This window comes from Tauraco erythrolophus, chromosome 2, assembly GCF_009769465.1.
Source record: "Tauraco erythrolophus isolate bTauEry1 chromosome 2, bTauEry1.pri, whole genome shotgun sequence".
In the NCBI taxonomy this organism is placed as follows: domain Eukaryota; kingdom Metazoa; phylum Chordata; class Aves; order Musophagiformes; family Musophagidae; genus Tauraco; species Tauraco erythrolophus.
Window position 1 is genome coordinate 115,995,522 of NC_141466.1, and position 144,179 is coordinate 116,139,700.

General features: G+C 41.3%; 1 protein-coding gene across 2 annotated transcripts; it reads right to left on the bottom strand.

The window, feature by feature from the left end:
• Positions 1–15,115: 15,115 nt before the first annotated feature.
• Positions 15,116–103,719, bottom strand: FSHR (follicle stimulating hormone receptor). Of its 2 annotated transcripts, none has more exons than XM_086630125.1 (10): positions 103,535–103,719; positions 70,880–70,951; positions 43,330–43,404; positions 42,863–42,937; positions 33,736–33,807; positions 31,459–31,536; positions 27,912–27,980; positions 27,725–27,799; positions 22,627–22,812; positions 15,116–16,343 (listed from the first exon to the last, which is right to left on the bottom strand). In XM_086630125.1, exons 1-10 carry the CDS (start codon positions 103,717–103,719, stop codon positions 15,116–15,118), a joined length of 2,115 nt encoding a protein of 704 aa, XP_086486251.1. The 2 variants fall into 2 exon arrangements, with proteins under 2 accessions (XP_086486251.1, XP_086486255.1); XM_086630129.1 differs by having other exon boundaries at positions 31,459–31,566; positions 103,535–103,686.
• Between the last annotated feature and the right edge of the window lie 40,460 nt (positions 103,720–144,179).

The window sequence follows — 144,179 nt, forward strand, 5'->3', positions numbered from 1 at the left end:
CACAGTTCGTTGTTGTGGATCTGGTTTGTTTGGTGGAAAACATTACCCTGACACCTTTCCCTTCTGGGTGCCAAAACACACTGAAGGGTTGCGTAATTTGCTTTCCAGTATATCTCCCTTTTGGAACATATTATTACATTTCATCTAGCAGTGTTGTGGGTGTTCGGGGTTCATGCTGAGCAGAATGCTTGCATACATTCCCTCCCTGAGATTTCACACAAATATGACAACCTTTCCAAGAATAACTCCGGGAACATGGTGGTGTTTAAAGTTTCGTCTTGTGGGGGTTTTGCTGCTGCTGGTTTAATTTTCAGACTTTTCTCAAATTTTTCAAAGAAAGCATCTCTTTATATCATTATCATTCATAAATAAATTGTGAACATGCTAGGCCAATATATGAAACTTGCGTTCTTGGTATTTTACTAGATAACAGTGGTCCAGTTAGCAATTCAGAAATGTTATTCCTTTAGTTATTACTTTTTCAAAATATAAACTAATTTTCTTATTGAAGAAGATTTAATATCAATTTCTCAGCGTAATTGCTGTACAGTGTCTGATATCATTAAATCAATCAAGGATAAATCTTCAGTGAGCATCACCACTGCAGCCCTTTTAAACTATCTGTACACAAAACTCATAACCTGGGCATCCACTTTTGTCCAAGGACATATGGAAAATACTTACTTCCTTGGTCTTCCTAAGGCAACTCTGAGGATCTTCTTCCTCCAGAGAAGGAAGTTAAGCTGTGGGATGTTTGGTAGGAGACACTGAGAATCTCAGAGAGCTGGCCCCTATACAAGGTTAATTGCCCCAGTATATCAGACTCGACCCCACAGTGCACATCATTGTCTTTTTATTGATATAATTAGTGTCTTGTCCCACAAATGGAAAAATCCAGAAATGCATTAAAAAACGCCCTTGAAAATCTTTACCAATGCACAGGGAGAGAAGTGCGTGTACATCTATTATACGGCTGGAAATAAACTAATCTATTTTTCCGGATTTCCTTCTAGGTGAAATGCTTATTTGAAAGGGAGGAGAAACAGCAACAAACCGACATATTTGCAGCAGTAGGTGACAGAATATATATCAAGACAAATGTCTGCCTTTTCGCTGAGAGCGAATCTCTTCTGTAAGACTCCTCTAAGGGTTCACTCATGTGTGCAGCACTGTCTCCAGCTTCTCACCTGCATCCTAACTCCTGTCGGCTTCAACAGCACAAACAGTAGAAATAAAATCTGTGGATCTTTTACACAGTACAGGAAAAACTACAACCCCAGTCATGGTCAGTGATCTGACTCAGCCCAGTTATAGCCTTTTTTTTTTTCCTATGCACCTTTCAGATGCTGTTGACATGCAAACAGAGGGAAATGCTAAGCACTGTGCTTGCAGATGGGACAAATTCAGTGTCACCTGCCTATGTGACGTCCCTCTGATGGGCTAGAAGGGCTGGCCATGGGCCAGGGCCAGCCGCTTGAGCATCCCCCATGGTCCCCTCTTACCCTCCTGTGCGGAACTTGGATGTGCACTGTGGGAAGCCTCATGCTCCTTTGCTCTCCTCAGAGGCCCAGAAGATGCTGGGCACCTCAGTGCTTTTATGCTGGTGGGACCACCAAATTTCCCTCGTACATCCCATTCTCTCTCTAATGAGTTTCGTCTCACGGATGAGGAGCAGAGGAATGATATGGACAAGGTCACAGGCACCCGGGGTGGAAGGAGCCAGCCTGTCCCATCTATACCTGCCAGCACCCTTGCATTTTTTTAATCACACTTTTTGAGATAATTTTTCTGCTGTTGTCCTTAAGGAAGGGGTATTTCTCAGTATAGTCATGATGTAATGCTCCATTTTTCACTTTGGAAAGAAAACAGGCGTTACAGTCTGTACTTCAATGGTATCTGTGCAGTTAAATAACTGACTCTGCGGCTGTGTGTGGGAGCGTGCTGCCGTGTCAGTCTCACAGTAACTCATTTTTTAGGCGCAGCAGCGCTGGGGAGGAGACTCCCTGGCACAGGGCTGACCTTGGATGGGGGAAGCAGCCAAGAGAGAGTGCTGTGCTGGAGGCTGCTCTGCCTGCTGTTTGCCATCTGGGCCCCATGGCCCATCCAGGCAAAACCTCCCCCCAAAGTGTCCTGTAAACCAAGGCAGAACCGAGCATTGCTCCCTGAGATGGCCTTGTCTCATGCAGCTCGTTCTTCTTGCCTTTGGCTCCATGTCTCTCTCCTGAGCCAGAAGCTGCAGCAGGAGAGAGCTGCTGTCCCTTACCTAGACCTTGTTCCTTGCGGTTTGTGCCCTCTGCGGGGCATTGAAGACATTTCCCAAGGACAAAGCGGGTTCCATCACGGTGGAAGATGCCCCCTTCCACCACCTTGCAAGCCTTAGGTGCATGAGACACCGGCTGGAAACGTCAGCATCTCTCTGGGCAATGGGCATTACTGAGAAGGCAAAATTTCCCTTGATGTTCAGCAGCTCAGAACGGTCTCATTGGCATCAGTGGCACGTTTTCCATTGGCCAGGGCATGGGAGAGCTGCCCATGCACCCTGATGTTTCCAAGCATGTTGGACATACACTTTGGGGTGCTGCTTAGCCACCTCTTTGGGACTGTGCTCCTCTGCCCTTCATGCACGGATTGCCCCACGAGCCCGATGTTGCCGTGGGGCATGCTCGTCATTTGTACGCCAGCTTTCCTGGCCTCAAGCTCTGCTGTATTCCCACAGGCAAAATGTCTGATTTCAAGACTGTTCAAAAGTTTTCAGTCACTCAGAAACTTCTGTCAGCTCCCACTGCTCATCCCTGGTTTTCATGTCCTTCTGCGAACTCAAGCCTCCAGCATAAAAGCCTAGTGTATCATCACAAAGCAAGACCAGAATTTATTAGTATTTTTATTATTTGACTAGCATAAAGTGACTGTTGTGAAAGCCCATCATGATAAATTCCTCTGGGATGTGACGGCCTGAATCTGATCAAAGACATTAGGGAAGCAGAGTGGTGAGCGAGCGCTTCCAGTCGGCACACATGTGCCAAGAGTGAGTGTCCTCAAGGACTGGTATAGAGAACAAGAGGTGACCAGCAGTGTCCTGAGAGCAGCCAGCATTTGAGTGTTGCTATGGAAAAGGTATTGTGTGGTTTTTTTATTTTTTTTTTTAATGTTGTACCTAAAAGCTTTGCAAGGTCAGAAGTTCTCCTGCATAATAAGCACACTTTCCTGAGGTGTGAAAGCATGGGATTTGCTAATTCATAGTATTCTTTTCCAGTTGAACTGGTTAGTAAACAAAAACCTCCCTGCAGGTCCAGGGTACCTTACTATCCAAGAAGGAAAAATAAATCAAAGGTCAAAAAGGATCTCTGGCTTGAGCAGCTGCATAACCCACTAGGTTTTACTTCACAACAATCTCTAATGTGTCAGGACCTTAAGACTCTGCAGAAAGATTTATACTGTTTGTTCAAAATGGTTCAGAGGTCAAGAGAAGCTTGACCAAACTTATGGAGTGTATGTTGCAATGTGAAGACTGTTGCTCTCTAAACCAAAAGCAACAAGTCAGTCCTGTATTTTTTTTTAGTATCATGTGCACGTTGTCATTACACTACACTAAAATCTCACATTCTTTTGCTAGATAAAGCAGAAAAAACTACAAGTGGAATAATTTTGGTCTAATTTCCCCAAGGGAAGAAGTTTGGAGGGAGAGGATAACAGTTTCTTCACCCTCATTCATGGCAAGAGAAAGGGTTAACCGAGCTGTCCAGAAAAACTTGGTGAGGCTGCAGGCATGAGAAAGGAGAAAGTAACATTCACTGCTCCAAAAAGAAAGCCTGAAGTCCATTCCTGGCAGACGCATAAGTCAAGTCTAGAAAGCAGAGCAATCAGATTATAAATAATGCTCCAAGATATGACAGAAGCAGCTCTGGAGCAGCAGTGGCAGCTAATGCCATCCGATTCACATGCTAAGCACTGGATGCTGTAGAAATCCAGGACAGCTGCTTTCTACTTGAAGAGGAAAGGGAAGCTTCTGAATTATTAATATGGATGGGTCGAGACTGGGAATTCTATGCAACTGCAAGTTAATCCCATTAAAGGGCATGGCTAGGAAACTGCAATGAGGCATCACAAGTACAAAAATAGCAGGTGGCCACAAAACACTGGTGCTGGGAGAGCGCAGGTGCAACCGCACAAGCTCGCCCTGTCCCCTGGCCCCACCAAGCCCAGCTGGCAAGCACCGGCAAACAGCGGGGACAGCCCACTGCCAAGTCCCCATCTGCAGATGCTGCACTCGTCCTCTCTGTCTGCAGGGCTTACCAGGAGGAGGGAAAACGTGCAGGGAGGGAATGTGAAGAGGGGAAAAATGCATGTTCACGGTCGTTTCCCAGCAATTGGCATTTCTGCTCTGTTCGAGGATCTTGGCCGGGCCACCTGCAGAGCCTGGGGCACATGCATTCAGCCAGCTTGATTTAGCTCCTTAGCAATGTTTGGGTTTTTTTCCTTCTGACAGGACTTTTAAAGCACAGTAGCTTTGTTACTCTGCTATTGCTCTTATTAGCTGGTAAATGCCAGCCAATGTCCTGTAAATAATGTGTCGATCAGTTTTCATAATGGCTAGCATCTCCACCTCTCCATCTTAATCTATCTAAATCTAACTCTTCTGCAGGGTTTCATTTTTGTTTGCAAAAGTCTGGCCCAAATCAGGACAACAAATGCTTCCAGGGATCCCTTGGGCTTCACCAAGACTTCTCTTTCCATTTCTTCTTTTAATTCTCTCAAAGAAATTGTCCCACCCGTCAGCCTCTTGCTCACCCTGGGGAACACTGACCAAGCTCTAGCTTCCTGCCTTGAGTCCCTCACATCTCCCTTCTAAGTTTTTTTTTGTGTGTTTGAGGAGCAGAGGCTATTCCCATAAGAAATGAAACATCCGCCCGAAAGCCACGCTCCTTGTCTACGCTTGAAAGCACATAGTGGAAAAAAGAAAGGGAAAGAAAACCAGAGTGTTTGTGTGTGCAGGGGAAGAGGGGAGGGAAATGCATGTGTGGAGTGGAGGAAGAAAACACTGAAAAGCTTCCGCTGATGAAAAGTTGTCTCTGAAGTAAATTAAAACTGTCAGTACTCCTTTCACAGCGCCTTTCGTGTTTACCAAGGATTTTGTGATGGAAAAAAGACACACCAAAAAAATCAAAGGAAAAATATATTCTTAGTTTTTAAAGAGAGTTTTCCTGATTGCAATATTTTTCTGTTTCAGACATTACTTTGTAACTACGCAATTGGTGTCCCTTACAGGTGGGGGTAAGCCCTGAGGCAAGAGGGAGATGAGAAAGCGTTGGTTCAAAGAGATGTAACAGGGATGGAAAGAGCAGAAGCAGACAAGCAGGTAAGGGAACCTATATGCCTTGAGAGGTAGTGGTGGAAAACAGGGAACTGGGTTACAGAAGAGAAACGTGGTGCAGCACGGTGAATAAGGAAGGAGGCACGACAAGAAGGAGCTGTAACTACGGCAGAGCCAGCTGATCCTCATAACCAGCTGGATGGGCTGCTTTATCCTGCTCTGAACAAGTGGGTGTTTTAGGTTTTAAAATGCTACATGTAGAGAATATCTAGGCTTGGAGTGGAAGCAGAGGGGCTAGTCCCTTCTCCCCAAAAAGCCATGGCCAGCCCTCAAGTAGCTGTCAGGCTCAACGCGCTCCCGCAGAGCCCACGGATCATGGCGTCGAGTAGTTAATGGTGTTCAAGCACCACCTTATTTTTGTGTCCTGGCTCTTAACGAGTACCAAGAACAAAGCAGTAACACAGCACAACACATTTATTTCCCCAGATCCATTCTTGCTCCCTTGCTCATCACACGCATTTGCATCAAACCTTCCAGAAAATTTTGTACTCGGATGAAGGGGCTGTGCGAAACAGAGGGGAGGGCAGGGACTCACCTCCAGGCAGCCGCCACTGCCTGTCCCGCTTTTACACCCGCGCAGCAGGTGGGACAATACGTGCTCAATTATTGCACTCGCTTTTCTCTGGGAGTTGCTCTCGTGCGGCGTGTGATCAAAAGCAATTCTGCGAAAGCACCGAGGGCTTGCTCTCGTTTGTGGTGCCTGACGTGCTGCCTGGGGAAAACACGCCTCGCATGCACACCTGTAAGCAGTGAGAGACTTGCGTTGGGCAGCGGTAACAGTGGTGCTTGGCAATGAAACGAGTTTCCTTTTGTATGTGTGCAAATCTGGCTGTAATTCAGCAGAGGAGATGATTTGCTTTGTTTCTGGGTAAGAATACATATAAATATCTGCCAGCAGCAATGTCCAGCCCAGCTGCTTGGCTGTTGAGAGGACAGAAGATTTTGTGGGCTCTGTCCTGCTCTCTTGCTGCCTTCCAGCCCTTCAACCACCCTCTGCAGAGGGGAGGGTGTTTGCCTGGAGAGGCTGGGAGCCAGGATACCCAGTTCCAATGCACCTTCCCTTTGCCCAGACTTTTTTCCCCTCTTTTTTTTTTTCCAAGTAGCTAGAGCAGACGGGTGCTCAGGTGCTCCTGTAGCCTGTTCACCTCCTTTCTGGGACTTTCAATTCGAAAAAGACTGTCTTGATCCCATAGACAGGAGTCTTTCAGGGAAGAATTTTACTATACTTTTCTTTTGTGTGTGTTTTTTTTTTTTTTATTATTTTAAATAGCATGTTGTTCTGGTGCTATTTCGTGATGCAGAGCCTCGGAGCCAAAAGGGCACATAAACAAATGTCGTTAGGAATAGCTGGGGGCGACAAGGCAGGTGTGGGCTATTTTTCATAGGCGAAAGGCAACCGTTCCCTCCTCAACATGCAGTTCTCTGCAGTGCAGAGGGCCAGCACAAAACTTACACATCATGTCAGCCCCCCTTTAAAGGTCATTTATTGTGGAAATAGTCCTTGTGCTGGTTCTCCAGCTGAATAGGGCTGAATATTAGTCTCAGTGCAGAGCATTGCTCGCAGGAGGCCTAGCTTAGAAAAATTAAACATTGTTTTTTTATGAGCCTCCTCAGTGCAATTCTTTTCACTCCCCTCGTAAGAATTATTTGTATAGTCTTATTTTAAGTAAAAGAAATTTCATTCTCCCTGTCTTTTCTCCTTCTTCAACACTGTTTTTTTGGAATTTACCAACATTGAGAAAGGAATAAAGCCTTTGAAAGTCTCACTAGGACTCTCTCCTCAGCCAGCCATCTTCTCTTTGCTGGCTGAAGAGAACAGGACATGGAAGATTTTGCCCTGACACTATCTGGTTTCTGGGTTCAGCCTTAAGAAAATTGTTCTACTCTTGACATATGGCAAAAGCTCCTGTTAAGTGCTTTATCGCATCTTGTTTCCCTGGATGCTATTCATCCATCCATCTTTTCCTCCCTCTCTCATTTGTGATTCTCCTCACTCTGCTAGCAGAGAGTATTTCTCCAGGCTTACTCCTCAAATGCCTTTTTGTTCTTGTGGTCTTTTGAGAGGAAGAGAAAAGCATGAGGGTAAGAAGGGCACCTCTGGGGACAAGCTTCTGTGTAAGTAAGCATTAATTAAAATAGGCCAGGTGATCATCTTGTCTCATGCAAAACCATAACCCCTTCCCTCAAACAGTTTTCTGAGACTAAAGGGATGCTAAAAACTCAAGTTTTCAAAGGAGGTCTCCCCATGAATGAATCCTGGCTACCTAATTCCTTAGGTCCCTCAGAAGATCTCTGCCTACGTCATTCACTATTGCCTACATGCAACTGTTAACCAGAACTTTTGAAGAGTGAGGAAAGTGTGGAGATTGCACTAACTTGATGAGCAAGAGAAACGTGCGTTATGCAAACAGCCTGAGCTCACTCGCAGCCTTAGGCATCGCCATCTGTGTCTGCCAGGCAAGACGACTGCCAGACAGACCACTGGCGCTGTCTCTCACCTATTGAAAAAGTGACGTGGGATCTTTAATTATGAAAGAACTAACCAGAAGCCACTTGGGCTATGACTCACATGGAACCCTTCACAGAAAGAAAAGAAATGTATTTGTTAATGATTTATTCCTAAAGAGGAAACAAACTAAAGGATGCCTGGATGGTTATTTTCCAGCAATGAGGTCAGACCTAATTAGTTGCATAATTAGTTGCCCAATTATTTAACTAGTTAACTGCTAGTGACTTTTTTTAACCTGTGGTGGCAAATGCATGTTTCACAGAAGAGGTCCCGCAGTGCTTTACAGACTGCAGCTCTGACGTGGCAAGTTCTGGGACACAGCTTAGCGATGGTGACGCTGCCCCATGATGCTATATGATACACTGAGGTTTTCCCAAAGCAACACGGAGAGAGGCCAAATTGTAATTACTATGTTGCGATTCGGCTGCCCTTCAGGTGCTCTTTGAGGTCTTTGAGCAGGGACAAGGCTGTTCTGAAGGCGGGTCTCCTGTTCTCTCCCCAGTTTCATGTGACTTCACAGACGGCCCTCCTCATGGACAAAAGTAGATCTCTTCTGCTAGCACTGGACATCAAAACAGGTCTAGTACCTACCACCAGGGCTGTCAAAATGGAAGGTCACTTTTGAGGAGCTGATAAGGACCATGCTTGCCTAGTTAACACAGGTGCACAAGGGACAGCGAAACCAAGAACAAAGGCACTGCCAAGCAGGTACCTTCATTAACAGCATGCTGTAGGACAGGCGCTGAAGCTAAGCATTAGCTATGATGGTGTTAAATGCATGGAAAAATTCTGTAGGCAGTGTGTTACAACACCTTTATGTGAAAAAATAGACTACTGATGCCTTGAAAGCTTTTTCAGTGACTAATGAGTGTTTCAGTTGTGACTTTGGTAGAATCATGCGAAAAGATGCCACAGTCCACAGGAAGAAGGAAAACTGATACTAAAATTGATGGTGTGGGCAGCGGTGGTTGTTGCAAGAAGAGAGAACGAGTAGTCCAGGAGAAAGGTAATGTTGGGTAGCAGGAGAAGCTGAAGTTGCTGGAAACACCCCCAAACCTTGGTAAAGTCAACATGATGAAAACAGTGCCATGGACGTGCTACCTCTAGAAAAAAGTCTAGTTCAACTCAATTTTTTGCCTAGTCTAGGCAAGTTAGCTCTGCTGAGAAACAGAGTGTATTAGCACAGGTACAGCTTTGGGCAAAACCCCTGTTTCTGGTGCTCTTGGTAACTTGGTATTTGGGCATTGCCTCAAAGCTGCCCTAATTTGGCTGTACTTTCCCAGCTTTTGATGGCTTCACTTTCTCCAGACTGTATTCCCTGTCCCCTCATTCCCTAATCTTCCCCCAGGGCATTTGGGGATGCTTCACGTCACTGAAACATCCATGGGACAAGGCAAAGCTGCAGCTGGCAATGGGGAGAAGGAAAAATCTGAATCACCTGTGTAAAAATAAGATTTTTTTTTCAAAAAAAAAGTCCAGGGAATATGCAGAAGTCAGGGAGAGGGATCTGTGTGTTTCATCCTGATTTATTGAAGTCAGCTAGCTCAAACAGTGACTGTTTCAAAGCAGAATGTTTTAAGCTTGAGAAAGGGCCAGTTGTCCTCACAATAGTCACTCGCTCAAACAAATAACTGAAATGGGAGGTAGGAACTGGAAGATGGTGTTAAGAAGACATGTGCACTCCAGTACAATATTTCTAAGGGACAGGGAATCTCTTCATACGTGACTGCAGGTAAAAGCAGAGCACTTCTAAGCACGGGCAGCATGAGCCATCATTATGGAAAGGCCCAAGATGGGGTAAAGCTGAAGCAATGAAGAGGCAACAGCAAAGAAGTTCAAGGGGCACATGCCTGTCCATACAGCATGTGCAAGAAAAGAAGAAACTGGGAGCATTTAAAGCTAATCAGGCATTTGTAGCTCACAGCAATATACAGAACTGCAATGCAAAGGTGACTGGTCATGGTGCAGTGTGGAGCCTGGACAGACCCTGAAGGACCTGCCACTCCTTTTTCCAGAGACAGCATATACACACTATTTACATCATATACACACTACTTACATCAATCTTTTTTGCTTTTTTTTTCTTTAACACGGTTCTTTAACAATGAAATAAAAACCTGTGACTTGAACTCTCTCTTAAGTTTATCTCTCCATGGGATTTTCCCATGCAAATTTCTATTACTTGTTCCCTGGGAACTATACTTCAGCCCAAATGGCCTCTTTAATGCAGAATTTTAGCACTGGGTATTCAGATGACTCAACAGAAAAGCTCATATTGCTCTATACTGCTCTGCAATCTTCCACACACTCATAAATACAGCACATGCCCATCTGTGCACTGCTCTTATTGTGATCTTGCTAATTTTTCCTGGGTTTTTTTTGGTGTGAGTACAACTTGCTGCAGGTGTCCAAGCTGGGGTAACAAAGATCCAGGTAACACATTGCAAAGTCTGCATGAGACAGAAAAAAGAAAATACAATATTTTAGTTACAACAAGATTAAGTGAAGCATTCACCTGGTGTGTTGGACCTGGAAGCATATTTTTGCTTCACCCAGAATCATTTCTCTTGGGAAACCAATGCTTTATACAAGGCTCTGAATGGACTTGGGAGGCAGAGGGTCCTCTGCATCTTCTGCAGTTCCTTCATGCTTGAAATCCATTCCTGGGTACTTTCCTCCCTAATTAAAGGTCGTCTACTGGTTCGAGAACAACTGTTAACAAAAAGTTTAATTATCCAGATGACAACTATAAAATCCTGCTCCTGTGCTTGAATATTTTAAAGCGAGGCCCAAATTTTCAAATATGTGCTTTCAACTGAATACTTCTACCAAAAACTCACTCTGAAGAAAAGTGTGTATGTGCAATTCACATTTGCATACACAATGGGAGATTACACATGCCCGTATTAAAGATGCAAATCTGTAAGGAAGTTTGTATGTGCTTACTTGACCATTTGAACCAGGATCCACCTTTCTTTTCTCTTCTTTCATTCGGGGAGGGAGAGGGATGGTTAAATTATTCCTCGAGGATAAATCATTTCACATTATTAACTCTTCTTAACAACAAAGCTGCATAAATTAAATGTAAGATTATCTGCTGTGTCCTCAGTGGAATGATTAGGAGGGAATCTACAGAAAAGAAATGTGGTCAAATGATTTGAAGACTTGCTAAATGAGATGCAAAGCCCCATCTTGCATTCTTAACAAGCTCAGATGTAGACCTGCCTTCTAATGAGCTTGGCATAGCTGTGCAACTCTGCTTAGCATATCTGTGCAACTCCCAGAGCGATGTTATAAAGACAATGGCTCATGGTTCATTTTCTCTTCTGAGTCAGTTTTTTTTTGCTTTTATTGATGCTTTTGACCAGCTGCTCCCATTACCTTTACCTGCGGTGGCAATTTTTGTGATGTGGCCTTTGGTCTACTAGGCCAAAGTGGCCCTATTTCTCACTTCTCATCACACCATCAGATATACGTTTCTCAGAGAGGTCAAGTATGGATTCCCCACAAGGTACATGCCTGAAAGAGTGATGTTTCTATCAAGACGATGAAGAAGTTGTTTATCATGTCCTCAAAGGCAGCAAATTCTGCCTGCACAGTCTCTTTATGTCACTCTGATGATGTCACCGTAAGGTCAACGACAGCCATAATTCTTGAACTGGGAATTTTCTAGGGCGTGGTGGAGATGGAAATGCAAGGGTCACACAAAAGGTAGAGAGGAAAACCAGAAGGCATTGCGATATTCTTGACTGTCAGATGGTCTTTGGAGTGAGCTAGCAATGGGCTCCAGGTTAGAACAATTCCAAGGGTTTTCCTGTGAGTCAGAGCTAGGCTTTGACTCGGTTTTCATTTTATCTGTGGCCTGTCTGCCCTACACACACAGGCACACACACACTTATTTGTCTGAACAGAAAACTCAACAAAAGAGAGCTGTCAAGCCCTGGCTATCAAAAAGAGGGGAAGAAAATCAGAGAGCATCACATAAGAAGAGCCATTTATATAAATTAGAAAGGAGAAAAACTACAGTCAAAGTTCTGGTGATGGTTTATATCTTATTTCATAAGAAATCTGAATTAAGAGGAGATGGGTTAAAACAAAGACAGTTCAGTGCTGCTATATTATCCCTTTAAGAGGTTTCAAACATACCTTTCTGTGCTTTGTGAGCTCTCCGGGAAGCTACAGGAGGGTTTTCTTTGCAGAGTCTCTCATTAGTTGAGTTTCATTCGTAGGTCACAGTGACCCGACTGTGGAGGCTGTGCCGCATAAATGGAGCTCTCCAGATAAGCAGTAACATTTATTGCATACTTCGTCAGCATATCTCTGGCTGTACACTTGTTCTCAAGGCACTTTGTTTTGTTATTGGTTTTATTAAAACAGATTTCAGAAAGGAAAACGTGGAATAGTTTAAAGGTTACACACATAAACGTGTTGTTCAGTGCTGAGAAAATCCGCACCAGACACCAACAGGTGTTTTTTACATTACAAGCATGAATAACATATATCTTGCATTTTTTTTCTTATACTGCTCTCTTCAAAGGAAAAAAACTGCTTTAAAAAATTACTGTAAATGGACCAATGTCCCACCTAGGGAAAGATTCAGGTCCTACAATGCCCTTCACAATTTAAAGAAGATGTTTAAAAATGAAATCCAAAGAATAGTGAAAGCCAAGGAGATCCGAGGTTTTTGTCTTGGCAACCAAGAAGGAGGTTTTTGTCTTGGCAACCACACGGTCAGCCTCCCAGCTTTGGAGCTGCTTCCACAGCCTGAGCTACCATCAGAATGGCTGCGCAGCACCTGTGGGCAGGATGACATGTGCCTCCAGCATTTCTGTGCTGTCCTTCTGCTAGGGACAAGGCAAATTGCAGGCTCTACTTGCTTGTCAAGTATTCTACTTTGTCTCCTCTGGAGGAAGAGCCATGGGTTAGATGGCTCTATCCCTTGGGCCCTGATCTGACTCTGGCTACAGGACACAACCCTGAAAGGTCTCTTTGCAGGGCTGTTTACTTGTTGAGCATATTTAACAGGATCCTGATTCTGCGAATGTCTGGGCAATGGTTTCACATGAAGTAGATGAGCTGTACCAAGCTCGTGTGCGTCATGTAGCTGTGAGAAGATTTACAAAGCTGGTGTCTAGACTATGTCCATACTTTCCTGAATTGCCGGGTCTCATCCTATTCCTTTTGCTAATGGTCAGGGCCCAGGCAAAAAAGTGTAAGGCACTACAAGAATTTGTCCTATTTTTCAATAAAAATACCCTAGTATTTGCCCAAGAACACCCCTAATTTTTGCCCCAAAACTAGCTTTGGGAGTCTTTTTTTAATACAAGTGAATATTTGTCATTTTGGAACATCATGAATCAAATACTTCCATTGGGATGGATTTTAGTGGCTGCACACCGGTACACTGTATATGGCAAAGCATTTCTGAAGAAATTATTCCTCTGAGTAGTCAGAACAGCTTCCCAGAGACAAACTGTCTTTTCTGTTTTGCTCTTTCATTCTTCATTCTCCTGGCTCTTGGAGGGAGTGTTACTTGTGTTGAGTAATGAAAATTCCCCCCTGCTCCCCCGCCAAACCACACTGTCTTTGATCTCCCCTGTTTTATGCATTGGGGAGTCGATACTTCCTTCTCTGCTTAAGACTGAATGAATAATCATCTCTTGTAGTTATTCACATCAGGTTCAGATGCTGAAATGTGAAGCTGATGACAAGAGAAATTATGGATAGAAGCATCAAGAATCACTACTGAAATTTGAGGAGTTGTAGGTAAGAAATATTCAAAGTACATCACATTTAACCATGAAGACTCTAAAGATTTATAATCTCCCAGGGCAAAACTGCGAATTGTTTGTGAGGTGGGAATGAAGCCCAGACTCCTGTCCCGGTGTTTTCTTTATGCCCACATACCCACACACAGACACACAATCAGCATGAGAAAACCCTATCCAACTCTAAATCTTTAGTGTGACTTGGAATGATTAACCTTGAAAAAGTTCAATATTCAAATCATATAAAAAGTTTGTATATTTATCAAGATGTTATTCAAAAACTTTGTAAAACCAGGAAATGTTGATTAAGAGGGTTTTTTTAAATTTTTTTTTCTAATTTCAACATATGTGCATATGTTTTTTTCAGTTTTTTCAATCTGGACAATCATCTGATAATGTGCGCACGAAGGAATTCTTTTTTTTTAAGGGAAAAGGAAATAGAACTTATAGGATTTCACAAAACCTTTTGTTCAGGTTTTCAAAAGCCATATCTGGATTAATTGTCCCTTATGTAGCCCAGACAGTGCAACGCACTAACACTGTTGTATAGCAAATCTGCCTCAGGTATCATGTTAGAGCTGCCTGTTGGCCCATCTTGCCATACCCAAGGGCTCCAACCACAGAAAAGTGATTTCAACCCAACTTTGTAAGAACAACTTGAGAAAACACTTCCCTTATTATGAAAGGTTTCTTGTGCTCTTTCTTGCTCTTTTTCACCTTGAAAACAAACCAAAACCAAACTCCTTGATCCAAATCCAGATGAAATCTGGTTCTCGGAGCCTGCCAATCTAGGTGAACACAAATCCTACCCAAAGTGACACTTTTGTGCAGGTAAGTAACGACCAGTAAGGCAGGTCCATGTAGTGTGGAACAGCAAATATCAGCATAGCTAGAGATGCCTCCCGCCCTCTCCTGTGGTCAACAGAAAAGGAAACAACACAAAATATTCTCATTCCTAGTAAGTCTGTTCTGGAGGAGACCTCTAAGTTGGCCTTCTGTCTCCTGTAACCCCAGGAGATACAATTAATGTAAAGAGTTAATTATCTGTCATTGTTACAACATGATTCACAGACAAAAAAAATAATTCTACGGATTTTTTTTTTCAACCATATATAAGCACTACTTATTTCTCAATCATATATAAGTACTACTTAATTCTCAATAAGCAGCTAATGTCTTCCTAGAACGAAGGGAATCTCTGCCTGCATGATGGGAGATACCAGTTTATTTATTTATTGAGACAATTCTACAAGGACTCTTTGGCATGTACTGAAGTTTTGTTCGTTGTCCTTCAAGAACTGATGAAGATGATGTGTCATCTCTGACGGCTGTTCATTGAACAAAAATTGCAAAGTGGAAATAATTTTTTTTCTCAAAAAAAAAGTTAACATGCTATGCTGAAGTCATTCAAATTCACAGTTGAAAGTGATTATCACACTGCCTCAGACACAAATTCATGCAAGCATTTCAGTTCAAGTGATTCAAAGGAACCAATGAATAAATAGTTCCATCACTGTTTTTTGATGCAGGAGGACAATGGCCATTTCTCGTGTGGAAATTATGAGCAGATGAGGAGGTCTCTGTTCTGTAAATCTGGGCTTGCATTTCACAGCAACCAAACTTGCTCAACAGAATGAAGAAATCCCTGCGGAAAGTCTTCGTGAAAATGGCATAGAGGAAAGGGTTAGCACAGGAATTGATGGGATAAAACAAAACCAGAAGGATCTTGGATTTGGACACTGTGATGAGAGGAACCTTGAGTGAGGCCGATATTGCAAAAAAAGATATTGGTGCCATGCAGAGGAAGTCCGTGAAGATCAGTATGGCCATGCGCTTGGCAATCTTGGTGTCACTGTTTGAAGAGATGACATTAGGGTTTCTCACAGTGAAGTAGATGCAGATGTAGCATGCACATATGATCACAAATGCGAGTACATTCAACACTAAAAGAAAGATAACATAAGCCTGAGAAAATGGTGTTTCTATATCCATGGGCAAACAGATGCTGACCTTCATGTAGCTGCTGACTCCAAATATGGGAAGAAGTGCCACCGTGAAAGCAAACATCCAGCCAAAAATCATTATAATCACAGCATGACGAAGTCGAACCTTGCGGTCCAATTGCATGGCGTAGGTGATGGTGTGCCACCTCTCCAGAGTTATCACAGTCAGTGTGTAGACTGAAAGTTCACTTGCAAACACTGTAAAAAATCCTGCAGCGTTGCATCCTGCCCCAGTTTGCCAGTCTATAGCATAGTTGTAATATTGGCTTTTGGTCTGGATATCTACAGATGCAATAAACAACAGATAGATGCCTATGCAGAGGTCTGCAAATGCAAGATTGCACATTAGAAAACGAGGTACGGTGAGTTTGTACTGACTGCTTATTAAAATAATGAGGACAACAATGTTCCCAGTGATAGCTAAAATGTTGATAAACCATATCAGGACTCTCAGGATGTTGTATCCCATGATATCCTCACATGGATTGAAAGCATCGGGTTTAGGTGAGCAAGCTACGTTAACTATTTCATTGCATAAGCCATAGTCAAATTCGTTTTCTGCTGGGTCAAATCCTATGCCGTAGTTGGAAATATAATCTTCAGCTGCAGATCGTCTCTGTATCTTATCACCAGGCTGCTCATCAAAGTCTTGCTTGGCCTGAGATATGCTACATATTGGATGTAATTCAGTGCTGAAATCGTAAAAAGAGTAGAGATGGAAATTAAGAGACAAAGCATGAGGCATACCACAAACATGAAATCATGCAGTTTCCAGTAACAGCTCAGTTTTTCTGGTTAGCTGATTATATAGACTACCCTGGAGCTTAAAATTAATAGTCTGGCTGGTCCCTATTTATAAAATATTACATGGAAGTGTAAATGATTTGGAAACACCACAAAGCATAAGGGAAAGGAAAGTCAGATGCTTGCTTTACCAGCAATCATGACACAGTTATCTGCCTGCACAGGGGCATTCTGTAAGAATTTCTCACATAACCTGTCATTGACAAGCTGATTCTTACATGGGGGAAACACCTGGTGACGAATTCCTACAGAAGACTGAAGGCTGAAGAATGACTCAATTCAGCTGAGCCTGTAAAGAGTCTGTATAATCAAAATAATGCTACTATCCCTTAGTATTACTCTCAAACTCCACCTTTCCTAAAGTTGTTGGCAGTCAGTGTGTCATATTCAATCTTGTAACTCCTTCAGGGCACAGAACGACTCCAGTCTGCGCCATTCATTTTGTGTATCTCATATTATATTGGTAACTGGCCATTAACACAAATAAATAGCATAAATAAGTTCATGAAGTCTTGCAGAGAATCTCTAGAAGCCAGATGCCAACACAGATACAAACACAAGACATGCTACAACATTTTGCTTAAAAACTGTTTTTCAAAGAAAATGGATTTGAAACCAAGCAAAAAGAAGAAAAGCCAAGCCAAGCCAAACCAAGCAAAACCACACCACATCAAACCAACCCAACATTTCATTAGAAACAGCAGTTGCTTTTGTTTCTGTCAGAAAGTCTTTTTTTAAAAAATAAAGGAAAAGAGTTTCAAGATAAAATGTCTTCGAAGGTGAAACTAGTATTTTTTGATTGCTTTACATTTGACTTTATTTCCTAAAAGATTAGCTCTGTGCCCTTCTTCTCCATTCCTAGAAAAAAGGAGGAAACAAATGTTTTGGCTGAGATATTAGAAAGATGATCAGCTCCATCAAGCTAAGAAATAGCAAGGTGTGCTAACAAGAAATAAAGGGTCGGACTTCTAGACTGCCTTTGAAGTTTGTTGTCCCAGAAACTTGAATCCATAGCTTTACATAAAATAGATCCAGATCTAATCTGAGGGAATAAAACAGCTGACAATGTGTTGTAAAACCAATACTTTTCAACTCTGCCTTTCATCTACAGCCTAGACAGCCATTTAGGTTTATAATTTCTAGGACAGGACTCCAGCTTATCTTCCACCCTGACTTGCAGTACAGTTGAGAGAAGAGTTTTCTAGGCAAGTTAGGCTGAAATTGATAGCAGCTTAAAAGGTAGAATTCTTATTTGTAACCTAATTTTACCCTTTGACTTTGTGCACTCACTACATCTTCTGAAAATCGAGTTTAAAATGTCCGCAAGAAAGGAAAACTAATGAAGACCCAGCACCAGAAGGTGAGGTACATTTCCTATGAGGTTCTGAGCATCCTCTACTATTATCAATATTTTTTATCTTGCCTGTCAACTGAGGCAGAAAACTGATTTTCTATGAGGTCAAATATGTTCTATGAAGGTCACAATAGCAATAACAAGGCATTACATTTTGCTCCCCTGTGTTCTGCTCGCATAAGGATGAGTGAGGGGTCCAGTGTATTGATCAATATATCAACAGTTCTCTAGCTGAAAAGGAATCTATGTTTCCAAGGAGCAATAACAGGAGAGAAAGTCCCTCAGTTTTCAGTGCAACAGGTACTCGAGGGCTCTGAAAGCTGCTGCAATTGATGATTCTTCATAAATGAACTGAGGGAAATGTTTTTATCCAGTCATTTCTCAGCTATGAATTAAAAATAAACCTTTTCCCAAATTACGGAGGCACTGCCTGGAGCTAAATCTGTCCCCTGATAAGACTGCTATGTAAGGCCAATTAAATATTTCTGATTATTGTACTTTATTCATTCTTGAATTATTTTACAGCCAGCAGTCCCATATCAAATCAGGTTCCCACAGAGTTAGTCACTCTGTTGGCTCCGAGAATGGGTGACGAGGAGTCTCCTGGCTACCTGTACCGTGAACAGATAAGATGGGCAGTTGCAAACTCCCAAGGGAAAGAAGAGCCATTCTCTGGTACTGACTGCTTACTCAGTTCTTTACCCTGGGATATTTGCCCTTCATGCTGTACGGTGCATTCAGAGCAACAAGACAAAACATTTTTGGAGAGAGATGTTTGCTTCCTTTGCAGATGGTAACACGTTGCATTTATTCAGTCTGCTTTCAACCCTCTGTTACTATTGAACATTGCTTTGACCAAGTAAACCCTCTGAAAAATAAACTAGAGAAAGAACAACTCAAAGAACAACATTACATTTGGCAACGTGCTGCAGCAAAAATAACCAAAAATAACTACCTTTGTACAAGTGGTTATTTTATGTGCTCTGTCTGGGTCCGGTGACAGCAGGATCTTGTGCGCTGAGAAAAAAACTCAGCAGAATAAATAGTCCCAACCTAGGTTCTGTATTAAGCCCCATCTGAAACCAATCATCCTCACTGAAAAGTGACATCAAGTGAGTTGTGAGAAACTGATATTATGTTCTTATGAGACAAGACCCAAACACAACTCCTGATGCTGCCATGTTTTTTAAAAAACTAGGATTTCAAGTGACAGTTCCTCCAAAGAATAATGATCAAGTGTAAGGACAGAGTCATATCAATGTCATTCTTTTAGGCAGAAGTTGATTTTTATGTCAAAGAAAGCCAAAAGCATGCTGAAGTTCATAACGGTCTATGTCAAGTTGAGGGTTTTAACATCCAGCCTCTGCTCTATCCACACTTGAAGGATATTATTTTCCAGTCACAGGAAACCATTAAAGGAGTTCAACATACTGCACTGGGCTTGTCCTAAAAAGCCGTTTACCTTCCGTTAGGCCAGTATCACAATATTCCAGCGTGATAAATCTACAGATCAATATTTATCATATAATCCTTCTTCAAATGGAAAAAAAAAAATCAAAATTGTCTATGTTTTAATTTGTGTCTCAGTCTGGCAGAGTTGTGCTTGACACGACATCCTCCAAAATTTAGAAAGCACTGCTGCTGTAACAGGTTTAAGCTTTCTGTTTTCATAACAGAGCCTGTTCGCTGGTACAGATGGATTTGGGAGAGGTGATTGAGCATGATCCACTGTGGCATTTTATTTTATCTCAGGTTCTCGAGTGCTGCAAAAGTTTCAAAGAGGGGAAATCTTACATAAATGGGACAGCCAGAAAGGGGCCACACATCCCTGTCTTAATTCCTTCCCGCGTTTCCCATGTGAACATCATCTCCTGCTGTGACTCCTAGAAATGCACTTCTGGGAGTGATGAAGCGTCCTTTTTATCCTCCCTGGAAGTATTCTGAGACACAAACGGCCACGGGAGAACGACTGCCTCCTGTGAAGGTGCACAGCAAGTCAGGCCACACCAGGGTTCTTACCACCACAAGTAATGCCTGCTGCACTGAACCGAGCGCAGCTCTCGCCAAAGAGAAAATTCACGTTGTGTGATCAAGCGCTGCAAACTATTAATAACTGTTAAGCAACCCAAGCAGTCTTCAATGCACGCACAGCTTGTGCCAGCTGTCAAGAAAACGGCTTTGAAATGAAAGCGGGTGTAGCTACTGTGCGTGTGACTAATCTCTGCTGAAGTGTGTGGTAATGCCTTCGGTATTCAAATGGAACTAAAACGCATCCATTTTCTCTTTTTAAGCTGTAGAGAGGATATCAGTCTCCCACCAATTTCAGTACAGGACACATGACTGTGTGAAAGAAATTACCACTTTTAATCATGTTTTAAAGAGTTTAACAGAAAGAGCTCTAATAATTTTGCATTAACGCTTGGTATTTTTTAAAAGATACATCTGGTAACTATTAAAAACATATATAAATACATTCAACTTTGTTCTGTTGACCATGGTGATATGTGTGTTCAATTAACCATACATCATATAAAGAAGAGCATTTCCAACTTGCATTGGAAGGCCAGGTTGGATGAGGCTTTGGGCAACCTGATGTAGTGGAGGGTTTCCCCGCCCATGGCAGAGGGGTTGGAACTAGATGATCTTTGAGGTCCCTTCCAACCCTAACCATTCTATGATTCTACGATTCTATATTATTTCTTACCATTGCATTACACTTGTTACTATAGAGACCATGAAGTTGTGACCAGACTTACTCCAGAAGCAGCCCCAACGTCTCATGGTGCTCCAGCCCAGCTCACTGGCCATCCACACTTGGGTTACATGAGCTCTACACAGTTTATTAGCATTTTTTTGCAAAAATTGCACTTGCCCAGGCTGTGGGAAGGGCTATCAGTGTCCTCCTTGGCTTCTTACCTGCCAGGGCAGAGGCTTCTGGAAGTGGGACTTTACTAAGAGGGAAGTGAGTGCTGTCGGCTTCAATTCCCTGGGGCAAATGTTACATAGAATGATATGATCACAGAATCATGTAGGTTGGAAAAGATGTTTAAGATCATCGAGTCCAGCTATAAACCTAACACTGTCAAGTCCACCACTAAACCAAGTCCATAATGTCTACTCGTCTTTTAAATACCTCCAGGGATGGTGACTCAACTGCTTCCCTGGGCAGCCTGTTCCAATGGTTGACAACCCTTTCATATGGAAGTTATTCAAAGTCCAAGTGAGGGGACTAGATATTGAGAACTTACCAAAGGTCAGGACCATTTCCTTCTGTAGTTTTCCTTCAGTAGTAACTCTTACTCTGTTTTTGAAAACTCCAGTTGTCTAATTTAAGGGGTGAATTCTGGGATTTGGGTCCTGGTTGGCCTAAGCAGCCCAGAAGCCAAGTGCCTTCAAAAATGTGAATCATAATGATACCAAGGTCCCTTTGCAGATTCAGGACTAAATATGCTTCCATTGGGCTCTTTGGCAAATACCACTTTGTCACCAGTGCTGAAAGGACTTTCTACTTAGCAAGCTACCAAGCACTGTGATTGCATAAGCCTGCAGAAGTATGTGAAAATGCCTCCTGCTGATAAAATGTCCTAGTGAAAAGTTTAGCAATTTGGATCTAAAATGGACAATTGGGGATGTATTCTGTCAGATACTTCCCTTATCAGTGTGATCTCCACCATCAGACTTGCACTCTTTACTCAGACAGTTTTGCAAATACACGTAGGTGATGTTTATTAGCAATCAGCACAAGCAAGGTCAGTTACCTTTCATTGCCTGGTGACAATACAATGCTAGAAGTAAAATAAATGCCTATTATAAGTACTAAAATAAATGCATATTATAAGTACTAAAATATAAGCTACTAATAATTTACACTTTCTCTGCATGGTTGTACTTGTCTTTGAAGTTTTAGGCAACTTCTGAAGACGTAACTATCCACATCTGTTTTTTCTGCCATGGCAAATTTCAAATCTTTGAGGACATCTAGTAAAGGAAGAACTTTGAACAATAGCAGGGGTTTCCATAGGTATCAGTTCCTCATGTTTTCCAGTGGCATAAATTCAGGAGGCTCCTTAGCTAGTTAATGTGTACATTTAAAGTCTACCTGAGCAGCCGAAAATACTCAATGAGAATCACTGATTTCTGAAGTCTCACTGCAACTTGCTAACAGAAAATTAAAACAAGCATCGAAAATTACTTTGAGAGTCTAAAAAGATGCCCCACCCTCCCCCCTCTGTTGATCTGGGTATAAGGGGTCTGCTCTAGGTTAACCATTTCAGAAATCATATACAAACATATTGTGTACGTAGACTCAACAGATAACATATCTGTGACGCTTGACTAGACAGTATTCCAGCATCAGTGTGGCTTTCTGAGAGAAGAGTTTAAGTTCACTCAGTGATCCTGTTACCCTTCTGAATTGATGGCCAAGTATTGACCAGCTTCTTTGCAAACACAGCTTTCCCTCCGGCTACCTCCTGAAAAGTTATCAAGCTTTTCCTGTTGAATGTCTTCAGTGTGGCTCCAGGCTGATCCAGGATGGCAGGTCCCAGTGAAAGATGGACCTATGACAGGTGGGGGCTAGAGCTGCAGCTGGGGAAAATGCTGATGCTAACACAGCTATCAAAATTTATTAATGCCCTGTAATGGAGAGGCAGTGCACTGTGTAGCATGCATAAACCAATATGTATTAGATATTTATTTATTTATATCCATTTACTTACTTGCACTGAAGACAATTTTTCTATCCAAATTTTGAGGAAGTTTAATTCACTATCAAGTGCTGAGAAGCACCAAAAAGAAAACCAAATGAAATCACTTACTTTTGTCTTTTCCAGTTTGTAAACGCACAGCAATGGCTAGGATAGGTGAAGTTTGCCTCAATCAAAGATCTAAATTTGCTTAAATCAGGAAGCTTTTTTAAATTGTATGTAGACCTTGCTCTCAGCTTCTTAATGAGTTCTAATCCATGACTTGGCAGGAAACTGATTCTTGTCCTTGAAATATCCCTTTAAGAAAACATATGAAAATCTTAGTAAAAAGCAAATTTACTTCTGCTCTACAGTGGAGATATGTTTTAAACTGTCCTACTCATTCTCAGAGTAGTGATTAGAAAGAGATCAGCTGGAAATCCATGCTGAAAACAAGATCCAGGTACAAATTAAGTGTTCCTCCAGGAAACCTGTACTAATATCGCAGACAACAATCAAGTGATGTTAGTCTGGTTTGAGAAAAAAGAAAAAAATCTCAAAACTCTCTAAGAATTAGCAGGGATGTAAACCATTAGTGCCATACCATTCTGGGTTTAGTAGATATCCAGTAAATGCACTAATCACCTCAGAATACTGTTACAGGACAAAAAAGGCTGATAAAATCACAACACAAGTTTGTTACACGAACATCACATCATGGGAAGGCTGCAGTGGAAAGGCAATAAACACAAAGAGAGAAGCTCACAGGGGGGTACAGATGTGAGGAGAGGCTGGGAATATTAGGTTTTGTACTCATTAGGAAGAAAAAGAGATTAAAGAGAGACAAGGGTGACACGGTTCAAACTGAGAGGAACAAAAATAACAAAACATTTCCAGAGGTTTAAAAAACATAGAGAGCACAGACTAGGGCAAGCTTATAGGAGGTTAGGAGAGATGTATTTATCTGGAAGGCAATTACTGTGTGGGAAAAGCTATCAAAGGCAGCAATGGAAGCAGCAGTTACGAATGTAGTAAAGCGAGCACTAACGAGGCTTTTAGAAGGAAAAACATGGTGCAAGCACTAAATCTTTATTTGTGCCACACAGGTGGGGAAAGCGAAGAAGGACCAAGGGTGCTGTGTCTCCAGGCTAAGAGATACTCAGGAACCTGTCCCCATGGATCCAGGGTGTAACAGCTGGGGCAAAACCTCCATGCATTTCCCTCGCTAGGGCACAAACCGTGTCCCTCAGCTCGTGACAGCGGGAGAGCACACTCCTTTCTCTGAGAGTGACACTAAAATGCATTATGCAAAATCACACTGTCCTCCCTTGGCCCCTGTGCTCCTTTGGCCTGAGACTGATCCAGAATGCAGTGCTTGCCGAGGTTGCTCTGCTCTTCATTCTCTGAGAACATAAAGGAATTTTCTCTGATCAAGGAATTGGACTGACAATATTTGTAATTTTCTCCATGCCCCCTCCAAGGTACACTTCCAAACTCATCTGTAACAGTATGATGTCAGGACAGCATGTTATTGGATGTCTATTACCCAACATGCACAAATTATTTTTATTATTGTATTAATGCAGTAGAGTGGTGCCATGTGAGGGGGAGACCAGGTTTTAGCAGCATGTGATAAACTTTAGATGGCTGCTATATGTACTATAGGCACATTTGCACCTCTGCTCTCTGTTCTTAGAAACAAAATTAATAGAAGGAAGTGGCTCTGTTTGAACTCATGGTCTTTAGCCACTTTAGGGTGGTCAAGTCTAACAAAGCTGCTAATAAAGCAGTTATTGGTGGTCGGTTAAGATGATCTCTGTGTCCATGCTGTGCTCATAGCTGGAGGCTTTGCATCTAGGCTCTGAAGGAATGTACCACCTTCAACAACTGGACCATGAACTGTGGCAGCAGAGAAGCGAATGCAGACCCCACTCCGCTACCCTGACCTGGGGCCATAACTTCTACTGGAAGGCTGAGGTGGACCCATGGAGTCAGACATACTTTGAACTTCTGCAGGTTAGGCTGAGAGGAGCCACACTAGGGTGCTGAGGTTGTTCTGGGCCTGACCTGTTTCTCACAGGAGCCAAAGCAGCAGCTGAAGAGAAATTTTAGGCTATCGACTTCTGACTTAGATATCTGAAGAGGTAATTAGGTTGCAACGAGCCACCTTGATTGTTTCATAGACTGACTATTGCCCTTAGAATGCTGCCTGATGAAAACTGTCACCTAGAGTATATGCTCATGACTCAACAACTGAAAAGCAGTTTTCTGCCTAAATGCACAGACAGCATCACTCATGGCATCATTAAGAGCCTATGAAACTTCACAAGGGTTCATAATTCTGAACAAGAACATGGAAAATGTTTTTTTTGACTTGTTAGTTAAAAATCTTTACCGAGTCCAAACTGTTATTTCATTGATGGAAATAACAAGTAAATACGAATAGGAATATCACCTAGACTTGAAAATCCCTAAAATGTTACTGGGTTTCTGGGCATCTCTAAATCATTTCATAAATATTAAATGTTTCTCCACAAAAATATTTTCTTCTTCTAAAAATTCTTCTTTTTATGCTCCTTGTTGCACATAAACAGAAGTGAGTTAGGGCAAGTGTTTTGCATACTACTGCAGGGTTTTTTGGTATGTCTGTTAGTGATAGCTATCGATACACCACTGACAGGCTCCCAAACAGCAAACACAGACATTGTGCAGGTGCTTTAGTAACTTACTCCACCGAGTTATAATGAGTAGACCTTAGTGCAGAGGTTCTTGGGATGTTCTTGTCTAGTTAGAGGCTTGGTAAATTAAATAACCACATAGAACAAGAGGATAAAGTGGCAGTAGGAAATCAAACCAGAAAGTGTTGGTGACTGGAATACATGTTCTTGTATTATTATTGCTTGGCTGCTGGTCATCAGCCTCGACAGCAGCTGATACAGCAACAGTAAAATGAATCTGACTTCTCTTCCAATCACTTCCCTTTCCCACTGGGAGTCTCTGTTGGATTAGCAAAAATACTGACCAACCAATAAGGTTTGAAAGGCACATACAGAAACAGCAAGAAATGGCTGGAGAAGCAGAAATCAGAGAGAGGCAGACTGATCAGTGAGAATAATTTTCTGTGTGCTTGTATCTATATCTCTGGCTGTGCTTTCAGGGACTTAGATGTTGAGCTGGGGATCTACTGGAGTTCTCCTGTGGCCCCCATATGTGGGTTTCCTGTTGAAGACAAATTGCAAGGATAGAATGGACCACAGTGATACCTTGCCCTGCAACTGAGTCACGATGCAGCCAGAGAACTCCTAAGGCCTTCAGTAAAACCTGGTGTAAGCCACTACAGCTCTGGGAGCACCAGAAGAAGACTAAATGAAACAATATGGCTGAAAATTGAAGCTATGAAACTCCAAGTTGGAAATACAGTGTATTTCTGTATGGAAGGAATGTGTATAGGTGTGGGAGTAATTAGCCATTTGATTTATGTGCCTACTGTCAGCACTGAAATCCTCTGACTCAAAACTTGATGTCTTTCCAAAAGAGATATTTTGGTTCAGCCAAGAGCTGTAAACCTGAGAAAGGAATTGATTCGTGGAACTGTGAAACCTGTGCAAGAGCTAAGATCGGTGTTTTCTGACATGACCGTTTGTGTTTGCGTTTCTTTCATATTATTTTAGTATGCTGAATTATAAAATAGACATTCGTATTAACTGACTGTAGAACACTGGTTAAAGAAGATCAAGAGTAAAAACATCATGACATTCATTCTAATAAAATATCGCAGTCTGCAGCACAGATTTTATTGGGCCAACGCTATTTGTCCCAGCAAAGATATGATTATGGGTCAATCATTTCCAGAAGTGAAAGTGCGTTCCTGGTGTACACTACAGTGATGGATGAGTAAAAAGGCTCTTCTTTTGTGATCTCAGTCAGGATAAAAAGGTAATTTCCCATCCATAGAATAGTGGATGCATTGGTAATGGAACAGAAATCTTCTTATACAAATAACTCAGTGTTAGAAATTGAACTATCAAATGAATCTGAACTACAGCCAAATCAATTTGATAAACTTCCAGAACATGATTGTATCAGCTACAGCTTGCAAAGAAAACACATTTACTTTTCGCTACAGGAAACAATGCTTTTCCAAAGAAACATCAATGATATTACTGCTGAAATGATGCTGCACTGGACAGTCATTTCCAAAGAAGGAAGACACTTTGAGGGAGCGATGGAAGTGGAGCAGAATGCAGTAACACATACCATAGCTCTTCAGATCATAGGTGCACTGACTATCACAACGTGGAAAAAAGGCCTTCAGAAGAGCTCTGATCTGAACTCAAGGTTAACCAGTCATTTTTCTCCCTCTTTTTTAGATTTCTTACCATTTTAACCTCTGTGTAAAATCTTCCAACAATTCCAATGACCCCTTTTCACCCTTTCTGGGTGACTCTTACCTGTCTCTTGACATCCGGGGTAGATGGGCAGAAAGAAAGGCTCTAATGAATTGGTGAGAAAAATTATGACTCCCCTGTCTCTGTTGCAGCTCTTGCGTGTTGTGGCTCGTTCTCAGAAACACAAGCAGTTGTGCACGCTCACAGGCATTTTCAGATGCCATGGAAAATTGTGGCTTTAGGTAATGGTGGCAGATCCATGAACATCCTACTGCTGAATTCTCTAATGCTGAGATCTCTCTTTCCGGCTTATCACCCGCCAAAGACATCCTGCTGTATCTGTGTGATGTATCGCATACCTATCCCTACAGGGGATGGGACATCCCAATCCCTATCCCTGTAGAGCAGGGATTTTATCTTTAGAATTAAGCTCCAGAGATGCACAGATCTTCAGTGGTAAGCAATTCAGATTTAAGCACTGAAGATCCACTCACCCACTCAAAATCACTTGATTTTGTTCAAACAATAAACTAACAGTATATTTCTTTGGAAAATATGAAGCAGAACTACTCCTTTACAGAGCTTCATCAACTGTGGAGAGGAATCTGAATCTAAATCCCTGGATCCAAATATTCCCAAAAAGTTGAGGACAAAGTGAAAACATAGATCTAGACAGAAATTTCAGATACGGTTTCCAGGCTTTTTATATTCAGAACTACACCTCCAGTTTTGAACTCCCAAGATTTGTGAGGTGTTGAAATCCAGACTGGCATTCACATGCTCTTCTCGGTTCTTTTCTAGTAAGTTAATAACGAGAAAAACAATATCTGAATATTACTTACAAAACAACAGGCCCATTGGCTCCTTGGAAGACCTCGTTTGGTAATTTTTCTAGGTGGTGATTATCACTTAGATTTCTGAAAAACACAATATTGATGCTAAAACAATCTGAGATTAAAAAAATAGCATGCAGCAGTTATGACCTTCTAATAATTGCTTTTCGGAAGAGTAAACAACAGAAATAGTTACAGCTCGTCCAGGTACGTTCCATTAAATGCATGATTTTCAATCTCCCGAATCCCATTTTTATTTAGCCATCTGCAATAGAGAAAAAAAACATTATGTTTTCATTCATGCTTCATAACTAAAATGCATGTAATTCAAATCAGTAAAAGAGATCTCAAACAAATAAAATTATTAAATGAATATTCAAATGGTGAAATTCCTATGAATACCAGCTGGTAAGATCCCAATAGTTGGCGGAAGGCTTTGGAGAGTACAGATGCAAATAGGGCAGATGAGTGCTACCATCAGAGAGGATCGCTGGAGTAAGTTTCTGAAGCCAGGGCAGAGCTGATGAAGAAGCTGGTTCTGCTCATGGCTCCCTGGGATGGCTGCAGAGGAGTCAGTGAGGCTGTTCCAAGTTAATCCCAGGAGGGGTAAGACCAGGATCTTTCCTGGTGGTGCTGTCGGTGCCGCTTATTTTTACTTATTTCAACATGCTTTTGAAACACTGAGCCATGGCTTAAGCTTTGCAGTTATTTATGAAAAAGACCGCCGTCTGTGATGGTCTCACGTCCTCAGCAGGGCAGGCGGAGGAGGGAGGCTGACGGTCACCGATCTGGGCAGGAGGGCAGGAGGAGGGTGTCAGTAGTGCCTAACTGTCTGGGAAGTGGCTGATTCCTCCTACGTCTGCTGCCTTGACAAATCATGCTGCCTGTCAGCTCCACTGCCCCAGCCTCACCTCCCCTGGCTCCATCCCCTGAGACGAGACACAGGTAGCCAACCTGGGAATCGAGGATCCTGGGGCTTTCCGCCAAGTTTTTACCGTGGTGCATTAACTAATTAACGTTTATCATACTTCCCTCTCTTCCCTTCACGGTCCTAAAAATTTACATTTGGGTCAGGTATATTTATCATCTTTACAGTGCAATCTTTCATCTCACTTCAAGCGTCACTTTGCAGCTCACGCCCTCTCCAACAGGCAATGACACTTCTGATTGATGGCAAAAATGGTACGATTTAATTAAACTGTCAGCAAACCTGGATATTTTGTTTCTATCTAGCACTGAAAGCCGAGAATGCAAGTGACCCACTTCTAAGGTCTGAGGTGGTGAGCTAAGGTCGGCATGAAAATCAGTTATGGGTCTGGCTGAAAGGATTACCCTTTCGACCATGACAGGCAGATGTACATAGCTCCTTGTCTATAATGTCTGTCAGGTTGGATCAGGAGAGCTGTCACCGTCCCCTTCACTTGCAAGCACTATTAGACATGAGTGAGCAGGCACAGAGGAGAGACGTGTGTCTGCTTACAGCACTTAAAACATTTATTATATTACATTGATCTTATCCATTCGTAGCTGCCAGGCTGATATATATGCTTTTAATCACAATATTAACACTTACCATGTTCTCTCACTGAACATGATGCTAATGCAATGAGATACTAAGGTCGTAAAATCAGAGTCACTGTTGCCATACAGGGTGGCCTGTACACTCCTGGCACCTGGCTAATCACATTCCAGTAGCAAAAAGTGCAAACAAAATTTTACCTAAATCCCAAGACCTCATTATACTTTATATAGACAAGTTTCTATTGAGGCAAATTCTCCCCTCACTTCAATCAGCACCCTTACTGATAATGAAGGCAGAGATCCAGAGACTGGACATATGGGCTTTTCCTCACTATTTCATGGCTGTAACGGTATTTTAAAAACACTTTAAAATTCACCTGGTGCAGGAGGCCCTTGCCCCTGAGGTACTATTTACAGTGTATTTCTATGCAAGCTCTATCTCAGGCTCTAAGTGGCATGCAGATCTGGAAGAAAAGTGAATTTCTTCCATAAATTTCTAGCACTTTACCAAATATATCCACAGTTCCATTCTGTGCAGATCTCACGCATCGTGTAAGATCAGATGCAATAAAAATTACTGGCTTAAACTTGCTTGGAGCCTGCCACAGCTAAACCTGCTAAGCTTGGGTCCCCCCAGAATGTAGGTGTTCAGTGGGTCCTGGGTGTTTCTAGTGCCATCTTGACATGCCTGATTTCACAAAATGATGTTGCTGTAAGAGTTTCCACTGCGTTGCATATTGACTTCGGTTTTGAATAGAAAACCAGCAAATTCGGGTCTAAAATGAGACAAGTTCCTCGCAGCACAAGGAAAACCTAGCCAGGGACTCCCAAAAAGCACAATCAGGACCCCTGTCCCAAGGGAAAATTACAGCAGTCAGGATATCATCCGACCAGGCAGGTGGTGGCCAGGTTTGTTTGCACAGCTCTTGCTGCTTCTGCAGATCCTGGCGGCTGCAGGGAGCCCACGGCAATGGGGCTGTTGCAGGAGGCAGGGCAAAGCAGCTGGAAGGGGACATGACCCGCACCCCCCCGAGGCCAATTTTGCTAGCAAAGCAGCAGTGTTAAGTCCTTAGAGACGACTATCCTTCAATACCTAGGCAGTAACCATATAAGCGATGGGACATCCTACGGAGAGAGGGAAGCCAATTTCATGCTGCTCAAGTGGCACAGAGAAGTCAAATCACAGTAAAAATCTGGGATATTTATCTCACCCCTTAGTGGTATTATGGAAACAAATACAGTACTTATTACGGAGTGCTCTGAAAATACAAAGTCCCACCTGAGTAGCAAATATTATCATCTCAGGAGAAAAAATAACCCAGTACATTTAGGGAATCGTGACTCGAATATACAATTGAGAGAACTGTGTGTGTGTTTAAAACTTCAGGGAACTTGGCTTAGACAGAGGTTGTGCATAACTGATGGGAAAAAAGGAGAGATAACAGCTAAGTGACTTGTTACTGGCCTCTCTTCAAATATTGATGGTCTGACCTTGCTCCCACCAAAATCAACGTGAGCCCAATCAGTCAATCAGATCTTGCTTGTCTGCTTCGGTATGCGAGGTAAACTGCACACACGCAGTGGGAAATTTTTCCAGTCTGGCCACTGGCTAGGTGAAACGAAGGCAGCTTGTTAGCAAGCAAACAGTACATTTTGATATACCAACAGAAAGGATCAAAGAAGCCAGATAGTTCATTAAAAAACATGACTGTTCGAGTCAAACGCAGAGTCATCTCACCACGCAGCTTGAAACTGCATTGTGGACCGGCCTGTATCAATGCATTAACATTGTGTACAAATATATCTCATTTCCACAACATCTACATATATTTCGCCTGAGTAACGAACGTCTTTGAATGATGTGTCTGACTGTAAATATTTATGAGTCATGCCATCCTTTTGAACACAATTTATATCGCATGGAACTGTTGTTGTAGGTGGAATATGTTTAACCTTGGCATCAGTAATTACTAAATTTGCTCTATGCCGTGCTTGTAAAATAAAGAGCAGGATTAGAATACAACAAAAAAACCCACAACAGCATTCATTTTTCATGGAAGGAGAAGAGAACACGGAGATTTCAGGGGTAGGGGAGAAATCTAAAACCTCAAGTTGAATTTGGAAGTGTATAAAATAGAGCCTATCCCCTGGTTTCCCTGACCCTGTTCTGGAGAATAAATGACCTAATGAGGAGAATAATGGATTTGCTATGTCTTACTCACAGAATCACACTTTCAGAACTCAGGCCAGTGAATGAATTTCTTTCGATTGTACGTATATTGATATTGTCTTGAATATCTCTGAAAAATAAAATACAGCAGAAATGATACCTTTTTGTACCTCTGTGAGCCTTTCAGTACGATATGATATTTCAAACACAGTATTTTTCCTAATAGTCACTCTGAGGAACTATTATAAGCAGAGGGTGACAACGTAAGTTTTTAAGACATTTTTGTCTGCAGAGCACAAACCTTCCTGGTAAAAAAGGCTGGAGCAAAACACTTCCAGTACCCCCATATTTTCCTCCAAAATAGGCTGAGGCCATTAAAATGCATAAAAGCTCGGGTCTTTTAACCCTGAGGTGGATGAAATAATTCCTCCAGCAAACATACTACCCAGAAAATGCAAGCTGAGGGGCTTCAAGGCCATGTGTTCTCACAGCCTCCCAACCAGAAGAAGGAAAATCCATTAGCCTTTTTGTCCTGATCAGCAAGGTACCTACCAGTCCACAAATAATCCCCCTGCCAATGTCAACAGGGTTGCTTATAAGCTCTGTATGTGCTTAAGACATGGGACCCCTGTCAATGCAGTCTGTTGAACTGACAAGAAAGCATATCAGACTTTCAGCAGTTATGATGGATAGGAGAAAAGGAACAGCAGATATATGCTCTGTCGTTTGCTCAAAATAGGCCTCAAAGAAGTTAAATAGTATTACTCATAATTTAGACTGGGGATATGGTTGTTTTCGTGCTGTTTCTGTTGGAAAGCATGGAGCGAAATGAATTATCTGCAAAGCTCGAAATTAAGCGTGGTTCCAAAATTATCTCATGCTGACAGCTGAATACGGCCACAACTCTGCATTAAGTGACACTTACACAGAGGTGTCATTCTGCAAACTGCAGTCAGCACAGGTAGGAACAGGCAGAGAGCACAGCACCCATACAAGTGAAGTGTATCCCTCTGCTAAGGATCTGTACCAGTCCTTTCTTTATAAACATCAATGACCCATCAAAACATAGCTTTGACACTTAAATATTGGCACAACTGAAGCCAATGGGAATTTTCTTATTGACCTCAGTGGAACCAGGGTTTGAAACAAGGTCTAGTTTGAGACTTAAGCAGTACCAAGACCTAGTTATTCCTACAGGAAAGTGAGGAATTTCACCTGAAAAAACCCAAAACTCTTGCTCAGTAGGACACAGTAACTCAAATTCAGTTAAGACTGACGATAAACATAAAAGTATATAGGAGGAAAGCTCTGTAGCTCCATATCTGTTGCATTTGCTTGATGGTTTCAGGGAGCCCTGATGTGCAGTTCTCAAAATTATGTATGTCAAGTATATCACAGAAATTTATTTCTTATGTTATATGTGTGTACACTATATTCAGTCATTCCTCTCTGTGTTTTCTATGCGTTTTTATTAATATTAATGGCTGCTGTGAAGACAATTGCAGGATTAATGTTTCTGCAGCTTAAAATCTTCTAATCAAAGGTTTGAACATGCGGAACTTTGCCTGTGCATTAATAACATATCTTGCCCAAAGAAAGAGAAGAAATTATTACTTCCATAACTGATTGAAAAATTTCTGTCAAGATCTTTTTCAGTGCAAAAACTGCAAGCTTTTTCTGATATGCATTTTTTTTAAAGAAAAAAAAGGAGATTTTACAGAAAAAAAGCATGCCTACTTTCATGTAAAATTTTATACAAATATTTTCTCCTATTGGCGTCGGAATTTTCCATAAAAAATATATTTCATTCTCTGGTCAGCTTTACTGTCAGTGAAAAAAAAATGAGCGTGGTAGAATTATTTCCCTGTGTTGTTTTTTTTTCTTTTTTTTTTTTTCTTCAGTGTTATGGCCATCTCTCCATGGAAAACAGCTCTGAGATCAGCAACTCTTCTCATGCAGGCCAGGGAACTGTCACCAGGTGGCAACAAATTTCCACTGCCACCAGCTGGTTTGGATTTCAGCTGGTGAAAAAGAGGAGTAAAAGGCTATTATCCATCCCCTGGGCCCTCCAGGCACACACTCACAGCATAGTTCAAGGAAGAGTGGTCTGTAAAGTGCAAGCTATAATGCTTTGTAGAAAGGAGACCTGGAGAGAACCGAGACCTTTTGGGCCACGTTATCATCAATGCCTACAAAATTATAGCCTGAAATGTTACCGTGAAGCTAATAAGCAAACACAAGGGCAATCACATCTAGGAAAGTTTTTGTTGGAGCAGGAGAACATTCAAAGGGAGCTTTTAAAAAGTGAAAAGCAGACATTAAAACTTACAGTAAAACTTTCTGGAAAGAGTGCACCTTATGGACAGCAGGTAAAAACCGAAGGCCAGTGTTTGATATTAACCTAAGGAGGAGAGAAAAGATGAAAATTATTTACTCTGCTCCAGGAACAAAGCAATAATTTACAAAGAAGAAAGAACATTGGACTTAAAATGATAACCACAAAAGGCAGAGTTTAGCCACATACCGGTGTTTGCCCTCGGGAAACTTGACATTCTAATGTAAAAAGGGTTTTCTCCAAAGCCTGACCCCACTGAAGTCAAGGGAGAAACCCTGCCTTGGGTGATTACACGGTCCCTCTTGATGACCTCGGCAAACTGTTGGTGTTAATTTCCCAACGTTCTAGGAAAGCAACTGCACTGACATGGGATAATTATTTTCATAGTAGCTCTTTTAAGGCAAAAGTATCAACTCATTCACCACAATTTAAACTTTGTACTCTAATAGAGGATACATTGATTCCACTGGAAATGACATTATTTCATCAAAGTAAGAGAATTAGGACGCTTTATTCCCCAGCAACTCCAACAGCGAGGAAATGAACACATGGGAACGTTTCAGCAGTTTGTGTGACTGGAAATGGGCCTGAGCCTCCATATTTAACTACCTCCAGCCTCCCGCCATGTCGAGCATCACCGGCCTCTGCGTTGCGGTTCCTGTCCAGGAAACAACATCCCAAAAACAATGACTCTGAAGAACAACCCTGTGCCCACAGCCAGTGAGGAAACAGGACCACAGGTATCCACAGAGCTGTACTAGATCTAATTTAAGCAAATTTTGTTATCCAGGTAGCAAAGGCAGGACAAGCATGATATTGCCGTGTAGCAGAAGGCTGGTGGCTGTTGATGGCTGGAAGGAAGGCTGAGTGCAGCAGGGAGGAGGAGCTGGACTGGGATGGGAGTTTTTCGCAGCCATCAAAATGTCTCATTACCATGCTAATGCCACCAAACAAAAAGAAAATTTGAATTCTTGAAAGGATAGCTATCTCTGTCTATTTTTAATATGTGACAAGACAGAAAAGGTAACCTTTCACTGACAATGTTGGTTCCTTAAGAAAAACATTAAGTATGTATGTTAAGTATGTTCTTATGAACATTAAGAAGGTATTTTTATCCTGACACTTAAACAGAACAATGTTCTTTCACTACTGGATATGATTTTTTTTTTTTTTTTCCACATTCATTCCGGAATAATTGAATGGTGAAGAAAAGCACCGTTCGTGACTGGAAAAAAGTAACAGCATTCATTTGATGCTAATTATGAACCTAGATTTATTCAGGAAAGATGCAACCTTTCGGATGTCATAAACTAAACTGAAAGTGAACACCTATACCCCACAACCAGATCCTACATTTGGGCACTCAGGGTGACACATAGGTCATTCACTTGCATAAGTAGCGCTCTGAGCATCCTGAGGTAGTATCTGAATATCCTCAGATGTTCACATTGAAAAGTCAACTTGTTAGTTGTCTCATCTTATTAAAAAAAGCAATGCATCATATGCAGGAAAAAAAACTAAAGTATAGCGAATATTCAAGAAGCCAGTTTGGGAAAGTTGCTGAAATGTCATGACTCTTCCATCTCAAGAGTCAGAGCAGTCTGACATTGCATTAGCTTAAAAATAACAGCTGTCACATATGACCAAGAAAGCTCTACAAAAACGCCTTGAAAAACTATTACATATAGCTAAATAGAAAGCATGATTAATGAAGCAGGTGGATTTCACAAGGCCCTTATTATTTAAAGTACTTCTGCACTTATTCTTTGTGAGAGGAGAATTAGAAGCAATAGAAGAAGAATCTGCAACTCCCCCCTTCCAGTATGTTAAAGTACACTTTCTAAATTACTGGAGATGTACAGGGTTTTAGTTGAAAGTTGTCTTTGATTTTAAATGACTCATATGCTAAAATTTCATGCAATTCTTTTTACAAGCCACTTGTTAAATAGAAATTATGGCATGTATTTGCCTTAGTAGGTAACTGAAGAAGCAAACTGCTGCCAAGTAGCATTTGGCTATTGCAGGACAGAGGAGAAGACATGAGAAGCTTTCCTTTCTACAGCACTTTCCTAAGAAAATCTCCATACTCATGTTGCAGTAATGAAAGATGACAGTACTCTAACATGTTATTTGGGCGCTGCTTCCAATGGCAATATATTCCCAACATATCTTTCACCGTGAAGAAGAAACACATTCAAGACCCTGGTTGATGCCATAGTCCTGATCTTTCCACTAATCCCAAAGTGTTCAGGGCTCAATTTGCACTGGTGTCAACTGAGCAGCATGAGGTGAAGAGGAAAGTATCTTTGACAAATCATTACATATTGAAGTAGATCTACAGGTAGCGCAAAGCACTGATTGCACAGAGGCACAGAATGGTGATTAGGAGCAGGAGAGGATGTTCTTTAATTAATTGCAGAAAAAGAACTAAAAAAATATTTGGCTAGACTGCAGCCTAGATCTTCCCTCTCTTTTTATTCAACCAGCAAATCTCCAGAGGCCTTTAAGTGGATAATCTTGTTAGAATGTAGATAATCCAATTTACTGAATATCTTTCCTGCAAGACAGATTTGTCAATATATTTACTGTATAAGGTATACATCCTTAGTAGCCCCACTTTAAACAAGTGTCCTCTTTAATCTGTGCTGTGACTGAGTCCCCCCTTGCCATGCATAAACAGCTCAGTAAGAACCTGTTTTTCAGAGGGCTGATGGCTGCTTTCCAAAGCATTAATTGTCTTTCTGAAAAGGCTTACTGGAGTCAGCACTTAAGAAAACATAGGACCATGATCTGTATAGAAAAAAAAAATCTTTCAGAAACTAATTCCTGGAAGACTCTGGCTGCTTATCTCCGTTATAGCAACGTGTCTGCTCTTTTTTACGCCAAATTGGTAGGAGATACTCTGACAAATCTGGGAACACAATTTTCCTCATCAACTTATTGCAAAGCCAAGGTGGGCAGAGATAAATACAACATCACCCATGAAGTGTTATTTTTGTGTCCCTTAATCATGCTGGTTACTTTATATTGCACGTGACCCTGACTCCAGCAAGAGATTCCTCCAACGTGTCCCAGACTTGCAGGCTAAGCCAAACCTATAATCCACAATGTCCACTTCTGGGGCAAGGGCTTTAACCATGAGCCTGCCATGCAAAAGGAAAGAATGGAGCATCACTTCTTTTTATTGAAGAGCCAACTCCACACAAAGGGTCAGCGATTCTGTGGACTTTGGCGCATCTGCAGCAAATATAGGTTTGAGTTTAGGAGACATGCCAGGTACATGTGTATCAGGTCCTCCACAAAATAGGACCAGGCAGGTATAAGTAGCTGCAAGACTTTGGAGTTGGGTTCTGCTCTCCACAACGCAAACTATTTTGCAGATAAAAGACATGCTTTTGTGACCTAAATTTGCCCTCTCCTCCAACAATCCAGCTGTGTGCCCTCAAAATTGATCTGGAAGGAGCGTTACATTTAAAACTTCTATTTTAAGCTGAGATTGTTTAATACAGGATGTTGACATATCCACTGTAAAAGAGAACCAAAGGACACAGATTACACGAGAACTAATTTTGGAAAGAAAATAGGTTTGAAAAGCCATCACTACATTATTAAACAGACAATGCCACAGCTCTCCCTAATGAGAGCCAGATAACTAATCTTGTACCCATGAAAAGGTCAACAAGTTACCATTTTGAAGCAGTCTGTCTCTTTGGCATATATCCAAGAAGGCCAATTAACAATTCTCTTCACTGCTTCTAAAAGACTGGTGAGAAAGTTAAGGTTGCATTTGTTTCTAGAAGGTTTAGAGTATTTCAGCATTGCATTTTCTTAGCATTTTTTCTCTCCTTAGTGTTTTTGCCATACTGGTAATGATGATGCAGGAGACAAGGGATGAGTGGGAAATGTGTTTGTACGCGAGTTGACAGAGATAAAAGCATAGTAATGTTCCACAGCTAGTGGCTGTAACGAGCCCATGAAGATGATGAGAGGACTGACAAGGCTAGCCAGAGCTTCTTGCCTGCCCATAAATGAGACCTAGTGGCTATACAACTATTTTTGAAGCAGCACAGAGACAGCCTTGTAAGCAATGTGTTGCAAAGGTCATTAAACTGACAGGCTATGGTGCCTAGACTCAATCTCAGGCATTAACACTGACTATTTTTTCTCATTATTATGATTATTTTTTTAAACTGCCAGTAAATATATATTTTTTGTGAGATTTTCTGAACTGTGTTTTAACAGCTCTGTCACGGCCATGACGCTGTCATAAAGAATCAGACCATGTGTCTCATACCCTGTCAAACTGCCACCACGGCTGGAAACTTCAGAAGAACCACAATGAGCCCAGCAATGGGCAGGTACCCACGTCCTCCTGCTTTGGAGTGCTGGTTGCAGCTGGGTCTTACTATACCTTTTTATACTGAGATACAAGGGTACTTGTGCCAGCTGTTCTGACTGGTGGGTCAGACCAGAAAGGGCTACAGAGGTCTGTGGCAGGGTCTGCAGTAGAAGATTGGGCCAAGGACCTCTCTGAGTACAGGACTATTTGGGAGGCTGGCATTGATCCCAAAGGGGACAAGATTCACCACATGGGCAACAGGATTATGTCTCAGTGGAATCAGCATCAGGTTTTCTTTTCCACTTACACACAACTCCGTGTATGGTCGAACAGAATCTCCTAATCCATTTTGCGACAAGATATTTATGAAAACACTTGCTATTCCTTCCTAACTTCAAGCAGTTAATAGAAGAATTAGGCTGTGATGTACAAAGGTTTGTTACTTTCCCTTCATGGCCTTTTTATCGTTTCTCAAACAGCTGTTGATAGCGTTTCTATCTACACAGATGCTTAACCATTTCTGAATTATTTTAAACTCTAGTCCCGCATGTTTATAACCTTTTAGTTCTGTGTTGTGTAAGAAAACCCTAAAACCATAACAAAAAACCTAAAAACTGAACACAAAAGCCATCAATCCATTAAAACCCCTCTGCATCTTGCCTTACATTTTCACTAATTGACCCTTCCTAGTATGTCACAGGAAGGTGAATACCAGGACTGGGTTACCTTTACCAGCTGCCATTTTGAAGCCTCCTGTCAAGGTTTCTGCTTTCTCATTGAATTAACAGTCCTATTCTTCCAAACAGTAAAAGTATCTGCCTTTTCAAGGGAGGGGTTCTAAAAGGGCAAGCATCAGCAAGTGAACCAAGGGATGGAGAAAATCACAGTCTTTGCCACAGAAATGTGCCAAGAGAGAGCATGAAGGTATGAGCGTACGTAGGGAGCATGATCTGAGCATGATGTAACTTGGTATCATAGTCAGCTCACTGCTACTTGGAAGGCTCCTACAGGGACTTCGGGTCCCGCTCCTGATTCCTGTGGTGTGAACTGATGTAGCTCCACTGAAGCCAAAGGTGTTGCACTGATTTATACCCCCAGTGCAGCTATATCAAACCTTGTTGTTAGCATGAGAGACCCATTCCTCTGGTCAGATGCTCGGAGACACGAAGCCTGCACCTTTTGTACTATTCATAGTCATACAAGCGCTATTTTTTTTTGGCCTCCTAAAGGGAAGGCACAGAGGGGATGCAGCATAAATCCATTAGTGGAGTAAACACCAAAGATGGATTTTATCAATTTAAATTAGAGAAAAGCTTTGGCACAAGAAGGAATGTGAATTAAGAGTCCATGGATAAAATTAGAGGAAATTTTCCAGTCACTAAATCATTGAGTTTCTGGAAAACCTTCCCCTGGAAAAAAGAGAGAAAGTAGGTGTGATGGTTTGATGCGTGGGGGTGGTTCTGGTGGCAGGAGAGGGGATTTGCTCCCTGTGACCTCCCTGGTTTCGGAACCGGGTCAGACCTGGTTCTGGCCACCAGGTCAGACTCCCATCCCGCCTCGGGGTTGAGCCAATCGGCGCCTCTGAGAATTGCCCTATTTAAGTTGAGACAAAGGAACTGGAAAAGGTACTTTGCCCAGGAGCGAGGAGAGAAGGGAGGAGGGCACTGCCCCTGCTCCCCAGCTCCTGGCCAGGCAGCTGCCTGTGCCGGGCCGGTGCCACCTGCTCAGAACGCTGGCAGCGGAGCTGCTTGGGGAACTCAGAGAGCACCCTGCTCCCATGGTGCCCGCTGGGCCGAGTTCACCCAGAGAGGACTGAGATCTGAGAGAAGCGGCCGCACAGACATCGGGTCAGTGAGATGGAGCGGGACGAGGTGTGCCAGAGCTGAGTTTCTCCTGCAACCGGTGGCAAGATGGCAGGCAGCCCCCCTGCAGCCAGGACAGACTTCGAGCAGAGACCCACTCGCAGCCCGTGGAGAAGCCACGTTGGAGAAGAGATGCCTGAGCCTGAGAGAGGTTGTGGAGAATGGGACGCATGACAAGGTAGAGAGGCATCTAGAGTCCGTGGGATGACCCACGCTGGAGCGAGTGGCAACAACTCCCTAAGAATCCATGGCTGTGGTAAAGCCTGCACTGGAGCAATCCGATGGGGAAGGATTGCATCCTGCGGGTAGGACTCACGCTGGAGAAGTTTGTGGATTTTCCTTGTGAGTAGGGGATCCACTGGAGCAAGGGAAAAGGGTGTAAGGACTCCTTCTCCTTTAAGAAAGGAGCGGCAGTAACAACATGGGATGAACTGACCTGCACTCGCCCATTCTGTGTTCCCCTGTGCCGCTTGAGGGGGAGGTAGAACCAGGAAGAAAAGGAAAGTGGGGTGGGGAGGTGTTTGTTTTTAAGATCTGGCCTTGTTTTCTCTTTATCCTCTCGAGTAACTGGTTTTCTTTGTTTCTATCTTTTCAAAGTAACTGTTGATAAAATGAATAATTTTATTCCCAAGCCAAGTCTGTTTTGCCCAGGACAATGGTTGGTGGGTGCTCACTCTGTTCTTGTCTCGACCCTCAGTCCCTTTATTACATTTTTCTCCTCTCCACTTTACTGGAGAAGGAGTGAGAGAGCAGCTGTGTGGAGTTTTAGTTGCCGGATCAGCCTAAACCACGACAGTAGGGAATAGTGGAGAGCATTAAGAATGGCAATGAAGCACTTAATTAAGGAGATACATGGAGTGAAGCCAGTAAGAAATGTGGAACAGCAGTCTGGAGAGTCTCTTCCAGTCTTGTATGCCCACAAGAGAGAAATCCTTAAAAAATACCCAAAACATATTTTTCTCTGGTTTCAGCTAGCGAGTAAAACTAGCTAAAGAGGAATGGGGAATGGTTAGTTAGACAAGCAATCCTCTATATTTTTAATCAGTTGCTTCTATTGCTGCTGCAGCTGAATTTTTAAATGGGTAGGATCTCTGAATGTTTGAATGTATGGGAACATGGACTGAGAAATATTCAAAAGCGGGAGCATTCACTAACATCAAGAGAAAAACTTCCACTACTTCAGATACTTAAAAGTGGGGATTTGCCTTTTCCTCACTATTTATAATTTCTGTGTCCCACATTAAAAGAATTACTGAAATTAGCGTGTTCCTTAGTGTGCTCACGGTTCTTCTTCAATTTTGTACAAGATAAATGTGCTCTCATACTTTCTACCCATCTGTACACCTGACAACTGCACTACCTATAGCGGCTTGTTCTGGGGATTTTACACGGAATAAAGAAATGCTGTGTGTTTGTTCATAGGCAGCCAGAATTACTCAAAGACAGCAGTCACCGCTGAATGACTCAGGCTTGAAATGAAAGGAAAAAGGCATGTGATTTCTCCTCATGACAATGCAAACTTAAGGTTTTATTTCCCTACTGTCAAGAGAAAATCTGTGTTGCAGTTATGCACATAAAAAAGTTAAAGTTTATCAAGGTGCTTGGTGAATTTGATACAGCAGCTATTGGTCAAAGTACTGGGGAGAGCGACAATCTTACTACAGCTCTAACCACATATTCCAGTTCAATGAGGGTTTAAACTGTACTTGTTTACATGGGGCTAAGTACACCTTATATCTTAAAATCCAATTCTTAAATCTCAAATCTTTAAGTTGAAATTCAAAGCAATGTCTCTTGGCATTTTTGAACCCAGAACCTGTTGGATACTAATGATTTTCAGAGACTTTAAACACTCATCAGCTTACTGGGAGCTACGCTTATTAGACCACTAACCTGATTTCATCCCGTCCTTAAGAAATATCTAACCAGACAGTTAAGCACTTACTCTTATATACTCAAATGTGCAAATCATGATCAGGCTTCTTGGATGAGTAAGGAAAACAAAGCTTCTTGTATGAGTAAGGCTTCTTGTTTAAGTCAAGAAAACAGGACTTGGTATACGTGCTCAGGTGGAAAGACATACAAAAGTTAAGTTAATATCCTGCTGGGTGTATATGCCATTGTTCAGCAAAGAGCACTGCGGGGGCTTATTTAAGTAATTCAATTATGGCAATTAAAACAATTACTGCTAAATAGAGTTCATGGGACTGCATTGGGGTTTTAATGCAGAGGAGAGATTGTTAGTCATGTTAAGATCATGCGCTAAAAGCTGTGAAAATATTTTTGGTAACAGTTTATTTTAAGGATGGATTCAATTATCACTGAATTTTGACGGCAACCCCATGGGAGCAGATGTGACAACCACAGTTGTGCAAACGGCATTCATGATGAGGCTGGCTAATGAAATAAAGTTATACCATACATCAATACATTTGTATTTTAGGGTTTTAATCATCTCGCGTCAAGTGTTAATGAAAACCATTGCTATAGCACTGCCATTGCTAAAGAGGATTTGAATGCTTAAGACCATACGTATGAAATATAACAGAAGGCAGAACCATAGCAAAGACAAATGAGAGAGAATTTGTCCCAGAGCTCTTGAGAGGAATTCCAACCTAAACCAGTTTTATAGACATAAAAAAATCCCAGCTCCTTTTCTCATCACTCAGCTTAAAACTGTTGCTTAGAAAGGCTCAAGGATCTTGTGTGTGGGACTACTCCATGAAGAGTATTATCTTCATCTTTTCTGAGGACTGTGTGCAGGCGTGGGAGTGAAAATGTGGATTAACGAAGTGCAACTAGTAGTGAGGAGAGGGCATTATCCTGTCTTATCACCAAGAGTGCTCAGCATGGGTTGGACAGAAACAAATCTGTCTAATTCAAAATGACTACAGTACTTGCAAAGAGCAAAAGATCTTACAGATATCTGAGGTTCGGAAGATGTTGGAAGGCATCTTGATCAATGTACACGAGATTGTTTGCCTTCTCAATTCTTCTGCAAAGAGAAAATGAAACATCAGAGAAAATATATAAATATATTGATCTTAAAATATTTGTGGCAGACCCACGATGTAGTGGTACTATATGCTGAGATTTTCTTTTTGAAAGCAGAAAATTCGCTTGATTTCAAAGAGCAGCCTACCACAGAACAGCAGACTCCACCACCTTTTGATATCGGCAGTGGCTTGAGGGTAAGTTTCAGGCTGACCAGAGAAAGAAAGGGAGAGTTAGATAAGAGGTTGGAAAAGACAAAGGGAGATTTCAAGTGTTCCTGTATTCCTACGAGTTCTTCAGAGCTTACCTGAACCGAGCTGCAAAACCTTTGATACTTGCCTATAAGGAATCTTTGTAATTGTCTCCTTTGAATTTAGATTGCTCATTACTTACATTTCATGTAGTTTGGGAAGGTTGGAAAACACATTTGCTTCTATGACCTCCAAGGCATCATTCTGTGAGATCTCTCTGAAAAATAATTTAAAAGTCAAGATACTTCAAGCCATGGTGAAGCAGAGAGTGGACAAGTGAAAAATTCTCAAGGAATTTTTTCCTAGATTACTGATGAGTTTTAAAAACAAGGTGTAGATCAAATAGGAAAACAGACCCCAGAAACACTGACGAGCTGCCACCAAGGCAAAGGTCAACAGTCAGGAGCAGACAGCTTGAGGCTGAAGCTTGTATTTGTAACAGCAGCCTTGCACCTCCTGCTGTCACCATTCCCTGTGTATTACAAGTCAGAGTCTATACCTCATGGGCTACCGGATCTCTGACATCACCAATTACTGGCAGAGATTTAATTAAGGTTTTCTTCAAAGTATGGAAGTGAAGAAGTCTTCCATACTTTGAAGAAAACCTTATTTGATCTTATCTAAATACAGTTAATGCCCACTTACAGCCACAGAACTGCAGAACAGAAATGGCTGGTTTTCTGTTATCAACACATTAGAATGCATCTCCTGCAGGTCCAGAGTACGTATTTCTTTGTTTCTTTAATCTGTGGGATGGCAAAGAGATGGCTCAGGCTCTGGTGTAATTTAGATCTCAGGACTTCTTCTGGTGAATCAAACAGGAGTTACTGCAGTGCAGCCTGTCCCAATTACATCCCTTATGCTGGCTGTGACCAGGAAAGTCAAGGTAAACACAGCTATGTCAAAAAATTCCCTACTGCTAGTTTTGAAAATGGTGCAAAAATATGATTTCCCAGGCTGAAGTCAGCTGTAGAAAGTAACACTTGTAATACAGATATAATTTGGCGATAGTGTGATGATCTATTGGATTTTAATAGCAAGGTAACTGTGCACATCTTTGGAACGAAACCTTGGATAAATAGTCAGATTGTAAGCTGGCACTTGTTCCCAGATATCTTGTTTTTTTTTTTTAAATTATGATGGTTGCAAATAGATTTGAACAAGCCTGAGGTAAAACAATAGATTGTAACAATAGGTGTACAGTAAAAAAAATAACCACAAAAATTATTAAAAGTAATATAAAAAGTATTCTCCTTCCTTCTGACTAATGACTGAATCATACCTGACAAATTACCTGCCCAAATAAGACAAACAAAAGCCTTGCAAAAGAAGATAAGTTTTTCATCTGACCTTTTCCGCTTCAAAAAATGCCTCAGTGGTTTGATATTTTTTAGTTTAATAAGAAATGCTCTCTCCTGTTTCCTTAAGTTTTTTTTACTGAAGAAATCCAGCTCTCCTTTGCTCTGGGAGCTCTAAATCGACTGGAGAACAAGAAAATAAAAGTACATGAGGACTGACAACAGGTGCTCAGTAGGGTGCAATGAGAATTGGGTTTGTTTAGCAGTGCTGAAACACCAGCCCACATGTGAACATGTTCCTCTTTATTATTTAGGTTTCAGCAGCAGCAAAATGCTTTGACTGAGACTGGGATTCCTTCACACCATGCAAGGCACACAGCCATTGTGAGGAATGCTGGACTGGAAAGCTGAGTTTCAAGGCCTTTTTATTATCTTCCTGTTTTCTTTTAAAATAATGCATTATAAGATATACGGTAGAAGCAATCACCCCCTGTGCTGTGTTTATATGACAGTATGATGTACTTGGTTAACTACAGTCTAGAAGTTTTAACGACATGGGAGGTGTCTCAGACTGTTAAGATTCGGTTTGGTTTTGCTTGTGGTCTTTTTGGGCAGTCAGCATTCCCCACAATCTAAAATCAGTTATCTAAAAAAAAAAAAATCACAGAAAAAGCAGAACATTTAATACCAGCAAATCCATTTAGCCAGAAGAGATTTCATGCCACTAAACAGCTCAGGGAAAAATGTTGCCGATTTGTTGGCCTTACACAGGCAAAAAAAGGTTATTAAGAAACTACAATACAGTAGTGACCTCACCTGACAGATAGGGCTGTTGAGGGTAATAATTTTTTATGATCCAATCTGCTATCCGACTTTGGAACAACTTGGACAATACATCTCTTTTAATTGAATGCTTAAGATCGAATGTGTCTGCCTCAGAAGAGTGTTTTGGCTTCCTAAGTGTGGGATGGGTTATGGGCTTTGTTTTGGTTTGAGAAATGGAATATACAGATCTGATTAAAGTAGGGCACAAGTAGGCCACGATACTTCGGCAGGCTAGGAGAATGCATGGTTAAGAAAGGAATGAAAGAGAGGTAAGAAGATAGGAATGTCTAAACTATTTTCAAAATACAAAGTTTTAAAAAGTATTAAATAACACTCTTACGAGGGGAATGTTTCAGATACTTGGGGAATGACTTGGCTTTTATTCTAATATTCCCATTCACAGGTACAAAGGTGACAGCTTTTTTTTTTAAGCAGGTAATTAAAATATATCCATTTAAAATCATTTTTGCTGTCTTCCAGCTCAGGCAAACAACTGCTACAGCCCTTGTGGTTATGACCTCTCAAGACAAGTAAAGGGAACAAAAGGGAAACTCTTTAGCTGCAAAAGGCAGTAACTCTCTGGTGCTGGGCTTCGTCCTCTGTGTTCAGGGGATTGAGGAGGGTGAGGGAAAAAGACAAGACCCTCTGTCCCCTGCAATGAGTTGTGCATCCTCTGCTGCACTCTCTCCAGGAAATCTTGTTGGTGATGACCCTTCTCATCATCGCTCTCCACAGATGATCCCTGTTTACAGCACTAAAGTGCTGTTTTCTGACAGAAGGCCATTGCTGTTCTTGTCCTTTGGGGTGTCCATATATCTGTTATGGGCTGTCATTCAGGTAAGGAGGATATATTAAAAAACACCATTCAGTTTAGGAAATCAGTCACACATTGTGAACAACGATGTCTGGATTTTGGTTGCATGATTTGCATGAATGATTTATTTGTACCTGGCAGAAAATGCACACTCTGTTCATGGAAAACCCAAAGAACACTATCATCTCGGATACGGGTATCTCAGGCATTAAAAGTACAAACCAATGCTGCTCACATAAAACAACCAACTCAACAGACTCAGATCCTCTGTAGAGGAGAGCAAATAATACCTGCAGCACGATACAAACAGAAGAAAGGGATTGCTGGCTAGTATTTGTGCAAGCGATTTGTCCTACAGTATAAATACACACAAACAGATGATCGCTCGTAATGCATATCTTATTATATGTCATCATGAGAGAAGATGGGACTGTTATTACTTTGTTTGTTTGTAATGAATGATACTATTAGCTCCAGTGCTAGCTATCACAGCAAATCCAGACAGCAATTTAAGTATCATTTCTGATGCATACAAGCCTTTGAATAGATGGTATGCAAAACAGTCAGGGGGAATTTCTTAAAAACACTCCAAACCTCAAAAAATCCAAACCACCCCGCGGCTGCAAAGTGCTTAGGCATCTGCCTAAGCTTAGTTTCCACTGCATGCACAGCTCTATTGAAATTAGCAGTGATCCTCAAAAGCATAAATCTTATACTCAAACACAGCCTAAAAGAAGAAAACTATTCAGTAAAAAAGTTTTACAAAGGCACAAAGGATAATTGTTCTTATTTTTCTTCAAAGAGAATGGAAGACTTGAAGGCGTGACAACATTGCACGACTAAAGAATTTCCTCTAATTTGCCGCTGACGTAGCAAACTGTAATCATTATTACCTATTCACAAGCAACTGACTGTAGTGTGGCATTTCCATGTGTGATAGCCAGAGCCAGTGACAGTAGGCACAGAGGCAGAAAACGAGGAGGAGGAAGGTGCTGCCCAGTGGCAGCACAGTCTTGGCTGGGTTTAAGCTGCCTGCACATCTGCCCTTAGGCAGGACTAAAGGTATATCTTCATGACGTCTGTGACAGAGCCCAGCGTGAGGCATGGGAAGTATTCCTCTTCATACCAGCTGCACTCAAAGTGCAACCCGTAAAAATCAAGATACATTGAAATGGCCTTTTAAACAATTCTATTAGCAAAGAATTTATAGGTCATGGAAGTTTCTTTGTAGTCCTCTAAAGAAAAAGTCTCTTAGACTAATCAAAGTCTTGCAGCAAAAGCAAGATTGTATTAAACTCACAAACTAATGGTCTTGCAGACAAGTGTTGTCACATTTCAAAATAATGAAAGAATAAAAGACTGGACATTTATATGTCCTTTTATGATAGGAATTCCTTTCAGGATCAGAGCGGGGCACATGGACAGGGATAGGGTAATTTTCACTCTGCTAGGAAATGTGAAACATTTAAACAAATGTGAGTGTATGTATGTGTGTGCATATACAGATAAAGAAGTTTAACATAGATGAGTAAGTGGAAATTTGTGTCAAAAGAAGAGCAAAGCACACACATGTCAGAAGATCAGCTTAGAGGCAGATCACAGCATCATTCCCTTACACAGTGCCCAAGGACATATGCTCTCGAGCATGAAGACCTTCTAGTACCAGCAGCAGGAATTACATAGAGTAACTGGTCCCCAACTCGTGAGCTTGGCTACATGATGACCACAGTAAATGTGGGATTTATGGATTTCTGTGTTCCATCTCCCCACGGCAGACTAGCAGAGGGAGCTTCCTTGTGCACTGAGGTTTCTTGGGCCCCTGTTTTGCATATGCACCTTGCCCATGGTCATGGCACATGGTGTGAAGGGGGAATTTCCCCTCCTCTCCAGCCACACTGCCCTCCTCCGTAGTGCTGTGTACGACCCACTCCCTGCAAATTCCTGCAGCTTTCCTTAAATACCCTTCCAGAGCAGGTATGTACATGGGCTAGACACTTGATCTGTTCTCCTTATATTTCCTGTGATACATCATAATTGGGCCTTTGGCCTTTTATCCTCAGCATTTGAGGCATTTTTTTTTTGTGGCATAAATATCCTGTGGATTCCTGTGAACAATATTTTTTACTCTATAGATAACTTGAATTAGCAATAATGCTGAAGGTATCAGGTACTGATTTCCAGAGCAGGTGGCCTCACTGGGTTCTCTGCACTGCAACAAATCAATAGCGTCCAGTGATTTAATGGAAAAGAGAAGGAAAAAAAAAAGGTCACGATTTTTTATCTTTTCCCCTCTTTCTTTGAGTATAAATACTCTTTAGACCATTTTGCCAGGTCAGTTTTACTCAGTAGTTTGACTGAAGCCATAATTTATGTCAAGCTTAAGAAGGAATTCGCAGTAGTGTGGTGTCACACAGGCAACCCTGCCCACCATTCACTGGGTGAGCATCCCCAGGAACCACCTGCTTTGTATCTGAATTGAAAAATTAAACACCTGGCTACCTCTGTCTCTGTGTCAGAGACGAAGGAGCTCTTACTTCCCGCTCGGTCTAATCAGAAGCAAGCCAGTCTGAAATCTCCTTTTGAAAACTTCCCTCTAAAGTGACAGCAAAATGCTACTACACTGATTTAAACAGGTTACAAAAGAAAAGCTATTTTTCTTAAAAGTATTAGAGACTTTTGACCTTTTAAAAATAGATAGTTGACACTTACTCCTGCCACTTGCCTTGTGAACATGAAAAACTTGTCTCCCTACCATGATTTATTGAACACCAGGGAGTTAGAGGCTAATATATCTTGGCAGTTATTGACATTTCAAAAATGAATTCAAGCACTGACTCTTCTCATCATCTCTTTACTTTGCTGAAGATATACACATACGTCGTACTGACCTCGCTCAATAAGTGGGATACCCATTTAATCGACTGAGTATTAATAGTGGTTTCACACTTAGAGCAAAATAGTGCATACATAAGTCTTTGAAGGAGATTATCAGGAGGCACCAATACTGTGTCTTCCTGCCTTCTCCAAAGGGCATGACACCATATTCTCAAATAAATCAATGCATGCATGGTGAAAATAAAATGCAAATTTCCGCACAGCAGACAGAACCAAAGGGGATTTTATTTCTACCGGTGCTTTAGCACTGTGCCAGCAATTCAGATGAAAGTCTGTTGAGAGTTTGGTTGCGTCAAATTAATTGTCCATGTAACAGTTTTAAATTGGTCTCTGTAATCTGAAAAAGCACCCGATTAGTCTGCAGAATTGGAACTGATAACGACTGGATCCAACAGCAGAAGCCACATCATTATAAGAATTGATTTTATAATCAGTACAGTTTGGGGGGATAGATATCTCCTCATACTCTAGCACTAAGGGGATGCATTATACTAGTTTTAGTTCATTGCCAGCAAAGTTGAAAGTACGTGAAGCTTTGTAAAGTCAAACAAGCAAGGACCGGGTGTTTTTTCCAGGAAACAGCAGCTTTCCACAGAAATGCTGGCTTCATGCAGGCAGCCCAGAGAGGTGAGGTTTGTAACTCAGTGCCCTCCAGCTGCTGAGGTGAGAGTGCTTGCTGCTTTCTGCATTTGGGGGCCACCACGTTTTACCTTTGACTATGACAGCTTGTAGGGAAGGCAGAAGAATGTCTCTAAAATAAAGACACCCATTCTTGCAATAGCACTTCTTTTTCAGACACGGTGGTCTCTAGAGGATCTTGAGGCCATGCTGGCAAATGAAGATGGTTGTTCAGCTGAGGAGGAGACCTCCTCGTTCAGAGATGCTGACACAAGCTTCATGCCCATGTCGTAACTCCTTCCACAGAAATGGGCTAGCAGCGTTTATTGCCACTTATCTTTTATTACTTCTCTCTTGGCTTTGATAGCCAGCTAACGATGAACAGTTTTATTAAGATGACCTGGGCAGATCAGGAGATTACATTTGGGATAATCATTCAGGAGAGCGGCTGAATGAGAAAAAGGGGAAAATCATTCCTGGGGAAAATCAGTAGGCAGACTGTCTTGAATTGGAAGAATAAGTGGCTTCCAGGACCCAAAGTCTAGTGACAGTCTTTCCAAACAGAATGTCTTGAAGCAGATGTTCCCAGACACTTCAACAGACAGTTCTGAAATGCTTTAAGGAAGCACACATGCACAAAACATGTCTCTGGAGGAGTTAGTTCATTACTAACTCCAATGCATTACAGAAAGGGGAAGATTCAGAACAGCAAGTGCCTCAGATATGCACAATTAAACTTTTTAGCCAAGAGGGACAATTGTAAAAAAATCCCTCTTACTCCTCAGTTCTGACATTAAAAATCTTGTGAGAGGACTCTGAGTATTCATCAGAGCAAATCATGTTACACCCACTTCAGTGAAAATAAATCTCCACAACTTGACCCATCATGAGAAAAATATTAGCATTGGCTAATGTTAAACACAATTATGAATACGGGCATTATCTTCCAGTTGTTTACAGCATTCACTACATCTTTCAAACATCCTCCTGAAGGGATTTAGGTTTCTTTCATTCAATGTTACGCCTCTCTGTGAAATATCTTTTTCCAGCACAGACATTTCCTTCCATCTTCTTTTCTATTTGCATTCATTCTTTCCTTCCATAAAACCTACTTAATATTTTTGTGGATTGTGTCTAACTGAGGCCTTGACCCTACAAACTCTTCTCACTGAGCTTTGGCTCCATGCTCATCCAAGACCTTACTGCATAAATGTTTGCATGATTGGGGCCCTCAGATATAACTTACCTGGGAGAAAGATCTTTTATGCTTTCAAAGTTAAAACCAAACCCCTGCCTTGTAGCAGACTGACGGAGAAAACACAAGCACCAGCAAGAAGCTACAGAGTCAAAACCTTTACAAAACAAGTGTGCAATAAGGGTTATTTACCTGATTGCAATACTGTGCTATCACAAGCAGAAAAAATTACCATTAAGCTCAAATCTGCAGGTTCTATATTGGAGCATGCAGAGATGACATATTACATAAACACAGGAATTACATACAATCCCTCACTCTTTTGCCAAGTGGCTAATGGCAGCAAAGAGGAGCCTGATTCAATACATCTAGAGTCTTATTTGACAAATAACTGAACAGATCTCCACTATGAAGCCCTGGAAAATCATGTGCTTCCACCTGAGTATCCCTGACACAAATAACCCTCTTCACCTGCAAACATTGCAATGCTACACACAGATAGAAGTCTTAATAGGAGAAAGGGAACATGCCATAGAACTGGGGCAGAAATCTAATCTAGTAGCGTATTTCCATTTGTGCATGTATATACACAATATTCTAATAAAAGCAATGAAAATAATAGACTCATGGCCACACGGTGATGCCTACCCACTAATATCAGCGAGCAGCAGCCTTTCTGCACATCTAGCCCCATTTACGAGGAAGTTGCTCATGTACTCCAAGAAGGGCTTCTGCCAGAACTATGTTGTGCAACTCAGGCTCGTAGAAATGTTGGACAAACAAAGGCTTCCTGCTGTCATTTGCTGTTGTGCTTCAATAAGAAAGTCCTCAGACTGAACTCAGCCCTTTGATGGGGAGCCTTCAGTACCAATTCTCCCAGAGGAGTCTCTGTAGGAATGAGGCAAAACCCTTGAGAACCCAAAGGCAATTCCTGGCCAGTTGGGAACGACCTGTTTCTCCTCTGTAAGAGCACTTTGATCTCCCTGGAGCCCTTCTCCACGCTATCTTGGGTCATATCTAACGGGAGACATAGGAAGAAGTTGGAGCCAGAGATGATGCAAAAAACCTTATCTAATGTAGTTCTTCCTTCTTCATCAAGGGAAAAGTAAGAGGAAACTTCCTCCCCAGCCACAGTGCTTAAAAAAGGAGGCTGAAGAAGAAATGTGGTTTGAATAAAAAAAAAGGGATGTTTTCCTTAGAAGTTGCTGTGTCTATTCCTTTGCTGTACTGCATTGCATATACTTAACGATATTTTTCTGTCTGGCTTCCGGTATTAATGTAAACAAACAGGAACTTACAGTGTTTTCACAGCACACAAGCCTGGCAAAACCTTTTTTGCTTCCAGTAAAACACTCCGAAAAAATACTACTGATGAGAAGTGGTAAAAAAATCCTGAAGAGATCCCAAACCACACAAATTACCATTTGGAAAAGTCATGTTGATAAAACATGCTTAAAAATATAAAAATAAAATGAAATCTATCATTTCTGATTACTATCATTGTTTTAGTTGAGACTGAAGGAAATTTCAGACTGCAGCAGAAGGCATGAAAATCCATCAGTTTTAATATATTGGATCTTTATTTACATTAATATGCTACATTTTAGAGGAGTGCATATTTTCCTGTAATTTTAAACAAGTATTGTCTCTAGAAAGCATACAGCTCAATACACAAAAGGACACAGAAGTAAACAAACTTGAAGGCAAACTCGTGAGAGCAATTTAGTTTTCAGATTTAAAGGAATGTTTTGTGTATGTTAAATACTGAATTAAGAACTAAAAGTCAACTGCTGTATTGTTTCTTCCATCAGACTGAAAACAGAATGTGTATTTTTAACAGAAAAATGAAGACACAAACATAATACATATTACAGAACCTGACCAGGAAGGAAGATATTCTCTGGAAGGTGTTCTACCTTGAAGTTACTCAAATCCCTAAGAATTTCGACTGGATCCCTGGACAGGAGTGCAGTTTTCTCACATGCAGAAAGGCAGATCAAACAGAAAGCAACCAACAGTACTGGCACACACCTCATTCTTCTACACGAAAGTAATAGGGTTTCATCATATTCTTCCTGTTAGTTTGAAGATGGCTCTGCAGGATGACTCTGGTTAAGAGATTCCCCAGGTGAATCCCTTGTGCCTTATGCCCAACTAGGAGCCTTCAGTGAGGACAGATTAGGCAGCCGATAAGTACCGGGACTATTAATTTGTGTTTTCCCTGGAGGCCAAATTACTGATAACATGAGGTGAGTACTTAAAAATAGCAGGCTCAGGACTTGGCTCAACAGTAGCACCTATTTAACTCGAGGACCACGCAAAGCCCCAAACCAGATGTTTCAGTTACGTTAGAGTAATTTTACTCCAATTTAGTTGATCTTAATCAATTTAAACATACTTCTATCTTTTGTTTTGTTTTGCTTTTTTTTTTAAGTGCTACACAGTTCTTAGTAATCAATTCTATATCTTATTTTCAGTTAAATGAACACAACTCTGCGAACATACAAGTTCCAAGAAGCCATAGAGAGAACGCTCCATTTATTTATGAGACCTGTTAAAAGAGATTCATGCTACACAGTGGCTGCATTTCTGTTCACTTTTTTCTTTATGTGCTGCTAAAGTCAATTTAAGGACATTCATCCGCTGAAGTCTAAGAGGGCAGAGAAACTGCGTTCACTTGGATATGACCTGAACTCAGTACACTCCTATCTCCCACGCTGTCCTCTGACTCTCCTAAATACATTTTGCCTCATCATTCAAACTGTCCAGAAGGGTAGCAACAGGATGCATGATTTTATATGTTCCTCCTCCTTAAAGATGTGCAGATGAAGACCCCTTAGGAGAGCTATGATTTGTGCGTGACATGACTAGTTAGCGAGGTGCCAAAGGAGGAGAAGGAAGATCCCTATTAAACAGGAAAGAATGCCCTTGACTTTCCTTTGGGTCATATTTAGTTACAAATAAGGTGAAAAGACTTTATTGGATGTGACTGGCAAAATCTTCCATTTATCCACAGATGAGATACAGCACAGCCAAAGCAATCCAGCCTTCCCACTGTGCCCCACAACGGAGCATGGTCACCCACTGAGACATCAGCTCTGCTGCAGAGCCATTTCAAAGCCTGGCCAAAAGAGGCTGCTGATGAAAGCCAGCTGCAGCAGCCCTAGCTTGCAATGAATCACCATCTCCTGAGGGCACAGGCTGAGATCACCAGCTCATGGTGCGCAAGCCATCAACCTACCCATGTGAAAATAAACTGTTCATCACACACACGCAGGCTGGATATGAACAAGTGACCTAAAAATTTGAGGGGTTCCAAGTCCTATTACCCTCTGCCTGAGTCATTCTCCTGTCACATGAAGCTCGTTGTGACGTATTTTGTGTGGGCTGTGGGGTGGGGAGATGGAGAACAACTCAAAGTCTACATTGTCATTTAGACCTAAAATTATGCGTAACTCACTCAACAGACAAATAAAAGAACAAAATGACTACGAATGAGGAAAATGTGTTAGCAAGGGAAAAACTTCTTTGTTGCATATTGTATCTTCACTTTAATTTTGGAATAAATCTGAATGAATTATATTTTTTAATTTGTTTAACTATGCTAATAGTCACCATGCACTAGTGGTTTTAGCAGTGTTTTCTCCTTATATGTATGACTCAAGAATTACCATAGCAACTTGCTTCCTAATTAGCCTTCAGTTACTAACAATCAATACGATTAGACAAGGTCAGCGCTGGAGTAAGCTCTATAGATTTTTAAAAAGGCTACTGAGAGTCAATAACGGCAAGAAGAGGAGGAGCGGGCTCCTGGACGGTCTTCCCCAAAGGATGGTCACTGTTCTGCTATTACTCTCCTATGAACAAAAGAGTCGTGGCAAATGAAAGCTTTGGCACTCACCTGGCTGCAGAAAGCTTTTAACCTGCCAACAAATTAGGAAAATATGGAGAACAAAAGCATCCTTAGATCTACAGATAAAAAGACATCTTACTGTTACATTGCTGGTACCATTGTTGGCTGCACATGACTGAAATCAAGAATAAATACGTCATATATTTTTATCAATGTAGCTACATCTGAAATCTATCTCCCTGTGTGGGAAGCAACCCTGAAACCTGGAATAGGGTCAGACTGTCCAGTTCACGGGATGATGTTCCCTGGGATTTAAGCCTGTGCAGTGCTTAGCTGAGATCCCATCAGGAAGTCTTCCCTCTAGTGACCTGAGCAATTGCCCATCGCTGACACAATTTCCCCCTCATTTTTACAGCCTGATTCGGTTGTTAACATGTTATCTCTTACCCTGAAAGCACAGTGCCTGGCAGCACAGTAGGATGAAAACATAATGTGCTATTCAGAGGTACTCTGGGTCCTGGGAATACAAAGCAGGCTCCTCAGTACTGACAGATGAAGGCTCATAAAAAGCCACTTTACTTGTTAGCATGTTTAAGTCTGCTACCCAGAAACACAGGCAAAACCAAGAGTATTTTTATAAACAGTGTGTGTTGTCAATTATGCCTAGGCACAGGGCTGTCGCAGATGAACTGTGATCCATTACTTGTCTCTGTAAAAATGTGCTGCCTCTTGGCTCTCTCCTCTATTCCCCTCTGGAGGTTACCTCTCCGCTGTGGCTGTGCGTTCAGCTTCAGCAGCTCATCCTGGCTCACATTGCCGGGTCCCCAAAGAGAGGATGATGATTGGGAAACAGAGGATCCAAGAAGTGGCACATGGTAAAAATATAGTTACAAGACAGTCTGGATAATGCCTTATGATGGCACTTCAAGCCATGGGCTTTGAGGCAATAAGTCTTGACCTTCCTCTGCACAAAATGCCCCGAAGAAGAAGGAAAGAGTTTGAAGCTCAAAAAAGGCAGTTTTTATTAGAATATAAACCAGGATAATTAACTTTACAGCAGAAAAACCTTAAAGGATATTGGAAAGGAACTGAGAGGAGTTTATATCCCCCTCTGCCCTGACATCCAGTGCCTTTGGAGAAGGTTAGGAGTTCCTTAATGGTTTATTCTGAGTGTCGGTAAGCTCTGCCCAGACCTCCTGCAAAAGCCAGTTCATCACCCTGGGGCTGCTCCCTGCTCCTCAGTGCAGTCTTTGGGTGGCATGTACCCATCTCTGGCCTGTAACTTGCCGCTTGTGGTAGCTCAAAGCTGCTTCCCTCCAAACATGTCCATTAGCCAGCAAAGGGAATACTCAACCCTCCTTCCTCTGCCGCTCTGCCGCTGTTAGTTTTCCTAAAGAGCGTTATCTAATTAGAAACAGGAGTAACAAATAAGCACATCCTTTTCACCATATCATGCTCCCCCTTTCTCACAGCGCAGATGGGAAAAGCCAAAATCTTAAAAATTCAGCACAAGAAGTCTTCAAAATGTGGAAAATAAAGCTGAAAAACGTATCACCATAAAATCTCATTCAAAAGAAAAGATAAGATTGACAAAAGGATTAGACATGTCTAATGAGTGCCTTCACTTCATAATTACACTAGAAAGGATAAACATTTCCAGATAAAGATGTAAATCTTTATGCTCTTGAGCAGACAAACAAGACAGAAGTAAATGAAGCTTCCAAATAACACAGACTAGTTTAATTCAGTCCCCATGTGAAATTCCTCATTATTCCTTGTTTTAAGTGGAGAAACTTCTCAGCACAAATACAACATAGAGAGACCGTTCCAAGAGTTTGCTCTGAGTAGCCCATTATTTATTAAGTGCATTTCTCCTTCTCAGAGGAGAAAGCATCGGATGAAATGGGCAAAATATGTTCTCTGTCTGGATGAGCTATTCCGTGATGGTTCCAGAAACGTTCTCTTGAATGTCCTCCTTCAGCAATTGGGATCAGTAGCTCTCAGGGATGATGCTCTGGACTGAGAAAGCCACCAGCTTGTCCCTGTCTCTAGTTCCTAATCGTCTGCTGACTGCACTAGAAAAATGCACAGACATCAATAGTTTTTCAGCATTCTGCATTTCTCTCACAACTATTTGTAATTTCCATCTGTGGTGTTGGATCTCCGGACATTTAAAATATTTTCTGGCTTAGTATCTGTCTACCATTCTACATCCTAGCAATTTAAATCTTTCCCAGACTACACTATGTCTATATATACACATATGGATGTATAGAAGTATATATGTACGTACATATTCTACCACGCGGTAAGTAGTTTACTCACAAAGGGTACACCACTCTCACTTATTTTTAAAGAATCGAGCATATATATGGAAGTTTTAATTAAAACCAGGTTCCTTCCTGAGAAATCAAAACAAGCATTCGCAGTATTTTGTGAGCAAATCGTTCTTGGTTTGGTCACAAAACAAACAATAGGCACAATGAATCTCTGGTTTTACACCTGGGTTGAATTGGGGCCAGCAGCGTCTTTGATAGAAAAATCAAAATGCAGCTCACTAATAACCAGAAAATGCTCAGTTGCCTCTCCACTGAGCAAAGCAGTCATCAAACTAATGATTAAATCCACATCAATCATTTGGTATAATAGAAATAAAGGCCATGCAATATAATGTTGTCAGAGAATCAACATCGCCTGCTTAGAAAATAAATGTCTTGACTTCCCCTCAACATTTGTTTTCCATAAATGCTGAGGTTTGTATCAGCATTTGTACAGCAACAGGAAATGGTCCTGCATTGCAACATGCCAATTCCACTAACATTATTTCTAAAATAAACAGAAAAGCTAGATAAAATTAATATAGGAAAATGATTCTGAAATCCTCCTGAAATTGAATTACCATTTCCGATCTGGTGGCAGCCTTCCTCTTTCTAACAAACAATATTTAGCTGTGGCAACAATAAATATTGAAGAAAATCTCATTTAGAGCAAATCGGCACAATTTCAAATAGGTCACACCATTTACACTCACTCACTGGTACAGCTACATACACATACAAGATTAATAGAAAAAAAATCCTATAAAACACTGTTTTCTCATGAAAAAATAACTTTCCTTTCTAATTTTTTTTTTTTTTTTTTTTTTTTTTTTAATAGCAGCACTTTTTAAAGCAAACCCAGAGGCTTGATTTAACTGAAGCAGATGGCACTACGATGCCTCTCGGGATATGTTGTCACCCAGATGTCCACAGACTCCAATCGGTGCATCAGGAGCCACAGACCCTCACCAGCCCATCTGTCAGGCAAAGGAGATGGAGGTGTTACATCTGTAGGCTGAACAACCAAGTAAGGTGCAATCACTGAATGCATGTGTTTTCTGTTAGAATTGCTTCGTTATTTGATTTCACACAAGAATATAGATTTGGTTTTTTTTAGAAAGAAGCCCTTTTATAGTAATCCTCTTACAACTATTTTAAAAAAAGTTTGTTGACTTTTATGCTGCTTATTTGTGTTATTATTTTTTTTAATCTTAATTTTAAATTTACAGTTCTCTTTTTTCCAAGTCACTATATTTTATTCTGAATTCTATCTGAAATTTTGGCGTTAATACGTAATTAATACATAAAAGAGAAAATTATTTTACAAATTATTTAGGGATATTAGAACTGAATATACTTATTTTAGCAAGAAAAAAGTAATTCTTTAAATCAGAGCAACATTCTGAAACATCACATGAGAAGAACCACCTTTTGCCATGTATGAGCTATGTATTACATTTGAAAATGTAAAACATAATTTGAATTAGCAATTCTGAGTTCTCATTTCATTTTCTGATATATATACATAAATTTAAGAAATGTATCACTCAGCCAGCTTAAGAATTACTTTATATTTCTTAGCAAATATGTATTTTTATATTTACAAAGTCACTTAGATGGTCACTGATTCTACTTTTAAAGTACAGGAATCTCATAATAAAATACATCTTGAAACTTCCTTTACTTCAAAATAGAATGAAGCTCCTGGAAGGAAGAGATGGAAACTGAAGAAGTGACATGTTTTTCGGAAAAAATTTTTACTCTGCCAGCAGCCATCTTACATTTTACAACACTGGCTATGGTCCCTCTTGGAAGAAAAAAAACCCACCCAAAAGAACTTGAGATGAATCTCAGAAAGTTGGCCAGAAAGTGGATATATCAGCCCCTTCAGTATGCTTGAAAGATATCCTGCAGGAGAAAAGAAGACAGATTATGGTATTAATTCTGCACCACAGGATGACTATCAATTCTGAGACTCCTTGTTATGTTTATCAGTTGCAATAATCAGCTTCATGCCTCTGATGCAAGGACTTAGAGTGAGGCTGCCTTGCAAAACCGAATGATTTGGAGAAAGCAAGTATCTCCGCATGAACAACCACAGTGTGCCAAACCTGCAGTCCATCTGGCCCAGTTATCTTGCTCTAGCAGTGGTAGGGGAGGCCCAGAAAACAGTGAAGAGCAGCGCAAGCCTATTGAGAAATAATACTAACAATTGAGAAAAGAATCTTAATAATTCCTTACATTTTCATTTGGAGAGGGTTTTTTGACCACCAGGCTGAGACCTTTTTTTAAGAACTGTGCATTTCACCCTCAAATCTCATTTTGAATGAATGAGGCTACTTCAGATACATTTAGATATGAAAAAGAGCTATCTTAATTTAGCCTGCACTTAATTTTATCTGTTTTTTTGCGTAGAAGAAGGCAGAAGAACATTGGATCGAAGTTTCCTCCTAAAGAAGAGTGGGAACTCACACAAACATTTGCCCACGTTTCCCCCTTTATGAACTCAGGTAATCTGAACAGTATGTCACTGGGGAGAGGCATTAAAGCATTTAGCATACATTTAGGCAAGTGGATTTCCTTTTTTTTTGCTTTACCTGTCTTTGTGTCTAGACAGTTGCAAAGCAAGGAACACAAATGGTGTTCGAGGTGATTCTTTCATTAAATACTTCAGTCTCTAACGCTGGCTTCATGCCAATGCAGTTAACAAGTAAAGATTCTGCTAACAGTTCCTTAACACAAAGCTCACTCTTGCTCAACAAAAGGAAGTAATGACAAAATGTATTTTCTTTTTTTTTCCTTTCTAAATCTGTTTTATCAAAGAAAGCAAGCATCAAGATACCAAACCACACAGAAAGAATTATGGAATGCTTCCTTTCTTGTACTCTAACATGTTTCAATTAAAATATGCAAATGATAGCATGATTTTCTGGGACATTCAAATAGAAAAGTTAGCAAATGTTGATATGGACACTATGAATTGATTTTACATTTCCTAGCTTCTTCTTTTAAGGGTTTTTCTTTCTAATTTTGTTCCGCTCAAGCATTAGGAAAAGGCTGAGATCAGGTTATGTATTTACTGAAATATAACAAAGCCGTAATTGAAATCTCTGCTCTTTGACATCAGCAATGAGTTACTGACATGGATAACAAATTTCTACGTCAATTTTTTTGCAATTGTGCAAGAGATGACAACAATAACTGCAAGTGTAAGATCTCTTCTACAAATAAGCTTTGGCAGGGAAAAGTAGCAAGCCAGGTGATGATGCAGCAAAATGTTTATAGATCATATTAAAACCACCTAGTCTTCATTCACCGCTTATTATGTTTAGAACACAAGGCATAGCTCCTACTTTCAGGAAATAAATTGAATTAAGAACGCACCAGGCTTCCTATGTATTCATACCAAACTGTTGAGTTTGCTATCCAAGGGATGATATTTGCAAAGGCTGCAGGAGGGTCATTTGAAGTAATGGCACTCCTTCGAGAAGAAAATGTACTCAAGCCCCTCATGGCCATACTGAGACAGAGCAGCACATGGCACCGCTTTGCCTGGCTCCTCCATCCATGATGTGCTACGACACCCCTGGGAGAAGCTCATGTAGCTGTTCGCCTTTCAAATCCCATTTGTGGGAACCCGTTTCAAAAGGCAGAGCATAGTGATGGGCAAATGAAGACTGACACCCTGGATGTTGTTGGGCTGAGGAACGCGTACGCTGCGTATAGCAGACGATAAGCACTCTTACATGATTTTGCTGCTGAACCAGAGTCTTGAAGAGCAAGCAACCCCTCCAGTATAGAAAAGAGATTGTTCAAAACCACTGATAACCATCAAACGTGGACATGGGGGCATCAGGGACTTGCAAGTCCACCCGCAGGAGCCAGGAAGCCTCCTGTGGTTTCTCGCTGCTCGACTGGGTGGGCAGCAGTGGCTGAGCAGCGTTCAATGCCTGCTGACGTGCGCAGGATTAGACCAGGTAGACAGAGGAGAAATGCCCATATCGTAGCAGTAGCCTCATTAAAAGATTTATTCTTTGGGATGTCAGCCTGAACTTCGAATTTCTTTTCTTAAGCTGGTTACTCGCCTTAATGTTTTTGAACTGTAGTCCTCTGTTCCCTGAGAGAAAATGCATATTTAGACTAATTTAAATGCATTAAGTAGCGTATTTATTTTCATGCCCTGCCCTTAAGATGCAGAGTATTACATGTAACTTCCTATAATGTAAATTAGAATTTAATATCCATGGAGTTGCACCTTGAGAATATACCCTGGAGTATTTATTACGAAAGTATGATTGTTACCTGATTCAGTACATATTTTGGTACACAGAATGCACTACGTCCCCCTTTCACCTTAGAGATGTAAATGAATATTTTTGTAAACAGGCACTATTTAACTTATATACCACAGCAGATCCTGCAAATCCGTATTTTGCTTCTTGCAAAAAAAAAAAAAAAAGCAAGCAGATTTATCCAAATGATGAAACAAAAGAGAGAAAAGAACTCCTGCCTAGAACCAATTTTCAAATGTCTTGGTTACACGGAATCCTAAGCATTTTCTCAAAATAGCTTTAATGATCTTATTTAATCACAACCTTTCTCATACCAAATGAGGCAGCACACAACACACTGTGCAAGAAAAACTGCAGAAGCTGCAAAATACTGACCAGCTTTCCTGGTAGCAGAAAACACAGCCTGCTCATCCTCAGGTGACCATGCGATTTCTGCCTCCCTGCTTCCTTCCCAATTTTTGGGCTGTTATGTTGCCAAGTGTTACAGAATCACATGCTGGGGCTGAATGAAACCGATTTCAGGAGCACACAGGATGATGGACAACCCTTAGCCATTTGTTAGCCCAGACAGCTTTGATGGCTACTGCTGAAGAAGGTCTGAATGGTGAATTCACCAATTTGCCAGGTTGTTAAAACTTGCTAAACGAAGCGAAGTCTTCCCACTATGCCAAATTCTCCTGATGAGACTTTCACAGTCAAGCCAAGAACTTTTTTCTTTCCCTACTCACAGGAAGAGAGATACACCTTGATTCAGCCATGTATTTTAGGAATGTGCTCAAAATACTCTATTGAGTGGTCCCCACTGTCCTCAAGTACCTTACCTCAGTTTAGATAAAACATAAAAAGTAACTCAGTCTAATCCAATTAAGTCAGAGGAAAGTGTCTCTTGCTGTTGTGATTTAAGCCCCGCTGACAACTAAGCACCACACAGCTGCTCGCTCACTCCTTCCCTGGTGGGATGAGGGGGGAGAAAATATAACAAAAATCTTGAAGGTTGAGACAAGGACAGGGAGAGATCACTCACCAGTTATTGTCAAGGGCAAAACAGACTCAACTTGGGGCAAAAATCAGTTTAATTTCTTACTAATCAAATCAGAGTAGAGTAATGAGAAATAAAACCAAATCTTAAAACGCTTTCCCCTCACCCTCCCTTCTTCCTGGGCTCAACTTTACTCCCCATTTTTTCTTCCTCCTCCCCTCAGAGGCACAGAGGGATGGGGAATGGGGGTTGTGGTCAATTTGTCACACGTTGTTTCTGCTGCTTCTTCCTCCTCAGGGTGAGGACTCCTCACACTCTTCCCCTGCTCCAGTGTGGGGTCCCTCCCATGGGAGACACTTGTCCCTGAGTTTCCTAATGTGAGCCCTTCCCATGGGCTGCAGTTCTTCTCAAACTTCTGCAGCGTGGGTCCCTCCCACAGGGTGCAGTCCTTCAGGAACAGAATGCTTTACTGAGGGCTTCCCACGGGGTCATGGTCTTCTTTGGGTGCAACCACCCACTCCCGTGTGGGGTCCTCCACAGCCAGCAGGTCTTCATGAACTGCTCCACCGTTAATCTCCATGGGTGGCAGGGGGGCCGCTGCCATCTCACCACAGGCTGCAGGGGAACCTCAGCTCCAGCACACCTCCTCCCGCTCTGTCTTCACTGACCTTGGTGTCTGCGTAGTGGTTTCTCTCACATCCCAACCCTCTCTCCCCACTCCTGTGCTGGGATCAACCAGCCTAACGAACCCTGGTGGCCCCAGCTGCAGAAAGCCACCTGTGCAGGAGGCCAGGGATGAGGTCCGTGCCTCACTCCTCTCTCTGCTGCAGGTTTCCCATATTTTTTCCTTCTTAAATATGTTATCACAGAGGTGTCACCACTGTCGCTGATGGGCTTGGTCTTGGCCAGAAGTGGGTCCGACTTGAAGCCAGGGATGCTTCTAGCAGCTTCTTACAGGAGCCACCTCTATAGCCCCTTCCCTGCTGCCAAAACCTTGCCACACAAACTCAACACTCCTGTCTTTTAGCCTACAGAGGCAAACAGGAGAGATTTTAGCATCATACATAAAGTTGGTTGTTGCACATGAAATAAGCTGGTGCTCATGTAGCTAGGTCACAGACCAGCAGTGTTTATTCGTATGAACCACCACTCGATCAATAGTCTCAGCAAAATAATATAAAAGCTTGAATGCACTGGATGATTAAGGAAATACATGATTCAGAGCTATTTTCTCTACAAATTCATGAGGAAACTGTAGATAGCTGCTGCATATATTCCTGCTGTCTTCCATAGACAAAAGACCAGTTTCCAGGAGTGTCAGCTCTGGCAGATTGCCTCAACCCTAAAAGTTTTAGCTTTCCAGGATTTTCAGAGCTCACCAAGGATTTAGCTCACCAAGCTCTGTTAACTATAGCATGTTTCATGTTCTTAAAACGTGTCTTTGCCAAAACCTCTTAAAGAAATGTTCTGCTCCTATGATTCCAAAATACAAAACAAGGCCAATAACGGTGTTTTTTTTCTCTGTGACTTCTAGTTCAAGAAGTACTTTATCCACATGACTGAGTTTCCTTGGGTTGCACACAGGTTGGATTTGAGAGCAAATGATGAAACAAAGCATTATGTTTTAGCTTAAACCTTTCAAAAGAACAAATAACTGATGACGAATTTTCAAGGGGATTGTGCCTCAGGATGAAGATGTGAAGGCTCTTCAGCTTGCAGAAGGTGAGGCAACTGGACCAAACTTCCTATAAATACGATGCCCAAATCAGACCTTGTTAGACCAATATTCACAAATCTACTTTGCTACCTTGAAGTAACAGGAGGAAACTTGGCAAGAGAAAAAGGGAGACTTAATATTTCTTCATTCTCTCCTGCAAATTAAGCACTTTCAGTGCAGGCTGAAGATGACATAGCAGATGCAGAACATATTGAATTGATTTTGTCAGTTATGTGCTTGCATGGGGCTGCTTTTTAATTTAGTAACTGGAGGGTTAATTAGTTCTGGGAGTGTAAACAGGTTAGTTAATCAGGAGTCCAGACAAGCTGCCACGTTCCAGTTGGCTAAGACTTAGGCGTAGACTAAACATGTAGTGAGAATAACTAATCTGCTTCCCTGGACACCAATTTGCTAAATTAACATGAAGTTGGAGCAGTGCAGAAGTTGGAGAGATGCTAGCAACAAGCTGGTTGGGTTGTTCCTCAGATTTGTGGGTTACTGAAGTAGTTTTCTACAAGAAAATTCAAGTTGCTCTTTTAGTAAGAGAAATCCCAGATAATTAGACCCTGTCAGTTTATTTCCTAACTTCAAACATTTTATCTAAGAAGAAGAGAAAATCTTTCTCCTAGAACATACTTGGCAACAGTTGTTGCTGTATATGATAGTCTGCAGAATGGACATTTCATGGATTTTCAATAACTGAAGGAATTTAGATGGATGAGTAGGTAATGACAAGCTAGAGATAGTTCAAATGGGCTCTCATTCTTTCAAAAAACTCCAAAATGCTAAAAGTAAGCCAGTGACTTTTTTTTGACAGCGGCTGGATCTGCAAGAGGCCAGGTCTGTTAGAAAGGCATGGTAATAGCCTGTCCCACAGAGGGAGAAGAGTTTTGGGAAGGAAGTTGGCAGGGTTCATAGACAGAGCTTTAAACTAGGTATGAAAGGGGGCGGGGGTGAAATCAGGGTCACTGGAAGGGAGCTGGAATGCAGTATGTCAGTGCTTGTGGGGCAGGAATGCACTAGCAAGATCGCGCAGTCTTGTGAACTAGCAAGGGATCAAGGTGTCATGCCAGGTTGCAGACAGAGCACAGGGGTTGTTGAGGGGTCGATTACTGTAGAAACATCTGGGCATCATCAGGGGGCTCCAGGTACCTCATCAGGGACCCAACTCAAATGCCTCTATATGAATGGCCGCAGCTTGGGCAATAAACAAGAGGAGCTGGAGATGCTTGTGAGCCTGCAGCGTTATGACCTGATCGGCATCACAGAGACATGGTGGAATGACTCCTGCGATTGGTGTGTTGGACTAGAGGGGTATAAACTGTTCAGGAAGGATAGGCAGGGGAGACGAGGAGGGGGTGTTGCCCTCTATGTCAACGAACAGCTAGAATGCATGGAGCTCCACCTGGCAAGCGATGACGAAAGAATCGAGTGCCTATGGGCCAGGGTGAAAGGAAGGGTAGGAGACTTTACAGTGGGAGTGTGCTACAGACCACCCAATCAGGAGGATCAAGTGAATGAGGCCTTACATAGGCAGATAGGAGTTGCTGCTCGTTCACAAGCCCTGGTCCTCATGGGGGATTTTAACCACCCTTACATCCGTTGGAAAAACAACACGGCAGGGAACGAGCAATCCAGGGGATTCCTGGAATGCATTAACGATAACTTCCTTATCCAAGTGATAGAGGAACCAACGAGGAGAGGTGCCATGTTAGACCTCTTTCTCGTTAATAGGGAAGGGCTGGTAGGTAATGTTGAACTTATGGGTAGCCTTGGCTGCAGTGACCATGAGATGGTGGAGTTTGAGATCCTAAAGGCAGCTAAGAGGGGGAAGCTCAGCAAGCTTGAAACCCTTGATTTCAGAAGAGCTGACTTTCGCCGCTTCAGGAACCTCCTTGGTAGTGTGCCTTGGGATAAAGCCCTGGAAGGACTGGGAGCCCAAGATTGCTGGTTGACTTTCAAGGATCATCTCCTCCAAGTTCAAAGGCATTGCATCCTTAAAAGGAAAAAATCAGGCAAAAACACCAGGACACCTATATGGATAAACAAAGAACTCCTGGCTAAGATCAAATACAAAAGGGGAATACACAAGGCATGGAAGCAGGGACTGGTAACCTGGGATGAGTACAAGGAAGTTGCTCGTGTACTAAGAGACCAGCTTAGAAAAGCTAAGGCCCTGACAGAGTCAAATCTGGCCAACAATATTAGAAATAACAGAAAAAGATTTTATAGGTATGTGAGAGAAAAAAGAAAAACGAGAGAGAATGTGGGGCCCCTCCGGAATGATACGGGTGACCTGGTTGCTGAGGACATGGAGAAGGCTGAAATTTTCAACAACTTTTTTGCCTCAGTCTTCACTGGCAACGACTCGAACCACACCACCCAAATCACAGAGGATGTTGTTTGGGTCTGGGAGAGTGAAGAACCACCCAAGGTAGGAGTAGATCAGGTCCAGGAACACCTAGAGAACCTGAAGGTGCACAAGTCCATGGGACCTGATGAGATACATCCACGGGTCCTGAAGGAACTGGCGGCTGAAGTTGCTAGGCCACTAGCCATCATATTTGAGAGGTCTTGGCAGTCTGGTGAGGTTCCTACAGATTGGAAAAGGGCAAACATAACCCCCATCTTTAAAAAAGGGACCAAGGACAACCCGGGAAACTACAGACCAGTCAGCCTTACCTCTGTGCCAGGTAAAATCATGGAACAGATTCTCCTGGTAGCTGTACTAAGGCACATCAAAAATAACCAAGTGGATGGTGACAGCCAACATGGCTTCACTAGGGGCAAGTCATGCCTGACTGATTTAGTGGCCTTCTAGACAAAGCTACAGCTCTGGTTGATGTGGGTAAAGCAACAGATGTCGTTTTCCTGGACTTGTGCAAGGCCTTTGACACTGTCCCACATGACATCCTTGTCTCTAAAATGGAGAGACACAGATTTGACAGATGGACCACTCGGTGGATAAAGAACTGTCTGGATGGTCGCACTCAAAGAGTTGTGGTCAATGGTGCGATGTCTACATGGAGACCAGTGTCAAGCGGTGTCCCTCAGGGGTCTGTTCTGGGTCCAGTGCTGTTCAACATCTTTGTCAGCGACATGGATGATGGCATTGAGTGCACCCTCAGTAAGTTTGCCGATGACACCAAGTTGTGTGGTGCCGTGGGCTCACTTGAGGGAAGAGATGCCATCCAGAGGGACCTTGATAGGCTTGAGAATTGGACCAGTGCTAACGGCATGAGCTTCAACAAGTCAAAACGCAAGGTCCTTCACTTGGGTTGGGCCAATCCTAGGCACAAATACAAACTGGGCACAGAGTGGGTTGAGAGTAGCCCTGAAGAGGATTTGGGGGTGTTTATAGATGAGAAGCTCAACATGAGCCGGCAGTGCGCTCATGCGGCCCAGAAGGCCAACAGCATCCTGGGATGTATCAAGAGAAGCATGGTCAGCAGGTCAAGAGAGGCGATTCTCCCCCTCTACTCTGCTCTTGTGAGACCCCACCTCGGATATTGCGTCCAGTTCTGGTGTCCCGACCATAAGAGAGACATAGATTTGTTGGAGCATGTTCAGAGGAGGGCCACAAAGATGATCCAGGGGCTGAAGCACCTCTGCTATGAGGACAGGTTGTGGGAGCTGGGATTGTTCAACCTTAAAGAGAGAAGACTTCGGGGGGACCTAATAGCTGCCTTCCAATACCTGAAGGGAACCTACAGGAAGACTGGGGAGGGACTTTTACAAGAGTGTCCACTGATAGGACAAGGGGAAATGGGTTTAAGTTGAAGGAAAACAGATTTAGACTAGATTTTAGGAAGAAATTCTTCAGTACGAGGGTGGTAAGACTTTGGAATAAATTGCCCAGAGAAGTTGTGGATGCCCCCTCCCTGGAGGTGTTCAAGGCCAGGTTGGACGGAGCCTTGAGTAGCCTGGTCTAGTTGAGAGGCGTCCCCTCCCATGACAGGCAGGTTGGATTAGGTGATCTCTGAGGTCCCTTCCAGCCTATGCCATTCTATGATTCTATGATTCTATGACAATTTTGCCAAATAAAATTCCAGTCTGTATTTTGCCAAATAAAATAAAAAAAAAAAGAAATGAAAATCAGATGAAAACAAAAAGATTTTTTCTTGGTAACTAAAACTAGAGCTTTACAAGGGAGGTCAGATCAGATACTCCATGCCAACATTTCCAGGTCACACATTTTTCTATTATGAGTCATCGTCACTAGCGTCCATTCTGGAAAGTCCTTGGACAGCCTAAATGGAAAGTAAACAAGATCTTTCCTGGGTACTGTGACTGGAGCCTGACGGAAGTATCTGGAAGTATTTGCCATTTTGTGGCAACATACATTTGTTGAAAGCTCTCATCTGTTCGTGTGTTCAGGAGGAAACCAAAATGCATAGAGAAAGTGAGAACACTGAAAAATGTTATTGAATGATTTTTCTTTGAAAAATGGAATTTTACAGTCACTATATTCAAAAGCCTTCATTCACTTTGAACATAAATACAACAGAGTTAAGAGTCTCATGGAGGACTCAACTCTGATTTAACTTGTACTTAACCAGCTCATCCCCAATGGACGATTCCAAAACCCACCATTTCCCTGCAACTTCTGGGCTTTAAAATCTACCCCATTCTCAGAAACACAGTTAGAAATGATTTAGTAATGATAAAAATCACGTGTACAGATGTGCTGGACTCTATAACATACTGTTTGGCTTTACTAACACATTCAGAAAATATTGTCACTCTCTTCATTTTTTAGTCTATTTAGTTCTAGGTGAGAACATGCATTCTCTATGTCGAAGTGCTTCATTTTTATACATCAGGCTATCCACATTTTAGCGTATGGAGGTATCACATTATTAATAGCTATTTTCCTTAAATAGACTACAGTTTGCTTTAATCTTCCTTTCTGTGCATGATCTTGCAAGAGTAAAAAGGCTTTCATACAAAAAAGATTTTGTATGCAAATCTATCATTTGATTACTCACTTTTTTGTTCCTACATTATCATGAATATTTCTGATAAATGTTTTATGGGTTAGGTTTAGGATTTGTGAGCTATTTCAGATTTTATCTGTTTGCCATATCATCTGCAAATACCGCATCTTTGTTGATGTTGATTGGTCTCATTTACATATTTATCACACTTTTATTTTCAAGGATGTTTTGCTATAAACTGTCTGTCCTCATTTCTCCTCCAGTTACTAATAATACATAGATATATTTTCAAATTGAGCTCATTTCCATGTATAATTTTTTTGGTTAACAATAAATCACCACTTAGAGGCATCCTATTCAATGCGATTGCTACCTTCATGCATATCTGACATATGGTTTCTAAGTAATTAAAGACAATGGGAGCAGTTTACAATGCACTTTGCAACCACTTCATAGTCCAGAGACTCAATGATTTTCCACAAGGACTAGGTTAAAAGGAATCCCACAGGACTGGGGAGAAACAAGTGCCAACAAAACTGGTGACCCTAAGCTGATCGTACTCCTAACTGGTAACTCTCAGCCACAAAAAAAAGAATTTATTTTTCTGTTCTCAAGAAAAATGACCATTTATAGAGGTGCTTGATAGGGTTATGAGGGTCTATATCCACAAGCAGGCTGCAGCAACTGGAGGCTTTTTAGTGTGTACCATGTGCCAATAGAAGAGTCCTGAACCTATGGTGATGCCCTGAAATGGATCTCATGCTTCCAAAAGGGCCAGGTGCCATGTGAGCTTTAACATTCGCTGCTGACCAGCAGCTCTTCAGTCCTTCTTGCACGTTCACTGCTTGTTCTTCACTCATCCAACCTTCTCTAGGTTCAAAATCCTTTCCCTTTCTTCACAATACCTTCTGGTGTGTTCACCTTCTTGCTAAATCTCTTACTAAGCAAGAGTATGAGGGAAAAGGGTAGAAATGATGCAGAGAAACATCAGCAATTGATTCCTCTCTAGTTTTGCCATAACACACACAGCACTGAAAAAGGCACTGTCTTTAAAGTGCGTTTCCCAACTCCCATTCAGAGTCCTCTTGGGTGAACAGCCTGTTTTGACCCTCTCCTGTCAGGGTGCAAGTGCTGTGTGTGTTTCTAAACAAAATGTTGTGATTTGTTCATATATGAAATAATTCAGAAAAATCGTACATGCTCCAAAATAATTCAGGTTGGACAGCAACAGTTATCATTTCTTGAGCTAGCATCAGTTAACCCACAGATTTTCTTTCACTAAAGAATAGTAGGAAGCATATTACAAAGGATTTTTCCTTCTAGAGATGGAGGGCTGCAATACATCCACAATAGTATCCTAATGAATGTATGATACATCAGTTCATCAAAGGTGCTCATATTTATATCTCCAGGCTTATCGCTAAAATTCACAGAAATTGGATGCTTATGCCCTTTATGTGCTAAGATTTTGGGATCTATTGCCCATAATAAACTTTCATGCATCCTGCCAGCTGACTGTGAACATGCACAAAGCAATCTTATTTATTCAGTAGTGACAAGAGAATCACTGCCCTGTTATGAGCAGGAGTTCTTTCCTCCTTAATGTTCCACTGATTTATTCCAATCTATTACCAAATTCTCAAAATAATTAGTTTCCCATGATCATATGCTATGGCACTGTATTTATTAATTGCAATGACATTCCATGCTGAACCAACCCTTTGACCAAGCACTGCCCACTTGCAGATATAAATATTATAAAATATTATTTACAATGATGTTTTGGAACATGGTCTAAAAAAAAAGTTTCTGTTTTTTTTAAGCAGAAAGATGAAACTATATGAAGTTCAGAGATAAGGGCTTGCTCACAGGCAGTAAAAGGAGATACAACCAGAAACTGCTATTTTGAGTAAAACAGTTGTTTCCTAGTAAATACTGACACAATACATACATTTTCTCTAGGTCACCAAGTCCCGCGAAAGCTCCTTTTGGAATGACTCTCATCTTGGTGAGGACAAATCTCCTGAAAACAGAGAAAATGAAGTGAGTATTCACTATTCATAACACAGGACTGCATGGTAGCCTTGTCAGCCCAGGAGAAGCCTTTATCACAGGTACGAGGATAGTCTCCAGGCCAGGCTGAAGGCTTTGATGTCTAAATACATCTGTAACATTCAAAGGCTTCATGAGACTTCAACTGCCTGCCTACACCAAAATTACAGCACAGCGTTAGGCTGCTCAGTACCTGGAGCTGCTCAGGGGAAACAGCATCCGTCAGTAGTTGCAATTTCCCTGTTTGCTTCAATAAGAAATCCAGACCCGATCCCTGCAGCTTTGCTGTGCTCTAGGAGGAGAAGGTATCTTTCTCATCTCGACTGAGAGATGCTCAAGCACAGGATGAAGCAGCCCTGTGAAGCCAGACTGGGCTGAGTTGCTTACACAAAGTTGTAAGGTGGTACATGCATACTCGTGCAACACAAGCCTTAACACACTGCGCAGATAATTTAAGGCGTCAGCTACTATCTCCCGTCAGTGCAACTTTAATACCCTTTACTGCTTCTTAGTGTCTCTTCAAATTTGTTCATAATGTGCCAGAAAATTAGAAGTTTGGAATACACAATTCGATCACACAGGCTAGAAGAAAAACATTTTAACAATTTTTTAAAGGTCACAGAATATGCTTTATGAAGAAAAAACATTTAAAATATCATATAAACCTTTTTGCTAACCTGGACTCATCTCCTTTTATCACAACAAAGGAAGAGGATGACAGAACTTCTGATGGCACTCAGCAAATGAAAGGTTGGGTATCTACTATTCCTTGGAGAAATGAGGTGTTATCTAGGTAATTGTTTTCTTTCATGCATTTAATCATTCATAGGTAGTGAGCACAAATAATTGCATATATTAACACGACCTGCTCATCAAGATACGTGCTTCACATCATATGCTTATGACTAGATGTCAGGTAAAGAAAGCATAGCTGAGCAATGAGAAATCCCACAGAGATTTTGTAGAGAGAAATACAGTATTTTTGTATTTGTTGCTGAGAATAAAAGTCATATTCAAACTCCCAAGTACTAAACATGAAGCAGATAAAATAAGCAAGACACCAGATAATACCAGTTGTATCAAACGATAGCTATTGAAAAAAAAAAGGTATTTTCTTTTTCAAAAAAACATCACTTATGTTATATGCATGAATATCAACCGTGATTCAGTTTCAGTCTGTTTTCTCATGGAAATGGAAATGAATTGTTTTCTGAATTAGTATGGAAGTCTTTTTTTTTTTTTTTTCAGTGAGCATGCCTGCTAGAGCATCCCTCATTTTTATCATCTCAGAACTGGTGTTGCATGGCTGCTTGGGATCGCCTTTCAGCTCCTGTCTGTGCTGCCTTATTGTAACGTCTGCGGCAGGGCAGAAATGGGAAGTCAGCCTGGTATTATCTGCTGTGCAGTCCTGCAAATTTTAACACAATACCTAAAAACTAGAGACTTACTTCCTTACCGTTCACATAAAATATTCATACAATCCTCATCTATTTTTTATTACAGGTGATTAGTTTAGAATTTTCATGGGAGATTATCGTGTTTTAATCAAAGTCATAGGAAAAAAGATATTATTCTGATAGAATAGCACTGTGAAAGGTTCATATTTTTTAAGTGTAGGTCCTTAGTAGAATTCACTCCCTCATTTAGATTCCCAAATATGAGTTAATATTTACTTAAGCAGACAAAGTCAATGCATGCCTCATATAACTCTAGAGATGTCACTGTGGTTACACCAGGAATGAATTTGGCCCCATGCTTTCTTAAACATTGAGAATTTGTGGCAGTTTTAGTCCTGAAAGATGATAAAGTCAATTTGGTATTCCATTATTCTTGTACTATCATTAATGCAAGTCAGAAAGAGCTTCAACACACTGTCACACACGAATTACAGTATTGAGATCATTATGCAAATGTTAGAAGGACCGAAGATCTTCCAGAAAAGGCCTAACCTGGATTAGGCAATTTGCAAAGTCCCACAGAAAACACAGCTGGTGTAATGCATGCAAAGCTACGGCTGTGCTTTCAGAGTGCAGCTAGGTACAACGGATCCTTGTGGAACACCCAGCAGGCTTAGTGCTACAAAGCTGAACCATCAGGAAACTCTTTAACTTTGATCTGCTTTGAAACCTTCCCTAAACTCTCCTTTGTAGAAATGCACGCTTAATTTTGGAGCCCTAGGAAGTGCGCTCTGTCTAAATATCCACCTATAATTTTTTTATGGCAGTGTTCTAAAATGAATCCTCTCTCTGTAGGCGCAGATCATCAGGACGTTTGCAATTTTTTAATTAAACACTGACCTACGCCATGCTTCAAAACAAAAAGAATTTACAGTATGATCCCGAAACTAATTAAAAGAAGGGAATCTTCACAGATGAGGATACCTGTATGAGGAAAGCCACAAGTGCACAGAAATAAAAATCAGACCTTGAGTTTCTTTGTTGAATACCCTGTCATCCCACATTAATAAGGTGCCAGAATTCAGGAGCCACGTGTCTAATGCCCTGGAGCAGTTAAAGCAGAATTGAAGTTTAATAGCTGAAGTCTCACATTCCACTTAAAAAAATTAAGGTTAATTGTTTTTAAACATCCCTGAGTAGGCTAATAAAGCCAGTCTTTATGGCATAATGAACACTGAAAATCAGAATCAGCTACTTGTTGAATTATCAACTGTATAATGAATAGGAGTCTATTATAACTAGCCAAATGCTGTATTGTCAATAAATCTCACCAATTAGGCTCCAAGAATCAATCTGTACTTAACATGAGATACTGGCTGTTCAGTACCAATTCTTTCCTAGGTACATGGAGAAAACAATTGAAAAGCATTTCCTCAGTTTTGTTGCTGGCATTGTTTTAGGGTCAAAGAAATGAATATGGCTCACCTTCATTGGAGTATGTTTCATGTCAAGACAAACAAGTAAACAAAAGCATCCTTTAAAAAACATGTGCTTAATGGAGAGATGCAGTATTTGGTCCTAAAAAATTATGTCAGCACTTAGGCACCAGCAAGGAAAGCACTGAAAAGCCTGAACACTCAGTGCACGGTGTGGAACTGGAAACCTAGAGCCGGGTGCCTGACATAGGGTGCGAGAAAGGTTAGACTGAACGTTAAGTGATCCAAAAATCTGTACGCAGAGCTAGCTCCCAGGAAGCGCTAAATCTCACCTCCCAGAGCTTTCAGCTCTGCGTCAGAGCTTCAGGTGTTGCCCCAGCCTCAACACATGCAGGGACCCCCCACTCGCAGCAAGCTTTGCCGGGAGAGAGGAAGGCATCGTGGTCTCTTGACACAGCTGAAGTACAGGCACAGAGAACGGGAGTTCTGGGTCAGGTCCCCCCTCACCCTGAGTGGTGAAAACTCCTGTATTTCATGCCTCAGGAGGATGCTCAGCAGTCAAGGGACCTCTCCCCATCTAGGCTCAAGCATCGTGCAACCAGGGCTAGACTCCTTGTGCCACCAAAGAGGACAAGGGGAATAGTAACCCTACCGTTCTCTATAGAGGCATTACAGTTAGAACTAATTTCTCTGGGGCAAATTAAAAAAAAAAAATTACACTTTCTTAAGTCTCAAGTTCAATGATGTAATGCTATTTGGGCTACAGGACATCCCAGAAGTCTTAGCAAGGACTTCATTGTTGGAGCCATCAAAAACTTAACAGAGCAGAAACAAGCACAGGAAAGGAAACAAGCCCCAAATGGTTATTCTGCCTCATGAGAAGGCAATATACATGTCTGGAAATAGAAGAATGTCAATATTAACTATTGTTATTCCCTACATATAGAAGTATAAGCTAGATTTAAGCCTGGCCCGTTCCTCCTATACACACCCTGGTATCCAGGGAAGGTTTCTAAATCCTGATTTAAATACATGTGTTAAAAGTGATTCTTTGGGATTTTATTGATAGGAGCTGAAGCTATCTGCTGCAGTTGTACAATCACACTTTATATATTTATATATATGTGTTACAAATATAATATAAATATTTGCTTACATATATAATTTGCTGAATATCTAACTGATTTTTACCTACTTCTGTTTTTCTGACCAGTGAGAATAATTGTCTTCTGTTGTGCAAGAATATCTTTCACACCTGGAAGGACAGGTAAGCTTACAATCAGACTATGTTTCTCTGGACTGAACATGCACAATTTCCACAGGTTTTTCCGTTTTTAATTTTTAAGTGTTTTATATGCCTTTTTATTTTATCATTTTAGTTTGTCTTATGAATAAGTGTAAGTAAATTCTTCTATCACGATACTACTAAAAACATGTTGTTAATTAAGGCTAGACCTGTCAGGATTAGGGCAGAACTATCTCCTAATGATTTATTTATACAGAAGCATCTGAATCTGGTTATTTAAAACAGTGGGATCTCAGTTAATATGAAGCCACTGGCACAGGTGACTTACACCACTTTATATCACCATGAAGAGCAAACAACCCAAATGCCTTTTGTTTCTGTTTGGCTCTGTCTAGCATAAGAGAAATATCATAGTGCCAACTTAATCTCAAAGTTTATAGAGGACATGATGCAAACAGAAATTAGCCGATACTGGTAAAATGTTCCTCTAACATTTCCAGTTAGCAAGTATTGGTAAAATGTTCCTGAATAACCCTCTAACATTTCCAGTTATGAAGAGATTTATTGAACTTTTCCTAAAATAGAGTCTTCTGCAGATGAAGTAGTTCAGACAGACGGAATATAAGACCTAAAAGGAAAAAAAAGAAAAACCTCGAGAAAAATTAATATTCTTGCATCCAGTCCCACATGAATCCCGTGACAGAAATGAGACCAACCTCCTCATGACACAATGGAGGACTGGATGTCATTATTCAAGTATCTGATGCCCAAAGTATGGATGATTAAAAAGACTTGGTAAATTACAAGATTAAAAAAGTGAACCCATATGGGTCATTTCTGGTAAATGTCTCTTAAAAAAAGTGCATAGGAAACATGTGAAGTGTGCACATTAAGCAAATCAATGTAAAAACACTGTTTGTGAGGTCAGCCATTTATGGGCAAAATGCTGTATTTTGCATATTCATCAAATGAGTTCTCAGACTCTGGCCTCACAAGTTTTTTGTTGAACCATTATGAAGATGCTCCTTGCTGTAAATTCTCTACCACAAGTTAGTCCCACACTGTGCTGGTGCCCCTTACTCCCAGCACCCATCCTTGGCAAATGCCTCGCACCACCAGAAATAACCTTGCACAACAAAGGACTGCATTGATTATCAGAAATTAGACTAGTTTAAAAAAAAAAATTCTACTTCATAAAGCATGGCTGGATTTAGGTCTTTCAAAACACTCTTTAAAACTCGTTTCTCAGATCTACTTAAGTCACACACAGTTAATCAGAAAGTACGTGCATTGTAGAATTATCTTCCCTGGCTTGTGTAAATTGAAAATTCATGATGTTAAAATGAACTATATCAAGCAGATAGTACAAACTTTATAACGTAAAGATCAAAGGAAAATAAAATAAAAAACCAAAAAGATTCGGTGACCATAATGCTAGATCACCAAATTTGGTTCCAAAGAGATAAATGTGATAGGATTTCGAAGAATATTTTACTTTAATCTCTGAGCTAATAGACTGATGTTATCGCTGTCTAATCCTCTGTAGCAATGTGTATTTTGTCAAACAAAGATTTACTGTGAAATTTAGTTTACTCTTTGTAATTTTTTTTGTTTCTTTGTTTTCACTTCTTGCTTTGGAAATGTGCTGGAGATTCCAGGACAAGCAACAGATGAGTCTTTGCTTTACATCAGGACAAATGTAACAATCCAGGAGCTATTTAGCGTGCTCTTAATTAAATGCAAAAAATCAACTAAATCCTGCCCCCTGATTTTTTTCTGTTTTCCTTGATTAGTTGATGCAACAGTGAAGGACTATTTTCCTTTTTGTGCTGTAATAGGAGACAAATAGATACTGCAGACTGTGTCCCAGATGGTGTAAAACAATTGAGCTGTGTCATTTTGGACCTAAACTTTTGTCCTAATTCTCACTGGAATGAATTGTGAGATTCCATTCAGCTAAATGTGATTTAATTCAAATTTATGAAGAACATTTGTAAGCACACAGCTCATAGAAATGGATTCACATTGCCGTATGACTTCACTATGACTAGGGTCTGGTCCTAGTAAATGTCTCACTAGGAAGGGGCATAGGCAGATGCACATGAACATGAAAGTATTATTCCTAATCAGCTGCCTTGGTGGAAGATCTTTGTAAGTTATTATAGATTCATAGAATGGTTTGAGTTGGAAGAGATCTTAAAGATCATCTAGTTCCAACTCCTCTGCCATGGACAGGTGCACCTTCCACTACACCAGGTTGCTTAAAGCCTCATCCAACACTTACAGGGATGGTGCATCCACAGCTTCTCTGAGCAACCTGTTCCAATGCCTCACCACCCTCGCAGTGAAAAATTTCTTGCCTAGATCTAACTGAAATCTACCTTCTTTCAGTTTAAATCCATTACCCCTTGTCCTATCACTACACGCCCTTGTAAAAAGTCCCTCTCCAGCTTTCTTGTAGCCCCCTTCAGGTACTGGAAAGCTGCTAGAAGATCTCCCCAGAGCCTTCTCTTTTCTAGGCTGAACAACCCCAACTCTCTCAGCCTGTCTTCATAGGAGAGGTGCTCCAGCCCTAGGATCATCTTTGTGGCCCCTCTCTGGACCCGCTCCAGCAGCTCCATGTCCTTCTTGTGTTGGGGACTCCAGAGCTGAATGCAGTACTGTGGGTGGGATCTCACCAGAGCAGAGGAGAGGAGAGGGGCAGAAGCACCTCCCTCGACCTGCTGGCCACGCTTCTTTTGATGCAGCCCAGGATATGGTTAGCTTTGAAGGCTGCAAACACATATTTCCAGGTCACGATGAGCTTCTCATCACCCAGCACCCCCAAGTCCTTCTCATCTGGGCTGCTCTCAATCCATTCTCTGCCCAGCCTATACTTGTGCTTGAGATTGTCCCGACCCACGTGCAGGACCTTGCACTTGGCCTTGTTGAACTTCATGAGGTTCTCACAGGCCCACCTCTCCAGCCTGTCAAGGTCTCTCTGGATGGCATCCCTTCCCTCCAGTATGTTGATCACACCACACAGCTTGGTGTCGTCAGCAAACTTGCTGAGGGTGCACTCGATCCCATTGTTCATGTCACCGACAAAGATGTTAAACAGCACAGGTCCCAATACCGACACCTGAGGAACACTACTTGTCACTGGTCTCCACTTGGACCTTGAGCCGTTGACTGCAACTCTTTGAGTGTGACCATCCAGCCAATTCCTTATCCACCGAGTGGTCCATCCATCAAATCCATGTCTCCCAAATTTAGAGACAAGGATGTCATGCGGTACAGTGTCAAATGCTTTGCACTAGTCCAGGTAGATGTTGTCAGTTGCTCCTCCCTTAATCACCAATGCTGTAACTCTGTTGTAGAAGGCCACCAAATTTGCCAGGCATGAGTTGCCCTCAGTGAAGCCATGCTGACTGTTCTAAATCATCTCCTAATTTTCCATGTGTCTTAGCATAGTTTCCAAGAGGATCTGCTCCAGGGTCTTGCTGAGCACAGAGGTGAGACCGACCGGCCTGTATTTCCCTTTTTTCCCTTTTTAAAAATGAGGGTCAGTCAACTAATCAGTTTGCAGCTGCTTTCAGACATAGCTATGGTTTCCCCTTCCTAACAGCAGATGGAGACGAGTCCAAAACTCATAAATCAGATGCTAAAACATCAGGCTTCAAAAACTATCGAGCCAAATGCAAAAAGATTGGTTTTATTTGCTTTCTGGTTTTAAAGTCTTTAGAGAGCACTCATATCATGCTGCAAAGCTATTTTCAGCACTCACGAGGTTTTAATTTAAAAACAGAGAAAGATTTATATGAGTTGCCTCAATTCCAGGAGGTGCTGAGGTTGGGGCTTCATAAGGCTGACAGGATCACGAGGAACTGCATCGGGAGTGACAAAACACCACTCCCACCATCCTACTGGCTTGTTTTTTCAGAGAGCTACGCCATCATCTTAAGGGAAAACCAAAGACAAGCAGAATATTTTTCCAGCAATGACTATTCATGTAACTGTAGATTCATTTCAAAAAGGGGACCCTGGTGGCACAGGCGCACTTGAATAATGGAGGAAGAGCTTTGCAATTCAGTTTTTCAACCGAGACATGATCCACATTTTTGAGAGTCTGAGAGCCTTTAATCTACACACATGTAAATTGATTTAGAGAGAATCTCTTGCTAATATGCACAATCTGGCTTGAAGCATCTGATCACTGCATTCCCCTAATGCGCTTAAATCAGCTGTTCACCTCCTTTAAATGCTTGTGAAAGGACTTTTTGTGGGATAATAAAACCAGGTAAAGGTGATTATACTGTTGAAAAATCAGGCAGTATACATTTTAGGGAGAAGATAGAAACCAAAGATCCCCTCCTGAGTTTCAGGATGTACTGGGCCTGGCTAGGAGAGAGTTAATTTTCTTCATAACAGCTCACATGGTGCTGTGGTTCAGATTTTTGAGCAAAACTGTACTGATAACACACTAATCTTCTAGCTTTTGCTGAACAGTGTTTGCACAGCATCGAGACTGCCTCTGTTTCTCTCTTTGCCCCCTGCATGGAGGTGGACTATAGGCTGAGGGGGACACAACCAGGCAGGTGACCCAAACTAACCAGGGAGATATTCCATACCCTATAACGTCATGTTCAGCACTACAAGGGAAAACCATGCTTCTATCTGACTGAAAAACGCAGGATAAATCTGGGATAGCACATGTCCTCCTTTCAGGTATGCTACTTGGGAACCTCTTCAGGTCTGGGAGTGATGTGAGGGGCATGTCTGAGAAGGTATTTTGGTTTGTGAGCTGTTAAACAAAGCAACGTACAGACAAAGTAAATACAATTAGAACTGTGATGATAAAGTTATTAGTGATGCCCGTCTGCTTTGCAGGTCTGAACCTAAAAGGCAATATGTGCAGTAGCTCGTGAAAAATCACTCCTTAATCTTTATCAGTGGCCTCCCTTAAAAATCTATTTCCTTTTCTTTTCTGAATTAGATTAAAAGGATTACAAACAGCACTGATGGCATTCCTATTCTAAATTTAGTGAATACTTGCTCAGCATAATAATGCTGCCTGGCCACAAAAAGCTGAAGGGAAGCATTTTAACATCACACAGCTGATGTCCTGTTGGCATTTCATTTGTAGAGTGCCCACAATACCATAACATGGATAAAAAAATGCCCATTTCCCCAGCAGAGCTGTGATGCTGCTCACACAGGCACGCGGCAAAGTTGCTGTAGGGTTTGTTGTTCCCCGGGGACCTTGCTTAGGTCAGCTAATAAGTTCCAAGCAGTGCCCCTCAGCAGCTAACAGCTGATAAGGAGAGGTAAGGAGGGACAGACATGTTTTGTGAGGAAAGAAAAAAGAAAGCTTTTAAAAGATTGCAAAAGTGGTCAAGCAACAAGCTTGTAAAGCTTACTCTCCCTCCCTCCGCCTTAGTTTTCCAAAGCCATAGTATGTTTAGTCTCAGTACTGATATCCTTTTAATTTCTGGACAAAGCATACGCTGTCCTCAGTAACACTGTACATCCCCCCATGGCGCTGCAGATATAGCTTCTTTCCGAGGTCACATATGCAGGCAGTTAAAAATAAAGCTCCAAGATGCTTTTAAACACCTCTGCTTGAATTGGGTGGGATGAATGTGGAGATAAGGGGTTAAAAAAAAAAAAAAAGTAGGGGAAAGAAAAAAAAAAAAAAGAGAAGATTGCAAAATTCCCAATCAGAAAAAGAGATGCAACACCAGGACTCTTACTCAATCTGAGATGTTTAATGGCCTCCACTTAGTGCAATTATTTCACTGTACTTATGTCGGGTTGCTTTACACTGAGATAAAACTGGAAAGGAACAGAGTTGTGATTGTTCAGATCATTTGCCTGCATGCCTCAACCCACTTTGCAGTGTCTGACAAACCATTTTATTGAAGATTTAAGTGCAAGTAGCAGTAACACACAAGATCTGTAACAAACACAAATGACATCTGCCCTGAGCACCCTCTGACACAAGGACATTGGTCTCTGCAGTGGAGGCAAGTGGCTGCAAGTCAAAGGGCAAAGTTTGCGTCCTGCACCCTTGCAGCAGATGAAGCAGGCAGCGAAGCAATGCTGCCTTGGCAGGAAGGATCTCCTCCTTTCTCCAAGCTCACCCAGAGCTCAAGCAAAGCAAAGCAAAGCTGGAGATCTGGATTTCCTCTACAGTATGTGCACATAGAGAGAAAAGGTTTGCCACCAAGCACAAATTGCAACAACAAACATGTCCTCTTTAGGCTTGTGAGCAGAATCACAGTTATCGCGCTCGCATCTGGGAGGAGTTTAACTGCTAGGAATGAGTTACCCACAAAAAAGGCCCGCAGTAAGCTTGAAAGCACAGTTAAAATTGATTCTATTAATGTCAAAGGCATGCTGTGAAAAGTGTTTTGTGTAAGAGAGATAACACAAGTGAATGAAGTTATCCTGTCTTGGTTACAGAGAGCCAGAAAATAGTGATTGCTTTATTTTTACAAATAGCTATACTTTTATTAGTGTTGATTATCCTGTAAGACACTACACCACTTTTAGAAGAGCACATTCTCGGTCCTCACAGCTTACTCACAGGGGCCTTTGAGAAATGTACAGCATGCGATAAATGTGCAACTTCCTTAAAATCTGACCTTGATATCTGCAACCATCTTTATGGTGAGGAGCCAGTAAAAATCATTTACTCTGGGCACACTCTCAGTGTTGCATCTATTTATGCTAATATCTCTGCATATTTTCCTAACAAAAGGAGCATTGTACAAGTACTGAGTATTTTGTTCTTGCACAAAGAGAGTTTTACTTTGTGTTCTTTCCCATGGGCAACTTGTCAAGGCAAATAGGGTTATGGAAAATGTCCACAGTTCAACCAGACGGGGGGCTTTTTAGGTACTGTCTTCAAAACTTCTTTCCCCTCTTTTGGTTCAGAGGAGGAATAGTCATGCTGCTCACAGACAGCCAATCACTTCAATGCTTTTCCTATCTGAAGAATGTGTCAAAAAAGATGTTATTCTGCACCAGGGAGAGAACAGTAGCTTCTTCATCGGATGAGGTTGTAGTGGAAAGGTGACAAATGTTCTTTGTGTGTAGTGTTTCTACCTCTAAGACCCTGGGACTTTCTGTGTTGGCAGGCCCTCCATGCATGGTGCTATTTTTATTGACTGAGATAAATCGACCAGGAACAAAATTCCTTAAGTTCTGGGTTCAATGCCTTAGTGAAAGCAAAAGAGAAAGAGAAAGCTTTTCTGCAGAAAGTCTTGCTGAAACATTGCTGTTTAGCAAAACTCCAAATAACTTACCTCTGTTAATTTATCTTGCTTGATAAATTCATTAGAAAGAGCCAGCATGCTTTTTACCTCTTTTCTCATCCTTATCCTCATAGGTGCTATACCTACACTGCTTAATAGGACACAGCTGAAATATCAGAGAATATTAATAAAATAGAAATAACGATACTCACTTTTACGTTCCCTAATTAGCACACTCAGCCTAATAAGTAACTGGGTTCCCACCAAATATTTGGATTCATTTGAATACATCCAAAGGCTTGTTTGAAGGTGTGATGAGATATCTCATAGTCCTTGATGCCAGAGCAGTCAGAAACCATTTAAGGAATAGCACTTGGACACTTGATTGTACTCTTTTTTCCTCTGGATCTGAGTATGAGCTTTGTAAAAGTAAATATTCTCTCTGCTATCTAATACGTGCTGTATTTTCCAAAGAGAAGCGTGAGTGCCAAGCACAGCTACCTCAACTGGCAGTCTTGGGAAAACAGCATCTCCTGAAAGAGGGGTCCTGGATGCAAACAGCACATACCCCACTGTTCTCAGGGCACGAGCACTTGTGCTGACATAATTATACTGAAATATAGAAATATGCTAGGCCTATGCCATATGCTCCCACTTCTCTCTTACTGTGGCCAGTGGAGCATTTCTTTCTTTTTACATACTGAAGTGCACATTTAAATTTTAAATACTTCTGTTTTGAAATAACACAAAAAATGTCAAAGGTGAAAACTCCCCAGCTTTTGTTACTCTTAGCACCATGCAAAGAAGAAAAACCTCCTGTTCCTGCCCTCTCATCATGCCTTCCTCTAATCTCAATGTCTCCGCTGACTACTTCCAGGGGGACAGCAGCTGGCTTCTGGTATTGCTGCTGCCTGTGCAAGAGGGTGAATCACACAGCACATTGAGTATGGGAACACCCATGAGATTAACATGACCAACAGGTTCATGCGTGCATAAGAGAGCTCATAGTCCTCACATTGTAATGCATTTTGCACATTTTATTCAAGTTCTGTAAACATTCCCATTTACTGTCATTGCTCAACATGTGTTCCCTGCCACTGGTGCTCTTCCTAGTTACACAGTTTCCAGGTCCAGAACTTTTCTCAGCTCATCTACCAGTGATTGCTGAGGGAAACATTCACAGGGATATGAATTTCAGGTGGATGGATTCTTTCAATTTCATCCTTCACTCTCCTGAGAGCATCTCTTCTTCCTCACAGTCTTTCTCTGTTATTGAGATCTCTTCCCCATAGACATCACCAATTTGATAGAACGGGAATGACAAAGCAAGGAATTCTTATTACTTCTCATTGTACTAAAAAAAAAAAAAAAGAGTAATTATTTTTTCCTATTATTTTAGCAAGAATTAGCTTGCCACTGCCAATGCTGAGTTTATCGATCGGGATAAACTATCACTAGCCCGGGATTTACTTTCACATGTTAAATAAGATTCCTGAATAATTATAACATGGCAGCTAGTGTGCCAGTATCCTTAAAAACACCGACTATGCTATTTCCTTGAAGATTGACAGGTCTCTTCCCAGGAACACATAGGGCAAAGCTTGCACTGGTGTCAAGTGTGGATGTTCAATTTTCAAGTGAGTATTATTGCTTCAGAAAGATGCACGCTTGACCACACTGGCAACTGAAACACTAGCTTATGCTCAGAATAAAGATGTGCTTAGTGCTTTCACCTTCAGAGTGCTTCTCAAACATGAACCCTCTATGGAGCACTTAAAAATAATAAGCATACGTGGTCCTCTTAAAAAGGGTGACAGAACAGTGAAATAGAGACAGGAGAAACTTGATCTGCTCATGGCACAGCTGCAGGTTATTGAAAGACCTCTAAGAAAGACCTTAGCAGTTGTGCCTAGGAAAATACACCCTTTGCAACATCTAACCTCAGTAGATGAAACCTAGACTTCTGCCCCCTTCCTACACACCCTTCCATCAGCTCTCTAAATGACTGATAGGCATCTTCTTGCATAAAATTGGATAAAACTCGACCAGAAGAAACCAAGTTAGATGTAGAAGTCATCTGAGTGAAGGAAGGTCATGAATGGCATCCCGCAGAGACCTGCATGGGGCCTGCATACCATAGTCAAAAGCGATCTGGAAGGGGAGTGAGGAGCAAGGTGACAAACATGTATGATGACGTGTAACGGTAGTAAGACAAGAGCTGGGTGAGTAGATTTGCAAAGCAGGAGTTCAGTCTTCACACAGTGTGTAGTTCAATGATGCAACTCCTTACTACAGGACACCGTGGAGAGTAGACATTCAAGAAGAAATGGAAGAATATATGAAAGCAAAATACACAAAGAGGGTTGACTACCAAGATATCACGCTACTCAAAACGTCCCTGAGCCAGGCAGAGCTACACATCGCTCTGCTGAGATACACATAGAATCATAGAATCATAGAATGGTTAGGGCTGGAAGGGACCTTCAAAGGTCATCTAGTCCAACCCCCCTGCAAGGAACAGGGATATCTCCAACTAGATCAGGTTGCTCAGGGCCCTGTCCAACCTGGCCTTGAACGTCTCCAGGGATGGAGCATCCACCACCTTTCTGGGCAACCTGTTCCAGTGTTCTACCACTCTCATAGTAAAAAATTTTTTCCTAATATCCAACCTGAACCTACCTCCCTCTATTTTAAAACCATTACCCCTTGTCCTATCATAACTGGCCCTCCTGAACAGCCTCTCCCCATCTTTCCTGTAGGCCCCCTTGAGGTACTGGAAGACCGCTATAAGGTCACCCCGGAGCCTCCTCTTCTCCAGGATGAACAGCCCAACTCTTTCAGCCTGTCCTCATAGGAAAGGTGCTCCAGCCCTCTTATCATCTTCGTGGCCCTCCTCTGGACCCTCTCCAACTGGTCCATGTCCTTCTTATGTTGGGGACTCCAGAACTGGACGCAATAAAACATCAGAGCAGCCAAGAACCTGCACTGCAGTCAGCCTGGGATAGCTCTGCCAAAATGAGGAGACATACCCAGATCGGCACAAACAAACACCACCTATTCTGGCACTCTTTGAAACAGGCGATCTCTATCTAGATTGAAGAGTTGAAGTATTCTTCAATATTTACAGCTAGCGCAAGTTTTTGTACATTGCAGAAGAAGGAGTTGCTCCTTAGGTTAAAACAATTCAAGGATTAGTCTCCTCCCTTTGCCAGAAGATCAAAGGGTACAACTGAATCAGAGGTTATGTTTTCAGTGCCACATCCAGAATCCTGTTTCATCGCACAGTATCGGCTCTACAAGACATTTCCAAAAATAAATGTGACAAGAACACATCAACATTCTTTAGTAATAAAATGTTTCAGCTCTCCACAAAATCTTTTGCTAGGTAATTTTGATAATCTTTGCAAAATCAGAGGAAATGCGCTGCCACTACAAAATCTCAAGTTGTCCCTTACTGCCCACCCCACCCCCACTTTGGGAGGTGGACTGTAAAGCAGACTCAGCTTCATAGTACTCTGGATGCTTAAGGGTTTTGTGTCACTTGTTTACTTCGCTCTTTTTCTAAAACCTTCTTCCACCTTCTCTATGGTAAAAACCAAGTGATTCACACAGTGTTTGAATAAAGGGTACAGTTCTGATCCCTTTCATCTCAAAAAGGGTATGTGAGTATTGGGAAAGGTAAAGAGCAGAGCAATAAGGTTGATCAAAGATATGATATGGCTACCATAAGAAGAATAAGCAATTTGGCTAAGACTTTTCAGTGTAGAGAGCTTAAAGAGACACTGGAGGTTCTCAAAATGTCTCGGAGAGGGTGAGAAAGGAGTGAGGAGTGATGCTTTATCAACTCTTCCATTACAAAAACTTAGAGACGAGGCCAGAGGCAGCTAGACTCAAAGCAAACAAGAGGGTCTGGCTCTTCACGCAGTGCACATGGACTTACCAGAACTCCTTTGTGCAGCTTGCCTGGCTGCAAGAAGTTGATGTGGGCTCACGGGTAGAATGCACAAGTAATTTGAGGAGAGAGAAATTAGGGCTACCAAACAAACAAGAATTTCAGGCAATCCCCTGGGCTGGAAACTGTTGGAAGCTGGAAGAGTATTGTGGTAATACATCTTAAACGCTCGCCCTATTCTTACTCTACCCTTAGCAGCTCTTAAGAATTCCTGTTGTATGCAGGATACTCGATCCGCCTTAACATAGCCATAGCTATGCAGGGAGAGAGCAGGAAGGAGGAGGGATCCCTTCCTACAGAGGAAAAACTGATCGTCATCCGCCTCTGCTGGGCTGTACTCGGCTGTGGAAAGAGGATCTACCATGCCTTTGGTTGGTGCTGATGGGCCCAATTTGAGCTGCTGACCACTCGCAGAAGATCTTTGCTGGGCTATGCAACATCTCTGTGAAGCTTTGGGGCATGATTGCATCGTAAACAAGCTGAGGGGCTTCACTTTCTTACTGCATCTGAACAGCTGGGGGTTTGCTTCAATGCTGATTGTAGCAAGTATCCAGTCAATATTCTACCTGTGGCTCTCAAGTCAAAACAAAGATATCTTCCTACTGCACTACATAAGGCATTTCTAACCTATAAAGACATATTCAGTAATGCTGACTCCATCTTTCTATGTCCGTATTGATTCTGAAGTAAAGTGTAACGTTTTTAAAAGCAGACAAAGGCTTCGGAGGCTGCTTCCCTATGCCTGTTGTCTTTATGATGATATCTAGGCTTATGTTTCATCTGATTGATCCCAGCTGATAGTTACAGAAGATATTACAGAAGAAATCACAGGCTTTAGACTGTGAGGACGACCAAGCAGACCTCAGGATAAATTAGGAATAGACTATGAGTTTTTTCACTATGGAAATAATACGTTACAGCAGCAAACATGGACAGATGCAGTATACATGATATGCAGTCCCTGCACAAGCAGGACACATGGAGAGCTTTTAATCAGCTGAAGAATTTGAAGTTTGAAGGTTTAAACAATTATGTTAAACTAAGGCAAGGAGGCTACAATAGCATCACCAGCAAAATGCACTGACAGTGAATAAATACCACTAAGTCACTAAATGCTGATCCTCGGCCAGAGGCTCAAATCCAGTTTGATGCTAAAAGGTGCCTAGCTCCTTAAGGCTTTATTTTTTATCTGTTTTTAATAGTAAAGGCTTTATTTGATTTCTCTGAATAAAGGTACTAATTTTTAGACAACTATCCCCCAGCACTTGGACAAACCTGTCCTTTCCAGGAAGAAGTAGGGAAAGGATTTCCTCTGCTGGCCCTTAACTCAGGAACACAGTTAAGTCCTGTATAGCAAGATGAGTGCATTTAAGCAAATACCCAAGTCTCTTTTCTAGCATAAAGATAGCGCTTTGATTTAAGACAAGAGAGAACAATACACAGTGGGCCACCATCTGAGCAAAGCCTTCATGAATATGAGCCAGGTAAATTTTCCTGAGCTCGCTTCATATATCAGAAAAAGGAATCTAGACCCCCCTGGTCTCACTGGAGGTGTGAAATTAAATGTCTTTTTTCTCATAGAGCAACAGAGGACAAAAAAAATGAATCACAGAACAGAACTCTGCTTGAAAACAGAGTGAAAATAAATCAGCAGTGAATGGATTAGCTTCAGATCAGACTGCCTGGAGCAGCCTGATCTGGAACAGCAGAGCACTCAGGGCTTGTGTTTTTTAAATTAGTTTTAATAAATAGAATCAATAGCTCAAATTATGAAGAAGGACAAAAGCGGAGATCAAATCGATCAAGACTGTAGCTTATTGTTATAAGCCGAGGGGTGTCTTCTGTTGTCTGAATGAGATAAGGTGGCGCAAGAATCCACTTGCAACTTTTCAGTATCTCTCCCAGTACAGCTGTATGTGGAGTTGGATACAGAGCCTGAAAATGCTCCTGGTTGTCCAAACACAAAACCAGCCTTCCTTTCTTTTTCCTTTCCCTAGCAGGCGGAAAAAAAAAAAAAAAAAAAAAAGAGGAAATGAATCCTTTATCCTGAAGATAAATGCGGGAATTTACAGGGAGGATGGAACTAAATTTACAGACAAGCACAAAGTATCCTTCATCATATATGAGATTTAATGCTCAGGTGAAGAGATTCTTGTTCAAATCACTGGAAAAATGTCTTTCCACATATTAGGTTAGGAAGGGGTGTTGGAAAGCATTCAGGAGTTCTCTCCACCCAGAATAGTTAGCTGAGGATTATCCACTGGAGGGAAGCAAGAGGAATGTCATTAACTGCAATCAGGTTGGACCCCAGGTCACCAGCCCTGGGCCTGTGTGTGGAGTGCTTGTACACTTCATCACCAGGACATCACCATGAGCTCCCCTTCCATCGCAAGGGTTTTATCCCAAACACTCCCAGCACGAGCTCTGGAACACAAATGCTTCACAGGAAACTAAACCACTTAACCCTTCCCCCTCTGCCTCCAATATAACTTTCTTATTTAAATTAAGCCAAATACAAACTACCAGCCCTGAATTTATTTCATCAAATACAGTGTAACTGAAGAGGTTTTTGGCACACCGCATGACACCTTAGAGGTGCGAGAACAATGCACGGTGCTGATAACCTCTGCTAACTCCCATTCATCCTCAGGTTGAAAAGCTGGGATCAGTTATGTGGGCTTTGTGCCCACATCTAGCACGTAAGAGTCTTTCTCATTGTTGTGGTTGAATTATAGATAAACAGCAAAAGGGGAATAATAATCTTATAATCATAGAATATATGACAGATGTACTATTGAAAGTCATTCACATGCTCCAGTGATGAGCATGGTTCAAAGCCTGTCTGGAATAGCCTTCCATGTTGATTATAATATTCAGAGACTTTTTAATCTTTGAGGACATAATATTGAACATCTGACAGAAAACTCAGTGTAGATCCATAAATGGTTTTTATTATATTTCAATTGGAGATTTCATAATGCTTTATAGCAAGCAGTGCCTTTGCCAGAAGACACAGAACTTTCTTGGTCAAAGTAGTCAGCAGTTAACTGCAAGTCCAACAAAATAAAAATAATACCAATTATGATTCAAGTGGAGTGTAAGTTATTTTCTATTCAGTGAGGAAGAATTGATTTTCCCAGCAGTGTCACGTATGCCGTAAGGATTATTGCACGTAAGACAACTTAAGAAAATGATGGAAAAATAAATTATATGGGCTGCAAATCATTGGCTTATCTTGACTGCTCACCTTGAAGACAGAGTTAGGGAAACATAATATACAGTACCGGATGTCAGGGTGCTTGAAACCTCTGCTCTCCTTCCACCTCCCTGATATTTCATATTAAAATTTCAAAACAGAAATAAACATTTCCAGCAGGGATAAAGCATGAAGCAGTACGTCTTGCTAGTCTAAGGACGTTTGCTTAATTAAAAACAATGATAACTTGCTGTGACAGAAGATAATTAAAGGGGTATAAATTTTATGAGAACTTGGCTTTGTCTAATGCTCTCATTTTATATACACATCTATTCATGAGTCATATGAGAAAAATGTTGCCACAGCTCCGTGGCTTTTGCTAGCTGACACTTCAGTACTGATGACCAGGTGCTAAAGCAATGCAGTGAAAGACTGGGCCCAATATTATGGCACAATCTAATGGAAATCAATTGGTATTCCTCCACTGATTTTTCAGCATGTATTGGATGGACCTTTTATCACATGCAAAAGCCTGAATAATGGGAACGGAGGTTAGCCCATCAGCAACGTCATGATAATCTCTTTAGGCAGAGATGGAATCATCCCTATCAGAGTTTGCAACAAAAAAATGAGTTGACTTCACATTCTTCCCCGGCGACATCTACAATCAGCCAATGTACTGTACATTAAGTGCTGCACGTCTTATCTAGCTGATAGAATTCACTGCAAGAGGCTTGGTTAACCATGTTTGGTATTTCTTTAGGGCCAGCAAAAATGACCGTCAGCATCACCACCGAACCTGAAATGTCATCGCAAAGTTTCACACAGATCCTTCCGAAATCGTTACATTTTCCCTCAGATTTATTTCAAAGGTCTGCATCATTACTTTACTCTACGTTACTCTAATTGCAGCTTCCTTGCAGGATCTCCTATTTTTTTGCCCTGTTTTACATGGTAAAAGATCTCTTAAGTTTTAAAAATCAGTTGGCCTTGCAAAAAATTATAGAACGCATGAATTTTGTAGTTGATTATTTTATCGAGAAAATGTGCCTCTAATTTATAGCCCTTGACCTGTAGGGTTAGATGCAGTGCTTGTTATTGCAGCCCTTTTGATTATTTCATCTCACTAGCTAACCATTTTTTTTTTTTTTTAATGTGACATCTGTATCTATTCTTGCAAAAAAATTGCTTAAAGAGTAAGCATGATAGTGGTCATTCTCTCTCACTTTCTCAGATTAAGACATGCTTTTGGCAATGAGAAAAGGAAGGTTTGCTCTGAGTTTGACAGTTGTAAAGGATGTTTATTTCCTATGGTTTTGTTTATAAGACTGCAGTGTTTAAAATATTTTATGCTGCTTTTGGCAAAAGTTGAAGTTTGTATAATGGCTACTGTTACTATAGTTCACAAAAACAATATTTATGGCCCATGTATTGACTTACAGAAGAACAAATAACATGCAATGAAAGTATAGAAAACAACAACCAACATATTGTCTGCCTTTGTGTATGCTTTTTGATTTTCCTAGCTCCTTCGTTCAAGGGTAATCCTCTGAAACACACAGATGTTTCAACCGGTTATCCCTTTATCTGGCAGAAGTAGCCTCTGACATAGTGAGAATTGCTATTTCAGCATTGAGATAACAGGGAATGGTTAGTGATCAGTTTGACACAGTTTTTTTTCCAGTAAGTATTTTTCATCATCACCTCTTCAATAAGATTAACAAGAGGGAAGAACATTCAGATGACCATGCAAGCCAAGCACAACTTGTAAGCACGCTGTTAGACAGGCTGGCAGAGGAAGCATGGTCATTGGGTTCTGTTACAGCAGCTGCTGAAATACAGACACTGATGTTGGAAAAGAACTTCCCAGCTGAGGGAACTCAATGCCATGGAAACTCCTACAGTGATGCTCTATTTGATGGTGAAGGTGAAATTTAGACCTCCATATAGCCTAAGTGCACCTTTTTCCTTCTTTGGAGTGTTTCAAGAAGAGCAGTTGACATCATACTGAAGATTAAGGCTTCTGGAATAAAGACCCAAACTGAATCAGTTGAGTTCAGACTAACAAAACCCCAAGTGTTTCTATGCAACGTAGGCTGAAGCCCAAAGCTGTTGTTCATAAAAGTAGGATACCAACATAAAGTACTTTACAGAAATGTATAAACTCCTTTATACGATGAACATTGTAAAGATGTACTCTAGCTGGCGAGTAAGGTACTGCTAATAAAAATAGCAGCCTGACATCCCTCCAAAGCAGACGTTAACAAGCTTTCTGTGGAATGCAGAAAATCTTCAAGGAGGCACAAGCAGAAACTTCTGAAGCATCCCCTGCCTCATTCCCTATTTTAGCTGATAACCACCACCACATGCATTTGGCCTGGAGGAAACTAAATAGATGAATCTACACCTAGAACCAAGGCCGCCCCTTGTCAGCCTGATGCGGAGGGGAAATAAAAATAAAGTCTTTCAAAGCCTTGAACAAAGAGCCAGTCTCCCTGTTTTCTAGCACCACTGGAATGTTTCTTCCAGACAGTGTTCCCGCCTCTGACGGACAAGCAAAATGGTAAAGCCCTCATTTTGGCTGGTCCACAGCCCTGAAGCTACAAGGCTGTCCCCACCAGATCAGGGCACCAGCGTGTCCAAGGATAAGCACTCCTCAACAAGCATTTCGTGGAGACTCACGCCTCCTGTAAAGCCTTGGCTGGACGTGCTCCAACTTCTAGGGTAAAGTGCTCAAAAAACAACCCAATTTCTGGGGTGTGGGCCCATGCAGTACACTCAGCTGGACCGATATAACACGGCAATAACATGTACGGAAATGAAGGAAACCAAAATAATATTGTTTGCTACATGAATACTGTATACAAAAAAATAATCCCGTAGATGCATCATTCATGTATTTGTGAAGGGTTCTAGCTAAGGAGACATATACAGATAGTAGCTAAACTCAGAAAGAGGTGAAAACCTTCCAATTAGTGCTCCATAGTGACCATAACAGCCAACAGTTATCCGTAACTGAAATGCCCACAAAAATCTCCACCTCAGCTGTCTTCAAATTACTGACTGTAACACTACTGTGAAATGCTGCGTTTCTAATAGAGTGACAGAAACTGATAAAAGAAAAATACAGAAATGAATAAAGTGGAAAAGGTGATGTTGCAGAGGTACCATGTCAGTAAAAATATATTGGAGGGAAAAAACCCTGAAACTGTACATGTATCACTTGAACATTAAAAAATAGTAGAGACATGACTTTGTATTGCCTTATTTAGGAGACTCTCAGCAGCAGGCCTGCGTTTGATGCCACTGAGCATAAAGCCTTCCTGTGATGAGAAATAGTTATTAGAAAGGAATATGAAGGTGCAAGAGGTAACTATTGTTTTCTTTTGTACAAGGAAATATATTGCCACAGGAGTACGGTCTGGTGAATAAGGTCCTGAAGGGGCTATAGTCCCAGCTAAACCACTGATTTGTTACCCTGTACTCTTGGGAAATTGCTTGTCCTTTACATCCTATAGCTGTGCCTTTTCTATAATGGATAAAATTATGTTTACACACTTACCAGGAATGTTGTGAAATCAGTTAATATTTATAGAAAACTTTGTGAGCCTTAAGAAAAGCTTATCATTTCCATATGGCTTATTAAAACAATTAAAATCTCCTCTAATAATTTAAAATAAATTTAAACAGTTGGCTACCAATTTAATTCGCAATTTCAACACCCGTTTTATTTTTCCCTGGAGTGGTTTCCTGTCTACTGCAATAGTACAAAGTCCTGAATCTGCAAATACGTACAGATGGGTAGTTTCACACCTGTGATTCGTCCCACTGGAAGGCAGCGGAGCTGCTTGGGCAAGCAATTAGGATGTGTACGAATGCTGGTGGAATCAAACCCTAGATTTTCTTGTAGGATATTCCCTCACAGGGGCCACTAATGCCGATTTCAAAGCACTGAAGAATGAGGTCTGGGCTTCATCTGCCGTGGCAACAATATACTGCAGATAGGAAATTACAGCTCCTGGGATTCGGATACTGTGAGTATTTCCCCAAACCAGTAATTCTACCTAGAGAGAGTTGCTGTTTTGCTGGGGCATTTCTTGTTTTGCTGTCATTTTCTGACACAGTCTGTACTTCTTTTATGACTCTTCACATGCCAAAAATAAGAGAAAAGCAAAAATTTCCATAGCAGCTCTGTTGGCCAAAGAAAACTTCAGGGACAAGGCATGTTTTTTAGCATCACCTCGCTGTCTTCCCATAGCAGGGGGGTTTATAGCCCCTCTTCTTACACCTTGCTCGTTCAGAAATTTCTGTATATCTATAAATATTTCTGCTGGGAGACTGGACTCGGAGGAAAGACTCTTCAGAATTGATTGCTTCCCAGTAGTTAACAAGAAGGAAAAAATGGATTTGTCTAATCCATGGTCCCTTTTTGCAGCTGTGGAGAGAGTGGAGATGCCAGAGAAAGCAGCACGGGCAGTGTATCCGCTGCTGGAGCCAGATTTACTTTCCTACTTTGGTGAGTGTCCGTGGCTCTCACCAACAGGAATGTTTCCTGTTGGATAGGGAGCCCTTTGGCAAAGGCTCTTTTCCCACAAATGCTTGTTGGGCTACTAAAGGTAATAGTCTAATATATTTATATCATTTGATGGTACCAGTGAAAAAAGAAATCAAAGCTTACTCTGAAGTTAGCACTGAAATCCAAACCTTTCAAAGCCAAGGGGAGGCCAGTGTTATATCAGGGATCATTTCTAAGCACGAGGTATAGCAGAGAATACGAAACCACGAAAAGGCTTTCAGAAGGTGTGTAAAGAAAACCATTATAATCTTCAGTCTGCTCATGTGACAATCCTTTTCAGTGAAGAAAACCAACTCCAAATAACTACATACTGCTTCTTCCCATCCTATGCTGCTGGTTTCAGAAAAAAAGGAAAGGCGACAGTCCCTCCTTCCATTGCTCCCCTCTCCCACCTGAGCCTTGCCCTTTTTATCAGTTACAGCTACACATACATGCCACACACACATGCTACTGTTTTCCATTCTCATCTTCTTTGCCCGGAGTCAAATGGTTAGAAGAAGAAGTTAGGCACATGGACACCTCGTGCACATGCGCAGGTGTGTGCACACATGTTATTCCCTTCACTTCTTTGGGTAGGATCTGGTTTTGGGGTTAGGATGAGGGGAGGATGCTTTATGAGCGTCTCACCGCATCCCACTTTTATATATTCAGAATATAAATACAGGACATCAGAAGCTCTCCTGGGAAAACAAGCATCACTTTCTCTTCCAGTCTTCACACAGTCAATCCCCTTCTTCATTGCATGCTACTACTTCAAATTTAAAAAAAAAAGTGCCTACCATCATTTGAAAGTATATTCCCTCCTTGTTCCACTCTCAAACAAAAGATGAATCAAATATTGAAAAGTTGGAAGTTTTCCCCATTGCATGTTTATGCATGTAGTGTTTTTGGAAAACCACTGAAGATTCACAGATTTCTTACAAACAAACATTTACAAATTAATTCCAATTAACTGACTGTATTTGGACAAGGATTCATATCAGAAAGAATATCCTCATGTGCGATGAGGAAACTTTATGTCAGTAGGACCATTACATGAACAATGCTCCACAGGTGTTCATGAAACAGGATTATCAGGCACATGTGCTAAAATGCTGACTAGTAACAGCATTCTTGAGTAGATATGAGAGCAAACAGAGGTGAAAGCTTCAGCCCACAGCTCATCCAGTGGGTATATGTTTAAAATTGAGGCTGCCCTGTCTATGGTAAGTTCTGAATATGTTACAGTCAAGGATACAGCATTATTTAGCTAGTCCAGGCAAAGACAGAGGCTCAGAAAGCTCAAAAGTTATGGAAATGCATTTGTGAAAAACAAAGACTGGTTCATACTGAGTTGGGTTGAAGGTTATTTTTATTTAACTTGGAAATATATCTCCGTCAGCATATAATAACAGCCTGCAAATTCTCCACTAGCTAACCAGGAGCAAATACATCTGAGTGGCTCGATAAGGTAATGGGAGATAAGAAACATCCATACCTTCCAGGCTGAGCTCCTGAAACACCTAAGGATGTTTGGAGGAAAACATTAAGCAAAAGCAAACAAATCACAAGCTTTCCTGACCCTAGACATCTAAAATCAAGGAAGCTGCACCTGAGTAAAGGCAGAAATTGGGGTCCTTATTACTGTGTATGAAAGACAATTAGAAGAAATAATTTTCTATACTCTTATATGAAATCCAGGCTTGACTCTGACCTATAGCTTGAAATAAGCTTCATTTTAATGACTTAAATTTCACTGTTAATAAGAGCAGTCCAATCAAACTACAGGCAAAGAGTGTGAAATAATTTACACGTTTTATCTGAAAAGGTCAAGGTCTTAACAAAGAAAAGTGACTTTTCCTACCAAAGTGCTTGCCTCTTGCTGAGTAAAACTAATAGAATGCTATGAAAAATAATACCTGTCTTCTGTGCCCAAAGTATCTTGTTTACCACGCACACACACATATTAATTACCAATCAGCTGCTGCCAAAATGAACAACACGCGGCTGACAGAGGTCCCCATCGCCAGACAGTGAAAATGAACTTAGTTCTTTCCACTGAAGTTAATGAAGCTATGACAATTTAAATTAGCTGTGAACCTACTCCAATTATCTTTTAGCTTGCCAGCACAAGGACACTCAGGAAAGTTAAGCAGAACTAACTAAAAAGCCATCAAGTTAGATGAGAGTGAGGCATGTTGAACTGTGTGTGGATTTCTTTTGCTCCCCAGCTGGATGTATAACAGGTTTGTTTATTTTTCTTTGCTGTGCTAGATAATTCAGTTTGGCTTTGCAGGACCCCCTCCTGCATAAAAACTGCTGGCGCTTAGAGCAGCTGTCCCCTTCCGGATGTATATTCACTTGGCATCTCTCTTCTGTGCAGCTGTTCTCTCTGTTCTTGTGGCATTCCTTACCCACTCTCTTCTTTCACCCTTGCTAAGCTCTCCACATACCCAGTATTTTCAGCGACACACCAGCCCGATGACAGCCCTTGGCATCCGCAAAGGAAACCCTTGAGCTGCACAGCAGACTTTGTCCTCCTGGCTTATCAAGCAGCACATTTTATGTGTGATACTCTTTCACACAAATTAAATTTGGAACTTTTAAAGACACCTTCCATTGGAGATCTCTTCTCTGTTACACCTCAGAAAAGCTGCTGGGAAGATCAAGGGTTTGAGATGCTTTATAAAATTTATTTATTTATTTATTTAAGAGGCATGGCCTGGGTTTTGAGGGAGATAATAAGCTTTATTTTTCAGAACTGCAATGGTGATATGACTTTGCTAAGGGCTAGATCCAGAAAACGATTAACTCTAATTCCTGAGCTGTCGTTTATAAACCTGAGTGAGGAGCTGAAAACATATTGCATGGACAAATGCAGATGCAGAGGTAATGGATGAGTTGTCCTAGCTTGGTGGCTTTTACAGTATAGCAGCTTGTACCCTGCTGGGTTCGAGCATGAGGGGCACCCCCCCCACCACCCCCCTTTCTGCAACCCCCTCTGTATAAATACCCTGAGCTCCCTATGTAAGGGACGGGAGGGCAACTCAGCGAAGCTGAGGCATAAACAAATAAGCACTTTAATGTCTTTCAAGCTCATAAAAGCACCCTTGAAACCTTTTCTCTAGAGCTCTGACTATTCTCTGCTCTCCCAGCTAGCGATAGTCACCTTTGAGTATCAGTAGGATTCCCTATGCCAAAGCTTATTGGTCTCCCTGGGTGGGATGGGAGAAGAAGTTAATACATTTCAATGTCAGGAAAGAGAAGGCAACAGAGTCTAAATGCAGCAGTTTAATTCGATGCAGTGAAAACTGATGAGTTGTGAGAAGCTGTAGTAAGGGGAGTAAATGAAGCTAGGAAATCATCCATACTGTTGAAGAGTTTAGCATGGCGTATCGTTCAGAGCAAAGAAAATTAACTGCTGCATGACACTGGTGAAGTCATGATTCCTCAAATCTGTTTTGTGATTCATGTTCTTGTTGAAGAAGTAAAAGATAAACCTCCACCCTACTTCGTAATGTCCCCTAGGCTTATCGCTTCTCCATTTTAACCACATTTTAGTTTAAAATTACTTATTTCTGATCTCACTAGGGCTTTTCTCTGTTGCTGTGCCTCTATGCTAAACTTTGGTATTTACCAGCTAGCATGTCATGAATAACATTACAGTCAAACTATCCTAGGTTATAATTATATGAAACAAGATTTGAATGGAGAGACACCCAAGATGAAGATGCCGTATTTGAGACAAGAAAATGTAACATCTACAAATGACTAGTTTAATCTTCCAAACACTTTAGAAAAATATTGATGATAATCTCATTCAATAGGCAAGTTTTGATTCTTTGTAGGAAGTGAAGCAGAACACACCTAAAATCTTGTCTAACAGAGAGGCTTTATTTCTGGATGTGGAGCTGACCAGCCCCAGGAACCCGTTTTGTCTGGTATCAGATGTGTGGGGATGTGACACGGACCCTCCATTTTTAATGTGTGTGTGCGCAAGACAGAGGCTGCCAGAAAAACCAGAACTTATACACTGGGAGAAACTCTCTGCAGCTGACCTCAGAGAAGGGCACTAGCTGGCATAGTCCTTGGTACCCTCTCAATGCCACAGGCAAACAAACTCAAGTCTTGTCTTTCATTGTGTTTCCCTGGAAAAAAAGCTTCCTGATTTAACAAGTCATATACTTGCCATTAAATTTTGAGTGAATGTACTTTCATTTCAAAGATACATTAGATACATATGCACACATCCATACACCTTCAGACTTGACCATGCATCTCTCATAGATGCATCAAGCTGCAGTCCTCCTAAGTTGTGTGACAGTCACGCAGGTATATATATCGCCATGGTACGACGAGTAAGCCAGCAGAGAGTATTGCACTGAAAAGCAACTTCTATTGCCTACAGCGTACCTCCTCATGTTGAAAATCTCCTGAAGCTTTGGAAACTGGATGTTTCTATAGAGATATGTACTGGGTAATTTACACTTGCTGGGAATCTGCCCTGCAGAGTTTATTATCCTTCTTTAGTGTCACTTTCTTGCTTTTCTTTTCTCTCTCTTATGCTCTGCCTATTTCTTTTTATCCTCCTAATGAAAATGTCAGATATAGAATCCAGAGTAAGCATTGAACCACTCCACCAATATACAGCCAGTGATCGTGCAGCAACCTCTGTAGGTGCTTTCTGCTTCAAGGTATGGACTGACCATAAATTCAGGAAGAGAAGAATGTAGCACTAACTGTAGACTTTTTTCTGCCCTAATGGAAGCAAAGCCAGTTAAATAAGAAAAAAAAAAGGAAAACTTTTAGATAACATGTAAAACTTTTAGATAACATGTAATATGCTCTCCATATGCTCTGCTGTGCAAATATTCTCATCCTCTTCTGATAATATGTGGGTTTATTAATTAACTATATGATTAACCACCATAACATAGACTTGAAAGCTTCCTGAGTCTTCATTTTGTTAGCTTACTTTATCCTCTCCGCACCCTGTCTTTCTTAGATTAAGGTCAGTTCCCCAGTATAAACACCTAAGCAAGAACTGTAATTCTTTACAGGATTCAATTTAAGTGTGAAAGCATAAAAAAAAAATCCTAATTGCAGCTGTCAATAACAACGTGGCAGCTACTGTTCACATCATTTACAGCTTCTGTCGCAGGGAAGCACATCTGACTCAGTACATAACACAGAACTTACTATTTCAAGGCAGCCGCTGTTTTAGTGGTCAGACATCTACTCAGCCTTGACTTGATAGTCTAAAATAAATATCCTTGAGCAGTTGTACAAAAACACCTATGCAGAGAGCAAGTAAAAAACCTCACTGTTTATAGTTCACAGACGCTTGAGAGAAAACACTCTATGTAACATACCTCTAAACTGCTCCGACAATGACTAAACTGGTTAGCGAAGCCAGAGAATGGATTTTAAAATACAAAACACCATGTGATCAAGCCTAGGCCTTATTTATTTTACCTGCAGTTTCCCTCTCTCTTTACATAGCACTTTGGCAGATGGTTGCCGAATGATGGACCGTCTCTGTTGTCAGTTATTTCAGTCGTCTCAGTTGCTCCTTTTTAAAACTGGCACCAATCTCCTGCTGAAGCCTTTGGGCATGCTAAGATGTTAAAGAATTACTTTTAATAGCTGAGTCACACATCCAAGTTTGCAAGCTTTGTTTGAGCAGCCTCCATTCCCAAGAGATATTTCTCATAATGTCTCCATGGTGTAGAAACAGTCAGGCAGAAGGTACCAAGTGGTCAACATCTACATGCTGCTGTGGGCTGCTTCACTTGTATGCCAGCTAAGGATGGCTAGTCATCAGGGGAGTAGGAGTTTAAGAGTAGGAGAAGATTAGCAAAGTAACTGAGTTGGAAGCAGTTTCTCTTTATAACAAATACAACATGACCAAGTTTGATTTCCTGATACCTTCTTATCACAGCTTTAGTTACAGGATGCAGGTAAAATGCTGATATCAATATTTCTTTCACATAACTGCAGGATTGCAAGCAGAATTGGACCAAGCAGCATTTTTCATCCCCCTTCTTAAGCTGCCTTGCATTGTTGCTTGATTTTATCAAATCAGAGGTATAGTCTACTGCCCAAATTTTTGCACCTGGCTTCTGGGGTAGACCTATTTCCCTGGGATACTGTAAGAGTGATTTCAAGCACTGCTGAGGTGAGAAATCCGAAAGCAAGGAAGAGTGCTGCAAGAGAATGAGTAAGCTTTTCCCGGAATTTGTAATTGTATTCCCAGTTGATATTCATATGTTTCTGCTTAAAGTAGTTTGCTAAGTTTGCTAAGATCCTTAGGAAGGATCGCTTCTGTTCTGAGAACAAGTTATTTTTGTGTGCATTACTTTCTCAAAGCAAGATCTCTAATGACTAAATGAAATTTTAGTGAATTCTAAGGATGGATTAGAAAGCTGGATACTGGATTTTAAAACTGTTTTAAGTCTGCGAGGAGTAAACTGACTTAGGTGACTACTGAGTCGCTCCCCCACTCCCACTCTGTGAGGCAATAGTTAATGTTTTGACACCAATGAACCGAAGTTTCCCATCTGAACTTTTGGCCTCTGATTTCTCCTGGATTACTTCCAGAGTTGCAAGGCACAGCCATCTACATATCTCACAGGCACTTTGGTATCTATAAAAAAATTACCAAGAGTACTTCTATCCAGCTCCTCTTCCAGGCAAAGATTATAAAGCAAAACAGCTAATAACTGGAGTCTCCCTGCAAGCACTCGGAGCATGCCGGCTGCAGAGTGCCTGCAAATCTGCAAAGAGCAACATACCAACCAACCTGTAACTACCCTCTTGTGAGATTTTGGCCTGGAAGTGGAAAAGTAGATGTGGCAACAAGAAGATTAATGAAAACCTGTGGTTTCTGATCCCTGCTCTGTTTCCACATAGTAAGTACAAACCAAAATCTCTCGCTGTAAGAGGTGGCCAGCCCTCCCCTCTGCAACATCCTTGATAAAGCAGATACTAATCCAACCAGGAGAAAAACTCTGGCTCTTGTACCATGCTGCAGAGCTCATGTTCACTGCAGAGCATAAGCTCTCGCTGTCAGGAAATCAACCACAAAGAAACCCGTCACAGCAGCATGGCCAATCCTCAAAAAATAAAAATTAAAAAATTAAAAAAAAAATCAGCCTTGGCAAAGAGCAGAGACAATGATTGTTGAGGGCAATATTTTTACCTTTATCCTGAGTTTTCTTACCAAGTAACGGAGCTGGCTGCCAGATGCCAGTGTCCCGATTTAAGAAACAGCTGTAGTGAAACAGAAACAACAACAGGAGAAGTGATTGGAGCTTATCAGGCTCCTGTTCTCTCTCCAAAGCTTTCATTGGCATGTTATTCAACATCTAAAAGGCACTAGGAAAGGACATTAGGACAGCTTAGGAAAGCTATCAAGACCATGTAAGAGAAGGTGAAGAGGAAGAGCTGTAAGTGTACTAAACCCCTCTCCCCTTTACGTCAAATGAAAATAGACCACATCCAGCACTCCCAGAATGAGCTCTTAAGTGAAAAAAGTACCTTGCAGGAGCTGTACTTAGCAAGAAGCCTGTGCTTACATTCTATACAGGGTCCTTAGACACCGTGGCCATCTACGCTCAAGTTGCTACACTGATTTTAAAACCCTTTTGAGTAGTTGAGATTTTTTTAAGAAACATAAAGCAAGCTTTTTCTGTTACCAACAGTACATTTGCAACAGCACCTGGAGCAGTAAAGTCTGTTTTGGTCACCTGAATCACTCCACTGGGCACTCAGCAGAGAGGTGCATATGAAAGCGCCTTTCTAGAGTCCCCCTTTGACCCTGAAGGAAAATCTCAGGTTTATCTATCACTTAATAGCTCTTCAGAGAATGTATTTGGCTTCAGTAACGATAACATTGGGTGTACTCGAAGCAACTCTACAGAGTTTTCATGGACAAATTCTCAAGCCATGCTAAAATTAATCCCATTAATGATTTAATGGGACCAGAATTACCTCCCAAGGAGCCAAAAGTTGGTGTAAGAGAGAAGAGAGTCAAGAGATTCTAATTCCAATATTTTACGACACTGCCAGAAGAAAGGATTCACTCGCTGTTTTCGGTCACACTAACATTGTAGTCAGCCTGTTTCAGAGAATGCACACTCATGCTGAGGAACCCACGAACTAGCATCCTCAACAAACCCTTCCTTGAGAAGTTAACAAGGATCTGCTGCAAACAAATCCCAGTTTACTAACAGGTGCTTTCTGTAGATAAAAAAAACCTCTACTTTTTTGCAGAAATAATCATAAACTGCTTTTGCTTAATCCCTAGAAGGCAGACCTTAACTGTGTAATCCAAAGAAACAATCAAAGCAAAATTAAACAAAATTAGCAGTGTATGCCTGGAGCATGGTTCACTCAGGATTTAGATGACCTAAATCACAGAGGGGTTATTTTTCCCTCCAGTTGCAAGAATGATTTAAACTTTTACCGACCTTCTGTGGTTGACTCAGATATTTTTCTCAAGTTTTACTTATTCAGTGAGCATAACAACTCCTCCTTCTGAACAAAACATAACTTCTGCCCTCGGAAAACTGTGGGATAGTAACCACAGATATATTGTCGTGCATAAAATCAGGACAGAGGTATACTTTTCCAACTAGTGACATATCATTCTTCCTTGTATCCTCCCTCCAAACTTGCCACTCCACTTATTAATCAAAGGGTTGATCTAAGACTACTCCTTTTATTTTTGCTTTAGGTCCTAACAATGCCAGATGGCTGTAAGTGTAGGCAAGGGGTGATATAGCTTGCTTTAAAAAAAAATTAAAATGAAAACAATTGCTTGGACTGTTACGTACTCGCTGTTGTGCTTGCCTGTGCTACTGACACAGAAAGCGGCTGTCATACAGAATTGCTCATGTTGCTTTGTGGGAAACAAAGAGAAGCTTTAAGATAGATAAAACCCTTCCTTGAGTAACTCAGTACAGTATCTTCACATTGTTCACTCCCTCCAACTGCAGTTGTGCTGCTCCTCAAATGGAGGAGGATCACTCCCTGAATGTTTATTAGAGTCCTTTCTGTAATGCCTTCGTGATTTCAAAAAGAAAACATTAAGATGCTTCTTGGCAAACAAGCGCAAACCTTTGGAAAGCTCCCGCGGTACAAACACAAACGCTCATCATCAAGTTGTTTGGGGCAGACGAGTCGCACTACACGTTTCGACAATGCTAAAGCAAGCTGTAAAGGAAGCTTAGGCTCTATGCTTCAAATTACTGTCACAGCACAAGGAAGCTTGTTTAAAATTTAGTCTGCGCTTTGCGTTATAACGTGTCATATCTTTTCTTAACAGAGATCTTGAAATGAGCACGATCAGAGTAACGGAGAGTAGCTTCAAGATGTAATTAAGTGAGCGTTGGAGGAAGGGCTGTGCTTCCCAAACAGCTGGCATAAGTCTCCCGAGCGACTCCCTACAAACCCTTGGCTTGCCAAGCAGCAGTTTGTTTTGAGAAACAGCAACAAGGCTGCTGCTCCCCACTGTTCCCTCTCCCTACTTACAGTTCGGTGGCATTGGCAGGGATGTCCCGAGGAACCTGGACCACCTTGCTCTCCTGACAAGTGAAAACTCTGCCTGCGCAGTGGCAGGTGTGGTGCTGGCACCCCGAACAGCCCACCAGGAAAACCAGCAAACAGGTGAGGACCAGAGACATCTCTGCCTTCACATCTGTGCCCGTCTCCTTCATCTCAAAGGGAGGAATGCAGAGACCTCCCAGCCCAAATCCCTGAATGGAAGATCCGCCCCAAAAGCTGGAATGAACCACGTGGCTCTTGAGAAATGACTTCTCAGCAGGTTTCAGTTCATGGCTCTGGATTCTTTATGGCCTTAGAGTAGGGACAGAGATTTTCCATGACAAAATTATTTTATATTTTAAGTGGTGTTGAAATCAGCACAACTAATCAGGGCATTTTCACTGCACTGGGTATCTGCACTGGGAAAAGGTCCTTCCTTCTCAGCTGTGCTATTTTGCATGTCGTCTTTGGTAAGACCAAAGGACAACAAAGTATTTTTACTTTCTACAGCCCAGGCACTTTTGACCCTGAAGGAGAGGCACTATTTATGCTCCCCTTCATGGATCCAAGAGCTCCTGCTTTTGTGTTGCCTGTAGGCAAAGGAAATGTGTTATTTTTGTATTTTATAGGACATGTAATCTATTTGATAGGTTAAAAGCTATACAGTCCCAAAGCCAGAGCTAAATAACATACCTTTATTTTCAAATGTGATTATTCTTCATGCACTTGCTGTTTTCCTTGGCACCTTTATAGGAAGCCAAACAGGAGAAAATGCCAAAATCTCAGTGATCCCAGGGGACTGGTAAGCTAATATCATCATCTGGAAAAAATCCCAGAAATATACAGAATGACTATTTTTGACACAACAGGAGGAAAACTTCTTCAAGAATATCATCATAAGGCCTGAATTTTGAATGCCGTCTTTGAGTCCTTATTTGTCGGCGGTGTTTTTTTTTTTTTTTCTTTTTGACAGAGTTAAAATATCTTTCTTTTTATAAATATTAATCCTCGAGGAAAGGACCTAACAAACTCTTTCTTGCCACTGAGTCATGCTGTATCAGGCTGTCACGTGGAACCAGGGTGTATCTACAAGACACCTGCAATGATAGTTTTCAGATACAAAGGTGGGTTTTTTGTTGGTTTTGTTTTTTTGTGGGTTTGGTTTGGTTTGTTTTTTCTTTTAAACTATAAATAGGTGTTTCAGACACACCAACTTTTTAAATCATTTGCATTTTAAGTGAGTGCTAGAGCTGGATTACCATGGGTAATTCTGCTGAACTTGACTCGCCTTCATTCCTTCACATTGCTTGGAAGGATTTTAATCTTGTTAAAAGCAGCTGTTCGGTTGTTTTTCTGGTTTTTTTTTGGTTTTTTTTGATTGTTTGGGTTTTTTTCTTTTTGCATAATCAAAAAGCATAAGCAAATGTAATGAGACACGAGACAGCATCTTTTCTCTGAAGTGTGCTGGCTGAAATATTCTACAATTCTCACCTTTAAAATATGCCTCAAAATGTAGATGTTTCTGAAAGGTGCTAATTACAATTTTTAAAACTAACCCAACTAATTCTTTAAGTTACCCCAACAGTTACCCTAATTTTACCAAATATCAACAAATATCTTTCCCCCCAACTAGTTCAAGACTGCTCAAGATATTTATACAAAAAAGGAAAAAAAAAAAATCATGACAATCCCTTTCTGACAATGATAGGCTTGTAATGAACTGTAAGATTACTCATTTAACTGTATGTGTAAACCAGAGTTCCTTTTGCGAAGGTATCTGAATCAGTTTAATGCGAATGACAGTGACTCCCAGAAAAAAAAAAAAATCTAGAACTTTAGTGACTTCTTCCTTATACGTGTCTGTCTGTCTGTCTATCTATCTGTCTATTTCCTTTCCTTTGAAAGATCTTAGAACAACAAGATTTTCTGAAATGAGTACAACCTTTTGTTTCCTTCATACTCAATGGGAGGAAAACTGCAGAAGTCCATCCTATGGTCAAACAAATTTCCATTTAGTAAAAAATTGTGGTGGCCCACTGCAAGTTGGACTAACAGACAGTTTAGGACTTAAACAAATGCCAGGAAGACAATTCATTTGAAGCTTTTCTGGTTTTGTCTTTTTGATAGCAATTCTCTAGTTTCTATGGCTGTAGACTGAAAGTAAGCTGAAAAAAACACACCCAAAAACCAAAAAGTAAAGCTTCAGGAATATACAGGGCACAGAACATTTGGTTGCAAATGAATGTAAGCCATATCTCTTCATCCTGAAATACATCAATATAAATGGTCATGCTATAGTGATGAAATGGGTAGTAATATTTATGACAGAGTTTAAAAAGTGGTAACATTGTCTGAATGTCAAAATAATTTGCACTGATATGAAGACATTGCAATTTGATTAACTTTGGGTTTCATATATCAAACTACAAAATTTGTTTCTGACGATAGTAATAACTCTTCTATATGCAAAAGTCAGGAGATTAAACAATATCACTAGGACTACAAGAAATCTTCCTGATTGTTAGTGACTTTCAAAACTATACCATGTGTGTTTTATTCTAACACAACTAGTGAAGCATAGATATTTTAAAATATCAGGTCAGGCCCAGCAGCAAATCATGAGCATAATAAAGAAAAAGTAGAGGGAGCTTGGCTCCTTCCTGTTTTTGTGAGATGAAGTCATTTTATCAGTACAGTACACATTGTTCCACTTTCATTGACATCAGTTAGGAGCTAGATGACGACTATTAAATAATTTAAAAAACCTTCAAACCGCAAGATTCTCTTGAAATACCATGAAGATAAGACTTTGAGGGAAATATCCAGTTATCATTAAATTCAATAAAATCAGACTAGTATGTAAAACAGAACTGACATTTCATTCATATTAGACCAAGCACTAATTCATGACCACACTAAAACCATTTGGGGATAAATGAAAATTCAGAAGGATTTCTGAGTTGTTTTATACATACAATCCAAGGTCTTGAAGAATAGACTCTGGTGTCTATTAATTTTTTGAACTGGGAATCTTTCTCCTGATTTCTGTTCATGACTGTCAGATGACACACAGCCACAGCACTTCAGTCCTCTGGATGGATCAATCAGCTAATGAACCCCTGTCTACCAGTTTAGGACAACAATTGCCTCCTCTCAGGAAGAAAACCCACGTAAAGGAGGGGAAAAAAATGCCAAGACACATCCTGGTATCTTTCTGGGAAGGCTGCACTCACAAAGTCCTTCTTGAGTACCAGGTTAGAGCTGCAACCATGCCTGAAAACCCAAAGGACCTGTTGCAGGGGATCCATGAGAGCTATTTAAAGATAGTCATAAATGTGCCCCACGTCTTTGTGCCATCACAAAGTGTCATACTTTTTCCTCAGTAGCTTGTTCAAAGCAACACGAGGGGCAAATGCATGTCTCCACAGACCTGCCCCAGCTACGCAGTCTGCTGACTTTAGAGCATCATGTGCTAGGAGCAAGAACCTACCTTGTGGAGATGGCTGAACATGATGCACTGCCATTGAGATACATACTGTTGAAAGTATAAATGCAGAGATGATGGTGCTTTCTGAGGCTTGTAAGAGCCTTATCTTTGCAACCATTTGCAGAAGCACTGTGCTCCAGCTGGCAAATTGGTCTTGAGAGTGTAAACTGTTTTCATGAGTAAGGAAACAAAAATTTCCCCAAATTGAAGCACTGTAGCAACAGACATGCAATTAAGTGAATTATGACAGAAATTCAATGATGATATTATAGATTATGAAATTAGATGGCTTCTGGGATAGCCAGTTAATCCATGGTTGTATGGTCACCAAGGGATCTTTTTAAAGACAGTAGTAAAGGCATCTAGTTGCGAGGACTGGCCTCTAACGTCAGCATTGGCCTCTAAAATTAGCATTGGTCTAATTCTGCAAGCACTGAGCCAGAGGAATAGAGGAGCTTTGCAGATCCCATCCTCTGACCAAGCAAGCAGCGGTGCTTGACCCAGGCCACGCTGTTGCCTGGGTTGATGAGGACAAGTAAAATGAGCCACCCCAGATCTCTCCCTCTTGCCCTCACTAAACTTGCTCCAAATATACTGAAACAACTCCAAGTCCTTCTGCCACGGTGCAGACATGGTCAGCTCAGCATCTAAGCCCAGCTGTCAGAGCTGTGGGAACAGCTCCTTTTCGTAAGGCAGGGAGGTTACCGGGTGTTGGAGTGTATCAACCCACAGGCCAGCGAGTTTGCAGCAGTTTCTGCTTGCATTTCTTTCTTTTGGAGCAAAACATGACAGCTAATTAAGTAAATACTCTTTCTGCTGATGTTTCCCAGCCTCAGAATAGTGTTTAATTACTGAATGCCACTGTAACACTGGCTTTGCTTAACCATAAGCACTCTGTAAAAACGTGTAGGAAAATAAATCGCCTGTATGAACAGATGACATACAAACCACATCCAAAAGAAGCTTGTTCTTTGAAGAGTGGTGATTACTCACTCTTTTAATGATTTCCAGCATGTAGCTTCTCCCTATGGGTTTACAGGCGGCAATAGCATCTACTGTCCTGACTGCCATGCTATTATCAGGAAAAGGTGTTTTCTATCCAGAAAAAGCTTGCAATGTGAGACATAACAGGTAGACATCTAAGAGGAAATTAGTAAGAGGAAGTTTGACACATCATTGGGTTGGGTTTTAAAACAGCAGATCACTGAGGTCAACAGACCGTTTACCTGATAAAAATATAATGTTTTAGGCTTCTTTCCAGAAATAGTCTTCTGAATAGATTTTTTTTTTTTAAGCTTCATCTTTTTCCATGAATGGGGGTTATTTTTGAATACATTTGAATGGCCAGACTTTATCTGTGCCCTCAGTGTTGAGAGCATAAAACATTAAACTAGCCTAATAAAAGCAGTAGCTTATTGCTTTCTCAGTTCTTTCAGCCAGCTGCTTGCATGCAACCTTAACTCTTAAAAAAATAGTGAAAGGGAGATAGTAAATTAGCCACCAGAGGGAGTGCATTGGCTTGAGAAGAGAAAATACTCTAGTTTAAGGAAAGGATTAGAAATTGCATGGAATTATGCTCACGCGGATTTCCTGTGACTGTCTGGCTTTTGACTTCAAAACTCTGGCATGATTAGTTCCTTTATTAAATATCACCTCTGCAGACGGCAGAGCAGTACGCCACACGGCATTGTGTTCAATGCGGCAATAACCAACTGCACTGAGTCTTTTGCTTCCCTCCTGTTATCCACCTTCTTAAAAATCTGATGAGCATCCGGTTTTAAATGGCCCTGTCTATCTGTTTGAAGAGGGGAGGACACTGCCCAGCGTGGAAGGGCCTAGACACTTCTATCGTTTCTGCTGACACCTCTCAGTAGCGAGCACATGCTTGTGCTACATCCTGGGCGAGTAGGGGAATTGTGACTCACTTTATTTCTCTCTGCCCCAATACTTTCGTGGGTTTGATGGCTGACAAGCTCCCACCCAGCCCTTTGTCTATACGAGTTTTCAGAGGCAATCTGAGGATATAAGCACCTCATGTATTTTTGGACCACAGGAGACATATGCAAGAGACAACACTGAAGTCAGAGAACAGCCTTTGCCACCCCATCTAGTACTGCTCCCCAGGTTCGGGTCTGTTCATCCCCAGTCGATAATAAAAGACGCAGCCCATCTGCTAGGTTTCTATCACACGTCTGTAGAAGCACAGTTATAGAAGTACTTTTTCTTTGCACTGTCCGCGAGTGGGTTTGACTAGACCAAAATAATGTACCAGAGACACCGAAGCCTGCCTAGAATCAGGCAGTTATACGTTCTTCCCCAACACCTCTCCCAGCCAGCAACGCATATCTGAAGGTCAGTGTTGTGAGGCAAGAATAACCTTGCTTAACTGTAGTGTCAAGTAGACCTGCCTACGGACAACAGTAACTGTATATTGTTCATGTTACCACCAGCAGAACCTCATGAAATCCAACAGGGACAAAGACCCAGACCTGGGGAGGATGAATCCCTTGCAGCCATACAGGCTGGGCACTGTCTGTCTGAGGAGCAGCTCTGCCAGTAGATTGGGAGAAGTAATTATTCCCCTTTACTCAGCACTTGTTAGACCACATTGACAGTACTGCATCCAGTTTGGGATGCCCAGTAGAAGAAAGATATCATTTAACTGGGAAGAGTTCAGGGAAGACCACCAAGATGGTCAAGGCAGGAGCTCTTGCCCTATGAGCTGGAGCTCAGAGGCCAGGGCTTGCTCAGCCTGGGGAGGAGATGGCCTGTAAGGACCTAACAGCAGTCTCCAGGACCTACAAGGAGGTGATCAAGAGGTGGACCCAGGCTCTTTGCAGAGGTGCAGTGTGGGAGAACAAGAGACAACAGGCACGAGTTGAAACAAGAGACATTCAGATAAGGAGGTAATTTTTCACCTTGAGGACAGTCAAGCAGTGGTACAGGTTGCTAGAGAGGTTGTGCTGTCTCCTTCCACGGAGACCAAACTGAATAAGCCCCTAAGCAACCCAATCTGACCTCACAGCTGACCTCACTTTGAGCAGAAGGTGGGACCAGAGACCTCCTGAGGTCCCTTTTCCACCTGAATTCTTTTACGATTCTACTTAAGGTTCAGAAAAACCACCTCCCTTGGATGTTTAAAACAGAGACTGACTATTCATGCTTGTCATCAAACTTACACTGCCAATTGCTTTTGTGCATGGTTACAATATACTATTCAGCTATTAGTCTTTAATCCATAAATAAAGGAGAAATGTTCATCAGCATGAAAAAATAGGCTGGCAATGCCTCCTGTCCACCATTTCATAGAATTATAGAATGGTTAGGGGTGGAAGGGACCTCAAAGATCACCTAGTTCCAATCCCCCTGACATGGGCAGGGAAACCCTCCACTACACCAGGTTGCTCAATGCCTCATCCAACCTGGTCTTGAACACCTGCAGGGATGGGGTATCTACAACTTCTCTGGGCAACCTGTTCCAGTGCCTTGCCACCCTCAGAGTGAAGAATTTCTTCCTTATATCTAATCTCAACCTCCCCTCTTTCAGTTTAAAGCCATTACCCCTTGTCCTATCACTGTATACCCTTGTAAATAGTATCTCTCCAGCTTTCCTGTAGGCCCTCTTTAAGTACTGGAGTAAATTCATGAGCCTGCCATACAGGAAGCTATGAAGTTCAGCAGCAAACCTAAACTTCTTACTCATTGAAATTCAGAAGGCTGGTAATACTTTCAAGTACAATTTATTATGAAATAAAATGAGTTATAGAAACTTTACCCTAATAATGCCTCCATAACATGTAAAGTAATTAGCACCTCCTATTAGATAAAGAGAGCAGCCTCGCAGAGCATACATGAGGAACTTCAAGGACTGAAGTACAGAGATATCTGTAAAGAAAAACCTTACTTAACTCCTGCCCATAGACAGTGCTAGCCACCTCTTGTTTGGCCAGAGCAACTAAGTTTGCTGAAATGCATTCAGATTGGATGAGCATTTCAGGCATTGACACACATAAAAGAGATCTGAAATGGCAATATCTTTACAGCATACCACAGGTCACTTAACTTTCTACTTCTTATGTCTTTATTTTCAAGGTACTTTGCAATGCGTAAAACTATATCTTCTCTCTTCTTGACCTCATACAGCTTAGGAGAAACCATCTCTGCATGAGAAAAGGAAGAGCTCAGCCCTGATTGATACATGAAAGACACTAAATATCCTTCCGGGAAATTAATTTCATTCTGACACTTAATAAAAAAAAAAGGAGAGGTAAGAATGACAAATGAACATTTGTTAAGGCCTCTAAAGAAGATGCAAATGACTAACTAATCCCTGTAGCAGATTAAAGAAAAGGAGGGGGGGGGAAAGAAAGCATTGTGCAATTAGTGTAGGTTATTAATATTGATAGAGGAAGGCTAAAAAAGTGGTTCAGTTACTTTGCAAGAGTTACAGTGTGTTGTATACTTCTTACCTTCATGACAGGTAGGCTAAATAAGCTGCCTGAGGTGATAATTAGGAGCCGAAGAGTCACCGAGTCTTTTTTTAACATTATATGGTGAGAATGAATATCACACCTTTGTTTTAAAGCATCCCTAGTAGGGCATCCAAGGTTTTTGCTACTCTTGCTGAAGATTTTACAGCAAGTTAAAAAAATATTTTACTGCATTCAGTGACAGACGAGGAGCTACATTAAAACCTAAACATTGATCTTATCTCTGGCAGCCATTTTCCTCTTCTGCTCTTCCCTGCTTTTCCTGCTGGGACTCCTCAGCTGCTGCTGAACAGTACTATTTTCCACAAACAGATCCACTGAAGTTAATAAGATTTCTTATGGAACAAGGTTCTGCCAAACATGACTAAGAAATTCAGAATCTGCCCCTTAGTGTATAAAATAATGAAAAATGACACATGCACTTAAATGTAAGCAAATGAGTATTGAAAGGAAAGCTGGGCACATCTAAGTCTTTATGCAACTGGAGTCCTGGCAAAACAAAAAAAAGAGCAGCTTCCAGTCGCTTCAGCACACTTGAATTTGTGCTATAAGACTGTCTAGTGACATATTCCTCTTTGGAATTGTTTTCCTCGGACATTTTTTCTGCCAGGAAACAGGTTATTGCATGGAAGGTGACAGAGAGGAGCCTCCCATTCTTGATCTGCCCGCAAGTGCTCTCAGCGCGCAGGGAGCAGATCAGTTACAGCTCTCTGCAAAAGAAGCAGAAGAAGAATGAGGTCCTGCTACTGCTCTTAAGGCAAAGAAAGAAATGGTGGGTAGACTAATGAGATTCTGCAGATGATGAAAAAGAAGCTTCTCCATCTCTCTCAGGTACTTTATAGTCTCCATCACCATGTTATCAAAGCACCTTGCAATACCAGTGCCCGTTTTTGCCCCCACTTCTATAGCACAGAAAGACCTCTAGCATCATTTTACAGATGATGCTGGTTAAGTATCTGGGAAACTAGTGGCACATCCACAGGCTGGTGGTAGGTGAACCCATCAGGGTGCAGAGCAGATGCCTAGAGGCAGATCCCAGGGAGGTGCAGGTCTGTGCACAACACATACATCTCCATAGCAATGTGCCTGAGACAGGAAGCTGTGCTTCAGGGCCCCACACTGCAAACACACACACAGGGCTCCTGACCTCCCCCTGGCACACCTGCAGCCACTTTTGACATCTGCACCATGCTGCTCTGCACAACCAGCTGTGACTTGGCAAAGGAGAAGCAACGCTGCTGCCTGCACCCTGGAGAACTCACCAGCATCCCTTGAAGGAAGCCTGGGGAAGGACAGAGATGAGCTGAGGTTCCCCCTCACATCCCAGTTGATGCCTCAGAGTCCTCTTGTCTCTAAAACTTCATCACACCTGATACTTACATAGGACTTACTTGCTATTTAAAGGATTCAAAGAAACTTTACAAGTCACAGCTGAAGTCCCAACAGAGGTATAGCTACCCAAATTGATATTTGGTCAGTATACCAGAAGATCCTGACCTGTGTAGGAAAAAAAAGTGCTAACAGGTTTGTGTTAGCCTGCCCACCTGCACACCCTGACAAATAACATGTCTTCTGCTCAGAAGTGCTCTGCTGGCTGCTGCCACCCTTGTGACGATGCTAAGACCATAGTTCACTGACACGTTAGAGGAGAAAAGCATTAGACATCAAAAAAAAGATTTAAATCTATTCAATGCTGTAACCTCAAAGCAGAAAGAAAAGCCATACTCCACCAATATATTTCATTTTTCTTACTTCTGCTACAATTTTCCTTGTCCTTTTGACTCATGACATGTTTTAGCATGATATAATTTGTCAACAAATGACACATCCTATTGTGTTACATCCATCTAAAAAAACAAGTACCTTTGGACTAAGCTGAGAACAACTTAGGCACAACAACCCAAACTGCCTGTGAAAGGCTGCAAGACTATTTTACCTTTCATGATCACCTTCCTTTGCTGTTTTTAAGATGGTCTGCAAAGGTGAAGCACAATCTGTTAAATGCTGCCAAACCACGTGATGAAGACCACACCTTGGCTAATTATTGCTGCCCCAGGTGAAGTTCAAAAAGCCTGAAGACCAAAAAGCTCACAGCTGAGGTTTTGTACTGTGTCTCTTAAAAAAAATATCTACATGGTATTTTTCAAGCCTGTTCTGCATGTGCTCCAAGCTGAGAAGAAATCTCATTAGGACTCATTACTTCATGCTCACTGCTAACCAATCTTACTCATATAACTCCTGATTGGCCTGGCATGTGGGTGAAGTGACCTTGCCTCTGCTTTCAAAATTATGTGTGGTGTGCCCTTGGAGACGGAGCACCGTGCTGCACTGCCAGCCTCAGGGAGATTACGGTTGCTTGTCTAAACACAAAGCAAAAGAAAATTTCTTTGCATTCTCCCAAACCACAGCAGCTTTGGGAAGTGGAAAGGTGGCTCCTGGCCACATATGGATGCCCTCTTATATGTCTCAAATGCAGGAAGGCTGAAAATTTCCTTATACATTTGCCACCCCAGCATAATCTGTTAAACCTGGGCTTGTAGTGTTGTCCTCAGGAGCTGGTTATGCCTGTTTGCTCTACTCTGCATGAGCAAAGCAGTTTCTGTCTACTCAGGATATGGGGCTGCTCTTGAGGGACCGATTTAATCTCTCCATCCCTTCTATGCATGGCAGTGTAACCGTAAGGGTCAGTGAGGATTTATTCCCAAACTGTATTGACATTCGCCAGACTCTCAAGGTTTTCTATTTTTGTGCTATCTCCCACAGCTCCTATAAACATTTCATGATCTAAGCAAAAACCACGAAACAAACTCAATTCCAGTGACAGATCCATTGAGTTAATGTTTACGTACTGTTTATACCAGTTGAAGAGGAATGTGACAATGAAAGAAACAGAAAAGTACCAATACGATACAACCAACATTATGGAATACAAAGGGATGTAAGTGAGAAAGAGCCAGGCCATATTTCCCTTGACTTTGGTGCAGCTATGCCAGAGCGCCACTGCTGAAGATTTGGCCTGCAGCGGTCCAGATAAACAGCTTGCCTCTGGATCAGAGCAGCAACAGCGAGACATTGAAAAGGCAACAAATCTCAGAGAACAGTGGCACGGATGCACTGCTGGGCTCTAATGTAATCGGCTTCTATGTAGAGCTTTCCATCGCTTGCTCTTATGGCCTAATTGCAAGGCATTATCTGGCCAAACAGCGTATGGAAGTAGCATATAATAATGATGGCCCGCAGGAACTTCAGGTAGAGCAGCACACAAGATGAGGAGCTATTCTTACCTCGCTTATTACCCAGGAGCTGATTCAAGGAGTAGTTACAGTTGAGCCATTAAGCCGCTGGTCACCCTAATATATCTCAATTCAAATTCATTATAGGAGTGATTTTACCAAATGCTAGCAGTGACACTGAACTGTGGGAGGAGGATTGAATTTTGAACGAGGAAGAAAATAACTAAAAAAGACTCTCTGGGGGAAAAGAACACTTTAAGAAATTAAAATCTTTAGCCTCTGCATGGTTGTTATGCAACTCTGCCATACTGGCATAACAGGAGGCACATTTATGCCTAAAGAAAAAAGATGAATAACAATCAAAGTACATGAGAAACTATCAAGGTGCATAAAGTTTTGGAGGAAATGGAAACCTGGCTCGAAAGTACTCTTCAAGTAGAGGTAGAATATTTGGCCAAATCTAAAGCTAGCAACAGTTGACAGAGCACCAGAAAGTCATCCAGCTTCTGGCGGAAAGCATGCCAGCTCCAGCAGGAAAAAGTTCCCAAGGCTGATCATGGCCAATATTCACACTTTCACATCCTACTACAAACTCTGGCTTTCGTCACTGACAGACCACAGCTGTTGTAGGGAGCATGCTCCAACATGTGTAGGAGAAGGTGACATTTCTGCCATGAATGAAGGTGACAGCACCAAAGTCAAGCCTTGCACTGTAAATAGCTTCTGTTTCATCCTTTTTCTTCTTCTTTGTCTCCAACTGATCTGTCAGAGGGCAATGTGGCACATTTCTGGCAGCAGGACAAGGCAGAGGAGTAAACGCTGTTTGCTCCTGCTTAGTCTTCAGATCCCAAGACAAAGATTAGAGTGCCAGATTCATTACAAAAAAATCAAACATTTCTCAGATACAAAACTCTGAATCCATGCCGTTCTGCAAAAAGCTTGAAACAATAGAACTCACAGTCCCACCTGTACTTGGTTTCTCATCTCAACCTAATTCTGAAGCCAGATGCCACCTTCAAAGGGAACCAATTGTGGCATGACGTGGGGCAGGGTCAGGCCAGATGCAGAGAAAGGTCCAGCACTCAGCATTTCTTCCATTTATTTTTAAATGCTTTGTCCCAGGAAGAGGATGGAAAGAGGCTTGTAGGGGATTATTGGCTCCAAAACCACAATTAGAAAAGGCAGAGGAGGAAGCGATCACACTGGGTCACATCCATGGACCCTATAGCAATAAGAATATCCCTTCGGAAACATCTCTTTTACTGACAGCCCTGCGAGACTGCTGACAGTGACTCCTCTGTGCTGACAGAAATCAGAGAGGCAGCGAGGGCAGAAAATACAATTGCACTGGTTAACCTCAGCTCCAGATGAGCGGTAACCTCTTGCAAAAACCAAATGGCAATCACCCAGGAGGTCTAAGAGAACTCGAGAGTCAAGTAGCTGAGTTACTAATGGCAATACGTAAGCACATTAACCACTTAAAACATCCTCCAATCTAAAGAGTGAGTGTCGCGTCAGTCCTTAAGAAAAGGTCCCAGGGAGACCTGAGGAATCGCAGGCCTGTAACCATGATGGCAACACTGGGCAAATTAACAGAAACTGTAATAAAACATGCTGCTGCAGAGCATGGGAAAGAGAGACTTGTGAGGAACTGCAAAGGGAAATCCTGCCTTACTGATCCTTGCAGAAAGAAAGGATCTAGTTGGTATAAGCTATTTGCATATCTAAAAGGCTTTTAATAAAGTCCTTCATCAAAGGCTTTTAAGGAAACCAAATAGATGTTGGAGAAATTGGACAACTCTGACCTGGACATAAAACTGGCTAAGACACAGGAACCAAAGTGACAAGGCTAAGGAAAAAAAAAGCTGTTTTGGAAGAATTCGGTACAAATCTACAAAATTAGGAGTGGCATGAAAACGATGGATGGTAACAAATTTTTTTACCATCTCTTTCATTCTGAGAACTATGGGGCATCAAATGAAGCCAGAAAGAGCTAAACCAGAAGAACTGTTTTTTAACACAACAGATAGCAGACCTGTATAATTCCTTCTGAAAGTATATTGTGGTTGCAAGAATGGACATTGATTCAGGGAAAGATTGGATGACTACTTGGAAGAGAGATGGGTTGCTAAATGGACAAGCAACAAGAGACTTAGGAAATCCCCAGAGCTGTACAAACTTGGAGGCTGAGAGAATATTAGGGCAAAGTGTCATGTAAATTTGCCTGCTCTTCCTCTTCTTTAGGTGTCCATTTATGATCGCTTCTGGAGGCAGAATAGCAGATGCTTGGTGTGAACAATGTCATCAATTTTAGACGTGTGAGACCCTACAATGGTCAATCCTAACTTAAAGGGAATTAGCTTTCTGCAATAGGCAAGGACCTTCTATTATGTTAATTGAATACTTTATTTACATTAATCTCCTAAGCTTTCTCTCTGACATACTGTCTTGTATAGAAGTTGTAGCTCTGAAGTATTCCAGTACTGATAATTCTAGAAATGGGAGAAACTTTCTGGTAGTTAGCTCTTGAGTCATATATCCCCGCTGCCTCCAGATTCACGTAAGGACAGTGGTTCATTACTAAGAGTTGAAGTCATTGCTTGCCAAGTATATGTCAAATTTTGTGCATTTGAATTGTTTCATGCATATCAAAACGACAACTCATGCTTAAACTTGGATACTTGCTTGAGAACATTCCTCAGTTAGGGGCTTCCACTGGCAAGGGAAGACTTCCTCTGTTTTGCAGAAATGCATCAAAGTATTTTCTTCTTCTTCTCCTTTGTTAAGCTAATCTACTACTGAGCATCTATAACTGAAAGACCACCATTGGTCTCTTGGTGCATAGAGTGAACAAAGGAAGACAGATGTTTCTCTGATCATTTACTTCAAGTTTGTTTGCAGAAGAAGGAAGCAAGACCACCTGAACCAAGATGTGGAACAACCGCATTCCTGCCTTAAGCAATGTTACTAGCAAATTATCACAAGCATAGAAATTGTCAGAGCAAACTTCAGCTATGAAACACATCCTTATTTGTGTCCCTTGCCCTAGGTTCTTCTATGGAAACACATTGCCACAAGACATGGCATGCTCATGGTTTCTGTTTCCAGACTGTTAGAGAAATTAATTTGCAAATTGTCTGTGCTTTAGAAGCTTTAACAAAATTTCTCTGTTCAGTTAAATATCAAGATAAAATGCAAAGAAGATGCTTTTTTTTTTTTTTTTTTTTTCCCCAGAACTAGCTTGTCCTAAAAGCAAAAGCTGTGTGCAGTCATGAAAAGAGATGTTTTTAGGAATTGCAGAGTTCCCTGAAAGAAAAAGGCTTAGCAAGTAAAATGTTCAGAGGCAAACACCTCAATCTGGTACTTCTGATGTATTTTAACCTTTTGCTTTTCATCCTTTGATAATCATTCACTGAATTTCAGTGGCTCTGCAAAATAAAGTACTGATAGCAGTCTGTATAGAAATAGTATACGAACTACTCCATTTCCCTATAGAGCTTTGCAATCGTCTGAGTCCTGCTATGTATCTAATATTCATGCCATTTTCCAAGCCTAAACAGGGACCAACTACTGTGCCAGGCTATGAATTTTTGTTCATTAATATTTACTCTCATTTTTTGGTTTTGTTTTAGCCTAATTTATACTTAGTCCATTGAGCCTATGAGTCATTTTGTCAATAAATTATGATGGTATTTTGCTTACGTGGCACTCCTTGCCATTGTGTGTCAACAACTCCATTAGTGGAACACTATCTGGCTACAGTCTCTGGGAAACCCTGTAAAAACAAGTTTGCATATAAAATTCTACCCCTTGTAAGGGCGCTTCAGCTTCTAGAAGACTCTCTTGGCTTGGATATGTCAAGATCTGACTAATGAGTTGGTTTTGCTCCCTGAAACCAAGGTGCTCAAAACTTGCCATTGAGAATAAGAAGTTCCAGCTCAGTGCAGCTGTACATCTTCCTAAGGGTACTGCATTATATTATTTTGCACAGGCCTATACTAATTTTTCCCAGGACTGTAATGTCCACTGCCACATGCTGACTCTCTCACATTAAAGCATGCCAGATATCGCAAGCAACATCATTGTTGGAGGGAGATATCAGCAAAAAACTGGTGTATATCACACTGTACATTAGTTGATGAGCATCAGTCTTGCTGTTTTCAATTATTTTTTATGATCTCATAAGCACATAGGACTCAAAGAGACCTTTGAAGGGAGGAGAGATGATGTCTTCCCTGGGGAAGATCTGGCTATGCTCCAGGAGAGAAGGCTGCGACCAGGCAGGGTGTGGCAGCAGCAACAGAGGAGCAGCACAGCTCAGGGCTGGAGGCGCTCAGCACGTGCAGGGGCTGCAGCAGGAGACAGGAAGCAACCAGTCCAGCTCCAGAGGGGACAGAAAGACCCTCAGGTAACAGAAGAGGCTGGGCAGAGTTTGCTGCCATTTATAAGGTAAGAGAAACCAAGCCCAGAAATGCAGATTGATTTGTAAGGGCATAGGGCATGGAAGAACTGCGTATAAAACTTTAAAAGTTTCTGTATGTCTTAATTACTTTGATGTTTCTCTAATAATAAAAAAACCCATAGCTTAATTTCTAATAAAATCTGCCTTTATACATCTTTTTTTTGTTGTTGTTTCTGTCTCCTTTGAGATGTTCTCGCTGCCACAGCTACTCAAAGCCCTGGCCAGCTGGGGTTCCTGTTTCCCAGAGGCTGCAGGTCTCTATGTCAGGAGGCAATACACTGATGTGTACACAGCCTCTGGTGTTGTCACCTCTTCATCATCTGCTTATGGAAAGTCTGAAGCTAAACTGCACAAAAAGGATCAACGCTTCATGTTGCCAGCTCCATTTTAGGGCATTTTACTCCTGAGCTGTGCATACTCAACATTTTTCCTACTATGTGATGCCCCTCCAGAGCTGCCTTAGATCTCTCTCAGCTTATGGAGTTGGTCTAAACATGAATTGAAACACAGTTTCTGCATGCTGGAGGCAGGGCTTGATGGACAATCACATAATGAGGGATGTGATCAAAAAATGAACACATTGGTAGAGATGCGGAAAGAAAAGGAAGGATGGTGGCAAAGAGTTAATGTTCAGACTCCTCAAAATAAATACATCATCAGGGTTAGCAGTTTCTAATGAATTCGGTGATTCTATTTAGCAGTGGAAATGCTGTTTGCTGCTTGGCATTTCAGTGCTTACATAATTTATAGTCTATTATTTGATAATGTATTGAAGCAGGTTGTTGTCTTTGGCACCATCAAAGCTGTCTGCTAATTCACTGCTTGACCTTCTCTGTATGCATGTAAAATGGAAAAGAAGAGGTGCAGAGCACGCCGCAGAAGTTCCAAAAATGGCTTAGTGTTCAGACAGTTTGATTTGGATGAACTTCACCATCAAACTATAGTTTTAGTTATAAATGTTTGGAAAAAAGTAACAATCAAGTGGTAAAGCAGTATTTTAAAAGACTAACACACTTCTGTTCCGTTTGGCTTCTCAGCCAAGCATAATTTTATAACCTAGGCAGTGAAGATGTCCTGGCATTACGGTGTTAACTGCACACATTGTGCCCCTATTCAATGTCTTTGAGTCACCCATGTAGCCAAAGGTGTCCTGTCCTAGGTGTTCAAAGGTCTTCATCCCTGAAAACAAGAGGAGATATGCTAATAGCCAGCTCACATATAGGAAGAAGGACTCTGCTCATATATAGGAACATTTACGGAAATATTTCAGCTTCCAGATGCAGAATATGAACAGTTTACATCCAGTTTTCAGAGAAGTTAAAAATGTTAGATGAAAAGGATCTGCAGATTATGCAGAAGTCATCAAAGCACCATGAAAAACAGACAGATATGTCAGTTCTGGAGAATCATAGAATCATAGAATCATAGAATCGTTAGAGCTGGAAGGGACCTTCAAAGGTCATCTAGTCCAACCCCCCTGCAAGGAACAGGGATATCTCCAACTAGATCAGGTTGCTCAGGGCCTCATCCAACCGGGCCTTGAACGTCTCCAGGGATGGAGCATCCACCACCTCTCTGGGCAACCTGTTCCAGTGTTCTACAACTCTCATGGTAAAAAATTTTTTCCTAATATCCAACCTAAATCTACCTCCCTCTATTTTAAAACCATTACCCCTTGTCCTATCACAACTGGCCCTCCTGAACAGCCTCTCCCCATCTTTCTTGTAGGCTCCCTTGAGGTACTGGAAGACCGCTATAAGGTCACCCCGGAGCCTCCTCTTCTCCAGGCTGAACAGCCCCAACTCTTTCAGCCTGTCCTCATAGGAAAGGTGCTCCAGCCCTCTTATCATCTTCGTGGCCCTCCTCTGGACCCTCTCCAACTGGTCCATGTCCTTCTTATGTTGGGGACTCCAGAACTGGACGCAATACTCCAAGTGAGGTCTCACGAGGGCAGAGTAGAGGGGGAGAATCACCTCCCTCGACCTGCTGGCCACGCTCCTCTTGATGCAGCCCAGGACGCGGTTGGCCTTCTGGGCCGCAAGAGCACATTGCTGGCTCATATTGAGCTTCTCGTCCACCAGTACTCCCAAGTCCTTCTCCTCAGGGCTGCTCTCGATCCATTCTCCGCCCAGTCTGTATTTGTGCCTGGGATTGCCACGACCCAGATGTAGGACCTTGCACTTGGCCTGGTTAAACTTCATGAGGTTGGTACGGGCCCACCTCTCCAGCCTGTCGAGGTCCCTCTGGATGGCATCCCTCCCTTCCAGCGTTTCGACGGCACCACACAGCTTGGTGTCATCGGCGAACTTGCTGAGGGTGCACTCCATGCCACTGTCCACGTCACCGACAAATATGTTGAAGAGGGCCGGGCCCAACACGGACCCCTGAGGGACGCCACTCGTGACCTGTCTCCACTTGGACATCGAGCCGTTGACCACTACTCTCTGAGTGCGGCCATTGAGCCAATTCCTTATCCACCGAGTGGTCCACCCATCAAACCCATGCCTCTCTAGTTTAGAGAGAAGAATGTCGTGCGGGACAGTGTCAAAAGCTTTGCACAAGTCCAGGTAGATGACATCCGTTGGTCGACCCTTGTCCACCGATGCTGTCACCCCATCGTAAAAGGCCACCAAGTTGGTCAGGCACGATCTGCCTTTGGTGAAGCCATGTTGGCTGTCACCCACCACCTCCTTGCTCTCCATGTGCCTTAGCATGGTTCCCAGGAGAATCTGCTCCATGACCTTGCCAGGCACAGAGGTGAGGCTGACCGGCCTGTAGTTGCCCGGGTCCTCCTTGTTCCCCTTTTTAAAAATGGGGGTTATGTTCCCTCTCTTCCAGTCATCGGGGACCTCGCCAGACCGCCACGACTTCTCAAATACAATGGCCAGTGGCTTGGCAACTTCATCCGCCAGTTCCTTCAGGACCCGCGGATGGATCTCATCAGGTCCCATGGACTTGTGCACCTTCAAGTTCCTCAGATGTTCCCGAACCTGCTCTTCAAGTACAGTGGGCGGTGGTTTATCCTCACAGTCCCTGCTAGTTCTTTCCACAGCTTGGGTGGTAAGACATGAGGCTTTATCAGTGAAGACTGAGGCAAAAAATTCATTGAGTACCTCAGCCTTCTCTATGTCCCGGGTAGCCAGAGCACCAGTATCCTTCCGGAGGGGGCCTACATTCTCCTTGGACTTCCTTTTGTCCCCTACATACCTATAGAAGCTTTTCTTATGGCTTTTTATATCCCTTGCCAAATTCAATTCCTTCAGGGCTTTAGCCTTCCTCACTTGATCCCTGGTCACTCGTACAGCTTCTCTGTATTCCTCCCAGGCTATCTGTCTCTGCTTCCACCCTCTATAGGCTATCCTCTTCATTTTCAGTTGGTCCAGGAGCTCCTTGCTCATCCACGCGGGCTTCCTGGTCTTTTTGCCCGACTTGTTCTTCGTCGGGATGCACCTCTGCTGAGCTTGGAGGAGGTGCTCCTTGAATGTGGACCAACTTTCCTGGGCCCCTCGTCCCTCCAGGGCCGCCTCCCATGGCACTTTGCCCATCAGGTCCTTGAAGAGGCCGAAGTCCGCCTTCTTGAAGTCTAGGGTACAGAGCTTGCTGAATGGTTTCCTTGCTGCCCCATGGATCTTGAACTCCACCGTGTCGTGGTCACTGCAGCCAAGGCTGTCCTTAAGTTTCACATCGCCCACCAGTCCCTCCCTGTTGGTGAGCACAAGGTCAAGCATGGCACCCCTCCTTGTCGGCTCCTCTATCACCTGCAGGAGGAAGTTGTCGTCCACGCATTCCAGGAACCTCCTGGACTGCCTGTGCCCTGCTTTGCAGAATGCTTTGCTTCGAGCATTCTCTGTAATGGGAAGAAGAGCAATTATTGTTAGAACGTGTCAAATAGAAGAAAGCTGTAAGGCTGTCCATTGACTGGGGCTCCTCAGTAGTGACAAGCTACTGTGAAGTCACAGTTCTCCAAACAAGAAGAATCTATTTTTAAGGTCCAGCAGATTCCCATTGACTTCAATTTGGACTGCGAGACTAGGGACTCTATCTGCAGACACAGAAAAAAAAAAAAATTAGTACCTGCATTACTCTGCTGGTGCAGTCTCACAGAGAAGGGAGCATACAGAGGCATGAGATGACAGAGCTGTCACCCATCCCTCCCAGGCCTCACCCTACAGTCCACACTACACCCACTGCTGTTTAACTGCCCCAAATTGAAAGCACATTCCAATATTTCTTTTCCTTTTTCGTTTCAATTTTGTGTGTAATCTGGTAAAAAAATAAGCAGAGCAATGCGCTGAAAGAGGCAAAGAAAATTTAAATAACTTGCTAGAGCCAAAGTCATTGAAAGGGTTATTTAATCAGTGATGCCTGGTGGGGGCATAAGATGGAGAAGGCTATGTTGTGGCAGTTTTCTTGATGCTCTTTTCCCCAAGCATGACTTTTCTTTTCCCTGGTGAATCACTTTTATGTTTCAGAAAAACAGTTGTGAGCCACAAATACATGTTAACTGGAATTGATCAAGGACAAAATGAATAATTTACTTTCTGAAGAAGAGATCATCTATATCGCTACAGACTTTTTAGCAAAGATTTTTTTTTCCCCTGATATTACAGCCATCCTGTTTCAGCTGCATTTACATGTAGCAAGAGTGCTGCTTTGTTTCCAAACTGGCATGCCCCAGTAGAATTCCCCACCTTTTTTTTTTTTGTTTCAGTGCCTCTGATCTTAAAGAGCATGAATTATTCACAAAGAATTCCATACGTCTTCAAAACATTTCTGTTAAATAGAACTGCATATCTAATTTTTCCCCCCGTTGACTATCCACAATGAGGAATAATGATATGAATTGTTGAAGATGGTGAATCCCAAGCAGCTCTCTACATATGGCTACAACCATCTCCTTGTTTTTTGTGAGACCTGTTCCCAGGTCTGACAGTTTGCACTACTTCGTCACAACAACTTATATTTTTATAGATTGCTATGATACACCTATGTCTGTGATAGCAGTATCAAAAGTTTTTTAATAGTGAAAATCAAAAAAACGGAGTAAAAGGTTGAATAGACATGAGAATTCTCCAGGCAATTGAAGAAAAGTTGCAAATAACTAAACACAGACAACTTAACTGAACACAAAGTATATACAAGTATAGTCAAAAAGTCAATGTGAACTCTGCCATTTTTGTTTATCCTCTTTTAAAGTTCTCATTTTAAGATATACATAAACTCTACAACTGCGGTTAAAAAAAATGCATGTCCAGTATAATCAAATTCACCATTAAAAAAAAAATAATTTGGAATTCTTGAATATTTGGTTTCTATTAACAGGGCTCAAGCCATCATACTGTGTTTTTGTTTCTCCCTTTCCCTCCTGTTTGGCTTAGGTTTCTGAATAAGATGTAGAATAATAAATCTATTGAAGACCTTCTGCATAACCTCCATACCCATGTTACATCTTAACTTCCATGCCTTAAAAAGGGGATAAAAGTACTTCTCGCTTACAGGATTAGCACAAAAAACATTTTTTGTTTGTGTGGCACTCATTTACTGAGGCCCTGATCAGCGAATATTGCATTGCATACATAATATAAATATTATAGTTGTGCATTAACTTCTTCCTTGAAACTTGTAGTTAAAAGTTCAATACGTCAAAGTTCTTCAAACATTTTTTGGCTTGTGCATCTCACAAGCTTTGTTACGTTCTCTGGTACATCAAAAGTGCATTTTACAAATACTGTTTCAGACTTTCAACATTCACCTTTGAAGCTGAGGATAGCCAAACTGATGTGCACAAAGGAAACAAGGTCAAATGAGCAGTCATCATTTTTTGCTCAACTTGTATGCACAGAAAAAATTTCTCCTTGGGGTGAACTCAGTCCCCTGTGTTCTATCAAGCTCCAACCTCATCTGAAAAACATGTTCCCTCTTCAGTTTTGGCCAAATTTTTTTCATTCTGGGCACATTTTATACAAAGCTGGAGAGGCCAGTATTGATACTTTGCTACTCTATTAGCCAAAGAATTCTATCACCGAATCCAAACCACTTAGAATACATAAGGCAGACAATGATATTTAGGAATCACCTTACAGAGGAGATCTATTAAGTAGTGGGTATTCATGTCTTGGACAAGGTCACTGAAGTTCTGCAGCAGCTCTAGCGACTGAACCCAGGCTTCCTACATCCCAGTCCAGCATGCAGGCTCCCTCTCACCAAACAGACTTTAAAATCCTATTCCTGCTAAAAAGGTGAGTTTTTTTCAGTGGATGGGAAAAAAAAGGGAAAATTTTCCCAGAACAGAAAAATAATACACAACAATCATGCAACTCTAGGAGCACGCTTGCACTGATGCAATTTTCATCAGGATGACTGTCTGTCTGGCATAGACTCAGACTGCTGTCCTGGTGCATAGCGATCAGCCTTTCCTAGAAAGAGTAAGCATGCTGTTTGTAAAAGTACTAAATACTCGTGGCAAATAGAGCTTAAACTACTGTCTCCGCCCTAGAGATATTCTCCCTGTTAAGACCTGAAGTGCATAAAATGCAAAAAGGAGGAAGAATTTGAGGGAAGAACCATGACATCAACCTATATATTGTAGGTGGAGTCTATGCTGCATTTGCAGCACTGCTGAAGTAAGCTGCTAAATAAAGAGCAACTTAGATTTAAGAGCATGAAACCCTCTTGTTTTATGAGCCAACATGTGGTATGTGAAATGCGGTGGAGGCAGGCTAGTGAGATACACAGCAAGGTAGAGAAGGTGATTAGCATAGAGTGACTCAGACCATTGGCCGTGCTGAATTTCTAACAAAGAATCTGGCACAAACATAAATTCGGGGAAAACAAAGTCTATATACAGAACCAGTGATGGCTGCTAAAAGATAAAGAATAAAAGGAGGGGAGTTTAGCCATCACATTGGGAAGAAAAAAAGGAAAAGTAAGATAAACACCCTTGCCAAGAACAATAACTGAAACACCAGATGTCCGATAAAAGTGCTGAATAAGCATTGTGATCCCAAAAAAGAAATTAATCCAGAAGAGACCGATTATGTAGTTCCATGAAAATAAGTAGCAAGAATTTTAAACTTCAGAAATGAAAACTCTCTCATTTATCTGTAGTTTTGGAGACAACTCCCTACCAACCCAGGATTCCCAGCTACAGGAGTGTTTGCTGAGAGCAATGCATTCCCTCCAGAGAAGCACATACTGCCACTCCACTTGGGTCGCCCAAGTGATTACTGAAAACAGCCAAACCACAGTTTGGGGGAAAAAAGAAAACCACAAAAAACAACCCCCACACAAAGAAATATGTTTAGGCTAAAGACAACCATGAAGAATGAGGGAGGGAGAGGTAGAAGAGGATGTGAAATAGAGCCATCTGTAATGCCCAATGCTGCAGCTATTTCAGGAAGAGAGGAGTGAGCAGAGCATACACAGACGAAGGATGCAGAAGGCTTTAGTTCAGAGAAAGATGTCTGCAGTGCAATTTCAGTAAAAGCAAGGACTCTCAAAGCGTATGCACAGCCAAAGTCGGTCACCTATCATTCAGTGCAAATTTGCAGCTATACTATTACAGGAATGACTGTTTTGATTCCAGGTGGATTGTGGTGCCAGATGCAATATCACTAAAACAACAATGATAAGCAACAATCTTAGACTGGGCAAGTATGATCGGCTGCAGGTGATGGAAAATAAGTCTTCTGAGGCCAGCTGGCAGGAGCAGGCTGTGGTTAAAAGCTGTTTAGAGACTACATTAGCTCACAGAAATATTGCATAAAGCAAGCAACTTGCTACAGAGGTGACGATGACTGGGAGACAGAGCTCAGGCCTGGTCCAAATAGCTGCTGGAAACAATGGCAAAATGTAAACTGCCATGGGTCTCATCTATATGAGGCAGCTATGGACTCTGGGCAGCAGTAGAGGCTTTAGGACTCTTGTCTCCCTTAGCTAAATATTTAAGCGAATGTCGTCAGTGGCAAGAAAATGTGGAAGAACTTTAGCTTGGATATAGGAATTACTACAAAAGGATGTGAACAATCCAGAGGACCAACAAGACACTGCCAAAGGACTAGGCCCTGTCCCTGCCCGTTTACTGTATGGAAGTACCTACTGCCGTCACAGGTTTAAGAAATACTGGGATGTGATTGTGTGCCAAAAAAGGCTGTGTCCATAGTGCAGCCTGGGAACTAGTAATCTTCCTGTCAGCAAGCAGGAAAAGGCAAGGAACAACTGCCCTAAAATTTGCAAAGATTTCTATGGGGGAAAAAAAGATGTAACACAGTAAAGAGAGTTACAACTCTTTGCTGCAGAAGAGTTTCCTGGAGGCACCAGGAAAGGCACCAGAGCCACTCCTAGGCTGACTTACTACAGTTGTGGCACCTTTACAAACAGATTTCCTTACAAACAACCCGTTTAGTTTTACAAGCCTACAGACCATTTGACACCTAAATAGTGTGGGAGTGCTCGCTGCCGATACTGCACATCCATCTTGCGTGAAGGCGGCATCATTTTGCAGTATATCTTTTTCACTGCTACTAAATCCCTTTTATAATGAAAGAGGATGTAATCTTAGTAAGATTCTAGAGATGTAAAAGTTTTATTGTTATATTTATTGACAATTCATAATAAAGTGTCTTCTAGCATTCATTGGCCTTTTGACTGCCTCACTTTTACACTGTAATTGCAGAAATTTTTGCTCTTTTCCATTCTATTTTTTTTTTTGTTTTATTTCTTAGTTGATTAATAACCATAGGGACTGCATACATTAGAAACAAATAAACTTCAGGCATTTCACAGAATGGTTAATTAAGGGAACCATTAATTCACAAATGCATGTGGGATCTAGTATGGAGTCATAGAAGGAGTAAGGTGAAATACTTCACTGTTTTCACAGAATCACAGAATGTTGGGGATTGGAAGGGACCTCAAAGGATCATCTAGTCCAATCCCTCTGCCAGAGCAGGACCACCTAGATCAGATCACACAAGAATGCGTCCAGGTGGGTTTTGAACATCTCCAGAGAAGGAGACTCCACAAACTCTCTGGGCAGCCCGTTCCAGTGTTCTGTTACCCTTACTGGGAAGAAGTTCTTCCTCATGATTAAGCGGAACCTCCTATGTTCCAGCTTATATCCATTTCCCCTTGTCCTATCATTGGATGCCATTGAGAAGAGCCTGGCTCCATCCTCATGGCAGTCACCCTTTACATATTTATAAACATTAATGAGGTCCCCCCTCAGACTCCTCTTCTCCAAGCTAAAGAGACTCAGCTCCCTCAGCCTTTCCTCATAAGGGAGATGCTCCACTCCCTTAATTATCTTTGTGGCCCTGCGCTGGACTCTCTCAAGCAGTTCTCTGTCCTTCTTGAACTGAGGGGCCCAGAACTGGACACAATATTCCAGGTGCGGCCTCACCAGGGCAGAGTAGAGGGGGAGGAGAACCACTGTCGACCTACTAACCACACCCCTTTTAATACACCCCAGAATGCCAATGGCCTTCTTGGCCACAAGGGCACATTGCTGGCTCATGGTCATCCTGCTGTCCACCAGGACCCCCAGGTCCCTTTCCCTTGTGCTGCTCCCCAACAGTTCAGTCCCCAACTTGTACTGGTACATGGGGTTGTTCTTACCCAGATGCAAGACTCTACACTTGCCCTTGTTGTATTTTGTTAAATTTCTCCCCGCCCAACTCTCCAGCCTGTCCAGGTCTCTCTGAATGGCAGCACAGCCTTCTGGTGTGTCAGCTACTCCTCCCAGTTTAGTGTCATCAGCAAACTTGCTGACCATGCACTCTATTCCCTCATCCAAGTCATTGATGAGTATGTTGAACAATACTGGTCCCAGTACTGACCCTTGAGAGACTCCACTGGATACAGGCCTCCAACTGGACTCTGTCCCATTGACCACTACTCTCTGGCTTCTATCCTTCAGCCAGTTCACAATCCACCTCACTATCCGATCATCCAGACCTCACTTCCTCAGTTTAGCTGTGAGGATGCCGTGGGAGACTGTGTCAAATGCTTTACTGAAGTCAAGATAGACCACATCCACTGCTCTACCATCATCCACCCACTGGGTGATGTCCTCATAAAAGGCTATCAGGTTTGTCAAGCATGACTTCCCTTTAGTGAAGCCATGACGACTGCTCCTAATGACCCTCTTATCCTTGATATGCCTAGAGACAGCACCAAGGATAAGTTGTTCCATTATTTTTCCAGGGATGGAGGTGAGGCTGACCGGTCTATAGTTACCTGGGACTTCCTTCTTGCCCTTTTTGAAGACTGAAGTGACATTTACTTTCCTCCAGTCCTCAGGCTGGAGGACATTTGCTTTCCTCCTGTTCCTCACGATTTATGTTAAAAGAGTCTGCAAAACTTAAAGATAATGATAAAGACAGTATGTGTACCCATAATCTAGTAAGTACAAGCATAAATGATGATACCAGTTTGCTAGAGCATCTTTGCAATTTCTGAAACAGGATTCAGCCCATTCTAGTGTCACTACTGGGACAGTTCATAAACTTGCAGGTTCCTTTCAGGATTGACAGATAAGCACCTTCAATAAGAATACTCATGACTTTTCTTTCTGAATATGTGTTTGAATTCAAATCCTTTTTACTTTGGTTTTACATCACATTTTATGTAATTTTAGATAGATTAGTTTTAACAGGTTTACCAAATCGCAGACTGCTGTACTTAATCATTCCATTATCACAAGGAAGCAATGCTGGATGGGTGTCATGTCACCTTTTTTGCTTGACAGAGAGAGATTTCAGAGAACATGTGAGGTTGAGAGTCTTGCAGAAATCTGCTTCACTCTGCACTGACTTTGAACTCCTCCTCATGGTGTAATGTGCAGTTCTCTTTACCATGTGGTGACTTGTTTCTAGTAGTTATAACAGAAACATCTTTAAAATTTAATTCCCAAGAGCTATCCTTCCTAGCTGAACATAGTGATCCCCAATAACTGAGCATTAGCACAATGCCTAAGTCGAATGTATATGAAACAACAATATAAACCAAATATATGTTTATAAAACGATATTCTATTACCCATGGAGGTGTGTTTTGCATGCAGGCCTATGGACTTTTCCTGGGTCATGAGTACTAAGGATGTCATTGAGAAACCCATTTACTCTGTTCCTTGGAGCTCAGTATGTTTCGTTAACCATCAGAGCACAACAGATATAGAATAATCTATGTTATCCATTAAAAAAAGAAATCAAACTCTTTGGCTTTCCTCAACCATTATGTTTCTTTCCTGCCCTGAATGCATTTAAGTGATTATCTGAAGATGTCTTTTATTACAGGAATCAGAATAAGGTTGGATGGAATGAAGGAGGATACAATGAGCTTCCTTTGTGCTAATACAATTCATGATCATTACAAAAAAATAGCGCTAAAGGTTTGGGTCATCATACAAACCTGCTGGATGTCTAGGCCACGTCTGTGTTGTCTTTCCCAGCCCACAGCCACGTCATGTCTGGACACAACTGGTTTTCCTAATCAAGTCTTACTGTCCTTGTGTATGTTTGCAAATATTTGCCGGGTGCCTTGGAAGAAAATATATTAGAAGAGGAGTCATGCTTGATCTGTGAAGCCTTTTGCTTTGATTGTTTGCTACTCCCTGCTGCTGGTGCATTATGACAGAATGGCCACCAGGAAAAAGAAAACATAACCTGTGTGAATTGAGACAGATGATGTGTCTCCCAGTACAAATAAACTTTTGGCGTGAGGTGCTCTGTGTTTTATAAGATTTGTAAATGCTTCAACTGGACAAGGCTATGGAAGGAATGACATAATACCACAAATACTGTAATTTATGCTGCTTATTTATGAAAAAAACCACTGAAAAATCAGATGTCAGATAAAAAATAAAACAAATAGTTTTTGTTTTCTGGTTAATGCAAAAATAGAGAATATACTGTTGCATTTCCTTATATTGACAGGACCTTCTACCAACCACAACCCTTTTCAGACAAGAGAAAACAGATCTCTTCCTGGGGACAACAAAATCTGAGATAAAAAAATTAAAGTCTTATATCTGAAGAACAAAATGTTTTATTCCCTTTCATTCCAGGAACACTAACAATATATTCAATTTGAGATATTTTTTCCCCAAGTGCTGGCTAAGCACGTTGTGAAGGAGTTTGTTCATTAGGCTGTGGAAAGCAGCATTTTTTTTCAACTGAGGGGGCACCGCCTCCCACGGAGCTACGTAACAAGGCCACACAGAGCTGCTGAACTATTATCTCCCCCATCACTTGAGAGTCCCGCTGTATGAAATTTTTCCCCCAGGTAAAAGAAAAAGATAAAAGGCAGGGCTATCTTTTTTCAGTCCGTTTCTTGCGGCGATTTGTTTAACGTCAGTGAAGTGCTTGCTGTAACCGCGGGTTGTAAGCAGAGCCTCGTGGTGCACCCGCGCCGGTAACAAGTGTTCATCAGGCTCTATCACAGAAATCATTTTCCCAAGGACTGAGCCAGAGCAAAGACCGGCTCCAGGCTCTGATAAATGAATCTTGCTCACTGAAGGTGTCACACACGTGTGTCCTTACTAAAAGTGACCAACCAGGACGTGTGCCCATGCCACAGCAGTGCTGGTTTATTAACTTACTGATTAATTTAAAGTCCCAACAACAAAACTGTCCAGTGGTGCAAGAAATGCAAGTTTGAGATGTCTCAGTCACATTGCCTAAGTCACTTGTCTAAGTCACACAGCGACAAAGAATCCGCGGATGCCAGGAACATCTTACACAGATACAGCCAGATTTGCTGGAGGATGTTTTTCAGAGAGCTCACTCACCATATACTCCGAAACTATCCTCTTCTCCTTCCTCCTTCTCCCTTTAAAGTAAATGGTGTCTAGCTGCCAGCACTAGCGCAGATAACGAGAACGTAATAGACTTCACAGAGACTACGGGTGACCAATTGGCTATAGCCGTAAGAAAGGTAAATGTGCTCTTAAGCACCATTAACAGAGATATTCCAGTACAGATCTAATATAAAAGCTATTCTGGAGGACATTTTGCAAGATAGGATGTATATATACATATATTACTTTGCTTACCCCTGTATTTTCAGTCGATAATTAGTTTGCTCTGAATCTTGCCAATATTTTCATAGAATCATAGAATCATAGAATGGCATAGGCTGGAAGGGACCTTAGAGATCATCTAATCCAACCTCCCTGTCATGGGCAGGGACGCCTCTCAAGGCTTCGGGGGACCTAATAGCTGCCTTCCAATACCTGAAGGGAACCTACAGGAAGGCTGGGAAGGGACTTTTTACAAGAGTGTCCACTGATAGGACAAGGGGAAATGGGTTTAAGTTGAAGGACAACAGATTTAGATTAGACCTTAGGAAGAAATTCTTCAGTACGAGGGTGGTAAGACTTTGGAATAAAATGCCCAGAGAGGATTTTGGTAAATCTCTGCAATTTATGAATTCAAAATTCAAATACAAACATATTCTCAATATAGACCAAATTCACAGTCCTGAATACATTCTTTTTATGGGAGAAATGAAGGCATAAATTGAGATTATTGGCAAGTGGGGCAACCTTACAGGGAAATAAAGTGAACAACTTTCACCTTTTAATCAAAACAGCAAACTTCATGATGAAATGTGAGTTTTACTTTTTTATTTTTTTTTTACAGCAAGTCACGGGAAGCATGCTTTTAACAGCTCTTTACATCCTTCCACCCCACCCCCTACCAAAAATAAAAAGAAATTAAAAATCAGGTTTTGAACACCATATGCTGAGCTGACAAAATGGAAAATCTGTTTGATAAACTGCTGGAGAGTAGTGACACAGAATGCATTCCCAACAAAGAGAAAGTCTCTCTCTTTTTTTTTGTTCTTTTATTATTATATGACTGCAGTGTGACACTCTGGTGGTTTCAATGGAAAGATATTAAAAAAACAGGACAATTTAAAGAACCTCTCATTCTCTTCCCGAAAGATCATCTTTGCTGTGTAGTTACTTACTATTCCTTAATAGACAAGTGTGAAATAAAATTGCCTTAGTAATCTAGCCCGAGTGTAATCATTGCTTTGGTCTTTGTGACAAGATGTTACTTAGCAGTGTGCTGTAGGTACTCCAGGGCAAGTGTCAAAGACAAAGGAAAAGCACTTGTGAGAGTTATAAAAGTTGGATGTGCTTGTACTCCTTCTCATCCACCTTCCTCTCTCCTCACTGCCCTTATACTGATCTTTGTCCCAGTCTGTGGAGGGGCACTTTCTCTGCGGAGCAGAGGATGTTTCAGCAGCCAGCTGCATCACAAGTCACTGCACACACTGCTGCTCTGATGGTGATGGTGGCCCGTCAGGAGATAAAGTGTGACCAAAAAACTTATTCTAGCTAAGTTTAAGATATTGTCCACTGCATCCTTCTTTTTTTTTTTTTTGTTTAATCTCTCCATCTGCTGATGACGTTTGCACTTTTTTTTTTTCCCTAACCCCGTTTTAGAGCATGCCTTCGTGTTGTACTTGCCATAATGAGCCAAATCTGTCCAGTTTTCTCTGAGCCACATGCAGCAATACTGAGTGATGCACTGCAGTGATTGCCAGGGTTTGTTATAGTTTTCAAGCTGGGTGACAGGAACTGTGTGGTCTCAGTCTTTCATTTTTCACTTCCTGCAGCCATTAGCAAGACCAGAAAGACTTTGGGAAGCAAATATTGGGGTCAACTTCCAATATTTGTGCTATTAACAAATTAAGACACCTTCAAAAATTCTACAGCAGCTTTGAAACGAAACAGACACAATTGCTAAGGTTGCTATAGAAATGTTTATAGAGATGGCAAAGATATGCTGCAGAGCCAGTTTTACCAAGAAATAAATATTGATTGGGATGGAGCTTATGCACTTAACTATTTCATTGCATGGATTTTGTAGATGACATTTTAAAAAGGTTAATATATTCATCATTTCCTGAGTCAACGAGGACCACAGACTATCGTGTAATAGGGTGTTCTCATATATACTGAATGAAAATAATTTCGATAGACAACTTTAAAACTATTTAAAATGTTAATATATATGTAAAAATACACATTTTAAATCGATGTGTCGTGTCATATTCTTGTTAACCTTAAGACAATGATAACAGTAACACCGACGTGTGATCTCCAGAAATTTTAAAATGAAGAGTAGGAAAGCAAATTTCATAACAACTTACTTCTTCGCCTCGTTCAAGCAATCCTTCCAAGTAAATGTTCTCAGACACACACAATACGCAGTGATGAATGCCTTCCAAAGGTACAGTAAGTAAGTACTACTATAGTACAACGATCTCATAATTTAGCTATTGAAAGTACAAAAAGTGATTGCTTCACTTTTAAAAAAGGCATTACACAACCCCTCAGACAGAGTTAGGACCTATAAAGAATTACCAGCTGAATGTTATTTTTAAAGTTTACCTACTGTGCATCACCCATTTTCTTATCGTTCCTTGCAGTTTTAGCAAGGTATGGAACAGAATATCCTGAAAAATGCTCTATAGATGTTCTTGTTCCCCACAGGCAGACTGCCAATTAAATAGTCTGTGTCTCTACCAACTGAAATACCATGTAGCCTAATCATACTTAGAGATAGCCAGACTGATTCAGGTTAAAATGAAATTCCATCTTAACTTTGCTCTAGAGCTCAGGAAACCAAATGACATTTGTCAGTCTCTGGTGAGAACTTTAAAGCACGGTGCTCACCTCAGCACTTGTAGGATGGTTTGATTTCATCAAACCCTGACTTGAAAACGAGCTACCTTGCCAGAGGCCATTGGCATTGTGTTTCTGGTGATATAAGGGAACACCAGAGCCTACTCTCTCACAGGTTTTGGCCCAAGCTTTAGGCAACAGATGGAGAGTCTGTTCCTCTCCTTTCCTTTCAAGAGCAGGAGTGACAGCAGCATGACACGGGGAGGGAACATCTAGTGATCCACAATGCTCAAGTATCCCACTAACAACAGGCAAGTTAAGCTCAGACTCCAGCCCATACTTCCAGCCCTGACCTGCCCATTTTAAAGCCGACTTGGTAAACTAAGATGAAGTATGAACCAGCCAAAATAGAGCACAAAGATGCAAATTTCTAGGTGAGTGCATGCCTGGTGATAAAAGGCCATGCTCTGCTTTGCAAGGTAAGGCACCAGTTTGCTGAGAAGTTCCTGGAAAAGGCCATGAGGTTGAATATATGGACGTGTGCTGAGTTTGGAGGGTGGGATATAATCAATTAAATGAATCACTGTTATAGGAAATAAACCAGTTCTCACTGATGATAACACAAATAATCCTCTGCATTTAATCCAAACTCTGAGAAAACTCAACTTTTTCACAAAAGCTCTGTGAATTCTTTTACAAACTTTAACTGCTTGTACAGATCTCACAGGCAGACGATTCGATACAGGACAGTAGTCTGCTTTACGGACTGTTTTCTGAGCAGTTGCTGAGGTTTTCCAGAACCAAACTGAAGACGGTTATCTCAAATGATCTCTTAATAACTCTCACACAGCAAATGTCCCGCAATGTTCTGAAGGTCATCATTTCAGGAGTGTTTGCTGCAGATATTAATTTTGGAACAACTATCAACAACTTATGCCTCCTGCAAAGTCAGTGCAGGGTCCATGATCGTTCACTTTGATCAAAAACCAAAGCATTTCTTGACACGTTCTGGTGCCTGCTGCATAACTCATGTTGACTACTTGCATTTTCTATATTCTAATCTAAATACGACATAAAAAATAATTTATAGTCAGACATTTCATTTTTACCATCCCTTAGTGACATTCAGCTTTTCTAGTTCTAACTGCCCATATGTCCAGCGAGACCAATCATTCTCTACTGACAGATCCATTTTTAGAAAGAAATGAGAAAATGTTTCATATGCCATGCGATATAGCCACATCGAAAAAAGTTTCATCTCCACGACGATCTTTCTGTCTCTGGCAGGCAAGTGCTCAAGGAAGCAGATCCCATGTTAAATCACTACCTTGGCCTCAGCTAGGTCCAGAAGCAGTCCAAAATTGAATCTTATTATCAGAGGACGCTTGCTGTACCTCACAGGATCTGACATTGGGAACCCATGCAACCCCATGTCCCCAGCTGGGTGACATCTCCAGGTTAGTGGTGCAGAAAAGCACACTGGCCATGATTTTCAAACTTATATTAGTGAAAGAAGGAGTAGCAATGTAGCAGTTGACGTATATCTTTGGAACTTCCTATTTTGCTCAACATAATCATTAAAGGCAAGGCCTTGTATGTTGAAGTAACTTAAGCTATACCTCTAAGCATTAGTCAAGGTAGATAGGATATGCGTCACCTGCTTCCTCAGCCAGACCTCTTCCTTTCAACCTCTGGGACTATACTGGGAAAAAAAACTACCACAGATCCTTCTTCTTTTCTTTGCACATTCATGGAAAAGACTGGTTCCTGCTAATAGTAAACTTCCTACAATGCATGTGCAACACAAACAAATGAAGCCCAACCAAGTAGAGACTTGGGGCACAAGAATGATGAAAGGGCTCAGGACATCTTCATAGCCATCTATTTTTTTCCAGCCCTGTACTCTTATTACCCACCTGGGTAATAAGTTACCTGAATTATGTTTAAAAATTATGCCCTGTGAATTCTTCAGGGTATTTTAAGAATCTGGTGGAGTGTGTGTGCCATAGATGGGACAGAGGAAGGAATCCAGAGAAAAATGTTTCAGTACTCCAAACTTTTTCTTTAGCCGAAAAAGAAAAAAAAAAGGTTTTTTGTCTTGTCAATCTTTAGACAAAAAGCATAAAGCCTTACCTAACAAAAATACAAGACAATTTCAAGTCTTTGGGAGGTGTCTTACCTTTCATAATTTTCAAGGAGCATATAATCAACTTCCAGGGATTGGTACTTCAATGTATGCCCAAAATTTGGTAACAACACAATATCTATGACAAGAGAGAGAAATAGGTAGAAATAGATGTATACTCCTAAAATAAAAACCAGCGCTCCCAAACCTCTCTGTTTACCTGCCAGGACTGGTGTTCAGCACAACCCTGATGATGGCAGAACAGAGAAAAGATGATGGCTGCTGACTGAGTTGGGTTTTAGCAGCGTCATTGACTGCTCATTCTTGAGCAGCACAGGAGCCTGAACTCAGTTCTGCCTGATCAAATGCTTCAGTTCACTTTTATTTTAACCTGCAAGCCAAATTATAGGCTTTGTTAGCCTAGAGGAATTACTAGCAAGAAGAAAAACCAGGAATGCTACTATTATCCTTGAAGTTTTGAAAAAAATCTAACACCTAAAGAAACTTATTTAGAAGGAGAAGCTTCTTCAGATGTAGTGAAAAAGAATATAAAAAATTCTGCATTTTATACCTGAGAATGAATCTGGTTCTGTGAGACAAGTGATGTATCACAGCAGCAGATGCAGCAGAGAACAAAACTAACAGAAAAACATGATTGGACAAAACAAGACCTCAACAACTATACGTATTAGTTGCTGGCGGATGCTGAATCCTGCCATATCACTGAGTGTTTAAGAATAAGTCCGTATACACACTCTGTAATTGAATGTCAAGAAAAATGAAAATATATTGTTTTATTGCTACTGTTCATTGATTTATTGAAGTGATTTATTGTCATTGGACATGAGGACCAACAAATCATTTTGCTGACACCATCAGCTGCCTTAACTAGGTTGTCAGTTCACGACATTAAAGGTAATGGATGGTGATTATTTTACTGTAATGGGTTTAATCAGTGCTTTGAATGACTTAGCAGTCATGTCATAGTATAGCCAACTCATCATTCATCAAGGCGGCATTTTGTTTACCAACATCATCTATAATTCATTTGATTGTTGACAATCATCAGCAAATACCTCTCAGGCTAAGTTTTATCAAAAATGAAAACCTGCACAGCGGCAGCATACTAACTAACCCCACAGTTTACAACCAGAGGAGAAACACTGGAAGTTGCTTGTCCCTTCTCTAGAAGAAGAGGAATTGTCAGCCCAAAGAGGCACTGCCAGCCAAGGCTACGTCCCCATCGGCTGCTTTTCAGTCCAGCACTAGGATTTACAGCTTTCTGAAATACATAACGCTCATTCTGTTGTAAGTGAAAGCTCCGAGCAACCCTTGACTTCAGCGTTGAATAGAAATTTTGGCTTATTTTAGAAAAAAGAAGTGCAACCAACCTGCTCTGTATTCCTAATACAGGATTTCTTCTCAATAGGAGTGAATCCTACATTTATTTATATTATGGTGAAATTTATTGTGGAGAACTCCAGATTCATAAAAGTGCCTGTTAACTTTGTGGAAAAGGGTACAGTACTAGAAACATTGTGGTGGTATCATTTTAAGACAGGCCTTTAAATCTTTACTTCTATTATGTCTTTTATGAGTAAGGGACAAGATGCAAATTGCTAAAAATGTTTCATATTAAGCTGACAGGTTAATAGCTTAATTACGCACAAAGGTAGATTATTAATACAAATCGATGGAAACTTTCTACTGTTCCAGTAGCTTTTGTACTAGCTTTTAGTGCAAATTTTTCTCTGACATTTGCATCACAGATCTCAGCATTGATATGCTTTTACTGATCTACTGGCGCATGGGCAGAGAGCTACTTTAGATGTAGCAAAAAAAGAGTAAAGAGTATCAAAGTTCTGCCTTTCACACCTGAGAAAGACTCTGGCTGAATGACACACAAGCGATGGCTGTTCCAGATATCTTAACGTAAAAGGCAATAATTTCAAAGTTTTGTGAGAATCTTTTACATTTCAAAACCATATTCGATTATTGTATATAAATATGTAAGAGACCTGCAGAAATGCAGTTTAAAAGAAAGACATTTGAAAAGAATATTCAAAGTAAGAATAATCTCTCTTCCCTTACTCCATATGCAATGTTTGGCCTGCAAATCTTAAAACTATGAGAAATGAATGCATTTTGCAAATAGGTGGACCAAATTTTGAAGGTGCAAGTAGGATACAGTAGCTTACATGGAATGAAAGTTATCTTCAAGGTCAATGACAAACACAAACCGATGTTCCAGTTCAAAGACTAGACTTCAAGCGGCTGATGTGGCAAAAAAAAAAAAAAAAAAAAAAAAGGGTTTAGAACACTATAGAAAATATTAAATTACACCCTGCTTGTTCAGGAGAAAATGTAAGACCAGATCTATAAGCAGCCATACTTACTTTGTCATCAAATACATGAAAAGATACAGTAAAATTATGACAGCAACGCATAGCATTAGGAATAAGGTATCATGCATATTAGTAATATCCTGTCAATATCCTAGACTGGGATATCTGTGGATTAAAGATAGTCTACAGTAGGGAAATAACTTTTATTACAGTTAAAAGGAGATTAAATAACCTGTTAGAGATTTCTTTGTCCCTTGTCTTATCACTACACAACCTTGTAAAAAGTCCCTCTCCAGCTTTCTTGTAGGCCCCCTTGAGGTACTGGAAGGCTGCAATAAGATCACCCTGGAGCCTTCTCTTCTGCAGGCTGAACAGCCCCAACTCTCTCATTCTGTCTTCATAGGAGAGGTGCTCCAGCCCTCGGATCATCTTTGTGGCCCTTCTCTGGACCCACTCCACCAGGTCCATGTCCTTCTTATGTTGAGGGCCCCAGAGCTGAAGACAGTACTCCAGGTGGGGTCTCACAAGAGCAGAGTAGAGGGACAGAATCACCTCCCTGTACCAGCTGGCCACACTTCTTTGGATGTAGCAGATACTTACTTAGTCAGGATTGTTTGATTATTTTTAAAGCAATTGATATGAGTGTTAGATAGGAAGTACAAGTTAAATCCCTAAAAAGCTTTGGAAAACTCCAAATCCACAGTCATTAAATACTGAGTATTTTCCTATACGTGCATCCTATACGTTTCTTCATGAAATTAGCAACTCCTGTGTTTACTGAACCTGAGGCATATTTAGCTACACAGATATAGTCCATGTATTTAGGATACAAAACTGAAGTTTAAATGTTGTGAGGTAAAGATCTGGCTGGCACAGTCCAAGCTTGGGCTGACTTGGCAGGCAGCAGGGTACTCATCAGAAAGATGTCATGATATTCACCAGAATATCCTATTTAAAAAGCAGTTGCTAGCTCTTACAGTAGATGAAGCAAACCTTAAAGATATGCACAGAGATCATCCCATTCAGAGAAGCTTAATATTTGGTCTATCCTTAAACATTTTCTTGATGAAATCTGGTTTGAGGTGAAGGTTTTTTTGTTGGGTGGTTTTGTTTTTTTTGATAAACTGATTGTAGGTCGAAACTCAAGTCCACTTCCTGCCAACAAAATCTTCTGTTATAGAAGCATTACTTTTCCTCCCTTCAGCACCTGTCATTACTCTTGCACGCTTTGACCACGATATTCGTAAAGGCTCACCTTCTCAAAATTGAAGAACGAGCCGTCTGTACAGTCAGACAGCGTGCACCTACAGCTTTCCTTCTCATTATTTCCAAGACGGCGAACCAGCACGCAGGGTCTCCTTTTAAAGAGGCATTTTCTTTGCAAGATGTTTTACTGATGTCAGTAGCAGCACTGGGCATATTAGTAGCAAAACAAATGAGGCACGTTAATGACAAGTGCCTTCACGCAGTTGCTTTCATGGCATACTGATTTCAGAACATACACGGATATTTGGTAGAAACCACGTACATACAAAGTGAACTACGAATACTACATTTGAGTTGTAAATAAACGTCCATCTTATGTGACATACCTCGGACAATGCCGGCCACGCATCAGCAGCATACAGCAGCCCACGCTGCTGCGTCTTCATTTATCCTCATGTTTCATCAAGTCTCTAGAGAGCAGTGGGGGAGGTGAAATCCCTCAGCAAGGGATTGATTTGAGTGCCTTGCGGAGATAATTCACACGTCAATATTGTTAACCGTTTCATTTTTTCTTGTGAAGGAAGGGAAAGAGGATAACAAATCACATTGGGAGCTACATTCAAGCTTCCAGCAAATTCAGCAAATGAAGAACTGGAAGCTATATTCAGCTGAAGACAAAGAAAAAGGGCAATATTCGGAAGTCAAATCTGAAAATCATAACATGGACAGGCAAAAGAGATTTTTAAGGATCAAATTACAAAAAGCGAAGATTTTTTTTTTTTTTTTTTAAAATAATGTATCAATAGTAGAGTGTCTGCCAAAGAGTTTCTAGAAGCAGCAATTTGTCAAAAGGATTGTGCTTTATCAGAGAACTGAAATCAATTATTTCAAGGCTTGTTAGGAAACAATTAAGAAAGATGGCAAATAATTTATTTACAGGAGAAAAGTTAGAGTGACTGCCCCAAACCGATATGTAAACAAGGAAGGTTTAAGATGAGAAAAGAGTAAATAGTAATATTCCAATGAATATCCTAAAAGAAATCACACATGAAAATACTAGTCACTTAAACAGGCTTCAGTAGAGACACAACGGATTTCTGAGGATTATTTTAGGGACTAATAGGAAACTAGGGAAAGTTCAGATCAGCAAATCTGACTTTATACCAAGGGAATTGATAAAAACTGTAATAAAGAAAGAAGCAGCAGACAGACAAATAAATATAACACAGGAAAGCCAAGACACAAAGTCACGTCTCATGAGGGTATTCAGGTTCTCTGAAAGAGATGATAAATGGAGATGAGGCCATTTCAATTGATCTTCTATACTTCAATTTCCAATAAGGTTTTGACAAGGCTTCTCACCAAAGGCTTTTAAAAAAATTAAACTGTATGGAACTACAAGGAAGGTCCTCTACAAGATGAATTACTTATTAAAAGCTAGAATGTAAAGCACAAGAATAAATAGTCGTTTATCTTAACATAAGAAAGTTAAACTGTGGCCCATATGAATCCTGTTCAACATATTTAAAGCTCAGGAAAGGAATGAATAGTGAGGTGACAAAGTTTCTTCATGATTCAAAATTATTCTGGATACTAAAAATGAAAACAAGTAGTAGAATGATCACTGAATGACGAGACATCATCTAATGTCAGATGAAATTTAAAGTATAACATTTGGTGGAAAAATGGTCTAAATATATATATTTATTAATGTATTCTAAATTCTCTCTCAACGTTCAGGAAAGATATTGGAGTCATCATGGATAGTTCTTTGAGAAAGTCAGTTCACGGCTCAGGGACAGTGAGCAAGGAAAAGAGAAGGGTGAGAATCATTAAAGAAGAATGAAAAACAACAGCAAAAACATTATGGCACTTTATAAACCCATGGTTTATGTAACTTGATTACCGCATGCCTTTCTAGGCAGCCCACCTCTAAAGGGATAGGACAGCAGAAGAAAACAGGTAAGTGCAACCAAATAATCCAAGAAACAATATAGCATCCATTCGAAGAAAGAGCATGCAGACTAAGGCTTTCTAAACTTGGAAAACAACGACCAAGGAAAGATAAGATGGAATAATGCAAAAATAAGGACTGTCATTGCAAAGGAGTTTAGAGAACAAGCTATTCATTATGCCCTAGTTTGATTTGATGCTTCTTAACTTCTATATTACCAAGCAGCAGTTTTAAAACTGGGAGAAGAAAACAGATTTATCTTTTTGACCACAATCTGTAACTAAAATGTCAAAATTCTTTGCCAAGGACACTGTGGGAGTCAGCTGTATAAACAGGGCTAGAAAAAAAAATAATCAGAAAACCAATAGATAAATTAATGGAAGGAATGACCTGTAAGCGCCAGAAAGCTGTGACTATAACCTCAGTCTTGTTCTGTAAGTGAATAGCCTCAGACCGCCAGAAGTTGGGGAAGAGCTGAGAAGCATAGCCATGTACTTGCTCCGCTCGTATTTTCTTTTCACAAATATCTGGCTTCTGGCCAGTATCAGAAACAAGACACATGTATCACTTGTCACCCCCAGTAGGAAACAATCTTGTGTTCCTTGTCTGCAAAGTGATTTGCACTAGGAAACACCAAAAGAACAGACAGGGACTTAACAAAAGAGTAATCGGGTCCTGATTTTTGGATCTTTATTTTCTTTTTACTAACTTTGCTTGGTTTTGCCTCCTTTCTATTTAGACATTTAGATCTCACTCATTTTGTACTCTGAATCTATAAAATATAACACTGTTCTTCTTTACTGCTTTCATCCATGTTGTGATGATTTCCCTATTGTATTTAGGTCTCGTACTTCTGAGAAGTTACACCTTCTCATGGTAAGTCTGAATTTGGCTGAGTATCCTCTGGGCAGTGGGATACAGCCTTGAAGAAAAAGGTCCCCTAGTAACCAGAGTTTTTAATGGGCCATCTCTCAGGATTACAAAAATCTGCTCAAAATAGCTCAGAGGTTGGTGAGGACTTGGGATCTGAAATTTCTCATGTTCCTATCCTATCACAGCATTATAAATCACCCGCTTCCTCTGTGATAAACCTAAACCACTTCGTTCTCACTTAGATCTTCCTCATCCCAATTATCAAAGACTAAATTATAAGCTGCCGCAGTCTATTTAAAATATGATTACACAATGCAAAAAGTATAGGGATTGTAACCCATGCTTGAAACCTCTAAATGTAACTAAAATAGTAATTAAGGTTTGACAAAAAGAAATTGTCAAAGTGGCACTCACCTACAAGATTCTCTGCATGTTGCTATATTTACCTGAAGCTACCCATAAAATACATATATAAAGTATGAAAAGAAACAGAATAAACATTCTGTTGCATTCTTTGGTGCCTTCCACGTGCAACAAGGATCTTAACCCTGAAAACTGAATCATAAGTTTAACTCTGTTCCTCTGTACCAATATATATTTTCTTGCACCCTTCACTTGACTACATTAACGTGAAGAAACCACATAGGTCCAGCAGGACCTCAAAAATGTCCATTACAGTGTAACACACCCTAATGAACACAGGGAGACAGAGATTCTTCAGTTATCCCAGTTCTTTCAGAAACTGCATTGCACTTTAGAATATTGGTTTAGTGCCTAGTTTGAGAAAGGAGAATGACGGCATTTTTTGCTCTCCAAAGAAC

What these genes read in the sequence shown, in the direction of transcription:
- FSHR (XM_086630125.1), bottom strand. Translation starts at nt 103,719, where the DNA reads ATGAAGGAGACGGGCACAGATGTGAAGGCAGAGATGTCTCTGGTCCTC. An exon ending in CTTCCCAAACTACATGAAAT is followed by an intron (nt 42,938 to 43,329) that starts GTAAGTAATGAG and finishes TTCTCTTTGCAG; the next exon opens with AAGAATTGAGAAGGCAAACA. An exon ending in AGTTCTGAAAGTGTGATTCT is followed by an intron (nt 27,981 to 31,458) that starts GTGAGTAAGACA and finishes TCTCTATTGCAG; the next exon opens with ATGGCTAAATAAAAATGGGA.